This window comes from Capra hircus, chromosome 16, assembly GCF_001704415.2.
Source record: "Capra hircus breed San Clemente chromosome 16, ASM170441v1, whole genome shotgun sequence".
Lineage (NCBI taxonomy): Eukaryota > Metazoa > Chordata > Mammalia > Artiodactyla > Bovidae > Capra > Capra hircus.
The window spans coordinates 35,977,237-36,092,399 of NC_030823.1; the positions used below are offsets into that span (position 1 = coordinate 35,977,237).

Below are 115,163 nucleotides of genomic sequence, written 5' to 3' on the forward strand. Positions count from 1 at the left end.
GACTACAGAAAAGGAAAGATGATTTTTTTTCTGAACAATGTATGACAACAGTATTCCTTAGACTCCAGAGAAAATTGGTTAAGATGAAACTCTTTTGAAATTACAAAACTTGTTCTTTTTGCATATGCAGTTAGAGAAACCTGGCTTGATAAAACATTTTTTTTCAGACACTAAGGAAATGAATATGCCTAGGAGAAAATTTGAAGTTAGATTTTATCATGTCCTTGAAATACAAACACAGACCACTTTGCCTGGGACTCTAACCTTGGGTTAAATAGTAAAAGTTTTAGCCAAGGGAAACAAAAGGGAAGCCTTTTAACATTGAGAGTATAAATTCAACTATTCTGACTATTATTAATAAACTGATAAAGTTTAATCACAATGTCTAATTTATGAAATGTAAAAAGGTGAAACAATGAGATCTCTGTTTGTCTGAATGTCTATATGTCTGAATATGTGTTTTTGTCTTTGGATAATACTGCTGAGGTTAATTTGTAAAGGAGATCCATTTAATTGGCTTAAAAAATAAGTGCTTACAAATCTAAATGTATCTACTTTTGTTTTGCAAGACCAAGAAGGAAACTAAAAATGTTTGGATTTATAGACACACAACCTGTACCACATTTAGGAAAAATTTTGATATGAAAAATGTATGTTTTTAGAGGTTATGGAATATGTTCTTGAATTTTCCAATCAGAAAATGCTGGTATAACATTTCAATCACTTGTTTCTTGGTTTTGTTAAGGTTTTCCAGGGTTAAAACTTGTGATGTGTATAAATGATGAGGGAAGCATTTCAGTGTGTAAAGCAAGTAGGATATGTGTGTTTTCAGTGAAGAGAGGGTATAAAGAATGGAAATGTTTTTTTGTTGAGGAAAAATGATAATAATTTTGTCCTACAGTTGTTTGTTTCTGGATGGGAAAATACAGGACAAATTTGTTTGGATACATAAAATGGTAAAAGATTTGTGAAAAAGAAACTTTGAGAAAAGAATTTTGTACATTGTCAGGATTAAGATTATGGAAAAACTGTCCAGTAAAGTTGTCACAGAGGATAACTGCTCACGATGCAGCACTGATGGCTTTAAGTTTACTGCTTAAAGCACACGTCCAGTGTTTGTGTGACAATTGGGTATAAATGTTAAAATGCATGGCTTATAAAGTGTTTCCCTATGAATATACTTCAGAGCCTCTCCATGATACCTGATTAGTTTTCCCCTAATGTGGACAACTAGGCAGATACATAAACATAAAGGAGGTCTAGAACCGAGGGACATGGATAGACCCAGAGCAGACCACTGAGCCACCCTGGCAATGCTGGGAAAATATACTGATTATCAACAATTTCTATGGAAAGATTTACAATTGAAAAGGGTAAATGATGAAAGAAATTTTCACATGTTGAGGTATGGGGAAATCATTCTGGCTTATACATGATTTACTTTGAACTTTGGGCTAACCAAAACAGCATATTTGCGGCCTATTAAATGTATATCGTGTAACTTCCATTATGGCTCAGATGGTTAAATGTCTGTTTACAATGTGGGAGACCCGGGTTTGATCCCTGGGTCAGGAAGATCCCCTGGAGAAGGAAATGGCAATCCACTCCAGTACTATTGCCTGGAAAATCCCATGGACAGAGGAGCCTGGTAGACTACAGTCCATGGGGTTGCGAAGAGTCGGACATGACTGAGCAACTTCACTTTCACTTTCAAACGTATATTGTACATTTGCTTTAACCATTAAGAAAAATAGATTCAGAGAACAATACAAAGATGCGTTTTGATTATTATCCTCATTGTAATATGTCTAGTAATTTTCAAATGTTTGTCCAGGTACTATGACAAAGTAATATTCCGTTTCTTGCTCTGTGCCTCCACAAGATTGAGGAGTATCAAAGAAAAGGGGGGACTGAACCAGAGCAGGACCCTCCCCCTTCCAGAACCTCCCCCCAGGTCCTCTGCCTGCCTTTTGTCTGTGGAAAACTTCAGTCAAAAGATAACTTTAATCAGAGAAATGAGCACATTTACAGACAAAGGAAAACAGCCAAAGGAGACTGAATAATAATAATGTACTCATTAAGCATCTCAAGGACCTTTAGTTCCTTCTCAAGGGCTATAGATAATATTCTGAACCATATCCTGTGAGCTGTCTGATAGATACCGAAAGGCCCACTAGCAGAAGAAGTTGATTACGTGATGACCAGGCTGTAGCCATGAGGTAAGCTGCCCACTTATGAGAACTGACCTCAAAGAAATGGAAAAAACCCAACCCTGGAACTGAAGATTAATTGTACCTAAAATAACCAGGGGTTTCCCCAGTGGCTCAGTGGGTAAAGAATCTGCCTGCCATGCAGGAGATCCAGGAGACATGGGGTTTGATCCCTGGGTTGGGAAGATCCCCTGGAAAAGGACATGGTAACCTGCTCCAGTATTCTTGCCTGGAAAACCCCATGGACAGAGGAGCCTGGCCGACTACAGTCCATAGGGTCACAAAGAGTTGGATACAACTAAGCACGCAGGAACAATATAGCAAAATAACCAAGATGGTGCTTGTCAGATCACCAATGACCAATCTGAAGATGACTGTCAGAGCTGACTGTACTGTTTCTGCATGTAGCCCCCTCCCTCAGCCTATAAAGCTCTCACCTCCTCCTTGTCAGGGCGGGTGGGGGTGGGAAGGGGGTCAGCCTTTGGACAGATGTCCGCCCTCCCCTCCCAGTTGCCGGCATCTGAAATGAAGCAAACTTTCCTTTCCACCAACCTGGCCTGTTTATTGACTTTTGGACAGTGAGCAGCTGTACCCCACACCTTTCGGTAACATTACTATAATACTCCTGAGAGGCCAAAACATCATGTGCATATTTATGTGTGATCAAACAGTGGGCCCATCTAAGATGTCTTTTTTTTTTAATTGAAGTATAATTGATACACAACATTATCTTAGTTTCAGATGCACAACATAACGACTCAATATTTGTATATATTATCACAATCAGCCTAGTTACCATCTGTAACATACAAGGTTACAAATTTTTTCTTCTGAAGATAACTTATAAGACTTAATTTTTAGCAACTTTCAAATTTGAAATGCAATATTATTGACTATAGTCATCATTGCTGTATGTTACATTCCCATGATTTATTTATAACTGGAAGTTTGTACCTCTTGATCCCCTTCACCCACTTCTCCCACCCCTTCAACCCCCTTCCCCTCTGACAAACTGTTCTCTGTATCTATGAGTTTTGTTTGTCTCCTTTTTCAGATTAACAATGAACTATCAGAATCAGAAATTAAGAAAACAATCCCATTCACAATTCCATCCAAAAGAATGAAATATCCAGGAATAAATTTAACCAAAATGCCTCATTAGACCAATTATGGTAGAGCTATTCACATTCAGGGTCTGACATTTAGCTTTTTCCTTCATTTTTAAGGAATCAGGTAAAATGTTTATATGGTGATAATAGAAGTTAGGAAACTAAAATTACCAAGACATAAAGATATCTAGTGATTTTGACTCTAAGGTTATATCTCTTTCTGCTGAATTACAACATTATGGGATATAGGACAAAAGAGTTTCTGAAGTATTTGGGGGGAAGTATACAGAATAAGATATTTTTCTTACTCTGAGAAAATGAAAAATGTTTAAAATAAATTTAACATTAAAACATTTAATGTTTAAAATAAAAGCCTGAACCAAGCCCCTGTTAAAGGTACTAAGATGTCAGCACATTAGAAACGTGTGCCACTCTTCCGAGAAAATGTTTCTCTGAGCTATTTTCCTTAGTAGAGAGACTCTTTTTGGTTCTTATTGTAAAAATCTTGGAGAAGCTTGAAAACAGCAAAGCAGACTGGAGGCAGAGTTCAATTCCTGAAAAGCTAAGGGAAGAAAAGCGTATCACTGAAAATGTAGCTCCTTCTGAAGATTCCTTAGACACAGAGGTGGGGAAGCAATGATTTAAAACAAAAACAAAACTGGCATAGGGATAGGCTAATGAGAATGTGGTGTGCCAGTGACTAACTGGTCTGTTTTGAGCTTCTAGGGTTTTATTCTACCTTCTTTTTTTTTTTTTGCTATGCCGGGTCTTCATTGCGGTACACAGGTTTTAGAGTTGAAGATGCAAGGGCATTCTAGTGTTGCAACATCACTGTCTTATTTGCCCCAGGGCATGTGGGATATCCATTTGCGGAAAAGGGATCCAACCATGTCCCCTGCATTGGAAGGCAGATTCTTGACCACTGGGCCATTAGGGAAGTCCTCTATTCTACTTTTTTATACAAAATCTTTCCTAAAAATTGCTCCCCAGCCCAAACACTTTTTTCAGGCTATTAAAAACAAGTTCAGAGTCAAGTTTATAGCAAGAAATGATTAGCTTAGAATAGCAAAGACCTACAAGAGCTTTGAGTTCTAGAAAATTTTAGACACCCCTAAAGAATGCTGTCAAGTCTTGGCCTTGTCTACTTCAGATTTCCATTAACTGAATGAGGATGATACATTTTTCTATTTATCTCTTTGACTAATTTTCTCACAGTGGGTGGGTTTGTTCTTGGCAGGTCCTGGGGCATTGATTTCTTTGTAGCCTCAAATGTGAAATATGATCAGGCTGGTTGAATGACTGCTGTTCATCATATTGGGACCAGGAGTTGAATCTTGCTGGTGGGGACCTGCTGAATTTTAGAGCAGAGTAAGAAAATTGCTAGAGCTACACTCACGCTATATGGCTAACTGGATATGCTGTGTTAGGAGGCTTTCAGAATTGTGCAGCTGCTATGCATCTGAGCCCTCCAGGGAACCTCTAAGACTCCTGGATGGGGTGATATGGACAGGTTTCAGTCGCTGTCTGCCTTCATTGCTCATGTTGACAACCTCTGGTGCAGTGTCCAGTGTGCAGGGGGAGATCACATGGGAATTCTTGCCTCGGCAGCTCATCACCTGTTCAGACATTTCCTGTGAGTTCACGTGCTGCACAGTTAGATCCCTAAGACCTTAATGCCATCAAACTGTGCTGGTTGCCCCTGACAGAAGGCTGTAAATCACCTTGATAAAAGAAAAGAAAAGAAAAGCACTGTCTCTGACAGTTCCTCACTTCCTGTATTTAGTGGATGTTACCTGATTCTCTTGGTGTTCATCAGTTTATTGCCCATTTTCCAATCCTTTATGAGTCAGAAAGTTGTGGGAGTTTGTAAGGCTAAAGCGCAGGGCCACTAAGAAGTGTTAAGGGGCACATGGAGCTGAAAACAGCCCTATTCCACTTGCCAGTTCTGTTCTCAACCTGAGGCTGAATCTGCCTGGAGGGCATGCAAAGTCGCTTCAGTTTTGTCCAACTCCTTGTGACCCTATGGACTGTAGCCTGCCAGGCTCCTCAGTCATGGGATTTTCCAGCCAAGAATACTGGAGTGAGTCGCCATGCCTTCCTCTAGGGGGTCTTTCCGACCCAGGGGTCAAACCTGTGCCTGTTATGTCTCCTGCGTTGGCACCCAGGTTCTTTAACACTCGCACTATCTGGGAAGCCTGCCTGGAGGGTAGAGTGTCTTTTTGTTTACACTAAGGCACCACAGCCTAGCAGCAGCATGGCCCACAGCACTTTGGGTTCCAAGACACCCAGTACATCCGATTCTACTGCAAAGGCTTATGCTACACACTGCCAAAGGCAAGGCTTCACATTGACTTTTTCCATCCCATCAATATATACCATGGAAAAAGAGGCAGCATCCCCTTCACTGCATTTTTAAAGATCATAATAACCCTCCTGGCCACTTACCTTGTTCTATAAGGGATAAGAGTTGTCCTTTTTGGATGCTTTGACATTGTGGAGCATGAAGGATGAAGAAGAATGCATCTTGGAAATCTGTTGCTAAAAACTCAGTCACATAATGGCTATGTTCTGCCTTCAAACTTATTTTTTTCAGATTGCCTGTGCCCTTAGCTCCCTTTCCATTGCTCCACAGAGGCTCCCTGCCAGTAGCTCTGAAACTGAGGAGGGTGGGGTGGGGGTGTCTCCATGCAGACCCGGAACTGACACACTGCCTTTTAAAATGTTTAGGTTACTAAGCTGTTTGTTATTATTGTAACTTTAAATGTTTCTTTCAAATCAAGTATTACTCCTTCTCCTGAAAAAGCACTTTGACAACTTCCTGTATAGAGGATGAAGTTACTTTTAAAGGTTATCTGAGTTCACTTTTAATCCCTTAAGAAAACAGCAAAGGGAATTGTGGCTTCCCCCAAACATCCTGAATGACTAGAAGCTACATCCCAGAGCTGTAAAAATGGAGTCTTTTCTGGAACAGAGAATTTTCTCTGCTGGGCTGCACTCAAGTTATGATGGTAATTTTGATTGCACTTAACCAAAGAAAAAAATTTAATATCAGCAAATTCAGTGCAACCATAACACAGGATGAGAAGTTCAGGAAATTCTGGCTAGGGTGTAAGCAAAGAATCAAGGTTATGTTGTCACACAGGTTTCTTGTTATTTCTTTTTATTCAAATAGCTATTCATTAAACTCCTATGTAACTTATATGCAGAGTACATCATGAGAAATGCTGGGCTGGAAGAAGCACAAGCTGGAATTAAGATTGCCAGGAGAAATATCAGTAACCTCAGATATGCAGATGGCACCACTGTTATGGCAGAAAGTGAAGAGGAACTAAAAAGTCTCTTGATGAAAGTGAAAGAGGAGAGTGAAAAAGTTGGCTTAAAGCTCAACATTCAGAAAATGAAGATCATGGCATCTGGTCCCATCACTTCATGGCAAATAGATGGGGAAACAGAGGAAACAGTGTCAGACTTTATTTTGGGGGGCTCCAAAATCACTGCAGATGGTGATTGCAGCCATGAAATTAAAAGACGCTTCCTCCTTGGAAGGAATGTTATGACCAACCTAGATAGCATATTGAAAAGCAGAGACATTACTTTGACAACGAAGGTCCATCTAGTCAAGGCTATGGTTTTTCCAGTAGTCATGGATGGATGTGAGAGTTGGACTGTGAAGAAAGCTGAGCACCAAAGAGTTGATATTTTTGAACTGTCTTGTTGGAGAAGACTCTTGAGAGTCTCTTGGACTGCAAGGAGATCCAACCAGTCTATTCTAAAGGAGATCAGTCCTGGGTGTTCTTTGGAAGGAATGATGCTGAAGCTGAAACCTCAGTACTTTGGCCACCTCATATGAAGAGTTGACCCATTGGAAAAGACTCTGATGCTGGGAGGGATTGGGGGCAGGAGGAGAAGAGGACGACAGAGGATGAGGTGGCTGGATGGCATCACCGACTCGATGGACGTGAGTTTGAGTGCACTCTGGGAGTTGGTGATGGACAGGGAGGCCTGGCATGTTGCAATTCATGGGGTCGCATAGTTGGACACGACTGAGCGACTGAATTGAACTGAAGCTGTAATAAAACCTGAATAAAACACTATGGATGGTACTAAGAAGTACCTGCTAGCTGAGCAGCTGACCCCATCTGACCCACCTCCCCTGAGGACAGAACAGCACACATGTCATTGGCGACTGCGTTTGACAAAGGCAGTGTGTCATCTCCGGGTCTGCAGGGAGACAGCCTCCTCCTCAACCCTCCCCAATTTCTGAGCTACTGGCAGGGAGCCTCTGTGGGGCAGTAGAAAGGGAGCTAAGGGCACAGGCAATCTGACAAATGGGAAATTTACTTTGTCAACAAAGGTCCTTCTAGTCAAGGCTATGGTTTTTTCAGTGGTCATGTATGGATGTGAGAGTTGGACTATAAAGAAAGCTGAGAGCCAAAGAATTGATGCTTTTGAACTGTGGTGTTGGAGAAGACTCTTGAGAGTCCCTTGGACTGCAAGGACATCCAACCAATCCATCTTAAAGGAGATCAGTCCTGGGTGTTCATTGGTAGGACTGATGTTGAAGCTGAAACTCCAATACTTTGGCCACCTGATGCAAAGAGCTGACTCATTTGAAAAGACCCTGATGCTGGGAAAGATTGAGGGCAGCTAGAGAAGGGGATGACAGAGGATGAGATGGTTGGATGGCCTCATTGACTCAATGGACATGGGTTTGGGTGGATTCTGGGAGTTGGTGATGGACAGGGAGGCCTGGCGTGCTGCAGTTCATGGGGTCGCAAAGAGTCGGACATGACTGAGCCACTGAACTGAACTGAAGGCAGAACACAACTTGCATGTGACTGAGTTTTTAGAAACAGGTTTCCAAGATCCATTCTTCTTCATTCTTAATGCTGTGTAATGCCAAAGCATTCAAAACAAAAGACAACTTAGAAACTGAAGGTAAAGTAGGGGGCAGGGCTGTGGAGGGAGAGAATGAGGGTTGGCCTTGGGCAGTGAAAGTTCTTAAATCTACTCATTTCTCCAGGTTCTGAACTGGCATTTGTAAACTGTAAAGTCTCAAACCCAATTTTTAACAAAAGTGAATAAGGCTTCCTACTTGACTGAGAAAACAGGGTGACTAAATACTATGAGAATTCATGACCATAATAATTTCCATTTATCCATAGTAATCATGTTGATTTGTGTGCATGTGGTTAAGTGCAGCATTTATTGTAAGGCACCAATACAAGAATGGGTGGTTCATGCTCTAAAACTCCAAACTCCCTGAAAGTTTCCCAATATTCACTATGATTTTTAAAAAGATTTCTCTTAGAGAGATACTACTACAAACCCTGCTCTCTAGTTGGGGAAACTGAATTTTAACCCAAGTACTGAACTCCAAAGCTCATTGTCTTGACATATTAATAGATGCTTCTTTCAATGATTCAGCTATTTACATGACAAAGTGTACTATGCTATGCATCCTTCTCTTGGATTTACATCCATCATTTTATCTCTAGTCTCTTTTGCTGCTAGCTATCTTAGGTAGATGTGCTCCTGATCAGCGGTCACCTCCAGAATTATCTTTAATGCCCAGGATTATCTAGTTCCCAGGACTGGGCTTCTGTTTTGACTCCTGCTGTTTTCACTAGGTCCGCCTCCCTTGGGGCTGAAATTGTTCCCTGAGCCCCTGTTCAGGGCCGTGTCTCTTCTACTTCTGGAGAAGCCTCCTGGATGACACCTCTTTGGGTGTCTAATTCATCACAGAGAACTGAGAGATATCTGTTTGTCTCAAAATCATTGATGCTGACCATTGTCCTGGAACTCTATCTAATGCTTTGTACCTCCTCAAATAGCCAAACCTGCTGTCAGGGCTATCCTGCCTTATCTAGTAGGTGGGTCCGGAATTGTAGCTGTGACACTGACAGTAACCATATCTTAAGTACAAACATCTTACTACTACATATTTTCTCAGCAGCTATACCTGTGCATTCGGAGAAGGCAATGGCACCCCACTCCAGTACTCTTGCCTGGAAAATCCCATGGAAGGAGGAGCCTGGAAAGCTGCAGTCCATGGGGTCGCTGAGGGTCGGACATGACTGAGTGACTTCAGTTTTTTTCACTTTCATGCATGGGAGAAGGAAATGGCAACCCACTGCAGTGTTCTTGCCTGGAGAAGCCCAGGGGCGGCAGAGCCTGGTGGGCTGCTGTCTATGGGGTCGCACAGAGTTGGACACGACTGAAGTGACTTAGCAGCAGCAGCACCACCTGTGCATTTACCCGAAGGAACACAAATTATGTTTATAAATGACTTTCTTCATATTGTAGGTTTATACATGTATATATGCACAAATATATATACATATGATAAATGTATTAAGGGTTTATGTTTCAGTTCAGTTGAGTTGCTCAGTTGTCTCTCTTTGCGACCCCATGGACTGCAGCACACCAGGCTACCCTGTCCATCACCAACTCCTGGAGCTTCCTCAGATTCATGTCCATTGAGTCGGTGATGCCATCCAACCATCTCATCCTCTGTCGTCCCCTCTCCTCCTGCCTTCAGTCTTTCCCAGCATCAGGGTGTTTACCAATGAGTCCGTTCTTTGCATCAGGTGGCTGAAGTATGGGAGCTTCAGCTTCAGCATCAGTCCTTCCAATGAATATTCAGGACTGATCTCCTTTAGGATGGACTGGTTATATCTCCTTGCAGTCCAAGGGACCCTCAAGAGTCTTCTCCAACACCACAGTTCAAAAGCATCAATTCTTTGGCGCTCAGCTTTCTTTATGGTCCAACTCTCACACCCATACATGACTACTGGAAAAATTATGACTACAAAAAAAAAATTCTTCTAATGATGTATGTAAATAAATTGGGGCTTCCCAGGTGGCACTAGTGGTAAAGAATCTACCTGCCAAAGCAGAAGACATTAAGAGATGCAGATTCTATCCCTGGGTTGGGAAGATCTTCTGGAGAGTAAAATAAAAACACAGCCCATGTGTGTTCTCGCAAATCACATGGACAGAGGACCATAGCAGGCTACAGTCCAGGGGTTGCAAAGAGTTGGACGTGACTGAAGTGACTAAACATGCATGTAATTAAGTTTAACTGTGGCTTTCATTTCAGAATAATAAAAGGGTCCTAAAATATTTGGCATTGTAAGGCACCGTTAAGAGCACTGGGGTGGTGAAGAGTAAATCTTCACCACCTTTTAAAAAAGACTTTAGTTCAGATTCAGGTTCTGAATATGAGGACTGTGATAAGGATCAAATTACCTTCTTGAGTGTCAACTTATATATAAAATGGAGACAGTAATTGTAACTCAGGGCTGTTATGAATATTAAATGTCAGTGTATGTAAATCCCTTCTATCCTGCATATAGTAAATGCTGAAAACTGTTAGCTATTATGATCATTATTAAAATACGGATGATATATACCTTGTAAGATTATAAATGTTCAGCAAGAAGTAGACAAGCTGCCTAATTTATCACATTTCATTGAATCCGGGTTGTACCATTATTTTAGTTACCTCCAAGGAAGACAAAAAATGCTGCCAGTTGCACAATAGATAGTAAGGTTGAAAAATGAAATGTTAGTCGCTCAGTCATGTATGACCCTCTGTTACCCCAAGGAGTGTAGCCTGCCAGGCTCCTCTACCCATCGAATTCTCCAGGTAAGAACACTGAAGTGGATTGCCATTCCCTTTTCTGGGGGATCTTCCCAACCCAGAGATCGAACCTGGATCTCTACCATTGCAGTTATAAACAGTAAGGTAGATTCCAATTTCAGGTACATTAAGTGTAAAAAATTTTGCATTAAAATAAAAAATACTTTATCTCTTCTTCTCTTCCCTATTACTTAAAGAATGAAGAATGTTTACTCCTTAGAGTCTGAAATTTTGTTTCCTATTCTTTTTCCTACCAAGACCCTAGGATCTCCTACTTACTTGGCTACAAAAGGGCTACAAGCACTGTAAGCTTTCTGTATCACTTTTATACTATCACGATTCCCCTTTATTTCTTCCATCTCAGTGTGAATTCAACTGCTCAGCATTCTGATTCTTGTTATATAAATCAGTATTTTAAAAGCCCCAAACCTCTTCTTACTTAACACCTCCAATCTAATATTTAGGTTCAGAACAATTTATTAATGAATATGTACACCTTTGGGCTTCCCAGATGGCTCTAGTTGTAAAGAACTCACCTGCCAACACAGGAAAGGTAAGAGATGGGGGTTCGATCCCTGGGTCAGGAGGATCCCCTGAAGGAGGGCATGGCAACCCACTCTGGGATTCTTGCCTGGAGAACCTCATGGACAGAGGAGTCTTGCAGGCTACAGTTTATGGGTTCACAAAGAGTTGGACATGACTGAAGCAACTTAGCATGCATGCATGCCTTTAAAGTGAACAGCACGGTGATTGACCAGGCACTCCATGGGAACAGAAACAGACAAAGACAGGGAAGAAATTCAAACTTGAAGTAAGAAATGGCAAATTTATATGCCAAAGGTGGTAGAAAGGTTAAATAGAATGAAAGTGGAGAATAGAAAACTTTCTCACAAAATGACTCTAGAAATCTTCAAATGCTCAGAAACATTAATTCAAATGTGAAGTAAGAAATGGCAAATTTATATGCCAAAGGTGGTAGAGAGGTTAAAGAGAATGAAAGTGGAGAATAGAAAACTTTCTCACAAAATGACTTCCTAGGAAATCTCTTCAAATCTCTTCAGAAACACTCTGTCTCACCTAGCAAGTAAAGTGTTGTTAATATAGTTGGTCTCTTATTTGGCTAAACAAAATTAAACAAACATAATAATTTCAGAAATAAAATAACAGAAATCAGAAATAATTCAAATTAAGGTTTTGGTTATTCTGTTTATTTCACTTAGGACACTCAGTGGACATTAACTGGGGTACTTAAAAGTCATTTCAATTAGGCACCTCTTTAGTCCTTCATCAATTATTTCAAGTGTTCTAGCCTCAAATACATTCCTTTCTTCTACAAACTTCTGAAAGAGATGAGTACCTCCACCCACACCAAAATAATGTACTTTGCTGGCCAAAAGCACCCGTCCATTTTTATCTAACAATCTAAGGAATGTTTGGTGCAAAGGACCATAATAATCTGGATTGTAAATAGTTTCTGAGGTAAGAATGAGATCATATTTTTTAAAGAGTTTTTCACTGCTCTGTACAAGCTTACAAAACTCAGACCACTCCCCTGAAAAGAAGCGGCATTTACATAGCTCTTGTGCTACTGTTGATCTCCTCAGTCTTTTCACATCTGGTTTATTTACATCATTTTCTTCATCTTCCAAAGTGGAGTTGGCCACTACATTAGGTAAGGTTACTTCATCAATCACCACACTGTTATAATCTTGAAAATGAATTTCTTTGGCACCTCCCTTGAGTGCCATTATACCCAGCAACCCTGATCCACAACCAAGATCCAACACTTTTTTCCCAGCAAATTTCACTTTGGCCTTTGTCAGATATGCCAGGAGGTCAAAGGTACACTCCCAGATTTTCAAGCCTCCTTCATAAACACCTGAAATCAGGTCAGAGTGAGAAGAAAAGCTTTTTGAAATGATGTTTTCTCCAGGGAAGTTCTCTTTCAACAAGGTGGTTTTCATTATTGATATGTTAACGTGTTGGAGACCTGGTAATGTTTCTGTGACTTTATTTTCTAACACTTTCTTTAAATCTTTAGGCTTAGCATGCTCTTTGGCAACTCTCAAGCAGGGCTTTTCCTCGTGTGGTTCCAAGTTACTGGAACTGTTAGCTGCACCGAATGAGCTGTCTGGGTCTTGAGAGGGAGCCTCCTTTCTCTCTGACTTATGTTCCCACAAATGGTCCTGCAAGTCAGATTGTTCTGTGGAACATTTTTTGTCTCTGTGTGTATTACCTTTTTGTCTTTCTGAGACTGAAGACTCTTGTGAGGAATGTAGGGCCAAAGCTCCATCTCCAAGAGATGTTAATTCATCTTCCAGATGGTCTTCTATAGTGAAATTAAATTGAAAAGTCATTCTCTCATAAAATGCACACAACCGTTAAACTCTAAGGAAGCTTCTTCAACTTCTGGAGAGAACTGATGACACACATGTAAACCTGCCTCAATTAATTATTCTGTTAGTTCTGCTGAAGGTCTATTTCTCTTTAGCTGCTTATACAGTTACAAATATTCAGAGCTATTTCCAAATGACTTTTAAGAGGTCTTTGCTCTTCTTTCAGTGCAGCTCTAGAGAAAAAAAAAAAAAAAATTGTTATTAAGAAGCAAAGTGACACATTTCATTTAAATTGTTCTTTACAGCATCGGACCTTGCTTCTATCACTAGTCACATTCACAACTGGGTATTGTTTTTGCTTTGGCTCCATCCCTTTATTCTTTCTGTAGTTATTTCTCCACTGATCTCCAGTAGCATATTGGGCACCTACCGACCTGGGGAGTTCCTCTTTCAGTGTCCTATCATTTTGCCTTTTCATACTGTACATGGGGTTTTCAAGGCAAGAATACTGAAGTGGTTTGCCATTCCCTGCTCCGGTAGACCACAGTCTGTCAGACCTCTCCACCACGACCTGTCCGTCTTGGGTGGCCTCACATGGCATGGTTTAGTTTCATTGAGTTAGACAAGGCTGTGGTCCATGTGATTAGATTGACTAGTTTTCAAAAGGTCGGTTTTCATTCCAATCCCAAAGAAAGGCAATGCCAAAGAATGTTCAAACTACCACAATTGCACTCATCTCACACACTAGTAAAGTAATGCTCAAAATTCTCCAAGCCAGGCTTCAGCAATATGTGAACCATGAACTTTAAAGATGTTCAAGCTGGTTTTAGAAAAGGCAGAGGAACCAGAGATCAAATTGCCAACATGCAGTGGATCATCACAAAAGCAAGAGAGTTCCAGAAAAACATCTATTTCTGCTTTATTGACTATGCCAACACCTTTGACTGTGTGAATCACAATGAATTGTGGAAAATTCTGAGAGATGGGAATACCAGAGCACCTGACCTGCCTCTTGAGAAACTTGTATGCAGGTCAGGAAGCAACAGTTAGAACTGGACATGGAACAACAGACTGATTCCAAATAGGAAGAGAAGTACGTCAAGGCTGTATATTGTCACCCTGCTTATTTAACTTCTATGCAAATCATGAGAAACACTGGGCTGGAAGAAGCACAAGCTGGAATCAAGATTGCCAGGAGAAATATCAATAATCTCAGATATGCAGATGACACCACCCTTATGGCAGAAAGTGAAGAGGAACTAAAAAGCCTCTTGATGAAAGTGAAAGAGGAGAGTGAAAAAGTTGGCTTAAAGCTCAACATTCAGAAAACAAAGATCATGGCATCTGGTCCCATCACTTCATGGCAAATAGATAGGGAAACAGCGGAAAACAGTGTCAGACTTTATTTTTGGGGGGCTCCAAAATCACTGCAGATGGTGATTGCAGCCATGAAATTAAAAGATGCTTACTCGTTGGAAGGAAATTATGATCAACCTAGATAGCATATTGAAAAGCAGAGACATTACTTTGCCAACAAAGGTCCGTCTAGTCAAGGCTATGGTTTTTCCAGTGGTCATGTATGGATGTGAGAGTTGGACTGTGAAGAAAGCTGAGTGCCGAAGAATTGATGCTTTTGAACTGTATTGTCAGAGAAGACTCTTGAGAGTCCCTTGGACTGCAAGGAGATCCAACCAGTCCATTCTAAAGGAGATCAGCCCTGGGTGTTCTTTGGAAGGAAAGATGCTAAAGCTGAAACTCCAGTACTCCAGCCACCTTACGTGAAGAGTTGACTCATTGGAAAAGACTCTGATGCTGGGAGGGATTGGGGGCAGGAGGAGAAGGGGACGACAGAGGATGAGGTGGCTGGATGGCATCACCGACTCGATGGACTTGAGTTTGAGTGAACTTCGGGAATTGGTGATGGACAGAGAGGCCTGGCGTGCTGCAATTCATGGGGTTGCAAAGAGTCGGACACAACTGAGCGACCGAACTAAACTGAACTGATACATTCCATCCTCCCCCACCAACAGCTTTTCTATGAAAGCTGTGGAGAGAGAGGGAGACAGATTTGGAAACACACACAGCCTTCAGGGTTCAAAAGCTGAAGATAATAAACTCTAAAAACAAATAAAAGAAGAGCAGCAGCAGCAACAATTAAAAACAATACAGTCTAAAATTCTCGGGCAGAAAATGATTCAGCTTAGCGATTATCACGGCCCTGCCCAAACATATAATATTTAAACTCTTAAACTGCCAGAATCTCTTCAGTCTGAGAGGGTAACAGGCAGGAAGGCCAGGGGTCTCCAAACAGAGGAAGTAGTTTGCAAGTGTCAGACATTTTTCTCTCTCTTAAGCGGCAGGAGGAAACAAACTAGCGATAGTTTTTCCTTCTCTATACAAATTTAAAAGGTTTCTCTTAAAATTCTGTGTTGCCATGACACCTGGTTTCACCTGAAGTTACCTACTCTCCAACCTAGAGATAACCAATGCTTTTTTCTTATGGAAGTATTTATCTTAAGCTATGCTAATGTACTACGCATTTATCCCAAACTCTGTCTTCAAGTCAGTTCTGCCTTTTGGCTCAGAACCTACTTGATAAACCAGTATGTTATACTCAGATATTGTTCCTCTAATCTATGTAAATGAATCTATTTGTATGATGATCTGCCCTTCTTCAAGATTCAAGTTAATCATTTTATGGCCCAAGATAAACCATTTGGTGCCAAGCTTATCCCAAAATGCATCTTATGGGTGAGGGGCCTGGTGCCATTCTGAGTTTTGAGACATTCCTTTCCCCTGGTGGCTCAGAGGTTAAAGCGTCTGCCTGCAAGGTGGGAGACCTGGGTTCAATCCCTGGGTCAGGAAGATCCCCTGGAGAAGGAAATAGCAACCCACTCCAGTATTCTTGCCTGGAGAATCCCATGGATGGAGGAGCCTGGTAGGTTACAGTCCACGGGGTCGCAAAGAGTCAGACACGACTGAGCGACTTCACTTTCAGTGACTATATAACATCCAGCTGAAGACTAGCTGGGGGTGGGGGGGTGTACTCTTTCTGCCCCCTTCTGATGCCTATGTCAGAAGCTTTCTCTATCTCCTTTATGCTTTAATAAAACCTTATTACACAAAAGCTCTGAGCAATCAAGCCTCGTCTCTGGCCCCTGGATTGAACTCTTCTCCTCCGGGGGCCAAGAATCCGGCATTGTGATTCAACAACAACCTTTCACTTCTGTTACCGTTTCAAGTAACAGGACTTCAGGACTGTATTTTGCTGAATGAGCATCCCTTTAAAAACATGCACAGGTATGCTGATGTGTGTAAATTCATCCAAATGACCTAACTACAAACATTTAGCAGCCCTAAGTGTACTGGGAGTGAGGTAACTCTGGAGTAATTAGTAAAGATTAGCTTGACACAAAATAAGGGTACTGAACCGTGTGGAGAGGCCCGTAGAAAATGGAAGCAACTTAATCAAGAGGGTCTTCTCTGTATCTACTGTGTTAGACACTTAATATATACCATGAGTTCAATCTGCACACCAACTCTGACAGGTGGGTCTCTAGCCCCATTACATAAGATGTACAGAGTAGGGTCAACACATTAAGTGGGTAGGAAGGCGTCTGTTTCTATCCCACTTCACCTCGGGACTTGCAGTCATTCCTGGCCGCGTGCCCAGGTCAAACCCAACCCCAAATGTGCAACCAAAAAGCCCCATGGGATGGAAGGTTGTAAATCTGGGGACTCTCGGCCCTCACCTTCCCCACAGCGTCTCAAAGCAACGTTGACAGCGATCCAAACGTGGAGATGCTCGTCGCCCGGCGGACTCCCGATTCACCTGGCGAACTCCGACCAGATTCGCCAGACCGGAAACGTGCACCAGTGAATCGAGTCCTCCGCCGGCCAGACAAGCCCGGCTTTCTTCCCAGTCGTGTGGGGCCCGGGCTCACCAAGGAAAGCGGCGCCCTTCCTCTCTATGGTCTTTGTTCGCAAGGTCTGCCGGGACGTTGAGAGTTTCCGGTCTTGGCTCTGGCGGGAGTGTTTTGAAGCTTTGGTGCTGGACGAAAGCATGTCTCAGGAACGCGCCGTCCCGGCGAGCGCGGTTCCACTGGAAGAAATAAGTAGCTGGCCGGAGGAACTATGCCGCCGGGAATTGCCGTCTGTCCTGCCTCGGCTCCTTATATCCTTTATTGTCATTTCCACCTGGAGAGGGCTGTGGGGCCGGTCTCCAACCTTCTGGCTCATCTAACGCGTTGCGGGCCTTGTTGGGTCCATGCGACTTCAACTTTCTCCTCTCTTTGTTGACAGTGAGATGAGTAAGCGAGGAAATGAAGGGCGAGCGAGAGCCGTGGGTGCTGAGGCCAAAGTTACGCTTGGCTTTGGCATTGGGAGGGCTCTCGGGTGTTCTTACAGTGGTTTTCGGCAGTGGATATGCCGTTTTCTTCCACTCCTCTGGGCCTTCAAGTTGCTCTGTACGTGCAGTTAAGTGTGATGACTTTTGCCTGGTGGAGAGCGGGGGAGACAGGAATTTAGCCTTGAGCTGTAAGGTGAGCCGACTCTGGATGAAGGAGTGGAGACCGAGATACTCCGAGCGCTCATCTCTAAAGTGGGTGGTAGAATCGAATTAAAGGACGTAGTTCTGCCATGGTGCCCGGTGTGTAAAAGATGTTAAGCAAATTCAGATGTTATTCTCGTCCGGTTTTCAAACCTCTTGTTTTATTGCTGGTGAGGAGTTGCTTCGTTTACTAATTGGGTTTCATGTGCTGCGTTTGAGGTACTTAATGACTCCTTTGTTCAGGTGCAGACCGTTTAGTAGTTGAATCCCTTTTTGGTTGTAAATGTATGTGGAGGCCTAGCCCTTCATGTTAAAGGGTAACTTTTTTTTTTTGTTTTTAAACAGCTTGGAGCACAGAAAACTTAAACATAAAACTGCACTCAAAAACAAGACCTTCACTTGAGAAATTCTGAGCACTGCACAAATAATTTTTTACAGATAAAGCCAAATGTAGATATTACTGTCACAAAGAAATTATTCACCTGGACACTGGCAAAATCCCACTTCAGTGCCAAAACCCTTTCTTAATTGTTGTGCAGATATGAAATTTCTGTCCTAAAAGATTTTTGATTTCTGCAGCAAATAGCCATCCTTCTCCTCAAAAACTTCATAGCAGGCAGGGTGTTAGGCTTAGGGGGAACAAAGAACATGGTTCCTCTTTCCCCCCTCAAGCTTATAGGGGATTTCAGTAATTGAAAGTAAAAATTTTTATTCCTGCCCCCCCCCCCCAAAAGTCAACATTCCCTCCTGGTTTTCATCTCAAAATTCAAAAGAACCAGATCCTGTTCTTTTGATGAAATTTTAAGTTTCATCTCAAAATTCGAAAGAACCGAAACCCCTAGGCTTCTTAAACGGTTTCACAAGCCAAAACCTTTAATCAAGTTCTTTCATTTCTGCCCTCAGACTGTATTTTGAATCCATCATCCCCGTTTCCTGTCACTGCTCCAAACCCCCATAACCTCTCATCTGGGCTGTAGTTAATAGTTCTCTTGCTTCTACTCATGTCCTTTTACAATCTCTCCGAAAACAGTTCATATTGAAAAGCATGTCATTTCCTTTTTAAGGCACCCCTTACCACAAGGGCTTCTTAACAAATTAGGAATAAAATCTAAACTTTTACTTTCAAGTCTCCTCATATTCTAAGCCTTGTCCGTCCTCTCCTACTTAGCTCACTACATTCTAACCAGAGATACATGGAGCTCACCTACCTTAGGATCTTCATGTTTGTTGATGTTCCATGTAGCTCTTCTCCCAGCCTTTGGTAGGTCTTATTATTCAGGTTTCAGCTCAGATGTCACCTGCTCAGGTAAGCCCTTTTCAGAGTCTTCAGTTTTAGGTGGTTTCCCCAAACCCAGTCAGTAATACTTATCGCATTGCTCTGTTCAGTTTTCTAAAGAGCAGTCAGATCGTTAATAGAAATTATGTTGTTGACTTCGTTTCCTTTTTGCTTTTCCTCGCTATACTGTGAAGTTCATAAAGGCAGGAATTTTGTTTTCACTGCATTGTCTCCAGCACTTAGAATAGTTCCTGGCACATAGTAAGCATTCAGTGAAGGGCTAAAAAATTTTGTCATGTTTTAAAATGGCCTGACGTCTCATTATATAATTTCGTTTTTCAGCTTTTGGTTTTACTATAGCACTTTTCAACAAATGAAAGAAATTTTCTATAAATCCACAGTTCTGTCACCCAAACATTATTTTTATCTCTTGCATTTTACATGTTGTTTTTCAGTCTTTGCCTGCATGTCTGCATAATCATAACGAAGTTTAAATTTTGGAAGAGGTAAAATTTTTTTTTTTTTTTTTACCTTTTCTAAAATTTATACCCATGAGGCAGATTCTGCCCTGAACTAAATTAGTTCTACTGAACTAAAATGAGTTAATGACCATGCCTCATTTTGATTGCTGCTGTAAGATATGTAGTTGCAAAGTAAGATTTCAGAAGAAGAATGACTTCTTATATTACTGCGATGGGGTTGTGTTTTTTTAATTTTTCTGATTGACACATGCTTTAATAATTCTTATATTATTTTTACAGTAAAAACTTTCTAACAATTATTCTTAATGGTTTGAACGTGTGTAGTTAATAATGTGATTACTGTTGACTTTTACAGTACACATAGGATAGTTTATTATCACGTATTTGTAAGCTATGTGCAGAAGAGTTTCAGTCTGATAAGGTGATAAGATCGATATGCTAATAACATGAAAAGAAAGTAGAAAATGATCGGTGACAGATGTAGATACAGTACTATAGAAGTGCTAAGGAGAAATAAATTTGTTGCAGAAACCATGGATTATTATGGATTGTTTTCTCATCTGTCAGAAATATGTCATAATTACATATAGTTCGAAGAGATGTTTATCCTTGAGTGTTTTGAAAATACTTAAAGTATTTTCATCCTATTGTTTGTTAGCCTAATTAGCATTACTTTTTTAAAAGCAAAATTAAGCCAGTAATTTGAGTCTAATTTTAGTCTCTTACTATCATTGCTTAAACTTCAGGAAAGGTCTTTGAAAATCTATTCTCAGTAGTGAATATGTTACTCAGTTCAGTTCAGTTCAGTCACTCAGTCATGTCCAACTCTGTGACCCCATGGACTGCAGTACGCCAGGCCTCCCTATCCATCAACAACAACTGGAGTTTACTCAAACTTATGTCCATTGAGTCAGTGATGCTATCTAACCATCTCATTCTCTGTTGTCCCCTTCTCCTCCCGCCTTGAATCTTTCCCAGTATCAGGGTCTTTTCAAATGAGTTAGCCCTTCACATCAGGTGGCCAAACTTTGGAGTTTCAGCTTCAACATCTGTCCTTCCAATGAACATTCATTGGACTGATTTCCTTTAGGATGGACTGGTTGTATCTCCTTGCAGTCCAAGGGACTCTCAAGAGTCTTCTCCAACACCACAGTTCAAAAGCATCAATTCTTTGGCATTCAGCTTTCTTTATAGTCCAACTTTCACATCCATACATAACTGCTGGAAAAACCATAGCCTTGACTAGACAGACCTTGTTGGAAAATAATGTCTCTGCTTTTTAATGTGCTATCTAGGTTGGTCATAACTTTACCTTCCAAGGAGTAAGCGTCTTTTAAATTCATGGCTACAATCACCATCTGCAGTGATTTTGGAGCCCCCCCAAAATAAAGTCTGTCACCGTTTACACTGTTTCTCCATCTGTTTGCCGTGAAGTGATGGGACCAGATGCCATGATCTTAGTTTTCTTAATGTTGAGTTAAGCCAGCTTTTTCATTCTCCTCTTTCACTTTCATCAAGAGGCTCTTTATTTCTTCACTTTCTGCCATAAGGGTGGTGTCATCAGCATATCTGAGGTTATTGATATTTCTCCCGGCAATCTTGATTCCAGCTTGTGCTTCTTCCAGCCCAGCATTTCTCATGATGTACTCTGCATAGAAGTTAAATAGGCAGGGTGACAATCTACAGCCTTGACTTACTCCTTTTCCCATTTGGAACCAGTCTGTTGTTCCATGTCCAGTTCTAACTGTTGCTTCCTCACCTGCATACAGATTTCTCAAGAGGCAGGTCAGGTGGTCTGGTATTCCCATCTCTTTGAGAATTTTCCACAGTTTATTGTGATCCACACAGTCAAAGGCTTTGGCATAGTCAATAAAGCAGAAATAGTAGGTTTTCTGGAACTCTCTTGCATTTTCAATGATCCAGCGGATGTTGGCAATTTGATCTCTGGTTCCTTTTTTTTGTTTGTTTTTGTTTTTGTTTTTGTTTTAGTTTTTTATTTTTTAAATTTTAAAATCTTTAATTCTTACATGCGTTCCCAAACATGAACCCACCTCCCACCTCCCTCCCCATAACATCTCTCTGGGTCATCCCCATGCACCAGCTCCAAGCATGCTGTATCCTGCATCAGACATAGACTGGCGATTCAATTCTTACATGATAGTATACATGTTAGAATGTCATTCTCCCAAATCATCCCACCCTCTCCCTCTCCCTCTGAGTCCAAAAGTCCATTATACACATCTGTGTCTCTTTCCCTGTCTTGCATACAGGGTCGTCATTGCCATCTTCCTAAATTCCATATATATGTGTTAGTATACTGTATTGGTGTTTTTCTTTCTGGCTTACTTCACTCTGTATAATCGGCTCCAGTTTCATCCATCTCATCAGAACTGATTCAAATGAATTCTTTTTAATGGCTGAGTAATACTCCATTGTGTATATGTACCACAGCTTTCTTATCCATTCATCTGCTGATGGACATCTAGGTTGTTTCCATGTCCTAGCTATTATAAACAGTGCTGCGATGAACATTGGGGTACCTGTGTCTCTTTCAATTCTGGTTTCCTCGGTGTGTATGCCCAGCAGTGGGATTGCTGGGTCATAAGGTAGTTCTATTTGCAATTTTTTAAGGAATCTCCACACTGTTCTCCATAGTGGCTGTCCTAGTTTGCATTCCCACCAACAGTGTAGGAGGGTTCCCTTTTCTCCACACCCTCTCCAGCATTTATTGCTTGCAGATTTTTGGATCGCAGCCATTCTGACTGGTGTGAAGTGGTACCTCATTGTGGTTTTGATTTGCATAACCAGCTTGAACATCTGGAAGTTCACGGTTCACATACTGTTGAAGCCTGGCTTAGAGAATTTTGAGCATTACTTTATTGGCATGTGAGATGAGTGCAATTGTGCAGTAGTTTGAGCATTCTTTGACTTTGCCTTTCTTTGGGATTGGAATAAAAACTAACCTTTTCTAGTCCTGTGGCCACTGCTTAGTTTTCCAAATGTGCTGGCATATTGAGTGCAGCACTTTCACAGCATCTTCTTTCAGGATTTGAAATAGCTCAACTGGAATGCTATCACCTCCACTAGCTTTGTTCGTAGTGATGCTTCCTAAGGCCCACTTGACTTCACATTCTGGCTCTAGGTGAGTGATCACACCATCGTGATCATCTGGGTCGTGAAGATCTTTTTTGTACAGTTCTGTGTATTCTTGCCACCTCTTCTTAATATCTTCTGCTTGGAAGGTCCATTACCATTTCTGTCCTTTATTGAGCCCATCTTTGCATGAGATGTTCCCTTGGTATCTTTAATTTTCTTGAGATCTCTAGTCTTTCCCATTCTATTGTTTTCCTATATTTCTTTGCACTGATCACTGGGGAAGGTTATCTTACTGCTCCTTGCTATTTAGAATGCTGCATTCAAATGGGTATATCTTTCCTTTTCTCCTTTGCTTTTTGCTTCTCTTCTCTTCTCTTCATAGCTATTTGTAAGGCCTCCTCAGACAGCCATTTTGCTTTTTTGCATTTCTTTTACTTGGTGATGGTCTTGATCTCTGTCTCCTGTACAGTATCGAGAACCTCAGTCCATAGTTCATCAGGCACTCTGTCTATCAAATCTAGTCCCTTAAATCTATTTCTCACTTCCACTGTATAATCGTTAGGGATTTGATTTAGGTCACCTGAATGGTCTAGTGGTTTTCCATACTTTCTTCAATTTCAGTCTGAATTTGGCAATAAGGAGTTCATGATCTGAGCCACAGTCAGCTCCCGGTCTTGTTTTTGCTAACTGTAGAGAGCTTCTCCATCTTTGGTTGCAAAGAATATATTCAGTCTGATTTTGGTGTTGACCATCTGGTGATGTCCATGTGTGGAGGCTTCTCTTGTTTTATTGAAGAGGGTGTTTGCTATGACCAGTGCATTCTCTCGGCAGAACTCTATTAGCCTTTGCCCTGCTTCATTCTGTACTCCAAGGCCAAATTTGCCTATTACTCCAGGTGTTTCTTGACTTCCTACTTTTGCATTCCAGTCCCCTGTAATGAAAAGGACATCTTTTTTGAGTGTTAATTCTGGAAGGTCTTGTAGAGGTCTTCATAGAACCGTTCAACTTCAGCTTCTTCAGCGTTACTGGTCGAGGCGTAGAGTTGGATTACCGTGATATTTAACGTCTTAATACTATAATACTAGTATCTCCCTTAATTTTTTTACTCTATGTATCAGCATTCTGACAGTTGGATCGAGCATATTCGTAAGTAAAATTGTCTTAATTGTATGATAGCTTTGATGTCATTAAAACTTGAGTCCCACATCTCAATACAGTTTCATATTCCTTTTACATTTATTCTTCCTATTGTAGGGTTACAACTTTTGTAATCTTCAGTTAGTTAAAATGACCAATTACCTCAAATTATAGTACTTAAAAAGTTTTAAATTTCAGTCTGCATAGATACCAAAAGTGTTCTATTTGATAACGTGTGATAAGCACAATGTACATTTTAAATATTAGTTGTTAAGCTGGTTAGACCTATAAAAAACATAATTTGCAGCCTACTGAATAACCCTCAACCTGTTTGTTCGTGTAGTGTCAGTTAGAAAATAACTTTCTAAGTTACAAAAAGCTGATTGTTTGGGCATGACTAATCTGTTATTTGGAAAAGTTGACTTTATCTTCATCTGTCTTTATTATTCTTACTTGATGTAATTTACTTATTTACTTAGAAGAAGTAGAGAATTAAGACTATCCTTTCTAGTTTACCAATGTATTTTGAGTTCTTTTCTATTTACATTTCACTTGATTGTGGAATATTTGCTTACCATCTTGAACCTATGTGCTGTGTATGGGCATATGGAGTCTAATTTTTTTTAAGTCACAGTTATTTTTTTATCCTGAGGTTAAGAGTTATGCACATTCAGTATAGAAAATTTGTTAACATGCAGAAAAACAGAATAATAAAACAATTATGAATCTGAAATATTTCAGATTTTGGCATAAGATATCCTCATCTTGATTCTGTATATTCCTGCTAGCTTATTTGTGTATTATTTTTTGTATATACATGTTTATATATGTATATATATATTAAAATTAGAATTATACCATTTGAAACTCTTTTCATTTTAGCTTAAAGTATTGTGGACATTTTATCATGGTTTTACATAATCTCTAACAAATGTTTTAATGATCATAGATTCTATTCAGTAGATGGACCTCATCCATTAACTGATCCTCAATTACTGGACATATACTTTTTTTTTTTCTAATTTTGGTATTATTTCAGGTTATTTAATTGTTAATAGTTTCTCTACATAGACTATGGCATTTTGAAACTGTTCAAAGCTTTTGGTTGGTAGTACTTACATATGCTTGCATTGGAAACGGATAGTAATCTTGTTGGCTGATGTGACTTAATATTGTTACAAAATATATTACTATTTTCTTTTATAGAAATTCTGAAAATTATTGTGGAAATGTTTTTACCTCATATGAACCACCTGACATTGGAACAGACTTTCTTTTCACAAGTGCTGCCAAAGGTATAGTACTATTATTATCTTAATATACATGTTTTAAGGCTAGTAAAATCTAGCCTCAGTTTTAGGCCATTTATTCTTAATTTCTTAATGTATCACATGCTTGAAATACAAATAAAACAGTTAAAAATGATTTCATGTGAGAGTATAATGGTGTTAGTGTGACTGTTATGTGAATAAACAACTTATGTTTTCAGAGAGTATGGATTTTTTACTAATTGCATTTTTATTATTTGTAGTTAATTTTAAATACTCTTATAATTTTTAAAGCTATTCATTGAAAATTAGGATGGATGATGAAGTTAGTTAAGTCTCTTTTTATATCTTCTCTGTACAGTTTATTAATAATTGTTAAATTTCATTGTCTGGAAAAATGAAGCCAGAATTTATCAAAGCAGCCTTAGAGTAAAAATGTCTAGAATATTGGTAAAATCAAGTAAATTAAGAGGAAGCATCAAATTCACCACTGCATAGCTACCTTTTATATATATGTGGTATACCTTTTCTCTGAAAAGCAGTGTCATTACTTTTTTTTATTTATTATGAGAACTAAAGGTACTTTGCTGACAAAATGAGACTTTTTCTGTAATAACTTCTCTCTTATTAGAATGGACTTTGTGTAGTTTTGAAGCAAATAGTTATCAAAACTCCTTTTACTCATTCACTCAGTTCTCTAAAAAGATTCTTAAAATTTGTTCTTGATACCAAAAAAAGTCTAACTAATCTGTGGGTGAAAAGGAGATATTGAGTGTTAACAGGCCTAAGGGAAACAGTACCCTCTTTAATTACAGTGTGTTGTCAACTATGATTGTTCTTATAGTGCAGTGTTTAGGCCACTTAACTTGTTTAGATCTTAATTTGGCTAACTTTTCAGACAAAAACACTTTGTTCTGAGGTCATGTACTGTGTCTCTAATCTAGGAATGGTGTTTTGAGTTGGTCAAAAATGGAAACTGGATAGAAAACAAGTAAATAGGTAATTCAACACAGATTCATTACCACGACCAGAAAATATCCGATTAATGTTCACTGGTTAAGATAATCATCTTTTATTTATATAAGTGTAAGAGTAGCACTTTTGTTACAACACCAGAACTTTGAGTGATCTCTTTATGGATGTTATTACAGAAATAGAAGACATCAATTTTTGTTGAAGACTGTATTTTTCAAAGAGATTATATTGTGGAAACACTATACAAAAAATACTATACACACACACATTATTAACTTTATTAGGTACAGTTGTTATACTGGACAATATCCTGTGGCTATTAATAATGCAAAATCAAGTCAATTTTTTTTTGAACGGTGTGTCTTTCCTTTTCTAGTGACTTCTATTACTGCTGCTTATGACCTGCTTTGTTTTCACAGACTGTGAGATTATTTGATGACATGATGTATGAGTTAACCAGTCAAGCCAGAGAACTGTCAAGCCAAAATTTAGAAATCCAGAGCACTCTAAGAAATATTTTACAAGTATGTCAAATATATTAGGAAGGGGGGTGGGGCAGAACTTCAAGAGTGTGAGAATTTTTATACTAATATTAGCTGTATACTCTTTATATAATAGCCCAATGCTAGAACTAAATTTATAGAATTAAAGATATGAAGATATTACAGAAGGGATAAATGAATTTTTATACAATTTTGTGCTTAATAAACATCTTAATAAACTTATATAAGTTTAGACAAGTAATAAACTAGTATAAGACAAATATAATCAAGATATCATGCCCTATCTATAATTCCAAGGCATATGTGTAGAATACCTGCCGTATACTTTGATGTGTGGGTTAGTATGCCAACTTCCTTTTTTAACCAAATGTCTAGCCAGTTTTAATATTTGTAATTCTGATAGACTAAAGTTATGTATAAGGAGGAACAGAGGGTCCATTTTGTTCATTACTATATCCGTAGTATACAGTTCAGATGCACAGAAAATATGTTCTGAGTGAAACTTCTTTCCTTACTTCCAGACAATGGTACAGCTATTAGGAGCTCTTACTGGATGTGTTCAGCATGTCTGTGCCACTCAGGAATCTGTCATTCTAGAAAATATTCATAGTCTTCCCTCCTCTATCCTACATGTAATCAAAAGTACATTTGTACATTGTAAGGTGAGTAATGGGTCTAAGTACACTTTAAATGGCTTAGAATCCATGAGCAAAGGGCCTGAGTTGGTAGTGTTTATGTTTGTTCATAAGCTTATATTTATCCTGTATTATTGCATTGGATTTTTCCACAGAGCAAACAGCATGTATGTAAATGTTTCAAAATAAGTAATTATAGAGAAATCTTACAAAGGGGGCTCTTGCAGTTTCCTTGTTGTTGTCTTATTCTATTTCCGCTTGGTAAGGAAAGAAGTGATATGGATTCATGTTGAGTCACAGGGATCCTGAAATAGTTCTGTTGTGGCACTGGTGACTCAGGTGAATTCCTTAACAATTAGGTGCCTATAAATGGACCTTGACCTTTATTTAGTCCTGTGGCAGCTTTAAAGCAGAAAAGCTGGCTTAAGATTTGTGGGTCACAGGCAATTTTGATAATGCTGTTTGTTGGGTGAATGTATCTCTCTAGTTACCTAATCCTTCTCTTTGGTGATAGGGTACTAAAATGTCATGCCATGGACCTAATGTTATTAATCTCCTTTTTTGTTCTATATTTGTAAGATCTTAGAAGTCAGAGATTGTGTTTTATACATGCTTGCATCTCTCAAAGTACACATACGATGAAATTTCATTAAGCATTTCTTTAATGAATATGTCATTCAGTAAAAACATTAAATTTATAAGCTCTGATAGAATGAGTTAAAATAAATTTGGCTCCTGAGAATTCTCTGATTTGATTTTTTCCTCTCGTTATTTTTTTGTGATCAGAATAGTGAATCTGTCTATTCTGGGCGTCTACACCTAGTTGCAGACCTTCTGCAGGCTCTTTTTAAGGAAGCCTATTCTCTTCAGAAGCAGCTCATGGAACTGCTGGATATGGTGTGCATGAACCCTTTAATAGATGAGCATGATGATATTTTGAATATGGTAGTAGGTGAGTGAGGAAAACTTACTACTTAGTATGTGATGTATATTGACTATAAACCATGCATCAACTAAATTATTGAACCCAATCATTGTTTCTAATTAATGATTCATGATATTAAATGTATAAAAAATTTAAATCCTACCCAATAAACTTTTAATCTTTTCAATTTTTAGGTTTTGTAGAGTTGATATTTGATGCATTAACAGATTTATATATTTAGGCTAGTGATTTTCCCTACTTTTCTTCAATTAAGTCTGAATTTGGCAATAAGGAGTTCATGATCTGAGCCACAGTCAGCTCCTGGTCTTGTTTTTGCTGACTGTATAGAGGTTTTCCATCTTTGGTTGCAAAGAATATAATCAATCTGATTTTGATATTGACCATCTGGTGATGTCCACTGCTTTATTGACTACACCAAGGCCTTTGACTATGTGGATCACAACAAACTGGAAAATTCTTCAAGAGATGGGAATACCAGACAGCCTTACCTGCCTCCTGAGAAATCTGTGTGCAGGTCAAGAAGCAACAGTTAGAAATGGACATGGAATAACAGACTCGTTCCAAATAGGAAAAGAGTGCATCAAGGCTGTATGTTGTTACCCTACTTATTTAACTTGTATGCAGAGCACATCATATGAAATGCTGGGCTGGATGAAGCACAAGCTGGAATCAAGATTGCTGGGAGAAATATCAATAACCTCAGACATGCAGATGACACCACCCTTATGGCAGAAAGTGAAGAAGAACTAAAGAGCCTCTTTATGAAACTTGGCTTAAAGCTCAACATTCAGAAAACAAAGATCATGGCATCTGGTCCCATCACTTCATGGCAAATAGATGGGGAAACAGTGGAAACAGTGAGAGACTTTATTTTCTTGGGCTCCAAAATCACTGCAGAAGGTGATTGCAGCCATGAAATTAAAAGACGCTTACTCCTTGGAAAGAAAGCTATGATGAACCTAGACAGCGTATTAAAAAGCAGAGACATTACTTTCCCAACAAAGGTCCGTCTAGTGAAAGCTATAGTTTTTCCAGTAGTCATGTATGGATGTGTGAGTTGGACTATAAAGAAAGCTGAGCACTGAAGAATTTATGCTTTTGAACTGTGGTGTTGGAGAAGACTTTTGAGAGTCTTGGACTTCAAGGAGATCCAAGCAGTCCATCCTAAAGGAAATCAGTCCTGAATATTTATTGGAAGGACTGATGCTGAAGCTGAAACTCCACCTGATGCAAAGAGCTGACTCATTTGAAAAGACCCTGATGCTGGGAAAGATTGGAGGCGGGAGGAGAAGACAGAGGATGAGATGGCTGGATGGCATCACCAACTCAATGGACATGAGTTTGAGTAAGCTCCAGGAGTTGGTGATGGACTGTGCTGCAGTCCATGGGGTCGCAAAGAGTCAGACAGCTGAGCAGCTGAGCTGAACTGATATATTTAGTCAATGTTCAAAGTAGGTTGTTTCTCCACAATGATTAGCAAAGAAAGCTGTGCAACCTTGTACCTTCTAAAGCAGTAGCTTTCAGAATTTTTAAGCCATAAGTTCATAGTAAGAAAGTTTTCATTCCTTCCTGAAACACACATAAATACACATGTATGTGTATGTTTGTGCATGTGTATATATATACTACATTTATTTATTGTACATGAAATAATGTACTCTATTATAGTCTATTTCATATTTAGAAAGTGCTGATTGTTCCTTCATTAATTTCATCACTTGCCAAATGCATCATGTCCCAGAGTTTAAGAAACAATACTCCATAAGGGCAAATGTTGCATTCATAACTTCAGCATAAGGAGAGTAAGTTGGTTTTGTACAGTATTATAAGGTACCTTTTGCTCTGAAAAACCACTCCAAAATCCATTGTATTGAAGCAACTACTAGGGAGTTCCTTGGGGGTCCAGTGGTTAGGACTTGGGGCTCTCATTGTCGGGGCCTGTGTTCAGTCCCTGGTGAGGGACTGAAAATCCTGCAAGCTGAGTGGCACAGCCCCCCAAAAAAATGAATAAAATATAGCAATTACTGTTTCATTTATTCATAGTTCTGAGTTAGTATTTTTAGGCTGGGCTGAGGTGGGACAAGATTTCTCTGCTTCACAGGGTGTAACTGGCTCACCTGGGTGTTTGTGGCCATTGACCTTACTCATGAGTGGTTGTGAGCAGAGGGAGGAATAATGTGCTGAGTCAGCCATGTGTACCCCATCATCCAGCAGGTTAGCCTGGGATCAGCTACCTGCTGATAGCCTCAGGTGTTGTCAGAGCAGCAAGAGAGGGTAGGCCCCCGTAGTCAGGCACTTTAAAGTCTTTGCTTGCCTTAAACGTTTATTTTTGTCCTTTTGACCAAAGTAAGTTATGTGGCCATGTCTGGGGTCTGTGGAAGGGAACTGCCTAAGCTCATGGACATAGAAAGGGGGTTTATTGTGCTTACTTTTACAAATTATCTACTACAGGCAGAGTAGAAACCTTAATAAGTACTGTACAAATTTGTTTTGATTCTTCTTTGTTAGGTTTTCTTTCCTTAGCAATATATCATTTTTTATTAGAATATCTGCAGAATATTTCAGTTATAATAGGGCACAAATTTTATTCCACTGAACATTTTTCATTTTATTTAGGTCATAGAGTAGCTATAAGCATCAAACTTAATTTTCCATATTTTATAAAAACTCTAAATCAAAAGTGTGATACTTTCACTAATTATTTTGATGTAACTTTTTAAAACTATATTACTTATTTTAACAAATGTTAAGATCATTCATTAGATATTTTTAAACTCACTCCATATAATATTTCAATGTCCTAAGAGTTCTTTTCTCTTTCCTTGTAGTTATTCATTCATTGTTGGATATTTGCTCTGTTATTTCCAGTATGGACCATGCATTTCATGCCAATACTTGGAAATTTATAATTAAGTAAGTTTTTGTTTTGTTTTTACTTTTTGTAATATGTTTTCCATATCCAAAGTCTTAATTATTTATAAGTTTTCTTAGATTGCATTTAAAACATTTTGTATGGGTTTGTGTAATATTTACTGACACTACTCTCTGATAATCCAGATATTGTACATGTAACTCCCAAACTAAATGTTACTTCTTTATCCTGCCATCTCTAAAATTAAAAAAAAGTTCTACTCAGTTAGCTAGTACATCTGAAATAATAGGGCATGGGTCATAACCACTTGCCTACTGCTGCTGCTAAGTCACTTCAGTCATGTCAGACTCTGTGCAACCCCAGAGACTGCAGCCCACCAGGCTGGGATTCTCCAGGCAAGAACACTGGAGTGGTTGCCATTTCCTTCTCCAGTGCATGAAAGTGAAAAGTGAAACTGAAGTCGCTCAGTCGTGTCTGACCCTCAGCAGCCCCATGGACTTAAGCCTACCAGGCTCCTCCGTCCGTGGGATTTTCCAGGCAAGAGTACTGGAGTGGGGTGCCATTGCCTTCTCCATGCCTACTGCTACTAGTGTTTAACTATCAACTATCCTTTTTCCAGGCTTAGGAAAGTTAATAATTATCATTAGAGCTGAATACAATCCCCTCATTATATGCTTTTGAGTTGAGTTTAATTCCATTTATAATTTTAACTAGAACATTGTGTGAGGTTGCTAGGGAGAATGTCCATAGCATTCATCAGATTCTTGAGGGTGGAGGGACTATATTTGAGATGTAAAAATGGTTAAGAACCTCTGCTTTATACATATGCATAAAACATTAAAGATCAGTGTAATACTTTCAGGTCTTGGGTGCTTTTTTGTTTTTTAATTTTACTTTACAATACTGTATTGGTTTTGCCATACATTGAAAAATATGGAACGCTTCACGAATTTGCGTGTCATCCTTGCGCAGGGGCCATGCTAATCTTCTCTGTATCGTTCCAATTTTAGTATATGTGCTGCTGAAGCGAGCACTTGGATGCTTTTCTTGCACCAGGTCATTACATTGCCAATAAGTAACAAATAGTGCAGTGGTTAAAAGTGTCAACTCACAGCCATGCTGCATATACTTGAATCCTTTCTGAAATCATTTATCCTTTGGAAGTCCTAGGCAAGTTAGTTAACTTCTCTGAGCCTTAGTTTGCTCATCTGAAAATGAAAGTTATAACAAAAGTACCTTCTTTATGGGGGTATACTGTGTGGATCACAATAAACTGTGGAAAATTCTCAAAGAGATGGGAATACCAGACCACCTAACCTGCCTCTTGAGAAATCTATATGCAGGTCAGGAAGCAACAGTTAGAACTGGACATGGAACAACAGACTGGTTCCAAATAGAAAAAGGAGTACGTCAAGGCTGTATATTGACGTGATGGACTCGATGGACGTGAGTCTGAGTGAACTCTGGGAGTTGGTGATGGACAGGGAGGCCTGGCGTGCTGTGATTCATGGGGTCGCAAAGAGTCGGGCACAACTGAGCGACTGAACTGAACTGAGTGAGAATTAATTGAGTTTATCAGTGTGAAGTGCTTAGAACTCTGCAAGGCTAGTGAAGTACTCAGTGAGTTAGTCAAACTACCATCACCATCAGGGCTTCCCAGGTGGTATAGTAGTAAAGAATCTGCCTGCCAATGCGGGAGATGCAGGTTTGATCACTGGTCCAGGAAGATCCCCTGGAGAAGGAAATGGCAACCCACCTAAGTATTCTTGCCTGGAGAATCCCATGGATAGAGGAAGCTGGTGGGCTACAGTCCATAGAGTCGCGAAGAGTCAGACACGATTGAGCAACTGAGCACACACGCCATCACCATCAAATATCGTCTACTCTTGCCCACTTCTGATTGATTTTCTGTTCTGCATTCAGACTGATTTACTTCTAAAAAGTTCAATCAAATCATGTCACTCTACTGTTTAAAGTCCATCCAAGTTAGAGTAGATATCTCCGTTGTAGCACCCTGAACTTCTCCACCTTAGCATTTGTCACAGCTGCAATCAATCAATTATTCTTACATTATTTAATCTTCTCTCTTGTGTTGGACCAGAAATTCCATACAGACAGGACAGGGATTGTGTCTTTTCATTCGCTCCTCTATCTCCAGGCCCTCACAGACTCCAGTGTATAGTAAGAGTTCAATTAATATTTTATAAGGAGAAATAAAAAATTAGCAACTTAAGCTAATATGACAACTTCAGAGGTAAAGTCAGCACGTCTTAATTATGCCATGTCTATTGTAAATGATGCATTTTGATTTTTTATGTGTTCTATCAAATCATATTTTTATGGTCTTAAAGTTATTTAATGTGTTACTTGTGGTGATTATATTTTCTTTTTTTTCATTTAGGCAGAGCCTTAAGCACCAGTCGGTTATAAAGAGTCAGCTGAAACACAAAGATATAATTACCAGCTTGTGTGAAGACATTCTTTTCTCCTTCCATTCTTGTTTACGGTTAGCTGAGCAGATGATACAGTCAGATGCGCAGGTAAAAATGTGGGCTGACAGCACTGTGAACAGTAGCTCCTTTTCCTCTGACAGTTATTACTAAATCTATGGATCAGTTTACCAAAATGGGTTTTAATTTGTTTTGTTTTTGTTTTCAACCTGTGAGATTATTTGTAGCCCAATATTACTTTTCACCCAGACCTTACATTAGACTCCTGTAACTCCTCTACTTTCTTTCTCTCTACAGTCAGTCTGTCCCTGCCTTTTAAATACTCGCTGGTTGGTCAAGGCATTCTCCTCAGAATCCTTTCAGTCTTTTCTACTCTTACGCAGAAGTCTAATTCCTTAGTGCTATTTTTATTTAAGGTTGTCTTGAAATAGCCGCAGTGAACCTTTTCTTCACCAATCCATTGCAGCTTGTAGAGAAGCAGTATACACGTGTGTGTATGTGTGTGTATCTGTCAGTCTTCTAAACTTGGTTTATACTTATATATATTTATATTGATTTCAAAAAATAGTGTTGAATTCGCATCAGTTTTATAAAACAGATTGTATTCTAAAAATTTGTAATATGCTTATTGGGAATTACAGTTTATTTTTCTATAACTGTTATACATAGTTTGTTCTCAGACTAGCTCTTTAAAGTTTAACTCATAATAGTCCTAAATTAAAGGACTAAGCGTACTTATGACTTAACAGTTATAACTAATAATTTCAATGTGTTGTTATTTTTAAGTTGCTAAGTCATATCCAACGCTTTGTGATACCATGGACTGTAGCGTGCCGGGCTCCCCTGTCCTTCACTGTCTCCTGGAGTTTGCTCAACTTCATGTCCACTGACTCGGTGATGCCATCCAACCATCTCATCCTCTGTCGTCCTCTTTTCCTCCTGCCCTCAATCTTTCCCAGTATCAGGGTCTTGTCCAGTGAAGTGACTGTTTGCATCATGTGGCCAAAGTATTGGAGCTTCAGCATCAGTCCTTCCGATGAATATTCAGGGTTGATTTCCTTTAGGGTGGACTAGTTTGGTCTCCTTGTTGTCCAATGGATTCTCAAGTGTCTTCTCCAACACCACAGTTCAAAAGCATCACTTCTTTAGTCCTCATGCTTCTTTATGGTCCAACTCTCACATCCATACATAACTACAGGAGAAACCATAGCTTTGACCATATGGACCTTTGTCAGCAAAGTGATGTCTTTGTTTTTTGATATACTGTCTAGGTTTGTCATAGCTTTCCTTCCAGAGAGCAAGCATCTTTTAGTTTCATGGCTGCAGTCACCGTCCACAGTGATTTAGGAGCATAATAAAATAAAATCTATCACTGTTTCCCTATCTATTTGCCATGAAGTGATGGAACTAGCCAGGCTTCAGCAATACGTGAACTGTGAACTTCCTGATGTTCAAGCTGGTTTTAGAAAAGGCAGAGGACCCAGAGATCAAATTGCCAGCATGCAGTGGATCATTGCAAAAGCAAGAGAGTTCCAGAAAAACATCTATTTCTGCTTTATTGACTGTGCCAAAGCCTTTGACTATGTAGAGCACAATAAACTGTGGAAAATTCTGAAAGAGATGGGAATACCAGAGCACCTGACCTGCCTCTTGAGAAACCTATATGCAGGTCAGGAAGCAACAGTTTAGAACTGGATATGGAACAACAGACTGGTTCCAAATAAGAAAAGGAGTACGTCAAGGCTGTATACTGTCGCCCTACTTATTTAACTTATATGCAGAGTATATGAGAAATGCTGGGCTGGAAGAAGCACAAGCTGGAATCAAGATTGCCAGGAGAAATATCAATAACCTCAGATATTCAGATGACACCACCCTTACGGCAGAAAGTGAAGAGGAACTAAAGAGCCTTCTGATGAAGGTGAAAGGAGAGTGAAAACGTTGGCTTAAAGCTCAACGTTGAGAAAACGATCACGGCATCCGGTCCCAGCACTTCATGGGAAATAGATGGGGAAACAGTGGAAACAGTGTCAGACTTTATATCTGGGGGCTCCAAAATCACTGCAGATGGTGATTGCAGCCATGAAATTAAGACACTTACTCCTTGGAAGAAAAGTTATGACCAACCTAGACAGCATATTGAAAAGCAGAGACATTACTTTGTCAACAAAGGTCTGTCCAGTCAAGGCTATGGTTTTTCCAATAGTCATGTATGGATGTGAGAGTTGGACTGTAAAGAAAGCTGAGCACCAAAGAATTGATGCTTTTGAACTGTGGTGTTGGAGAAGACTCTTGAGATTCCCTGGACTGCAAGGAGATCCATCCAGTCCATCCTAAAGGAGATCAGTCCTGGGTATTCATTGGAAGGACTGATGTTGAAACTGAAACTCTAATACTTTGGCCACCTGATGCGAAGAGCTGACTTTGAAAAGACCCTGATGATGGGAAAGATTGAGGGCAGGAGGAGAAGGGGACGACAGAGGATGAGATGGTTGGATGGCATCACCGACTCAGTGAACATGAGTTTGGGTCAACTCTGGGAGTTGGTGATGGACAGGGAGGCCTGGTGTGCTGCAGTTCATGGGGTCGCAAAGAGTTGGACACAACTGAGCAATTGAACTGATGGGACTAGATGCCATTATCTTAGTTTTTTGAATGTTGAGTTTTAAGCCTGCTTTTTCACTTTCCTTTTTCACTTTCATCACGAGGCTCTTTACCTCTTTGCCTTCTGCCATTAGAGTTCTATGAGGTTGATATCTCTCCTGGCAATCTTGACTCCAACTTGTGATTCATCCAGTTTGGAATTTCACATGGTGTACTCTGCATAGAAGTTAAATTTTCATTGGTAAATGAGTTAAATATTTTTCCATAGGATAATAGTAACATCTCTTCCTGTCGTAGACCTGTGAATGGATACAGGAAATTCCTTTGTCCATTGTTCTTTGCCCAGCAACTGTGGGGGTGGGCATGTGAGGATTTATTCAGTTCCTAAAATTGGTCACAGCTTCTAGGGCCGGGATGATCTGAAAAGAGAGACCTAGAGGAGGATGGGAAGTTTGAAAATGGCTTCTGAAATTGGTGAGGAGTGAGGAGTAGCTTTAGGAAGAAGCAAACCCTTTCCTTCTTGCTTCTCTTCTTTTTATCTATCCTCCCCTTCCATCCCTTTTTTCCTTTTCTGTCCTCACTTCCTTCATTTATCCTTTCTGATTCCCTTCACCTTGCTGAAAGGAGAAGGTATTTCCTTAACCTGTGTCAGTGGCAGAAAGGATGCTCCCTTTTCCTCCTTTATCTTGTACATTTATATCCCCCACCGCAGCCTCCTCTTTCCCCAGTTTCTATGTTGCTTATCTTGACACCACAGATCCCCCAGTTAGTACTTATTCAGAGAGTAAGATTAGACAGATTCCTTGGAGAGGAGTGAAATGGGGAAAACTGAAGCCACCATACAGTCTATAGTGGAAGAGGAAAGAGAAGTCCTGAGGGTACCTGATCAGGATGGCTGTTTGTACATAAAGTATATAAGTTCAGTGCATATAAACTCCTTGTATATGAAAATCAGAGAATTGTAAACTTTCCTAACTGTCCAAGTAGATTTTCATGTTTTTCCTTACTTGTTTTTCTTTATTTATTTAGGATTCATAAGAGTAACTAGCACTACTTACTGCTGTCCATTGCCTGAAATGGAGCTTTGAAAAAAATCTCTATAGTTTCTCCATTCTTAAGTCTAAATTTTAAATAGCAGTGCCCTCTGCTGTTTACTATTGATATTTATTGAGGAATCAAACTGTTTCATTAAACTCTTCCAAGCAGTTTTTTCACCTTGTTTTTAAAAATATCAGAAAGAAACCACTGGATTTCATACGTAATATGCTGTTTATGGAAACATATAGATGTATGAGTCCCTGAATTATGTAGTTGAGGCTGCTATATAACAAATGATCACAACTGACTGCAAATCAGGTGGCAGATTTATTCACTCGCAGTTCTAGAGGATAGATCTCTGAAACATATCAGCAGGACCTTGTTCACTTGCAGACTCTGAAAGAGTCCGCTGCATCCTCTCTTTTTCTGGTGTCACTGGCATTCCTGGATTTGCATCTGTACAGCTTCAGTCTCTGCTGCCGTCATCATAAGGTACTCTCTCCTTGTCTCTTCACATTATCTTTATAGTAAGGACACCAGTCATGTTAGATTGAATGCACATCCTACTCCAGTATGACGTCATCTTAACTGATTACATCTGCAACGTCCCTACTTCCAAATAAAGTCACATCCTGGGGTTTTGGGCATTAGGACTTCAGCCTGTCTTTTTAGGAGACACAGTTCAACCCATGACAGCTCCTATAAGGGATGTTTTCTCTCCTAAGTCTTGAACATGGTGTCAAAATGAACTATTATATATAGACTTTGTAACAAGCTTTTCATCACCAGTAATTTAGACAGGGAAAATTTATTTGTAAGGCTCTTAGATATAAATTTGTACTATAATTCCTACTTTTTCTAATGTAATGCTTATAGAAAGTTATATTCAGAAAAACTCATTTTAAATCTGTTGCCTATAGTTGGATTTATTGCTCACTACATTTAGACTTTATCAGTATTTTTCTTTTATCAGTACTTTAAAGAAAGGAAGAATGGCTCAATATTTTGAAACATTAAACACATAGCACACATTTAAAAATAATAATATACAAATTGTTTTTCAGCTTGATTTTTTACTGAATCTATCTTGAGGCTTTCTGTATCCCTGAGGGTATATCTACCCAATTCCTTTTAATAGCTCTATGCCACTACCGTGTATGAATTTACCTTGGATTTACTAACCATTCTCCATTAACTGGAGAATTTCAATTTTCACAACATAAGAAAGGTTACATTGCATATCTGTGCTGGTATTTCAGTAGAATATATTTCCAGAAGTGGAACTGCTACTGGGTTAAGGAGTTTTAATACTCAAGCTTTTAATAATAATAATAGTAATGCAAAGAGGGTGTTATTTTATGCTCCCATAAATGTTAAAGTGCTTATTATTACACTTCCATATCAACACTCTTTGCTAATCAGATAGTCACCTTTTCTCCAGCTTCAAAAGATATGTAATTAGGTTGTAATTTGGAGGTTTTCAATATTTATTGGAAATTTTGTAGTTTATTTTCTACAAACTGCCTTCTCATGTCTTTTATCTGTTTTCTTTTATATCTCATTCTTTTATGGGTTTGTAAGATCTTTCTCTTGCAGTCCATGGAGTCACAAAAAGTCAGACATGACTTGGTGACTGAACAACAACAGAGACCTTTTTCTTTTGACCATTTACTGATCCCCATATAGCAAGAGACAATTAAGATATTAAAGTTAGTTTCACTGTCAGGTCAATCAAATATCACCTCTTTTGCTGTTTTAGATAATTTCCAGTAATACAGACTAATTTTTTGAAATATCTTTATCATCATTGGGTGTGTTTTGTATTGCTTCTAACAGTAATTCAGAGAACAATTATTTTCTCATGGAAAATGTTTCCACTCTGTGTTTATTAAGAGATATTTTTAGAAAATCCTGTCTCATTTACAGTTTTAGCTAATTTCACATTCTTTTCATATTTATTATGCTTTCTTACTTTCTTTTTTTGAAACAGGATAATGCAGACTACAGATTATTTCAGAAAACACTCAAATTGTGTCGTTTCTTTGCCAACTCCCTTTTGCACTATACTAAGGTAAAGCTTATTTTTTTAATAATGCATTAATGTGAAATCTACAATACATTGTAAGTTATCCTGTTTTTTAATTCCTGCCAGAAACAATCTCTTGAAGTTATTTTATCAAGAGTATATTTTGTAGGGTTTTTGGTTTAATATTGTTTGTTAAATATTGAGCATCTGTTATATTGTTTAGGTTGCTACCATCATATTGTTACTAGTTTTATTCAGTTTTCTGAAAAATTTATTTTGTAAGTATAAATTATTTCTAGAAGCACAGATCGTTTTTTTAAAAGATAATTCAGTTTATCTTTACTGTTGATAAATTATTTCTAAGTAGGTTGTTAAAGTTTAAATGTTCAAGCTTATAATAATTTTAAGACCTGTGTATTTGGGAGTCATCAGGGTAGCATAGTGATAGTTGAAGATATATGAACAGAATAGGTAAGTTGTCAAGGAAGATTATTTAGAGAGAAGAGCAGGGGATACTTAGCAGCCAGTGAAAGAAATAGCATTAATAATAAATGTTAGTAATTAAAAAACTATTGTTCATGTTGAATTTGTTTTTGCCCTTGTCTTCCTCCTTTTTTGACAAAAAGAGAAGGATCTTCAATGACTGTTTATTAGTCAGAATTCCATGACAGGTACACTGACTTCTGACACACTTGCCATCCTGGTTAGTGTGGTGAGTTTGTCCTCTGGGCCACAACCACTTACCGTAATTGGCTGCTGTGACACTGGGTTCCCTGCAGTTTGCAGGGTATGTATTTCAGTGGCAGAGGTACATGATGGGGAGGTCCTAGCTCCAGTGGTACTTTTGGGTAATTACCCATCTGATATTTACTGATATGTAGGAGGTAAAATGTGCCTAATTATACTGAAGAGACTAAAAGTTGATCAGTTCTATGAAGACCCAGAAGACTTCCTAGAACTAATACGAAAAAAAGATGTCCTCTTCATTGTAAGGGATTGGAATGCTAAAGTATGAAGTTAAGAGATACTTGGGGTAACAGGCATGTTTGGCCTTGGAGTGCAAATGAAGCAGGGCAAAGGCTAACAGAATTCTGCGAAGAGAATGCACTGGTCATAGCAAACACTCTTTTTCAATAACACAAGAGGCAACTTTACACACGGACATCATCAAATGACCAATACCAAAATCCGATTGATAACGTTCTTTGTAGCCAAAGATGGAGAAGCTGTATACAGTCAGCAAAAACAAGACTTGGAGCTGCCTGTGGCTCAGATAACCAGCTCCTCATAACAAAATTCAGGCTTAAACTAAAGAAAGTGGGGGAAATCACTAGGCCAGTCAGGTATGACTTAAATCCCCTATGAATATACAGTGGAGGTGACAAATAGATTCAGGGGATCAGATCTGGTAAACAGAGTGCCTGAAGAACTATGGACAGAGATCCATAATATTATATAGGAAATAGCAAACAAAACCATCCCAAAGAAAAAGCAATGTAAGAAGGCAATATGTTTGTCTAAGGATGCTTTACAAATAGCTGAGGAAAGAAGAGAAGCAAAAAGCAAAGGTGAAAGGGAAAGGCACACCCAACTAACTGTAGAATTCTGGACAATAGCAAGGGGAGACCTGAAGGCCTTCAGGTCAATGGACAAGGCAAAGAAGTAGAGGAAAACAGCAGAAAGGGTAAGACTAGAGATCTCGTCAAGAAAACTGGAAATATCAAAGGAACATGTTGTCCAAAGATGGGCACAATAAAGGACAGAAACAGTAAAGACCTATTAGAAGCAGAAGAGATCAACAAGAGATTGAAATAATACACAGTAGAGCTGTACAAAAAAGATGTTAATCACCTGGATAACCATGATGGTGTAGTCTCTTACTCAGAGCCAGACATTCTGGAGTGTGAAGTCAAGTGTGCCTTAGGAAGCACTGCTGCCATGAAAGCTAGTGGAAAGATGGAATTCCAGCAGAGCTATTTAAAATCCTTAAAGATGATGCTATTAAAGTGCTGCACTCAGTATGTCAGCAGATTTGAAAAACCCAGCAGTGGCCACAGGACTGGAAAAGGTCAGTTCTCATCCCAGTTCCCAAGAAGGGCAGAAGTAAAGAATGTTCAAACCATTGGACAATTGCACTCATCTCCCATAGTAAGGTTATGCCCAAAATCTTCCAAGCTAGGCTTCAATATTATGTGAACCGAGAACTTCCAGATATTCAAGCTGGGTTTAGAAAAGGCAGAGGAACCAGAGATCAAATTGCTAACATTTGCTGGATCATAGAGAAAGCAAGGGAATTCCAGAGAAACATCTACCTCTGTTTCATTGACTACATTAACTGTGGATCATAACAAACTGGAAAACTCTTAAAGAAATGGGAATACCAGACCATTTTACCTGTCTCCTGAGAAACCTGTATGTGGGTCAAAAAAGCAACAGTTAGAACCTTGTGTGGAACAACTGACTGGTTCAGTATTGAGAAAGGAGTATGACAGTTCTGTTTATTGTCACCCTGTCTGTTTAACTTATGTGCAGAGCAGATCATGTGAAATGCTGAGTGAGATGAATTACAAGCTGGGATCAAGCTTGCCGGTAGAGATAGCAACAACCTCAGCTTTGCAGATGGTATCATTTTAATGGCAGAAAGCGAAGAGGAACTAGAGCCTCTTGATGCTGGTGAAGGAGAGTGAAAAAGCCAGCTTAAAACTGAATAGTAAAAAAAGTAATATGTCATCTGGCCCCATCACTTCATGGCAAATAGAAGGGGAAAAGGTGGAAGCGGTGACATATTTCCTCTTCTTGGGCTCTAAAATCACTGTGGATGGTGACTGCAGGCGTGAAATTAGAAGATGGTTTCTTGGCAGAAAAGCTATGACAAACGTGTGTGTGTTAAAAGCAAAGATAATATTTTGCTGACAAAGGTCCATATAGTCAAACTTACGGTCTTTCCAAAGAGAGCCAAACCAAAAATGACACCCAGTTACTTTGCCAACAAAGGTCCCTCTAGTCAAGGCTATGGTTTTTCCAGTAGTCTTGTATGGATGTGAGAGTTGGACTATAAAGAAAGCTGAGTGCCAAAGAATGGATGCTTTTGAACTGTGGTGTTGGAGAAGACTCTTGAGAGTCCCTTGGACTTCAAGGAGATCCAACCAGTCCATCCTAAAGGAAATCAGTCCTGAGTGTTCATTGGAAGAACTGATGCTAAAGCTGAAACTCCAGTTCTTTGGCCACCTGATGTGAAGAGCTGACTCATTTGAAAACACCCTGATGCTGGGAAAGATTGAAGGTGAGAGAAGGGGATGACAGAGGATGAGATTGGTTGGATGGCATCACTGACTCAATGAACATGAGTTTGGGTAAACTCTGGGAGTTGGTGATGGACAGGGAGGCCTGGCGTGCTGCAGTCCATGGGGTCGCAAAGAGTTGGACGTGACTGAGCGACTGAATTGAACTGAACTGATGGTCTTTCCAGTAGTCATGTACAGATGTGAGAGCTGGACAATAAAGAAGGCAGAATGCCGAAGAATTGATGCTTTCGAATTGTGGTACTGGAGAAGATCCCTGGAAAGCAAGGAGACCAAACTTGCCAGTTTTAAAGAAAATCAACCCTGAATATTCATTGGAAGTACCGATGGTAAAGCTGGGCTCCAATACTTTGGCCACCTGATGAGAACAGCTGATTCATTGGAAAAGACATTGATGCTGGGAAGGATTAAAGGCAGGAGGAGAAGAGGGCAACAGAGGATGAGATTGGTGGCATCACCAATTCAATGGACATGATCTTTGGTAAAATCTTTGGTAAACTTTGGGAAGTGGTGTGGGACAGGGAAGCCTGGTGTGCTGCAGTTGATGGGGTCACGAAGAGTTGGACATGACTTGGGAACTGTTCAATAACAACATACCCTTTTAAAATTAGTTCTTTTCTTACAGGGGAATTTTTAAAATAATTATCAGTTTATTTTCTATACCCTATGATAACAATTTATTTCTTTGACATTCTAAGGTATAGCATAGCCATAGTGGATAAAGCTATCACAACTGTACTTGAATCCCAACCTTACTGTTTTTTTGCCATGTCACTCAGCTTATTTGATACGTTAGCCTCAGCCTTTCTAGTCTATAAAATTGGGACAATAATATGTCGTTATAGTTTTTGAAAAGTGAAAGTTGCTCAGTTGTGTCTGACTCTTTGTGACCCTATGGGCTGTAACCCACCAGGCTCCTCTATCCATGGAATTTCCCAGGCAAGAGTACTGGAGTGGGTTGCCATTTTCCTCTCCAGGGCATCTTCCTGACCCAGGGATTGAACCCAGGTCTCTTACATTGCAGGCAGATTCTTTATTGTCTGTGCCACCAGAGTACCTCCAAAGTGTTAGTCGCTCAGTCATGTCCAACAGTTTGTGCCCCAGGGACTATAGCCCACCAGGCTCCTCTGTCCATGGAATTCTCCAGGCAAAAATACTGGAGTGGGTAGCCATTCCCTTTTCTAGGGGATCTTCCTGACCTAGGAATTGAATTTGGGTCTCTTTTATTGCAGACAGATTCTTTACTGTCTTAGAGAACTAAAGTAATGTTTGTAAAGTCATTTCATGTCTACTGAGCACTTGGACATGTTCATTAAATGATAGTTACTAATTGTGGTTGTGTTGATAGTTAACAGTAAAGAATTTTAGGTGCTTATCCTCATTCTCCTTTTTATTTTCATGTAAGAAAATTTGTTTTCCCTATGTGGCGCATGTAGGATTTTATTTTATTTTGCATGCCTTTGATGAAAAAATATATATATTAGCAAAACCTATTATGTACAAGGAAGTGAAGAGAGTTGCTTTATTTTCAGGAATTTCTTCCTCTGCTCTCTGATTCTTGCTGTACGTTGCACCAGCTTTATCTTCAGATACACAGGTAAGAATGTTATATGATCATTAACATGTAATAGAGCCATTTGAGCCATGCAGCCCTTTAGTGTATGTCATTTAGAAATCAAGTATCACATGTCAATGTATGGCAAAAACCACTACAATGTTGTAAAGTAATTAGCCTTCAATTAAAATTAAAAGCAAGTATCAGTAATTTTTCTTAATGTTTCAGTGTATTTTTATATGGTTGCTTAAAAGTAATTAATGGAGAGGGAAGCTTTTCAAGAATAGATTTCATATGAGTTATATTTATGTTTATATTCTAACTAGTATTTTATACCCAAGTGATGAATAATTGGTCTGATGATAAATAACCAGAGGCAAAAAAAGAGGTTATGTTTACATGTATATATTTTGTATCAGCATACTGTTTTTATCTTAATTTTTATTTTACTTCTATGAGATTTAAGTCAAGTAGTACTTGACTCCATCTTAGAAAAAAATGATGAGTTACAGAAAGTGTATCATAGTTTAGATAAGGGCTGAATGACATCTAAAATTGATGGTAACCTCAGAAGAACCCTCGATTTGACACTAAAGGACTCTCAGCTCATTCATCAGCAATCCTCTTAAATTTCCTTAATCCATTTAGTCTCCTAGACAGCTTTTCATAATCTCTTCTTCAAACATCTTAAATGTCCAGTGCCACCTTCCCATGTCTGGTTGTCAGTGTCCTCCCTCTGTGTCACTTAGAAAGATGGAAGCAATATAAAGAGAACTTCCACATTCTTCTTCTGACATATCTATTCTGCCTGTGTCTCGGCCCACATATTTCCTTGTTCCCAAGAGTGAACTGACTGTGCGCCTATCTGAGGCCAGCCACTATTTCTGCATTGGATTTCACCCTCTCACATGCTCAGGGACCTCACTATCACAGTTGCTCCTTTTCCTTCTTGGATCATCAGTCCTCCCTGCCTTCTGGATCATTCTCACGAGTATACAGCATGCTGTTCTTCCCATCTTAAGAATAGCATAAAGCAGTCTCAGCTCTGCATCCTCCTGCGAATAAGCACCTTCCCCTTATTCTACATTTGTTACGATGAGACTCCTAAAAACAGTTGTCTATACCACTGTCTTTTTTGAAGCTATTCCAGTCACTTTCCATTCTAACTCTTCACCAGAACAGCTCTTGTCCAGGTCATCAGTGACCTCCACGTTGCTACGTCTAACGGACAGTTTTAGGCCTCATCTTATGTAATCTGTCAGCAGTGCGTAACACTGTCGTTCAGACTCTGCTCTGTCGGCTCCCATGCCACCCCCCTTCTCAGCAGGTTCCTCCTCGTCTCTCCAGCTACTTCAAGTTGGATGTGCCCCAGCACTCAGTCTTCAGGCTCTTCTCTCTTCTCTGTAGTCATTTAGTCTCAAGACTTAAAATGTATATCTCTTCCCTTTCATGTCTAACCATCAGTCAGGACTAATTCCAATCCCTGTCTTCTGACCCTCCTCACCACCCCCCACCAAGCTTCCTCATTTCAGTTTAAGTAGTAACTTGGATTTGCAAATTGACCAGGCCAAAAAACCTTGCTGTCATCTTTGATGTTTCTCTGCTCTCTTATGCCTCATCTAGTCCATTAGCAAATTCTGTCCGTATAACCTTCAGAATAAATATGTATATATGCAGTATATAGATAAAGTGAAACAAACTAGGGTTTTCTGTATCATAGTTAGTGTTTCCATTTAGTTTATATTTTCCAATTTCTCTGTCTCCATTTTTCTTTTTTGATGTTCTTATTCAAGCCTTTATCAAGTGTAGTAAAAAAACTTTTGTAATACATATATATAAATAGTGTGTATAATATATTTTAGAAAACTTATGAAGTTTTGCCTAGCTAAAAAATTTATAACATTTTGATTCCACTTGTTTGATTTAGTATGAATAGAATGCTAGATTTCTAATTTTAAAAAATGGATATGCAACAAGTAACACAGGTTTACTGTATAGCACAGGGAACTATAGTCAATATCTTGTAATAACCTATAATGGAAAATAGCCTGAAAAATAATATATGTGTATATATATGTGTATAACTGAAACACCTTGCTGTGTACCTGAAACATTATAAGTTGACTGTACTTCAATAAAATACATGAAAGTGAAGTTGCTCAGTCATGTCTGACTCTTTGCGACCCCATGGACTGTAGCCTACCAGGCTCCTCCATCCATAGGATTTTCCAGGTAAGAGTACTGGAGTGGGTTGCCATTTCCTTCTCCAAATATCAAGTGTTTATCTTAAGGACTTCCTTTTAAATGCTGTCATCCCTAGGATATTCTCATTTTCTGTCAAATTTGCCATAGTTAAAATTAACACTGCAAAATATACTGAATATGTATCTCATTTCACATAAGTTTTGATGAAGTTTAGTTTAAACTGCAGTTCCTGAGACATTTTCTCTGAAAGTCTTTGAATCTTCCTACAGTGTTAGTATAGTTTGTTCTTGTAAAGCTCTTGCTTCCAGGCATTAATTCATTGTCAGTTTAGCCTTCTACCTATTTGAAAACAACTTTCAATAGAAGTAATTAATCCAGAATTTATCAGAAGTATCTTTCTTATATATATTTTTACTAATTATTTGGTTCATATTTTTATAACTTTTTTTGAGAGTATCATTGTCAACAATGTATTAAAATGCATTAAAATAATACTAACATTTTCTTTAAGATTATAACATTTTAGTTGTAGAATTATAGCCATGTAGTTCAGAGGTTCTTCATACAATTTTGGTATCAATTCAGTACTTTTGAGTTTTGTTTTATAAACACATGCTACTTAATTTTTAAATATATTTTCACTTCTAGGAGAACATCATTTTGCAGTACTTAGCCTCTGGCCAAAATTAGAAGGTAGCTATTAAGTGAATGAGTTTTTTCCCTTTCTTTCCAGTAAGTTTCCTCCAAGCCTGTATGCTGCTGGGATTTCTAAAGTACAGCAGGAGGAAATAGCTGGTACTTTCCTGGTTACACTGAGTCCACTCATCAGTCAGCTTCTCACATTCCAGCCTTTTGTGGATGTGGTTTTGGACAGTAAATTAGGTAAGCTTCAAAACACATTTAATTACAATGTGTTAGACACATGGTAATTTTCCCTTACATAGTCATCCTTTTTTTCAGTTTTAAAAATTTTCTTTAAAGTTTCTTCTACTTGCTTTTCTTGGAGTATGTTTCTAACTTAAAAAAATTATAATTTTTTAATATAGCAATCAGAGTTATATAAAAATAGTATGTTTTTACCAATTTGCTATAACTTAATGTGTTTTTACCACATGAAGAGCTGCCATGTGAACTACAGTTTCCCCAGTGTCTACTGCTGGTTGTCATTATGGATGAGCTGTCCTCTCGGTCTGAGGATGTGCAGGCCCTGTGGTGCACAGAGAGCCAAGTCTCAGAAGCTACGGCCAGGTAACAGACACGATGTTGTTTATCTCTGATCACATTACAATGGTTTAGAATGCACTGTTGTTTGCAATGACCTTAAAATTAAATTCTTTGTTATATCACATATTCTAATTAATAGTTACTATGTAGACCTCATACATATTGCTACTTAATAAAAATATAAAATACACAAATCTATGACAGGTGCTGAAAATATTTTAATTTTGTTCACTCTTTTTAAGGATATTACCTAATAGTGTTACAAACATTGAGTAGAGATGTAGTTGATAACATTTAAAGATGAGCTCTGATAAACAGAATGCTTAGACACTATAAGGTATCCTCTGGGAAATCTCCCTTGTATTCATTCTTCTTGCCAGTATCAGGCTCTAGTTCCTACACCTTGGCTGTTGCTGTGTTCTAGTTTTTTATCCTTTCCTTTAGTGGCATCCTATGTACCACTGTCAGGTTAGTCTTCCTAAACCCCAGCTTTTTGAGCTTGCAATTCTCCTGCTCAGTAACTGAAGCATAATGTCCATGTCCTCAGCTTTGCATTTAAAACCTGCTATTGTCATCATTAACTTTTGCTCCTTATCCTCTCTTTTTCTACACATATACCTTGCTTCTGTCAGACTGGTGATTCCTGTCTGCCTTTTACTCAGGCTTTGTCATCTTTACCTATTATATTTTGCTTATTTTTAATTTATTTTTAAATCCTCTATGAAGAATTCTTAAACCATTTCAATCTTAAAATGACCCCTCTCTGTCTGTATAATAGGGCCTATTTTTTATTTAATATATGATACCTAGTTTAGCTATTTAAGTTTCAGGTTCTTGATGAATTTTGTCTCAGACTTTGTATAGCTCTGTATTTTGTTAATCACTTGGTAAATGATAAAAGATGTATAGGAAAATTCTCCTTTAAGGAATTTCTCTAAATGTATTTTATTTTTATGGATATATGGATACATATTCACATATATTGGAAACTGTTACTGATATATACATCTTGAGACATTTGGCTTTGGTAAAATAACCCTCTGTAGTGTTGTTACACCCACTAATTATTAAATGTTAATAACATTGGGTTCGATGTTCTCAATTTCCCTGCAGGGTGTCTCTACTCAAAGCCATTTTCTCCAGTTTTGAGCAGTGTTCTGGTGAACTCTCTCTCCCTGTTCATTTACAGGGAGTAAAGAGTAAAGGGCAGGCCGAGGTTGCCATCACCTTGTATCAGCACGTTTGCATTCATCTGTGTACATTTATTGCTTCCCTTCATCCCTCACTGTTCCCTGAACTGGTAAGTTTGTCACTTGCAGGGCTAAGCTGAGATTACTTTTGCTTTCTTTTCACTGAAACTGTGAATCAGATATAGAAGAAAGTGTGGGGATAATAAATGTGTGTATTTATTTACACTGGGGCATCGTTGCTTTAGAAGCCTGGCAGGCTGTAGTCCGTAGGGTCATATAGAATCGGACATGACTGCACATAGTTGTTTACAGGCTTCCCGGGTGGTGCAGCGGTAAAGAATCTGCCTGCCACTGCAGGAGATGCAAGAGATGCAGGTTCAGTCTCTGGGTCAGGATGATCCCCTGGAGACAGAAATGGCAACCCGCTCCAATATTCTTGCCTGGAAAATTCTGTGGACAGAGGAGCCTGGTGGGCTGCTGTCCATGGGATCGCAAAGAGCTGAACATGACTGAGCACTAATAGTTGCTTTACAACATTTGGTTAGTTTCTGCTATACAGTGAAGTGAATCAGCTATATGTATGCATATATCCCCTCCCTCTATTAACTCTGCCGCCACCCCATCCTACCCTTCTAGGTCACCACAGAGCACTGAACTGAGTTCCCATCACTATACAACAGGTTCCCACTAGTAGTTTTACATGGCAGTGCATATACACTAATCCCAGTCTCCCAATTCATCCACCCACCTCCACCCCGACTGCCCTCCTTGAGTATAGTTCTGTACATCTGCATCTCTGTTCCTTCCCTGCAAATAGATTCATCTTACTATTTTTCTAGATTCCACATTGATGTGATGATATATTTTTTTTTCTGACTTACTTCACTCTATATGGCAGACTCGAGGCCCACCCATGTCTCCACAGATGACTCATATTATCTTATCTATATGTATCTATATCCTTGTCATCTTTGTCCATTCATCTGTTGATGGACATTTAGGTTACTTCCATGTCCTTGCTGTTGTAAATAGTGCTATAATAAATGTTGGGGTGCATATGTCTTCAAAAAATAGATAGAAAACCTAAAGAGACAATTCTCCAAAGAAGACATACACATGGGCAACAAACATGCTCAGCATCACTAATTATTAGAGAAATGCAGATCAAAACTACAGTGAGGTATCACCTCACACCAGTCAGAATGGCAATAATCAAAAAAATCTATAAACAATAAATGCTGCAGAGAGTGTGGAGGAAAGGGAACTCTCTTGCACTGTTGATGGAGATGTAAATTGATACAGCCACTATAGAGGTTCCTTAAAAACTAAAAATAGAACTACCATATGACTCAGAAATGTGTATTTATTTTTAACTGTCATTCTCTCAGCTTGCACATTTTATGCTTTAATTCAGTTGGGTCTTAGGAAATGGTAATTTTAAGAGTCCTGTAGTATTCAGATGTAATATTTAGCTAAAATACTTCAGAAAACATTTGGGGTGGAAAGGTATGGAAAGACAGTGTGAGAAGAAGAAAAATGGGTCTGATTTCACTTATTTTAGTTTCTTAAAAAGAAACAGAGAATAGCAGAATGTAGTACCAAGTCTCCTACAGATCCTAGGCTTAATGTGTGTGTTTTCTTTTTAAAACTGGAATTGTTTGTTTTGGTTTTTAAAAAATTTTTGGCTGCACCGTGCAGCACACAGGACCTTAATTCCCCAACCAGAGATCGAGCCTGTAACCCCTGCAGTGGAAGCACGGACTTTAACCACTGGGCCGCCAGGGAAGTCCCTTTTTACTGAAATTAGGTTAGAAAAGATTCTGATAAAATTCTAGGGGAAAAGTTCTTAAAATTTATTTAAAAATGAGTATCATTTATGATATTATAAATGGGTAATATTCAACACATATTAAATAGTCTTTGAATAGGTTAAGACAGAAACAGAAGTATAGGCATGTGTATTATATATATATTGTTGAGAGACTTCAGCCTACATAGAGGATTTTTGTGGAGCCCAGTGACTGAGTTACCACATTGACAATCACTTTGCATCTCTATAGCCCAGTCCAGTGCTGAACATAATAAATGTTGAGGGGATGGCAACATATATTCTTTCAGACACTAGAAAGTAGAGCTTTCCTATTGAGGATCTGTTGGGTTTTTTTGGATTGTGATAGTATTTTGTTGTTTTGAGAAATGTTATGTTAATGATAATTTATTATAATCATTTGTTTTTTATTAGGACACTGCTCTGTTGAATGCTGTTCTTAGTGCTAATATGATCACCTCTTTGCTGGCTATGGACGCATGGTGCTTCCTTGCTCGGTACAACATACTTTTTAAAATTTGGGGGTTGATTTACTGTAGTGATTGATAGTAAATGAGTTTATAGTTGTAAGTTTATAGAAAATTAAATCTTGATAATCCTTTAACAGCCCCCCAAAATGGTTTGATTTCACATCACAGCACTGAATTAGGGACTGAGTTCCCTCTTCCTTTCTTTGGCTCAAATCAACAGAACCTATAGCTTAGGTCGTTTTGTACGTTGTGATATTCCTTTGCCGTGTAAATAACTGCAGTTTAGAATATTTAGTGCTTTATGGTAGTTCATCTTGCTTTTCTGAATAATTGTATAAATAATTGTATGAAGATTGGCTTCTCTTTCTATCACAGATATGGGACTGCTGAACTCTGTGCTCATCATGTGACCATAATGGCCCATCTGGTAAGTAGAATTATAAAGCCTAAAACATTCAACTTCTCATGTATTTCCTTTGGGGATCTGATAATCTTAAAGAATGTGAATATCAAAAGGAGAAATAGCATGTTAGCTGCATGATTTTGACAGTAAATTAGTTTTTTTGCTCTGCATTAGTGCTGATGCTGAGCTTCCATGGTAGCTCAGACGGTAGAGAATCTGCCTGCAATGCAGGAGACCCAGTTTCAGTCCCTGGGTTGGGAAGATCTTCTGGAGAAGAGAATGGCGACCCACTCCAGTATTCTTGCTTGGAGAATTCATGGACAGAGGAGCCTGGCAGGCTTCGGTCCATGGGGTTGTAAAGAGTTGGAGACGACCAAGGGACTTAACACTTTCACTTTCAGTGTTGATGCTATTGAGAAAGATATATTAGAAAGATTGTAACACTGGGGAAATTGTCTCATATTTTCAAAATTTTTTGGAGTTTCATTGATCTGGGGAAGAAAAATTAGGTTGTTTTAGGATAAATTTAATATTGAATACAAAGTAGAGAATAGGAGTTAGCCTTAATGTGGATGACCCAGAGTTCTTACTCTCACTTCCTTCCTCCCTCTCCCGGGCCCCTCTCTCCTGCCCCAGGCCCCTCTCTAATATGACTTGGACATCCTGACTCTTGATTTCGATGTGTCTTTTTCTGAGAGGGACTAAATGTGATAGTAATTGATGCCTTTTGGGTAAAGAAGTAATGTGAATAGATACAAAGAGAAAGTTAATGATGACTTATGTTAATCTTTTCAGTGTTGATCTTTTGCTTTTAAATCTCAAGATGTTTATGTTCCATATAAGATGGGTATGACTTGTTTTATTTTTAGTCTCTGGGTTTTGATAAGATTTTATGTGGGCCATGTGTCTTTTGTTTTTTGTTTCATATATTTCTTGGTTTACCCTATAAGGATACTGTAGACTAAATTCACTGAGATGCATGATAACCAGGCAGCTGACATCTGTGTCTCCGTGGCTAATGGTCTGGAGTGCTTACCCAATTTTTTTCTAAATCCTCATCACATCTTACACAAAACAGTGACTTTTATGTTATTTATCTCATAACTACTTTAAATAAAAGCTCTCCTAGCACATTATGATGGGAATTTTAAATTCTTTTAATGACGCTTCCATCTTACAGTTTATATTCACCTCTGCACTTTTGTGCTTAGACTTAAAAAAATTTCACAAGTTATCTTTCAGTAGGGGGATTAACATATCAAGTTATAATCAAAATGGTAATTAGAAATAGAAATTCCAAAGTATTGTTTTTAAATATATCAAAATTGTTTCCATATTACAAAAGTAGGTTCACGGAAGAGAAAAAATTAGAGCAAAGTGCCAAATCAAAAATTAAAATTCCATGTTATTTCCCAGAAAGAGCTGTTGTTAATATTTTGGCATATAAAAGCTTGTAAAAGCTATGATTTTAAGTCTTGATCTCTGCTTTCTCTCCTGTCTTTTCTCAGATAAAATCCTGCCCTGGAGAATGTTATCAGCTCACCAACCTATCAATACTATTGAGGCGTCTCTTCTTCTTCATGGCCCCACCCCAACAGGCAAGGATATCATCTTTGTCACTGTCTTTGAGCAGCTGCTGAGAATTGGATTCAGATACTTTTGAAGGCTTTTTCACCCCCATTTATTCTACATGTAAATGTTAACATCTCAATGTAAATTTTTAATATATTGATTGCTTTGCTTATTGCTTTTAGGTGGATTTAGATTTTGATGTTAAAGAAAAGCCAGAGCTACACTTTAACATTAAGTTAAAGTGATAAAAATAGATCTTATTCAGAGCTGTCACAATAGGAGAGAAGAGATTTCAGTATAGAACTGGGCTCAGTTCTGAATACAGCATAGACTAGTGTGAATCTAGGGTCAAGAAGCAGGGTAGGAGTCTTGTGGATAAAAATTCCTAAAAGGAAACATCAGAGGTAAAGGGGTCATTCTGGCTTGACCAGATTCTTGCTGAACACAGACCAGGATGATCAGATACTAAGGGTGAGGGATTCTTTCTAAATTTAGTTATGATTCTTGCTAAAACTGGATAATGCAAGACCCAGAAAAGATGGATACAAGCCCAGGGTCAAAGTCTTCTCAAGAAGAGAGCTAAGAAGAGCTTGACTCAAGATTGGTCAGAGAGAGAGTCCTTGTCAGTATCTTTACTGCAAGTTACAGATAATCATTCTAACTCTGTCTTCTGAGAGAACAAGATGTTGGAGGAGTAGGTGGAGGTTGAGTACATCTAACTCTGTCTTCTTTCTTCTTTCTTTCTCATACATTTAAGATACTTGGAATGAAATGGTTCTGTATCCCCTGTCCCTTTAATTTATTTTGAAGAGCTAGAATATTGCTTATGCTTTAAATGAAAATGATATCTTTATCTTTTTCAAAGTAAACAAGTTGAACTTTCTGGGGAAAATTGTAAGTATGATGAGCCCTAGTTGTTTGCCATTGTGAGGAAGACAAGCTCTGTGTGACAGAGGAGATTCTCCAGTTACAGGAACCTGGGTAGCCTGGTGTAGTCCCTTGGATTAGTCACTTTGGAGCTCTTATGAGCTTTTTATAAAATACAGGTTCCAGGACCTAAGCCTGTGAATAGAATGGGTATGGAGTGGTGGCTGTTGGGTGAGGCTCAGTAACTTGTTTTTGTTATTATTAAATTCCTACATGATTCTGACATGGATACAAGCTGGGGAAACACTAGGTTAGTGAAGTGGGTTAAAGGCCTTGGTGTGAATCCTGGCTTAATATGACCTTGGGCAAGTCATTGTTTCTGAAACTGTTTCCCTGCCTACAAAGTGACAGAAATGTGTAACTGTTTTGAAAAATTTCGTAAGGATTTAGAGATAATATATATGACATACTTAGCATAGTGCCGAGTTTAGAGGGCACTCAATAAAGGCTGAGTTATTTCTGACCAGACTGTTTACCCCAAGTCCATGCCTGCTTTCCTGCCAAGAGAGGATGGCAGGGCAGTGAGGAGCCACACTGACCTTCTGGCCCTCTTCCTTAGGTGTCTCCAAGGCAGAAAAGCATAGCAGGCCCACCTCATCGCCCTCCAGAAAACATATTAGGGTTGCTGTTCATGCCTCTAAAACTCCTGAAGAGTTGTCTGCTCCTAATGCAGTTTTACTACCTTCCACTCCCCTGTCTTTAAAGGTCATACTCTTGGTTCCTGGGATATGGTTCTTCCTAGAAGCCCTGTTTCACTGGCAGGCCCTTCCTGAAGAAGTGGGATTTGGAAGAGATCCTCCATTTTCTCACTTTATAGGAATAAAATTCTTTTCCCAGAGTTGAGAAATTTTAACTTTTAGGATAATACAACTCAGAATGAATTAGCCCCAAGTGAGTTCTAGAAGGTTTGTTATAACAAACTCTAGTGTATGTTTAGAGATCTCTTACATACTTCTCAGTTTATTTTGAAATTCCCAAATAATTGCAACTATCAGATATGAAGTTATAGATAAATGAGGGGTTACTTGTAATATTTTCCTTCATTTACTTCATTTATCAAATACTGATTTTTCCTGCTGTGTTGAAATTACTGTATAACACTTAACATTAAGGGAGAAACCTGAATTTGAATTCCTGTTCTGAGAGTCCTTGGGAGAGTTAGTTAATCCTAAAATTGAAATTTTATCACTTAGATGGCAGTTGTGAGACTCAAGGAGATAGTGTATATATGCATCAGGTGAGCATTTAACAAGTGTTAGTTGTTCTGTCATGTCATGTCATGTCATCTTTTTCCTTTTCTCTTAAGACATGATCCAGCATCTTAAAGGAAGCAGCAGGGAAACCTGTATTTTTTCAGACTATACTATGGACCAGGTTTTGTATTAGGCACTTTAATTCTCTTAATCCTTACCTCAGCCTTGTGGGATAGATGATATGTTATCATGTCCATTTTACAGATGAAGATTCAGTAACTCAGGATAATTAAAGACCTTCTCCAAGCTCACACATAATAAATGACTGAGCTAGGATTCAGATAAGATCTGTTTTGCTCCCAAGTCTGTCCTCTTTCCATGGCTCCTGTATTGTTTTTAGCTGGTTTTCATGCAGCTGCTTCAGGGGCCTCCTCTGGGATGTTGCCTCTGCCTCCTTACTCTCTTTTACCCTAGGAAATATGCTTTTTTATTTCCTGAGGTTACCTGGGGGGAAAGGATATTAGTATGGTCTGGTTGAAGCACATTGGCAGCTGTGCTACCATTTTCATGTAAAGGAAAGATTATATATTTGCATTTTAAGCCCACTGGTATATTTTTCTCAGTGTTAAGGAGGGAAGTCATGAGCTCTGCACATTAGATCCCCTTATATTTCACTCCTTGTGAACTGTCAGCACAAGCAGTTTTAAATCTTGAAAACTGTGTTGAGGCCAAGGTTTTCAAACCCAGAATAGTAAATAAATAAATCAGTCTTATATGTAACAGATCTTGGCAACACCTACCTATGTTGTCCAGGGTGTTATTATTTATAGTTCTGTTTTGGAAAGGGAACTCATTCACTCGCTGGACTTTATTATAAAGAAAGGTCTTGTTTGAATTGATGTTAGTTGGCACAATTCTCTTGGCTTTCCTGATGCAGTTTGGTTTCATGAATAAAGCTGCCTGTTGTAATTGATGCATAGCTCATGAAGGGATCCATTTTTCTGGCTTTATCAGCTGTCCCAGAAAATAGCCATGAAATTTCTCCCTTGTTTTGACAGCTAAGTATTTTCTCCAAACAAATAAAATTCAAATATAAATATGATATATAATGTAGAAGAGTTTCTCTGTCAGATTGAATATAGTAATGTGTTTTTTCGTTTCTCATTTTTGATGTAAGAAAATTTTTTTTCTTTCATTAAGTAGACTTTGGATATTTGTAAATTGAATTAGTCTTCTTAAAAATTACATCAATATTCCTAGAGTATACCTTAATTAGTAATTACGTACACTATTGCTTTTGCAGTTTTTCTACCAGAAACTGATTTAAACAGTTTAGCTCTTTCTTAAAATAACTTTTGTTTGCCATTTTTATCTAGCCTATTAACATGGCATTTTAGAACAGTACTGTTAACCTGGCAAACCCTTTGAATTATTTCAGTGGTAGAATTGTTTTGCCAACCATACTGTTATGAACACTTGCGAATGAGTTTCATATGTTGTCTAAAGTAGAGCAGAGCTGGCTAGCCCATTGGAAAACTGAACCTGTGACCTTTGCTTCTCTCTGATAGCTAAGTAGTAAGCCACAAAGGTTGGCTAAATCAATCTTGTTGGTGTATTTTGTAATATTACTGTACAAGTTGTTGAGTACACCGATTCTTAGGAAAAAAATAGACTTATTGGGTAGAAGCATTTAAAATAGCTGATGTGACTAGTAATTTAACATTTCTTAATGCATTTATTAGGGCTTCCCTGGTGGCTCAGAGGTTAAAACGTTTGCCTGGAATGCAGGAGACCTGGGTTCGATCCCTGGGTCGGGAAGATCCCCTGGAGAAGGAAATGGCAACCCACTCCAGTACTCTTGCCTGGAGAATCCCATGGACTGAGGAGCCTGGTGGGCTACAGTCCACAGGGTCGCAAAGAGTCGGACACGACTGAACGACTTCACTCACTCACTCACTAATGCATTTATATAGTGTTCCACTTAACCTGTGTTTTTCAATTTGGAAACACATGCAAAAACAAAAAATAACTAAAATGCTTGTTCATTTAGGCTACATTGATCTGGTACCTTGTGATACTGTTACGCAGTTAAGAACTATTATTTTTTGTCATACCACCCACACAACATGTGGGATCTTGGTTCTCCTACCAGGGATCCAACCTGCTCCCCTTGCACTGGAAGTGCCGAATCCGAGACTTAACCATTGGACCACCGGGGGAAATCCCAAGAACTTTAAAAAAAATATTAAATATCGAAGCTAATACTTCACTTTGGTGTATCAGTTCACTAGACTGTCTTATGTTACTTTTGTTTTTTTAACAATTAATTTCAGGTGGAATTTATCCAGAAATTTCCCCCAAAAGAAACAGAAAATCTGCTTCTGTGGCAGTATATTTCCTTTCAGGCATTACCTGCTGAGCTTAGGAAACAAACTGCACTTGAGGTCAGCAGAGCAGCTATTGCATGGTGTATGAAGTGGCTAGGCAGTAACCGCACGCTGGAAGAACTTGAGTCTCTGGTAAGTGCATTATGATGGCCTTGATTCATTCTGTAGCTGTTTATGAAGCTGCTTTAGTTACTGGGGATGTGTTGTTAAAAAGACACAGTTTGTGCCCTCAGAATCTAGCAAGAGTTTCATATTTTTACACTGTAAGAGTCTGTGAGAAATGTGCTGTTATTTTGATTGATGTAAATATGAGAGGGGAGGGTGGAACACATTGCGAAATACTTATTTGTAGTATATTTGCTGACATTTCTAGATTTGGTAGAGAAGATTCTTCTTTTTGTACAACCCTCATTTTATGCAAATCTCTTCTGAGTCTTTATATACCTTTCTATTTAGAATGTTCCCTCTTAAAATAATGTAATAAAAAAGAAGATCTTTAAGTCAAAATACAATTTTAAAAACTGGATATAGTACATGTTGTTTGGTGTTTATTTGCACATTCTTTGATTCATTCATTCATTCAGCATATTTTGAATGCTTATATGTGCCAAGCTCTGTTTTAGGCATTGGAGATAAAAAATATATCAAAGAACAAAACCAACAAAAATTCCTGCTCTCATGGACTTACATTCTTTAGCTGTAGACAAAGAAGTAACATATATATATATATATATATATATATATATGTAAAACTTAGATACATACTATATATCAGTTTGTGATAAGAGACAAATCAAGCAAGGTTGGGCACAGAGCATTCGAAGGGGTGAGGGCTTATTTGCAATTTTAAATTGAGTTCAGGGTTTTCTTGAGACTTACATTTCTAAACTGAGTGTAAATGTTCTGATACTCTATTACATTTGACTGTAATCATCAAGATAATTTAAAGCATTTACATATATTGAAAGGAAATATTTCTATGTGCCTTTAAGAAACCTATTAAATACCTAGTTAGGAGATGGTGAGATTGTTCAGGTTTTGTATTCATACACAAATTTCTAAAGTAAAGATAAAAACTTATGTATTAGATAAAATAAAAGCACCTATTTTCTAAAATTCAACAGATCCTTACTGTACGACCAAAACTAGATCAGCAAGTTATTTAATGTTTATTGTAAAAGGAAATAAGTAAATCATAAGTTAAAAGCTGTGTGGTGATTACATAAAATTAAGTGTGGTTGTTGAAGTATAATGGATGAAGGGCAAAATTACTGATTATTACCACATGCCAACCAACCCCATTCCTGGCCAGTCAGAGAGACAGACATTTGATATATCATTAAGAGTGAATCCAGGAAAAATTATCTTTTGTTTCAAATTCTAAATAGTGTACTTAGGTACTATATTTGTTTATTGAATGCAGTGTTGCTAAAATTTTTAAAGATTAATTATACAACAACAGCAACAATAATTTAGTAAACTTTAAAAGGTTGCTAAGTACATAATGTGAAAAAAATTTAGTTGATAAATAGTATGAATTAGCTTGACCATATTGGTCATTTGTATCAAATCTATTTATTAAAATATGATACCATTTCCATTTTGTTAAATTTTCAACCTAAAAGGAAAAAAAAAAAATTTTAGGAAAATGAAGCAAATGTTTCTGTGTATAAGGAAAAGTTGTTTTAACAAAATATATTGGTTGGCCAAAAATTTGAGTGTTTCTATAACATCTTACATCTTATTTGGCCAACATAATACATGTATTAAGACATCGCTGAAAAGATGGCTTTGGGTCTTAGAGATACACTTCTAGTATTTTTATTAAGAGTTAGAGGTAACTCAAAACCTGTAGGTAATTGGGTTCCAGCTCCTTTAGACTGATGTCTACACTCAGGTCCTTTCCCTGTCTCTTGCCTTTAGAACACAGTGCTCTCTGCTCTGCTTGCTGTATGTAATTCTTCTGGTGAAGCTCTGGATATGGGGCAGCAAATGGCAATTAAGGAAGTTGGAAGTCAGCTTTCAATTCTTTTAAATGTTAAACTGGTAAGGAAAGCAACTGTAATAATTTTGCTGAAGAACAAATAAAATATTGAAAAAGAGAATGAAATTTCCATACAGAGTAAAATGTATGTAATTACTTTAGGTTCTTGGTAGCACTTGTGATTAGAACTTAAAAACGCCTACTTTTACTCTTTCAGCCAGTTCTATTTTAAGTGTGATAGAATTAATAAAACTAGAAACTAGTGAAGTGACAGTGACAGTCTAGCTACTATTTTCAAGACCAGTTGGACCCTCTTTCTTTTTAAATTTCTTCTCCTACTGTTTTTTCGTCTTTGTTTGCTATGGCCTGTTTCTGTGATTCTGGAGTTCTTTTATAAAATCTTTGGAGCAGTGCGAGAGTGGTCTGGCTTAATAGTAGAAGGGGCAAGTAAATGGATGTGGCTAACTTGTATTCCTCTTCTCCAGAAAAGCCAAAATCAAGCTAGAAGTAGAATGATATATGTCCCACAGATCATTGTAATTTAAAAATCATATTTAGTTAAATATCTAACTATTGATAAGTTGAAATACTGGCCTCTGGGTGTCCCAGTCAGTGGAAGTTGAAAGCACCATTCACATTTGTGAAATAACAGAAATGGTTTTGCAGATGATATTTTATCATTAAAGTTTATGTATATGGTTAGATTTCACTGTTGCAGCATTTTAGCTTCAACAAGTTATTTCCCCTGATCCTCATTAAATCATTGAATAAATATTCACTGAGGATCTTTCCTGGTGATAAAGCTTATAGAAGCAAGAGTTCTGGAGAGGAGAATTTTAAGACGACTAAGGAATAAGCAAGCTTTTTCTGAGACAGATAAAAATAATGAGATGCCCATCTGAATTAAATCTGGGTTTAGAACATGGCTATACTTTTTCCTAACTGTGTGTCTAGAGGAAATTATTTAACCTCTCTACCCCTTTTTCTTAGTAGTAAAGTGAGGGTAATAACACCTGCTTCATAGAGTTATAAGGAATAAGTGAAGTAATATAAAGTGCTTAGCATATTTCCTGGAATATAATAAATGTGAATGTGGCTATTCTTATGTAATGGAAAATTTTCACCAAAATTATTTTGTGCTTCTTATTTAAGGTAATAGGTCAACCTTATGTTCAGCAGACACTCAGCCTTTTACTTCCACTGCTGGGATTTTTCATTCAAGCTTTAGATCCTCAGCTGATAAGTCAGGTAAGAATAGTGGGCAAGCTATCTACTCTTATCTCTTTGACACTGAATAGTCAGACCTGTTTTGCTGTTGCTGGTAACTGCTTAGGAAACCCTGAGGTTAGGAGTCCGTTCACCTGGGAACCCTGCCTTCATAGCATTTTCAAAGGTATGCCAGAAGCTGTTGTTGAAGTTGTGTTAGTCACTCAGTCCTGTCCAGTTCTTTGGGACCCCATGGACTGTAGGCCTCAGGTATGCCTCGCTTTGGGTGGTTCTAAGTGATGGAAAGAGGGAAAAGGGGAGAAGGCCTTCATCTTACCTGAAGTGATTTAAGGATTTGTAATGAGTTCATAATAGACAGACCTGATCCCCTAATTCAGTTGGTTTAAGCTTACTGTCACTTAAGAAAAAAACTATTCCGAGGTAAAGCTAGTCTTTCCTATTTAGGAAGTTACAGCATATTGCAGAGAGTGAGACTAGCAACACCTTGTATTTAGTAGCTCTGGTTTTGGTTGTGTACATGAAGAACTTAGCATTGATGGATGGCAAAACCAATCCAATATTGTAAAGTAACTAGCCTCCAATTGAAATAAATAAATTTCAATTAAAAAAAACAAAAAATGTTTACTAATTAGGTATATTTTTAGTTAGTATATATGTATTTACAGAGAATATAGTAAAATAATTGACTCAAATATGTTGATTCTGAAGATTCTAATCTTTTTTGAAAAATACTGATAGTTCTGATGTAATTATACCTACCTTTTAAAAAAAATCCTAAATAACTAACATTTTAAAATTTCAACATAAGTAAATTATTCATTGAGACATTGCTGCCATAGAGACTATCTCAGTGTCCTTTACACCAGGCAAACTATGGCCTCCTGACTAGGTTCTGTTCTTCTGTTTTCAGCATAGCTAAGGAAAATTTTTTACATTTTTAAAGGTTTATTAAAAAAAATATATATATATATGCATGCAACAAAGAACAAGCCCAGAATATTTACCATCTGGCCCTTTACAGAAAGTTTGCCAATCCATGTTTAAAGAATGAACTTCTCCCTCTAGAAATTAAAATAAAAACTAATTTTTAAAGATTTAAAGGAAGAATGCTGGTGTATTGTTTTTCAGAAACACATGAATTTTTAATTTTTTATTTCAGTGGTTGGTAAGACTAATATTGTGGTAGTAACTGAATGAGTGATTTTATTGTTTTATTCAAATTCCACCTGTGAAGTATAGGCTTTGTAGAATCTTTGACTGTCCTGGGTTTGGTTTTGTTTCCCGTCCTGCATACCCATCAAAATCTTAGTTGTGTCTCTACAAAGCACTTGTTTTATAACTGCTTATAACTATTCTTTGGTCTTTGCACCTTCAGGTCATAACTTTGCAGACCTCACTGCTTAAATTAGAGCCTCCTGACCATGTTCGATTGGCATTTCTGGATTTTCTCTCTTCTCTAGGAAAACTTTTTATACCTCAAACTATCCAGGTAATACTCTCTTAATCCTGTTGTTCCCATGTTAACAAAATCTCTAATAATTACTGAGGGATTTTCAGGCTTTAATTTCTGGAATTCTGTGGATTGCTGACAAATGAAAATTGGAGAAAAACTCTTTTGTGAAGAGAGGGTGACTGTCTTAGTAGAATTCGAGTCATTTACTTTTAGAAAAATATATGTTGACATACAAATAATTTATAGAACTGGCTACAATAAGATTTATGATAGTTGGGTTCTAGCATACAAAGTTCCTAAGGAAGGAAAATATGTCTTCTAGGGAACAATGTATAGTGAGAGGGAACAATGTATTGGGTGATTTATCAGTTATTCTCTTGGTTTCTATATCCACTAAAGGGAGCCTATTTGTTTTTTTAGAAGATATTTTTGAAAATTTTGCGAAGTATATATAGTTGACAAATAACTATTTATTTATAAAACTGTAAAGGCCTGGTGATACACTTCTACTGAATCTTAAGACACACTTCACAGCAAAAAGAAGTCTTCCTCCTAAATTGAGTTTTTCCTTCCTTATTACTGTGGTTAAGACAATTCTAGACACTTGACATTTTCCCCCTACTTCTAGATCATACTATGAAGATTTCAGTGCTGAGAACTTTTTATGTAAGTGGGGCAAAAATATGATGAATGTTTTCTCAGTACATGTTAAATAATTAAAACCTTGAAACCAAAACTTGAACTGGTTAGTTTGTAAAGGGCTCTCTTGTTCAAAGGGAGACAATCCCATACTCTTGGTTTTCATCATGTAAAGTTGTGTTTCTTGAGGTAAGTGTAGAATTGATAGCTTCTTTTCAACTCTCTGGATAGAAGTATTCAAAGATACTTGCATTTGAGCTATCTTTTTAGCATAAAGTGAATATAAATATATTCTGAAATTCTCCTTCATCAGTGCCATAGCCATGACCCTGATGGGCCCAGAACCTACGGAACAAATGTTTAATAAAAGCAGAAATTACCTTACGTATTCCCAGAGTGAAGTTAAGATCTAAAGAAATTTGGGGGAATTCATCAGCATGAGAGGCATTTAACCCATGTGATATTGATTCATTTATTCATTCAAGAAAAAGTTAAGTTCTTGCTATATGTCAGGTGCTATTTTAATCCCTATTTTAATACTGGGGATTCAGTATTCAGTAAATCAAACTAATAAATACCCTCAGCCTGTTGAGAAGCAACAGACTACTAAAGTGGGGATATAGGAAAAGGACTAAATTGGTGGTGAGTGCTATGGAGAGAAATAAAGCAAGAGAAGGGGAAGAAAGAATGTATACGTGGGAGTAGAGTCTGAAATCAGACTTGGTCACTGGAGTCCTCACCGTAGTGATGTGGGTAACACCTGACGCTGAGGGAGCAAACCAGGCAGGTACCTGAGGAGGCATCTCCAGAACAGGGGAAATGGGAAGCGAACACCCCCCAGCTGGAAGCACATTTGATAGGAGAGCTAACACAAAGGCAGTGGGGCTTAGAGCAAAGGAGGGACACAGTTTAACACATTTTATTGTGTTCCCTGGGACAGAATTATGGAAAACTGATAACGAATGTACTCTGCTGAGGTTCTCCTCTAATAAGGTTTGGTTTTCTTTGTAGGACAGAATTCTGCCCAGCCTGTCTTCTGTTTTTGCTTCACTGCTAGCTGACAGGAACTGGCTACTAGAACAGCATTCCTTGGAGGCATTTACTCAGTTTGCTGAGGTAATTAATTAGAAGGCCAGTCTGTCACAATGATGTCTAAAACGTTTTCTGATACTGCAAAATATTCCAAAAACATGTATAGAGCTGCTTTTTGTATCTTAGCCATAAAATTTCTGGAGGAGATATTACTAGCTTTCTGTTTTATAGGATCTAAAAATGAAGGCCAGAGAAGGGAAGTGATTTTCCTAAGGTCCTCAGCAGTAATGATCAGAACAAGCATTCAGACTAGGTGTCCTAATTCAGATGCTATTTGGGGTTGAATGATAATATATTTAATCTCCACCTTTCATAGGAGCTAAGTTGATGAACACAGACCTGTTAGCTCAGCTCTGTAGAGAGGGCGACCCTGCCCTGGGCTGCTTTTACTCTTAGCCGCTGTTGTACAGTCCTGCCCTTCATCATAATGGGACCCAAAAATGTTTGGATGATTGGGCAGAAATCGTTACAGCTCACAACTTTATATTTGTGCACCCTCAAATAACTGTGAGCTTATTATCTTTTGAGCGATTTTCTTTTAAAGTTGCATTTTTAATTAAAGTAGCTCTTAAAACTTGTGTACTTCTTTTTGCAGGTTATTAAAATGTACTGAAATAAGCTTTATCAATCTTTTAATAGGGAACAACTCACGAAGAGATAGTTCCACAATGTCTCAGTTCTGAAGAAACAAAGGAAAAAGTTGTATCCTTTTTGGAGAAGGTATTTTATTTGTATAGCATCCAAGTAGCAGAACATATTTTGTTATGTTACTTTTTAAAAAATTATTGCCAGGTTGAATATCCTGTTAGCTTATTTAACAGTTGGGACCTCACTGCAGGTCAGAAGTGAAACACTTGGGTCACTCTGGCTATAGTCTGGGATACTGCAGCTTTGATCATCCAGGCCCAGAGAAAAAGAATGCAGATCCCTAACCAGTAACTCACCATCATTAGACTCACACGTGGAACTGTAGGCCCAAGAGGGTCATATTCACCACCATAATCCAATCAGGGCTTTTCCAAATAGTGGCTCCCATATTTTGTGTAAGCTTTGAAACTTACTTGGGGACAATGGTAGGATGTAAGTTAAAGCTTAACTGAAACACTAATAGAACAGTTAAACCACAAATTTAGAATACTAGGATAAAGTGAATTATGCTTAAGTACTTAATTTTAAGAATATCTCATTGAAGTGGACTATGTCTCTTTTTTGTATATATGCATATATTACAAATAAGCTGGATGTAAGTAAGTATGTGTACATGGTTCTTTTAAAAATTTCTCACCCTATTCAGTAAAGGCTAGCAGATCTTTTTTTTTTTTTTTTCCTGTAGGGAAGACGTACACTCTAAAATATTTTTACCCAAATCACACTGAGGATAATTTTTACAGATGAGTCCAACTTACTTCCAGAATTTGCCTAGTTCACAAGCTGAGCCTTGTAGTTAAACATTCGGCATTTAATACACACAGGTCTTTTCACTGAGTATCACACCATTTTGATAACAAGTTGAGAGTGCTAATGTTGGTATTTACTTGGTTCTTCATATCTCTGGCAGACAGGGTTTGTAGATGAAACTACAGCTGCAAGAGTGGAACGTATCAAACAGGAAAAAGGTACTTTCTGGGAGCCTTTTGCTGAAGTTATTCAAGAAGAAACAAAGATGTCATCTTTACAGGTATGGACTGCTCTTCACTGTGGATCAAGCTTTAATAAAAAATTTGCTTTATTACTTACAAAAGTAAAACAGGAACTAGTGTGGTTCTTTGCCTCATACAGAATAGACATGTGAAATTGTTTTATGGTAGCTGCTCTCTTAAAAATCACATTTCTTCTTTCTGGAAGGCTAACAACACAGAACAGAGGTTGGACTCCAAAAAAAGTTTTAAACATCATACTGAATATACTTTTAATATAACTTTAAATTATTTGCAGTAACCTTTGGAAAGGTTATGTCTTTGTACCAGTGATGCTATAAATGCAGTAGTTTTTGAACCACCGAAGAAAACTGATTCACATACCTTCTTAAATGTTTAGTTTGCTCCTTGGCCGCATTCATCACAGTCCAGAAATTACATCTATCAAAAGGCAGAAATCTGACATTTCTAAGGATATTCAAAATTGTTTGAGCACTAATAGTATATTTAGAATGGCAATCCATAATGGTAAATATGTTACAACTCTTAAAAACCTGATAATTGGTTTTCAAGACATATCACTTCATGGGAAACAGATGGGGAAACAGTGGAAACAGTGTCAGACTTTATTTTTGAGGGTTCCAAAATGATTGTAGATGGTGACTGCAGCCATGAAATTAAAAGACGCTTACTCCTTGGAAGGAAAGTTATGACTAACCTAGATAGCATATTGAAAATCAGAGACATTACTTTGCCAGCAAAGGTCTGTCTAGTCCAGGCTGTGGTTTTTCCAGTGGTCATGTATGGATGTGAGAGTTGGACTGTGAAGAAAGCTGAGTGCCCAAGAATTGATGGTTTTGAACTGTGGTGTTGGAGAAGACTCTTGAGAGTCCCTTGGACTGTAAGGAGATCCAGCCAGTCCATTCTAAAGGAGATCAGTCCTGGGTGTTCTTTGGAAGGACTGATGCTAAAGCCGAAACTCCAGTACTTTGGCCACCTCATGCGAAGAGTTGACTCATTGGAAAAGACTCTGATGCTGGGAGGGGTTGGGGGCAGGAGGAGAAGGGGACAACAGAAGTTGAGATGGCTGGATGGCATCACTGACTCGATGGACGTGAGTTTTAGTGAACTCTGGGAGTTGGTGATAGACAGGGAGGCCTGGCATGATGCGATTCATGGGGTCGCAAAGAGTCAGACACGACTGAGCAGCTGAACTGAACTGAAGACATGTTAACTTTTATGCCTTAAATCTACAAAGTTAAATATATCAGTAGTGTAAATAAGCCCTGAAGAATTTATGTATTACGACCATCTTTAGGAAGACAATGATTTTAAAAACTGTATGGCTCTAACCCTTTGTCCTCCTTCTGGTGCAGTGAAAGCATCATTATAAACTTAGCATTAAAAAGAAAAGGGCATTAAAAAAAATTCATACTTGGGGCTTTTTTGTAAGGACAGATTATATGGCTAAAGAACACTCACCTGGAGTCACTGGACAAGGCAGCACCTCTTCGTTTCCTTGGACCCTGAGCATCAGTTGTGGTAGCACCCTGAATCCCTGTCGCAAATCAACACTGCCTTCATGTCTCTCTCCAGATGAAGGTGGGGGTAGGGGTCTCCTGCCCCTGTGAGCCAAAGATTAGAATAAAATTTCCGTATAAAACTTTACAATTTTAGAATTTGTCCTTGTAAGCTTTAGTCCAAAAGGAAAGTTCTATTTGGAATGGGGATCATGGCATTACATGTTTTTCTCATTTGTCAGCCTTGTGTGAAAAGAGCCCGTCACGAGCTCCCCTCAGAAGATGAGTACAGGTCAACATTGCAAGCAGCAATAGCAGCCTTGGAGGCGATCGAGTTACTACTCCAGAAGTCTCCTCCTCCAGACTGGCTCCTGATGGAAATGGAGACACTTCAGCAAAGGATTGATAAGCTAAAACGTCAGGTACTCTAAGGTGAAGAGTTAGTGGACTAGACCATTTTGTCAACTAGGTAAATGAGTTGAATATGATTTTTTTGTTACCCTATAGTACATTTCGTAAATGAAAATATTGACACATCTGTACATGGTCTAACACATAAAACTTTTCTGAAGTTGAATCTAGTGAAAATAAGTCTTTATTTATGGACATTTAAAGAGCAGGATTGTGAGGGATATTTCTCATTAAGGACTTTGGTACAAGGTAACAAGTGGAACAGTCGGTAACTGCCCAGGTCTCCACAGGGCCACTCACTCAGATAGTACCTCTGTAAACAAATAAATAAGCTGCCTAAGGAAACCTTAGCAATTTAAAATCATTTATATACTTTATAGCTAAAAGTTTTTTAGTAAGTTGTATTCCATAATAGAGTTTACTCTTCTGACAAAGAAATGGCACAGAATTAAGCTAATCAGCTTGAATTTTTGTATTTATTTTCTTTACTTCCAGAATTGCTCTGGAAGAAAGCAGTAAGTTCCACCTTTCCACAGCCACTTGCTCTTCACAGAAACTGGCCTCCGTCAGACGCACAGGCTCTTCCTCTGAGAAGGGCTGTGAACCTCTGCACTGCCCAGGGCTCTCCGCCAGCAAGCCAGGTCTCTCACTTCCATTGGCAGACTGGATAAAGAGCTCCTGACATGAGAAAAACAGGATGCTGGGGCTTTCTCATCTGCAGTGCCTGCTCCTGAGGTATTAGTTTGATGTTTTTTCTTTGTTTTAAAGAAATCCTTTTTCCTGAAAAGTGACTTGCAGCTACTGTCACCAGCTGTTATCGTCCCAGTTCAGATCACCATCTTCCCCCCAGCCTGCAGACTCTCCCTGCAACGAAAGAGCAAACAGGGGCAACCTGCTGAAACAAGTCACATTCAGATTTGAAAGAATGGGAATTTAAAACGAGCCCAACACTTCTTTCGATGCCAGAATACATTTCTTCATACATAATTTACTATAACAGAAACGTGAAAAGTAGGGTCACTTTGGTTCCGCTATTACAAAATCACAGCATTAAAAAAAAACTTTCACAAGGACTATTTAACACTTAGCCCAAGCACTTCTATTAATACATTTTCCTGGGGAAGAAAAAAAGATGCCATTGACAGGAATTGATTTTGTTCATTTTCTGATCACGTTAATAAACCAGTTGTGGACATCAGTCTTCTCTCACTGGGAAAGAGTGTATTTTTTTTTCTTTATAAATGGGACAATATAACTGCTGCCTGTGAGAGGGAAATAATGTAAACTAATAAGACAATTTAATGATCCTCACCTCAGTAATTTCTGCTGCAGCAAATTTTGAGGAAAAGTGCATCACTGATGAGACATTATCCTTGTTGGGAACCACTGTTTCTGTCCTCAGTTCAGGCAAAATAAGAATAGCAGCTGAAGGCTTAATTTCTGGGATCATATCAGCAAACCAGTCCAACTCTGGGTCTTTCACTGGCTTCTTTTTTACCTGAATGGTAAACTCCTCTCCTAAACCCAGTTCTGATGGAACTTTAAGGCGCCTTTCTTGTGACAACACTTTTGGTGGCTTGGTTTGGCCTGGGTCATCCCTGCTTTGTGCAAGACTGGTCTTTTGGGGTAGGCTCAATTTCGAAGGCAAAGCAGGAGTGGCCTTTTGCTCCCCTGAGGTAACAGGTCTTGTGGCCATCATTCCACCTTCCAGGTTTACTTCAGTATCTAAGCTGCCGGGCTCAAAGTCATCCCAAGGCTCCTCCTCTGCATTCAGGTTAGTGAGCGGGGACTGGGCCACTGCGTGGGGATCTGCAGGACAAACCTCTATGTTGACAGTTTTGTTCTCGGGCTCCTCAGGCTCACTCCAGTCAGGCCACTCCTCAGACTTTTTAGAACTTGATGGGAAATTTTCATTGTCTCCTGAGGTAATTTTCACTTCAGAGATGCCATTGATGGGAAATTTGATAGGCTGAGAAAATTGATCATCTATGGGGGGATATATATGTACAAGAGTTATTATAAAATGTTGGTTAAGAAATGTTGGTTAAGACATGCAATATATTTAGGAGAAAGTTAACACTGAAGAAATGTATAGACCCAATTCCTTGGAAATAACCCATGTGCACTGAACTGTGATATAGCCCAGCAGAACATAAACCAACAAAGACACAAGTTAAACAAATGTGATTTGATGGGCACATACCAAGCAACAATTAACTGGAGCACCTAATCCTTCACTAAATACTCAAACATACTATATAACAAATACAAAAATGTTCTAGCCAGGCACTGATGCCCTCAAGATGTTAATTATGTATACACCTTGAGGAAGTGTTGTAAGCTCAAGTAGGCTGCCTCACTTTAACATATCCTCATTTTAAATATATTTTCATTAGCATAGTCAAGTCATGAAGTCCTTTTTAGTATGGTCTGACTGTGTGCTTAATCCCACAAACTTACTTAACCACAGAACTCCTCTGAACTCCTCTTTCATGGTATACCTGATAACATCTTCCAGAATTATCATACTTTGATATAATTTGGGGAAAGTCCCCAAAGTGAAGTATCTGGTGCAAAAAAGAATGCAAGCAATGTCTCCACCAGTTACAAAGAAAAGTATTTACCCTGCAGTCCAGGGAAAAAAGATGCACCCAAGCTGACTACATAACTGTAAAAAGAGAATTAAATCTCAATAGTCCCAAAGTGCCCTTTAGTTTCAGAATTTTAGTTACTCAGCAAAACATTCACCAAGCAGTGGAACAGCTGTATAAATTTAATAAATCTACCTGTCTGTAGAAAAGTACTGTAGTAATCTCGCGGTATGTGCTTCTTGCTGTTGATGGGCATGTTGCCAGAAAAACATTTAGGGAATATGCCAGGGGAGGGGTTCTTCATGATTGGCAAGCTCTGACTGCGCTGGCTGCAGGTGACATGCACAGGAGAATCTGAAGATAAATAAAAAGTCCAAAAAATGAAAGAGTAGTAAATTGCTTCTTTTCCTATCACATGTTAGGTGAGCAACAGTTAAGAGGTGGGGTATATTTAACACAGATAAAAAATAACCTGCTGGGAGAGGACATCTCCACATATTTGGAGAATCATACCTACTACGGAAGTGTCCACATGGTGGTAAACAAAGGATTCAAGCATTAGGTAAGCATTTGGAATATAGAAAACCTTTAGGATACCTAGTTATAAAAGTTAACAGCCTTTAAAAACATCTCAGTGGTGACTTAAAACTGTACTTGATTCTACTTTCCTTTTAAGAATAAAGAGTACAAGCACACGGATATGAATGTACTTAATGCCACAAAGCTGTACACTTTAAAATGTTGAAGACAGTACATTTTATGTTATGGACATTTAACTCCCAACTGGAAAAAGAAAAATGTTTTAAGAAAATGTAGTCTTTAGCACCTTTTAGAAAGTTCATACTTTTAAGAATGAGTACTGGTCAAAAGGATCCTAGCAAAATTTTTGACTACTTCGTCTGCCTTAGGAAAATGAGGGGGTGGCCTGGGCTGAGTCATCACAGGCCACACCTCCCCTCCTCACCCCAGTCTGATCTTTGCAAGCCCACCACCCTCCTGCATATTTCTACCACCATCCTCCCTGCGGAAACCCTAATTTTTCTTACAAATTGTCCCCTTCTCTACATTGTCTTCCCTAACTTATTTCCCTCATGTACATTTTTCATAAACCTTAGTATCAGCCTTCATTCTTAAGTCTGATCATGCAGGTAAACTATAAGAACAGAAGGAAAAAAATCTAAGAGTACCTCCTTTACACACGCCCCTCTCCCAGCAGCCCCTCTGCCCTATAGGACGAGGGCCTCTCTTTACCATAAATCTGGAATACAAGCTGCCACCAGGGTCTCAGCCATCCTGGATGAAGAGTCTAACATGGCAAGTCAGCGGGATTCAAGTTTTCAGGAAAATCTATTTTAATAAAAACTTATCCACTGTTGATGCTTTGGTGCCCTTTTCTGTTTCCTATTCAGATTACAGAGTGATCCAAATGGAGAGTATGTAAAATATCTAGAACCAGAAAACCCCATCCAGTAAATAAAGCTGTTGGGAGTGGGGACTTTTGTTAATTCAACATGTAAAGCTGTCCCTAGAGACTGACACCTAAACCTTACCGCAAAACTATGCATATCCTCTCCTCTGGCCAGAAATTCCTCTAGTATGAAATATAAACCTTTCATCGGCTCTTTGTGTGCTCTGTTTGGTAACAATAGACCTCACTCAGTTTGGTGTGATGTTTCATGGCTGAGGAGGTGGCGACAGTTTCTACATCACCCTCTTGAAGCTCCTCAGTCGCACTAACGCTGACTCCGTAGCACCAAGGAAGCACTGACTCCTCAAAATTTGAGGAAGTCAGTGTTACTTTAAAAATTCTCTTGGCAGCAAAATTAGAGAAAAGTCTGGCAGTTCTTTTTTGCTAATAACTGTTTCCATGCTGTCTACTCACTATCATTGAGAACTGAATCAGAGATTCAGAGCTTCGTAACATGGCCATCATCCTTCAGGGTTATACAAAGGAGCAAAAAAGCAATGGCGCTGTCAATATAAAATTATTCTTTTATAGCCTATAAAGACCAGAAATTACTCCTGCTTCCCAGGTAATATTTCAATGGGAACATCAGAATTAAGGATTTTTTTCTCTTGATTTAAGTATGTAAAAATCAATAGCTTGTCACCTAACAGGCCATCAAAATCAAAAGAACTTAAAACACTATGGTGTCACTAAGAGCTGCTGCAGCTTTTTTGGAAACTGACACTATTAAGATGTAAATATTCTGTATATTCTTTGACTCAGTAAGAAATTTAGAAAGGAGTGCAACAGCCATCAACAGGGAGGGAGGTCACTGAATGAATTATAGTCAATGAAATATTAGGCAGCTATCAATAAAACATTATTAGGTAGTTATGTATTGACCTGGAGACAGGTCCCTGATAAGCTGTTACATGAAAAAAATCAAGTTGTGGAGCTGCATAGTATTTTTTTTAAAAAATCCTGTGTGTGTGTTAAAATACATTTGTGTCTTTGTGGGCTTACAAAAAGGATGAAAGAATTTCCATTAAACCAATTTTATTGGTTACCTTAGATGCCCCAGAAGGAGGTGAAAAAGGGAAATGAACTTTTTCCTTTTAATTCTCTGTATCATTTGAATATAATCTATCTGTGTTACTTGTATAATGTTTAAAATCTAATAAGACAATAACACTGGACCTTTTAATCACTCTTACCTTCTGGGGAAAGGTCCACAGTTTTAGTAAAGCTTGGGGCAGTGCGTTTGAAGATCTTGGTTCTCTCTCCTCCCACAACCACCTCTGGTCCAAGTAGCGAGACCAACACTGCTAGGCTGTGAAGAGTAATGGCCACGATGGAGTCGCTGGTATCACGCAGGCCCAGTAAAACCTAGGAGTAAATTGGGTAGTAAATGTACACAACCATATTGCCTGTCTCTTCTCCCTTTCCCCCAACCCCAACGAGTAGTTGGGCTGCAATCAGACTGTGTTTGTTCAAGTGAACTTCATTTCTTAGATGTGTTCTAGGTCAGTGGCTCTCTATTTGTGGTCAAGGACCATGTTTTCCCTTCCCAATCCAGCACACCCTGATACTTTTTTGAAGACAATAAAAATGAAGTCAAATAAATGCATGAGAAATATATTAGAAATAAGACTACTCTGTTAAGTTGCTATAAAAGTTTTTAGATTATGATGCCTGTCAGCTCTTGCTTCCAAGCCACCGCCACAGAGTCCTCCCAAGGGCTCAACCCTTTTAAGTCTACAGCACCAAGTATTCCCAGGTGGTCTTCCATTCAGGTACTAACTAGGCCCGACCCTGCTTAGCATCTGAGCTCAGATGAGATGGATGCATTCAGAGTGGTAAGGCTGTAGGCAGTTCCCCAAATTGTTGGTGAATCTGAATACTCCATCCAAAAGACAGTTGCTGAATGGGTTAAAAAAAAAAAGAAACTCATCTGTATGACACCACAAGAGGCTTCTCATATAACGACGTACATAGATCAAAAGTGAAGGAACAGAAAAAGATGTTCCATGCAAATGAAAACCAAAAGAAATCTAGGGAAGCTATACTTAGACAAGACAAACTTTAAAACAAAGAGTAATAAAAGGCGGCATGACATAATGATACATAAATCCAACATTTATAACATTTATACATACTTTATGGCTTCCCTGGTGGCTCAGAGGTTAAAGCGTCTGCCTGGAATGCTGGAGACCTGAGTTTGATCCCTGGGTCGGGAAGATCCCCAGGAGAAGGAAATGGCAACCCACTCCAGTATTCTTGCCTGGAGAATCCCATGGAGGGAGGAGCCTGGTAGGCTACAGTCCATGGGGTCACAAAGAGTCAGACATGACTGAACGACTTCACATGCACCAAACATAGGAGCAGCTAAATTAAAGCAAACACTGGTAGTCACTCAGTCGTGTCTGACTGTAGCCCGCCAAGCTCCTCTGTCGATGGGATTCTCCAGTCAAGAATACTGGAGTGGGTTGCCATTTCCTTCTCCAGAGGATCTTCCCGACCCAGGGATCAAACTCAGGTCTCCAGCATTCCAGGCAGATTCCTTACTGTCTGAGCTACATGGAAGTCCCTAAAACAAATATTAACAGGCCCTAAAGAGAGAAATAGAGCAATACATTAATAGCAGGGGACTTTAATATCCCATTTACATCAATGGATAGATCATCCAGACAGAAAGTAGTAAGAAAATGTTGGCCTTATGACACATTAGATGGATTTAGATATACAAAGAACATTTCACCCCAAAGGAACAGAACACACATTCTACTCTAGGGCACACGGAACAGTCTCCAAGATGGTTCATAGGTCATGTGACAAAACAAATTTGATAAATCTAAGACGACTGAAATCAATAAAGTATCTTTTCTGACCCTAAGAGTATGAAATTAGAAATCAATTATAAGAAGAAAACTGGAAAATTCAAAAATGGGGAGATTAAATAGTATGCTACTGAACAACCAATGAGTCAAAGGAGAAATCAAAAATATCTTGAGACAAGTGAAAATGGAAATAAAACATACCATCAATGCATGCATTGATGGGATGCAGCAAAAGCAGTTCTAAGAGGAATGTTCATACTAATAAATGAAAGAAATACCTGAAGAAATAAAAATTCCACGCAAGTAATTCTACATCTCAAGAAGCTAGAAAAAGAAACCTCAAAGTCAGTAGAAGGAAGAAAATAACAGAGCAGAAATAAATGCAGTAAAGAAAACAAATTCAATGAAACTAAGAGCTGGTTCCAGTGGTCATGTATGGATGTGAGAGTTGGACTGTGAAGAAAGCTGAGCACCGAAGAATTGATGCTTTTGAACTGTGGTGTTGGAGAAGACTCTTGAGAGTCCCTTGGACTGCAAGGAGACCCAACCAGTCCATCTTAAAGTACATCAGTCATGGGTGTTCATTGGAAGGACTGATGTTGAAGCTGAAACTCCAATACTTTGGCCACCTGATGCGAAAAGCTGACTCATTTGCAAACTCCTTGATACTGGGAAAGATTGAAGGCAGGAGGAGAAGGGGACAACAGAGGATGAGATGGTTGGATGCATCACCGACTCAATGGACATGGGTTTGGGTGGACTCTGGGAGTTGGTGATGGTCAGGGAGGCCTGGCGTGCTGCAGTTCATGGGGTCACAAAGAGTTGGACACAACTGAGCTACTGAACTGAAGAGCTGATTTATTCAAAAGATAAAATTGACAAATCTTTAGCAAGACTCACTGAAAGAGGACTCAAAATCGTAAGTAAAAGGAGACGTTACAACTGGTACCACACAAAGGGTCATAAGAGATTACTATGAACAACCATGGTGGAGTCCCTAAGTCGTGTCCAGTTCTTTTGAAACCCCATGAACTGTAACCCACCAGGCTCTACTGGCCATGGGATTTCCCAGGCAAGAATACTGAAGTGGGTTGCCATTTCCTTCTCCAGGGGATCTTCCAAATCTAGGGATAAAACCCACGTCTTGTACATTGTCAGGTGGATTACCTACCACTGAGCCGGCCACCTGGGAAGCCCCACTATGAACAATTAATGTACCAATAAATTTGACAAACTAGAAGAAATGGATAAAGTCCTAGAAACATACAACCTATTAAGACTGAGTCATAAAAAAGTAGAAAATCTGGACAGTCAAGTAAGGAGACTGAATCAGTAACCAAAAACCTACCAACAGAAGTCTAGGACAGACAGCTGCTCTGGTGAATTCTACCAAACATCTGAAGAATGAATACCAACTCCTAAAATTCTTCAAAAAAAACAGAAGAGAAGGGAAACCTCTTCTTTAAAACTCCTTTTAAAAGGTTGACATCACCCTGACACAAAACCAGAGAAGGACACCACAAAAAAATTACAGGCCAAAATCCCTTCAAGAAAATTAAAGAAACCAAGGGAACATTTCATGCAAAGATGGGCACAATAAAGGACTGAAAGTTATGGACCTAACAGAAGCTGAAGATATTAAGAAGAGGTGACAGGAATACACAGAAGATCCATACAAAATAGATCTTCGTGACCCAAATAACCACGATGGTGTGATCACTCACCTAGAGCCAGACATCCTGGAATGTGAAGTCAAGTAGGCCTTAGGAAGCATAACTATGAACAAAACTAGTGGAGGTGATGGAATTCCAGTTGAGCTATTTCAAATCCTAAAAGATGATGCTGTGAAAATGCTGCACACAATATGCCAGCAAATTTGGGAAACTCAGCAGTGGCCACAGGACTGGTCAGTTTTCATGCCAATCCCAAAGAAAGGCAATGCCAAAGAATGCTCAAACTACCACACAATTGCACTCATCTCACACACTAGCAAAGTAATGCTCAAAATTCTGCAAGCCAGGCTTTGACAGTACGTGAACCGTGAACTTCCAGATGTTCGAGCTGGATTTAGAAAAGGCAGAGGAACCAGAGATCAAATTGCCAACATCTGTTGGATGATAGAAAAAGCAAGAGTTCCAGAAAAACATCTATTTCTGCTTTATTGACCACACCAAAGCCTTTGACTATATGGATCACAACAAACTGTGGAAAATTCTTCAAGAATTGGAAATACCAAACCACCTGACCTGCCTCTTGAGAAATCTGTATACAGGTCAGGAAGCAACAATTAGAACTGCACATGGAACAACAGACCGGTTCCAAATCGGGAAAGGACTACAGTCAAGGTTGTGTATTGTCACCCTGCTTATTTAACTTATATACAGAGTACTTCATGCGAAATGCCGGGCTGGATGAAGCACAAGATGGAATCAAGATTGCTGGGAGAAATATCAATAACCTCAAATATGCAGATGACACCACCCTTATGGCAGAAGTGAAGAACTAAAGAAATTCTTGATGAAAATGAAAGAGGAGAGTGAAAAAGTTGGTTTAAAACTCAACATTCAGAAAACGAATTTCATGGCATCCAGTCCCATCACTTCATGGCAAACAGATGGGCAAACAATGGAAACAGTGACAGACTTTATTTTTTAGGGCTCCAGAATCACTGCAGATGGTGACTACAGCCATGAAATTAAAAGGTGCTTGCTCCTTGGAAGAAAAGCTATGACCAACCTAGACAGCATATTCAAAAGCAGAGACATTACTTTACCAACAAAGGTCTGTCTAGTCAAAGCTATGGTTTTTCCAGTGGTCATGTATGGATGTGAGTGTTGGACTATAAAGAAAGCTGAGCACCAAAGAATTGATGCTTTTGAACTGTGGTGTTGGAGAAGACTCTTGAGAGTCCCTTGGACTGCAAGGAGATCCAACCAGTCCATAAGAGAAATCAATCCTGAATATTCATTGGAAGGACTGATGCTAGGAAAGATTGAAGGTGGGAGAAGGGGAAGACAGAGGATGAGATAGCTGGATGGCATCACCAACTTGATGGACATGAGTTTGAGCAAGCTCTGGGAGTTGGTGATAGGAAGGGAAGCCTGGCGTGCCACAATCCATGGGGTCACAAAGAGTCGGACATGACTGAGCGACTGAACTGCACTGAATTCCTGATGAATGTAAGATGCCAAAATCCTCAACAAAATTAGAAAACAAATTCAACAATATATTAAAAGGATCATATACCATGATCAAGTGGAATTTTTTTCTAGTGATGCCAGGATGGTGGAACATCCACAAATCAATGTAATACACTACATTAACAAAACAAAGGGTAAAAATCATATGATCATCTCAATGAACACAGAAAAAGTACCTGACAAAATTCAACATCTATTTATGATAAAAACTCTCAACAAACTGGATACAGAAGAAACATACCTCAATATAATAAAGGCCATATACAACAAGCCTACACTCAACATTACATCGAAAAGCCGAAAGCCTTCCCTCTGAGATGAGGAACAAGCCAAGGATGCCCACTGTTGCCAACACAGTGTTGGAAACCCTAGCCATAGCAATTAAGCAAGGAGGGGGGAGGGAGGGCAAAAACATTTAAATCAGAAAATAAGAAGTACTGTAAAACTATACACAATACACAGAAATTTGTAGCATTTCTATACACTAATAATGGATTGTCAGAAAAAGAAAAAATAACCCCATTTGTAATTGCATCAAAGAATAAAATACACAGAAATAAATTTACCGAAAGAAGTGGAAGACCTCTACACTGAAAACTATAGGACACTGATGAAAGAAACAGAAGAAAACATAAATAAATGGAAAGATGTTCTGTGTCATGGATTGAAAGAATTAATATTGTTAATAAACTGCCCATAGTTCCCTAAGCAATCTACAGACCCAATGCAATCCCTATCAAAATTCCAATGACATTATTCACAGAACTAGAATCAGTTCAGTTCAGTCGCTCAGTCGTGTCCGACTTTGTGACCTCATGAATCACAGCACACCAGGCCTCCCTGTCCATCACCAACTCCCGGAGTTCACTCAGACTCACGTCCATCGAATCAGTGATGCCATCCAGCCATCTCATCCTTGGTCGTCCCCTTCCCCTCCTGCCCCCAATCCCTCCCAGCATCAAAGTCTTTTCCAATGAGTCAACTCTTCGCATGAGGTGGCCAAAGTACTGGAGTTTCAGCTTTAAAATCATTCCTTCCAAAGAAATCCCAGGGTTGATCTCCTTCAGAATGGACTGGTTGGATCTCCTTGCAGTCCAAGGGACTCTCAAGAGTCTTCTCCAACACCACAGTTCAAAAGCATCAGTTCTTCGGCACTCAGCCTTCTTCACAGTCCAACTTTCACATCCATACATGACTACTGGAAAAACCATAGCCTTGACTAGACGGACCTTAGTCGGCAAAGTAATGTCTCTGCTTTTGAATATGCTGTCTAGGTTGGTCATAGCTTTTTTTCCAAGGAACAAGCATCTTTTAATTTCATGGCTGCAGTCACCATCTGCAGTGATTTTGGAGCCCCCCAAAATAAAGTTTGACACTGTTTCCACTGTTTCCCCATCTATGTCCCATAAACAATCCTAAAATTTGTATGAAACCACAAAAGACTGAATAGCCAAAGCAACCTTCAGAAAGAAGAACAAAGCTGGAAGCCTCACACTCCTTGATTTCAAACCACATTACAAAGCTACAGTAAAATAGTATAGTATTGGCATAAAACAGACTAGGTCAATGGAACAAAATAGCCAGGAAATAAACCTATACATATATGGTCAATTAATTTATGACAGAAATAGCCAAGAATACACCATGCAGAAAAGACAGTCTATTCAATAAAGTGTTGAGAAAATTGGACAACTGTCTTATAACACATTAACTTAAAACAGATTAAGGATGTAAACATAAGACCTGAAATGATAGAACTTCTAGAAAAAAACACAGGCAGTAAGCTTTTTGACAACAGCCTTGGTGATGAATTTTTGGATCTGACACCAAAAGCAAACGTTACAAAATCCAAAACTAAGAAATGGGATTACATCAAACTAAATAGCTTCTGCAAGGCAAAGAAAACCATCAGAAAGTAAAACGGTAATCTACTGAATGGGGGAAACTATGTGCAAATTAATATATCTAATAAGGGGCTAACGTTCAAAATATACAGAAAGCTCATACAGCTCAAAGGGAAAGACAATTTGACTAAAAACTAAGTTGAAGATATGAAGAGATGTCTTCCCAAAGGTGACATGAAGATGGTCATGAGGTACACGAAAAGATGCTCAAGATCACGGAACATCAGGGAAATACAAATCAAAACCACAAGGTGATAGCACTGCATACCTGTTAGAAGGGCTATTATCAAGAAGACAAGAATCAAGGGATGGTGAGGATGTGGAGCAAAGGGAACCCTTGTGTGCTGCTGGTGGGAATTTTCATAATGGGTACAGCCACTATGGAAAACAGTATAGATGTTCATCAAGAAATTAACAATGGGATGACCATACCATCCAGGGACTCTACTTCCGGGTGTTTACTTGAGGAAAAACCTTACTAACTCAAAAAGGCATACGCACTCCCATATTCACTGCAGGATTATTTACAGCAAAGTATCTATTGATGAACGGATAAAGAAAATGCAGCATGCACACAGGAAGATTATTCAGGCAAACAAAAAGCATAAAATCTTGCCATTTGCAACAACATGGACGGACCTGGAGGGCATTATGCTCTGCTAAGGGAAATAAATCAGACACAGAAAGACAAACACTCACTTACATGTGTGTGTGTGGTGGGGGAGGTGGGGTAGAGGACAAGCAAAAAAAAAACAACACATACAGAGAACAGATTAGTGGCTGCCAGGCGGAAGTGAGGAGGTAGAGAGGAAATAAAATGGGTCAAGAGGCATATACTACATTATAAAATAAAAAGGTCATGCAGATATAATGTGCAGCATAGTGACTATAGGTTATAATACTGTATTGCATATTTCAAAGTCACGAAGAATATTTTTTGAAGTTTCATCATGAGAAAGTTCATAACTGTATGGTGACACATGGTAACTAAGCGTATTGCGATCATCTGCAATATATACACATGTCAAATCATTCTCCTGTGTACCTGAAACTACATGTCCATAATATACCTCAATTAAAAAAAAAGATTTTAAATGTTAATTTTCCATATCTGTACTCAGCTCAATGTAGCAGGACCATAACAAACAGTTCATGGACAGGCAATGTTCTGCAGAGCACACTTGAAACACTCATCTAGGTCACTAAGAGCTGTGTCCTTCACCTTGTGGCTTAACACACAAGAACAGGACTGTGAAAACTTTTTTGATATCCGATGCATATAACACCTGTCCCTAACTGAGCCAATTATGATCTCTTTTCCAGTAATAAAAACTGGAATTTAGAGAAACTGGTTACCTCTGGTTTGCTTAAAGGCAGGACAGTAAACTCGGAAACTATGGGGCAACTACGCTTCAGTTCAGTTCAGTTCAGTCATCAGTCGTGTCTGACTCTTTGCGACCCCATGAATCACAGCACGCCAGGCCTCCCTGTCCATCACCATCTCCTGGAGTTCACTCAGACTCATGTCCATCAAGTCCGTGATGCCATCCAGCCATCTCATCCTCGGACGTCCCCTTCTCCTCCTGCCCCCAATCCCTCCCAGCATCAGAGTCTTTTCCAATGAGTCAACTCTTGCATGAGGTGGCCAAACTACTGGAGTTTCAGCTTTAGCATCATTCCTTCCAAAGAAATCCCAGGGTTGATCTCCTTCAGAATGGACTGGTTGGGTCTCCTTGCAGTCCAAGGGACTCTCAAGAGTCTTCTCCAACACCACAGTTCAAAAGCATTAGTTCTTCGGAGCTCAGCTTTCTTCACAGTCCAACTCTCACATCCATACATGACCACAGGAAAAACCATAGCCTTGACTAGACGGACCTTAGTCAGCAAAGTAATCTCTGCTTTTGAATATGCTATCTAGGTTGGTCATAACTTTTCTTCCAAGGAGTAAGCGTCTTTTAATTTCATGGCTGCAGTCACCATCTGCAGTGATTTTGGAGCCCCCCAAAAATAAACTCTGACACTGTTTCCCCATCTATTTCCCATGAAGTGATGGGACCTGATGACATGATCTTCGTTTTCTGAATGTTGAGCTTTAAGCCAACTTTTTCGCTCTCCTCTTTTACTTTCATCAAGAGGCTTTTTAGCTCCTCTTCACTTTCTGCCATAAGGGTGGTGTCATCTGCATATCTGAGGTTATTGATATTTCTCCCAACAATCTTGATTCCAGCTTGTGTTTCTTCCAGTCCAGCGTTTCTCATGATGTACTCTGCATATAGGTTAAATAAGCAGGGTGACAATATACAGCCTTGACGTACTCCTTTTCCTATTTGGAACCAGTCTGTTGTTCCATGTCCAGTTCTAACTGTTCCTTCCTAACCTGCATACAGATTTCTCAAGAAGCAGGGTAGGTGGTCTGGTATTCCCATCTCTTTCAGAATTTTCCACAGTTTATTGTGATCCACACAATCAAGTCAATAAAGCAGAAATAGATGTCTGTCTGGAACTCTCTTGCTTTTCCCATGATCCAGCGGGTATTGGCAATTTGATCTCTGGTTCCTCTGCCTTTTCTAAAACCAGCTTGAACATCAGGGAGTTCACAGTTCACATATTGATGAAGCCTGGCTTGGAGAATTTTGAGCATTACTTTACTAGCATGTGAGATAAGTGCAATTGTGCGGTAATTTGAGCATTCTTTGGCATTGCCTTTCTTTGGGATTGGAATCAAAACTGCCCTTTTCCAGTCCTGTGGCCACTGCTGAGTTTTCCAAATTTGCTGGCATATTGAGTGCAGCACTTTCACAGCATCATCTTTCAGGATTTGAAATAGCTCAACTGGAATTCCATCACCTCCACTAGCTTTGTTCGTAGTGATGCTTTCTAAGGCCCACTTGACTTCACATTCCAAGATGTCTGGCTCTAGATTAGTGATCACATATCATGATTATCTGGGTCTTGAAGATCTTTTTTGTACAGTTCTTCTGTGTATTCTTGCCACCTCTACTATGGTCAACTACGCTTGGGCATGTGTATACCAAATAACAAAAGCTGGTCTTCAAAAGTCAAATGTGAATGGATGTAAAGAGAAAGGAAAGAAGACCATATGGCTGAGTCCCAGCTGCTCTTGATTTCCCTCTTAGGTAGACTGACATCCTTTGATTAAAGTCTCTCTTTTGGGCTTTAGCCCATTTAAGTGGGTTTCAGTTCCTTGCAACCAGAAGAACCTTGATTAAGACATTCACAAGGAGCTATCAGGAGAGGTTTTGCTCTGAATTGGCAAACATGTATAGAAGAAAGACAGAGGCAAAGCGTCTGCACCAGTCAGACACAAGGCCAGGATGATTGGACTGCCTGGTGGAGGGGGCATCACGGGTTCAGGAATCCTGGGTTCTGGTCCAATCTTTGCTGGGAATTCGCAATATGACTTAGCCAATTAATAGTTTCATTTTTCTGGTCCAGTTTCCTCATTTACCTAAGATAAAGGTTTCCAACAGGACTCAATAAAGAAGTATCAGTTCCAGTGCTAATAAACCAGGCACTGTCTCAAAACACAGCTGTACAAGTAAACTAAATCATGGTTAGAATTCTGTCAGCTAATTATGGTAATCATAAGAAACCACCCAAGCCAAAAACCCAACAGTCATCCTCAAAACTCTCCCATCTAGTGGAAAACGGAGTCCTCCCCCTTCTACCCTTAACCACTGCCACCATGTTCCCCCAGTCCTTGCCATCTCTTAGCAGGACTATTCTATACTGTCCTCACTGAACCTCCTTGCTATAGTCCATCTTCTACACTGCCACCCAAGTGAACATTAGAAATCAGCTAAGTTATTCCTCTGCAGGGGAAGTAACTCCACTGAGAGTTTTCATTGCTTTTCATGTACTGAATATCTACTTGTTAACAGGTTGTTGCAGAAGTAATCACTGGTTTGCACTGTTGAACTTTTCCATTTGATACTGGAATATATTCTTAAATGTGGTTATGTCACACATCATTTTGATGCATATTTACTGCTTTATGTTTTTTACTAATTATTATTACTTGTTGTTTATATGTATTTTAGACTATGTAAATGATGTGAGACCCAAAAGCAAATTTGAGCGATTTTCTTATTCAAGTTCAAAATGGGTCAAGAAGCAAGAGACAACTCGCAACATCAACAAACGCATTTGGCCCAGGAACTGCTAACGAATGTCCAGTGCAGTGGTGGTTCAAGAAGTTGTGCACAGGAGACGAGTCTTGACGATGAGGAGCATGGTGGCCAGCCACAGGAAGCTGACAACAATGAACTGCGAGCACCACTGACTGATCCTCTTCCAACTACACAAGAAGTTGCCCCAAAACTCAATGTCAATCATTCTACAGTCCTTCAGCATTGAAACAAATTGGAAAGGTGAAAGAGCTTGATAAGTGGGTGCCTCATGAGCTGACCGAAAATCAAAAAAATTGTCATTTTGAAGTGTCGTCTTCTCTTATCCTATCCAACAATGACTCATTTCTCAATTGGACTGTGATGTGCAACATAAAGTGGATTTTATATGACAACCAGCAAAGACCAGCTCAGTGGCTGGACTGAGCAGAAGCGCCAAAATACTTCCCAAAGTCAAACTTACACCAGAAAGGGGTCATGGTTACTGTTTGGTGGTCTGCTGCTAGTCTGACCCACTACAGCTTTCTGAATCCCAGCAAAATCATTATATCTGAGAAGTATGCTCAGCAAACTGATGAAATGCAATGAAAACTTCAACACCTGCAGCTGGCACTGGTCAATAGACTGGGCCCAATTCTCTAACAATGCTCAACCACACAGCACACAATCAACGCTTCAAAAGCTGAATGAATTGAGCCACAAAGTTTTGCCTTACCTGACCTCTCACCAACCGACTACCACTTCTTCAAGCACCTCGGCAACTTTTTTGCACAGAAAATGTTTCCCCAACCATCAGGACACAAAAATCGCTTTCCAAGCATTCGTTGAATCCTGAAGCACTGATTTTTTTGCTACAGGAATGAACAAACTTATTTCTTACTGGTAAAAATGTGTTGACTGTAATGGTTCCTGTTTTTTATTAATACAGATGTGTTTGAGGCTAGTTATAATGGTTTAAAATTCAGAGTCTGAAATCACTATTACTTTTTCAAAAACCTAATACTGATCTCAGCTCAGCACCTATGACGGGACCTCTGTTTCAGAGTCAGAGTGCTTGGTTCCCCTTCTACATTCTCAGACACTAAACAGCTACAGGCAGAGTGACGGCTACTGCTGCAGACGTAAACAAAGTGCCGCGCTAGAGCGGCGAGGCTGTAAAGCCAGCCCCAGTGAGCCACACCCCCAGTGCCCACGGCCTCGTATAAAGCCGCCCCACAGTGGACCTGGCCTGGCTTCTGTGACTCGCTTCAATCAAGAGAATGGCACTGAAGTGATGTGGTCAGTTCCCAATCTATGCCTTAGGAAGGCTGCTTGGGCTCTTGTGGTCACCTTGGGCAGCCATGTAAGAAGTCCACCAACCTTGCTAGGGAAATCATGTGGAGATGTCACATAGGGGAACAAGGGCCCGGAGATGTCCAGAGACTTTGTGGAGAGAGAGCCCCAGAGAAGCCTGGCTTTTCCGCCCTCCCCTCTGAGGTGCCAAGGAGCTGTGTGGATGTGGGCCCCAGATGACTGCTGCCTCCACTGACATCATGTGGAACAACAGAACCCACAAGCTGAGCTCAAGCAATCCAAAGAATTATGAGAATTAATAAAGTGTCGTGGGACTTCCCCAGTGGTCCAGTGATTAAGAATCCACTTTCCAAGGTGGGGGCACAGGTTTGATCTCTGGTTAGAAAACTAAGATCCCACATGCCGTGGGGCAACCAAGAGTGTGCACCACAGCTACAGAGCCCCGATGCTGCAACTGAGACCCAACGCAGCCAAATAAATCAAAAGGTAAATAAATAAAAGGACTGTTGCTTTAATATACTAAGTAGTTTTGGGGCGGTTTGCTACACAGATAACAAATACTCATTATCTCCCATCTTCTCACTTCTTGAAAGCAGGGAGTACGTTACACACCTCTATGGCCCCAGTACTTAGGCATAAGAACTGGCCTAAAACCAGGCCTTATCATCTTTAAATAAATTAATCTCTTAGCAAAACAGACAAAATCTTTCCAAATCTCATACTGAGTTGAACAGTGTCTCCCCAAAATTCATGCCCACCCAGAATGTGACCTTAAATGAGGTCATACTGGGTTAGAGTGGACCTTAAATCCAGTGACCAGTGTCCTTATAAAAAGGCCATGTGCCAACAAAAGCAGAAACTGAAGCAACACAGCGACAAGCCAAGAAACACCAAAGGGCTACCAGAAGCTGGCAGGAGGCACGGAAGGACTCTCCCCAGCGCCTTCAGAGGGGGCCTGGCGGACACCCTGACTGCGGATTTCTGGCCTCTAGAATCATAAGAGAATAGATTTCTATTGTTTAAGCCACACAGTTTGTGGTAATTTGTTCCATCAGTCACAGGAAACCAATACAAACCCAGAGGCCCAGGGTGGGCAAAGGCAACCAGAGCTGGACCGATGCTAGATCAATGGCTAAACCCACGGACAGGGACCATCTCCTCTCCTCTCAGCTACAGCCTAATTATTTTATAGTGAGTTAATTATGACACGTGCAGCTTCTCTTCACAAAGCATCCCACAAACGAATCTTGTTAGTTTTCCTCCAAAGAATTAGCAAGCAGAATTACAGGTTTCCGGTTATAAAGAAGCGAAGACTGACTATGCTGGTTTAACTGCTTCGCCTGTGTGACTGGCCTGGAAGTGCAGTTTTCGTGTCCACCCTTCAGGTTCCAGGAGGCTTCCACACTGAAAAGCTGTCTCAGGCCTTCTCAGCTCTTATCCAAATGCCCCCAAGCCCCCTTTTCCTTCCAGCCCACTCCCCGGGTGACTCGGGGAGCGCCCGCCGCTGACCCGAGCACCCCTACCTGGGGCAGGATGACCTTCTTCAGCTGCTCCTGCGTGAAGTGCTCCACGTAGGCCTCCAGGTGGGACAGCAGCACCATGCGCACGTGCTCCTCGTGCACCTCGAACAGCCGCAGCAGCTCAGGGATCACCCGCGCCTGGAACAGGGCTGGTGAGAGGAGGCGGGGGGCTTCTCCCTGCGTGTTGTCTTCCCCCAGATCAGACAGGGAAAAAAATCATCACTTCAGTGAAAGGAGCACGAAGCCTAGTGCATAAACTGAGCCCAGAACTTCACACACAATCCTAAGTACTCTTCGAAATTCTTGTGTCCCAAACTAAAGGCAAGCTCTTCACTGACCCCATATTACTCAAGGCTTAACTGTCTTAAGTACACTCCACCTTGTAGGAGCGTTTCTGATACACTCTTATCATACTTAACGTACTGCAAAGAAACCTTATGTTTTAATATAATTCTGAGTGGATAGCTCTCTGTATCAATATATTCATGTCTAATCAAGGAGAAATTTCATATACTAGATTCAACTGATATTATTGTTGCAATTGTTCCTGCAAAGCCAGGAAGTGTTAAATGCTACAACAGGAGCTGGTCCTCTCTTCTGAGCAGTTAAGGAAGGTCCTTCAACAGAAACAGGCATCAGAACCATTTGGGGACCTTTGAAAATATGTATTCACCTGTCTTCCTTCTGTTCCAGACCTAGGGGGCCAGGCACAGGCAAATTTAGAAAAAGCTCCCCAGGTCATTCAGATCACCACACAGTAAGCGTGCACTGTTTAAATGGGGACGAATAATTCCCAAACTCCGTAATTACCAAGAATACTTTGGAAAAAAATTCACCTTTTTTAGGGCCGAGGAGGTAAGGAAGAAAACTCTTAACAGCTACTGGCTCTGCAAACACCAGTTGGTTAAGCAGAAGAGGCACCAACCGTGAGGCTATTAATTCCTCTGACAGGCAGCTGACTCTGTCCAGCAGGAATCTGGGGGCAAAGAAGGAAAGCCTGGGACACTGCAGCAGCTTACCTGCAGTTGAGACACATGCAGCCTTAGCCCACACCATCGAAGTGATGCATCTGAAATGTGGCTAGGGAGACTAAACAGGTGGGTCCCCAGATACTTAAGAAAAACACAGAAGGTGTGAGACAACGCCAGCTAGTCAGTACATAGACAAACTCCAATCCAAGCTAGGAAATTTTTTTCAACAAATTGCCCCTCATTAATAATAGCAAGAGTGTCCTCTTTCCCCCCTAATAATCCAGTCTTTTTAGTCAATAAAAGGTACTCTCTCAAATTTAAAACACACGTGTGCTTAGTCGCTCAGTTGCGTCCGACTCTTTGTGACCCCCATGGACCGTAGCCCACCAGGCTCCTCAGTTCATGGAATTCTCCAGGCAAGAATACTGGAGTGGGTTGCCATTTCCTTCTCCAGGGGATCTTCCCGACCCAGGGATCGAACCTGGATCTCCAGCATTGCAGGCAGATTCTTTACAGTCTGAGCCACCAGGGAAGCCCATTTTAAAACACATAGTATATTACATTACTTAAAGTTTCTATGGTAAACAAAACACTGGCTTTTGTTAGAAGAAGCTAAGTACAAGCATTTTGTTAAGAAATACACAGACATCAGGTATTAACAGTAATAACATGCCACCATACAATCATCCTGAGCAAGTATCTTGCCTCCTACCTAATGAGGAAATGGACCACACCAAGCATTACCTCCTTCAAGCCCCTCAGCCACTATCCACAAACAGGTCCACGGCCAGAATAATTCCCACCTCTTTTCCAGGTACCAAGGATGTGAAGGATTCCTCTTATTTAAGGCCATCGCCACAGGGCCATCGCTCCAACATGCCCTTCTACCCCAGGGCCACAGGCCAACAGCCCCCCAGCACAAGTGGGGCTTCAGTTCCTCCCTCACTCCCACCAGCTCCATCGTGTGAGTCCAAAGACATGCTCCCATCTTTTCCAGCCTTAAAAACAGCCTTACTTGACTCCCTTAGCAATTCAGTAGCAATTCCATGTTTCTCTCCTCCAAGCTTTTCAGGAGGTTTTACCCAAAGTCCATGTTCTCACCTTCTGCTCACATTTCAATTCACAGCAGTTTAATTCTCTCTGCTGAAATGGGTTTTTCTAAGACAAAGTTACAAAAGCTCTCTTGATGGCAAAGTCATTACTATCTTTCTGAAATTCTCTACCGTTGGGAATACCAGCCCTCCTGTTTCTGAATCTCCCCTAACCACTGCTTCAGCCTCACTTGTCAGCTACTCCCTTCCCACCAGCCCCCTGACAAGTTGGATGCCCCAAGTCCTTTTCATGCTACCCACTTTCTCTGGGAAAATGTCAATGACTACAGGCTAATGAACCTTAATATTCACCTCCAGCTCATCCTCATCAGACTCCTCTCCTGAGATGCAGACCCATCTGCCCAAAGGCCCATGTCCATTTCTACCTGGAGGCCCACAGCCAACCAACACGGACACCAGATCCTATGTCTTCCCTGCAGTATTTTCCAGCTCGTTTAGTGATAATCACTAAGGCTTGCCAGTTTTTATGTTTTAATATTTCTTATCTGTGTCTTCACTCTACCATCGCTGCCCTTACATGAGGCCTCCCATCTATTGCTGGCCTGCCATGGTCTGCCAACCAACCCAAATCTTACATGAAGTAAAGCTGTGGCCCCTCCGTAGAAAACAGAGTAATCCACCCAAGGTGAGAGGCATCTGTCTCACAGCCTGTTTTCACTCCTTTGACAGTTTCAAGGCCTGAAGCCCGCTGCTTACCAATAGCGTCAGCACTCCTCTCAGCTAGATCCGAGGGTGCCTGCCCTAACCCCTCCAGCAGGACTCAAGCGGTCATCCCTCTACACACAAGACCTACTGCGTTTCACCTTTGTGCACTGGTTCACACTGCCTCTCTAGGATAGCTTTTCTCTAACCTCCTCCCTGCCCCGTCCTCTGTGTTCTCAGGACATCCCTCTCAAGCTCCACTACTGTCTACGGATTATCAGTCTGTATCTGTTTCCTTCTCAGAACTATACTTCCCAGGGTCTAGCAGAGAGCCTGACATAGAGGAAATGTCACTGAACTCTGTCTAAGAAACCCAATGACAGACTCGTCTTCTCTAGGACACCTGATGTGATTACATGGACTTAATCCAAGTTACTAAATTTTAAGGCCTGAATTTTCTGAACTTACTTGAAAAATTCAGTTTTTTCCTCTTCGCTCTTCAATGTTAAACTTTTCAAGAAATTTACAACTTCTAGAAAATCATTCCTAAATGCCAAAAAGAAAAAAAAAAAATGCAGAACAACAGATTAAAGAAGGCACATTAAATATCAAAGCCATAATCGCAGACCACACGATAATACTACTCAACAAAGACACATCTCCCTGACCACATGGAAGATTCTACTGTAACTAAGTAGTTTAGAAGACAAGTGCTACAGGACAAACCCATAGGGAATTTAATATTAATATCAAAGAGATCTGTGAAGAGGATACATGCTTAACCACACACATGTGTGCATATATAAACGCAAACAAATGCTGTGGTTTTAATAAAATCATCATAGTCATCCAAACATTTTGTTGTAATAGGATGTGGTTACATGAAATGTCCTCAGAGAAATGCTTTTACCGTTACAGAACAGTTGCTGATTCTCAACTCTCCTCTGGGGAAGTAATAACTATTAAAGAGGGTTGCAGAAAGAGGCATTTCTGGTACAAGTCACAGGGATCTTCCCATGTCGCCTGTTTTGTCTGGTCACTTTTCCAGCCAGGCAGGGAAGAGGGTGACAAGAGTGGGTGGTTTCCTGCAGGGCCTGCAGACAGTCCCAAAGCCAGCTCAGCTCCAAGCAAACGCGGCCGCTGGGAGGGAGGCTTTAGCAGCAGCCAGCAGCCCCCACCAGCAGGGCTGACCTCCTCTCCTGGGTCTCCACACCTCACCTTTGCACCTGTTTCCCTATGGCATGGCAGAAAGAGTGCAAATGCCTTGACCAGAGAGTAACATCAGATGGCTCAGCTGCCTCGGTAGGAGCTTCGGCCCTGCCTCCTCCCGCTGCCCCTGGCTGGGCTTTCCCCTCACGGGCAACAATCCCCCCATGGGCAACAATCCCCTCACATGTAACAGTTTATGAAAGAGGGGGCTGGTGTGTGGTTCTGCCTTCCCTCTCCTGTTTTTACTGAAGGATAATTCAATTCAGCTTTACAATGTTGTGTTGGCTTCTGCCAAACATCACCATGAATCAGCCAGAGGTATACCTACGTCCCCTTCCTCTCCCTTGTTTCATCCACAAGTCATACTAAAGAACTCCTACCACACACAGTGATGAGAGAATCTATTTACTGTAAAGGATTCTTCTCTGCAGAGAGTCTATCAGTCTGAAACATCCCCCCCAAAAACACATGGAGATACCTTGGTTAAAGGACTCATAATGGGAAAGGTTTGAATAGCTCTTTTGGAACATAAGTAACAAAGTCCATGTGACCACAAGGAAAATACCCCCTCTGCTGTGTTTAATGATATACCTCATCCTATCTTAGAACCCCCTCCAGGGATAATATCAACTCTCCCTTCACTCTGATTTCTCTCAGGCTTTCCGACTGCAAACCCATAAGGATTTTTAGTTTCACAACTGACATGAGTTTGATTTTGCTAATAAAAGTGATGAATGAGGAGTTAACCTGTGCAGAAGTTCTGCAGACACGGAAATTTAAAAAATGAAGGACACATAATTAAAACTAACCTTGAAGAGAGAGGTTCAAAAATCTCTCTGAATCCAGCGACAGTATTGACAGCTATACTGTGCCCTCCCTCTAAATTGACTTCTTTGCTGTTCCATCACGAATTACTAAACAAAGAAAACAATCTTCTGCCTGCCTGAAGAAAAATAAGCTCATTTCCATGCCCATCCCCCACCAACAAGTAAAATTCAACAATAACAAACTCGTATAAATAATACAATGTCAGCAAAACAGAGAGGCTGTGTTAACATTAAGTTCCTCAATTAACTTCTCCAACTCTACACCACTGGACACAGCCTAGCTTCTTCACGTTCACAGAAGTCCTAAGGAATCCAGCTATAATGTCTGGACCCAGGTGTCCACGGTGAAGGGGTTCTAGAACTTTCTATCTGTGAGAGGAACGTGAGAGGCAATGACCACATCTCCCTCTACTTCCCACGTGGACATGACTCACTCTCCCCTAACACTGAGGGGCAACAGCAGCAGCAGCAGGAGGGCCTGCACCGCCCGGTCCTCCGAACCCCACCGCGGGAGTGCGGCCCACAGGAGGGCCGGCGGGGGAAGGCAGCGCGCCGCACCGGGCGCCTCACCTGAATAAGTCATGGCACAGGAGGCTGCAGAGCACTGGCCGGCACTGCGGGCTGGGACTCAGCAGGGCTGAGTGCAAGGTCTGTTGAAAGCTGGAGAGAATATCCGCTGCAACTGAAACCCAGAGCGACAGTTAGTTCCCACTGCCTCCTCCCTCCTGTTAGGACCTCTACAGCTGGAGGCTGACATAAGCAAAAACCAACCTGGAAAAAGCCCAAACAAAGAGAGCCCTGGCTGGTGCTCAACAGCTCCCTGCCTGCCTGAAGTCAAACTCCTGGGCAGGTGGAGAAAACCATCTTGCCAACACATCTACCCCCCTGCTCCCCTTGGAGGCCCCCACCTTTCCTGACTGTCAGCTTAACTCAGCTCAGGCCTAGAGGAGGAAGCTGAGTAAATGGCAGGTTTGAGGGCCTTTTCGATCAAGTCTCCTAACCCTCAAAACACAGGAAGTTATTTGAAGGACTGTATTTCCTCTCAAGGATGGTACATAATTGCCACCATGCTAGAAACAGTGAAGAGCAGTGAGTTCATCACCCACAAAGGATGTCCTAGAGCTTAATTCTCAAATGTTTAGGCTGGGACAGGTCAGAGCTGATGGCTGAATGGTGCTTGTAACTTCAGAGGATGGAATGAACCAGGCAGAAGAAACTGCGTTGGAACTGCACAAAGCTGCAGCTAATGAGATACAGGCTGGTAAAGGGGCTTTATGTGTACAGACCCCAGTACATGTAAAGGATGGATATCTGAAGGCCTGGAGCAGGTGGAGGAGAGGAAGCGGGCTGTCAAGCACGCCACCAGAGAACTCAGAGGAGAACTGTGTGCTCAGTGGCCTGGCCTTTAAGGGCCAACCAAAGAAAACAGTAATGAGTAAATGAAATCATGGCCAAAAAAAAAAAAAAAAGAATCGAAAGGACTTTGAAAGAATCAAGATAAAGAAATGTTCATCTTAATTTAGAAATTAATTGTAAAAAAACTCTGAATCTTATCCTCAGATCATTACATACACATCAACAGTACCATTCATTTATTTAAAGGCTGGTTTGATAAGGAATAGTCTTTAGACCATAAATACAGTACCAATCAATAAGATCATAATATAAGATACCCAAAGCCATAGTTCCAAGTGCTTGCTACTTAAAACTCTTTTAACTGTTCAAAGTGAAGAAGCCCAAAGCTTCTGCCCTCACTGCTATTACGATCTGCCCTGCACAAAGTTTCTTGGTAAGCAACGGTTCCGTACTACAATCAAACGCCGCAGCATCCACCGTGGATGGCTGTCCCACTAATTCTGCGGATGCAGATAGCACAAGTCCAACTCACCCTGTTCACTTAAGACTGTGAGCAAACTTTCCACCAGTGTCCCAAAAGAATAGGCATCCCGGGCGTGTCCGTGGGACGCTGGCAGAGTCGTGAATTCTGGAGACTAAAAGCAGTAAAGACCATTACAACCAGAGGATCTGCTTCAGAAACCATTCCTAATCTTCTCTGAAGCACTTTCTCCCATTTTTGTGTTTAGTGTATCCAAAGTCAACTACGCAGTATCACACACAAATTTCTAAGCTCTTAAAATGATTAGTGAATAGAATTTATCAAAGATATTAATATTAAATAAGGAGGGGGGAAAGGCCATAATATATGTTTGTGGCTTTCAGAAATATTTCTGACTACAACTGGAGTAAAAAAAATTATCAGCAGCATTATATGCACATATATGTGTAAGTACATAACAAAAACAGAAGTTTCAAAAAACAGTTCTTAGTCTTGCTCCTCAAGATGTCCGGTGATACTTTCTATTCACTCCCTTATTTTTCTCCCTTAAAATGCCAGTCAGGACCCCTAAATTGATTCAAAACCTACAAATCATTGGTTTGAAAGACACTAGTATATACACATAGCACTGCTTTGAATAAACCTGAGTTATTTCAAGTCCTAGGTTTATACTTAAGTTTATTGTTGAGTTTGTGTTTCTTGCAAAGCACACTAAATACGTCTTTTGGGATCAAAGTCTATAGCGGTTAAGGACAAACTTAGAAAGAACAAGTGCTTTTGAATTTATTGTTAAATATTATCTTTCTTTACCAGCACAATATTAATAATCACTCTTCCTCACATCTTGGAATCCCAACTAACGGCAGATAGGCAGACGACCAGCTTGGGTGAAGCACAGGAAAGGGCTGGGCTCTTGTTTCCTCAACTCTCATGGCTTCCACAAAGGCTCACCATGGAATGGTATGGTGCCCCCACTCTGCTCACACCGAGGTGCCTCTTCTCTTTCAGTACCATCACAGGGGTCTACATGACCAAAATGTAAGTTGAGTTTCAAGAAAAAAGGCTCTCTGCTGTGATGACATGATCAGTCTCAAAGCCTTCAAGGCCAGAGGAATTAGGAAGTGTCTATGACTTAGCAAAGAGGTGGGCAGAGGAAAGGTTTGTTTGTTTGTTTGTTTGTTTTAAGTTTCATACTCAGTTACAGAAAGAAGTCTTCGTGACATCTGAAGTGTATCATCTTACCATCTCTTCAGGAGGAATAGATGCTGGGTCTCTTACTGACCGAATACTCCTCAGAAACTAAGAGAAATAAATTAAGGAAAGTAAATTCAAGCATATGTTTGGTGAACCAATCTCTTACATCAAGTTACAAAAGCAAAGAACAATCAACACCAATGAAACCTTCAAACCAATGCTACAGGCTAAATACATAAATTAAAAATCTTCATCACTGAAAAATGGAGATATAGTGCCTGGTATGGCACAAGACTTAGTGGAAAATAAATATCAGTTCCCTTTCCTTTTCCTTTCAGCTGGTTTAACAGATACCCTCTGGTGTTCAGACGCATCTCTATATCTGATTTATTTATAAGGCAATTAGAAATACTTCTTTCTCATCCTACATGAAAGTGAAAGTTGCTCAGTCATGTTCAACTGTTGTGACCCCATGGACCATATAGTCCACGGAATTCTCCAGGCCAGAATACTGGAATGGGTAGCTGTTCCCTTCTTCAGGGGATCTTCCCAACCCAGGAATCGAATTCAGGTCTTCCACATTGCAGGTAGATTCTTTACCAGCTGAGCCACCAGGGAAGACCCTCATCCTTTGGAGATATTAACAAATAAAAGACTTCTCTAGCATAGGACAAATCTATCATTAATCTGCTCTCTGAATCAAGTCAGTCATAAGTTGGTTGCCACATTTTTATGTGAGGACCTTATAAACTAGAGACAGAGCCAGCATCCACAGAACACCATTCATCTACTGATTCATCAAAGATCATTTCTCAAGAGTCTATATGTTCCAAATGCCATCTAGGGCACCAGGAATACATATTGAATGCAAGAAATCCCTGTCCCCGGCCAGGAGCTCACAACCTAAAATGTAAACTAAGCACTTTGACAAACTGTGCTGGTTGAGCACCTGGGAAGCCCAGGAGGAAGACTACTCTTGTTGGGCAGGGGACACCTCGGGGAGGGCTTCACAAAGAGGAGACTTAGCCTGATCTAGACTTCAGCGAGATGTCAGCCTCATCTTACATCCTGCAGAGTCCAGGGGAAGAAAGGCGACAGAACGGCACACAAGGGAAAATGGGGGTGAAGGAGGAGAACCCTGCTGGACTGCACGGAACAGGATGCAACTGGAGTGGAGCTCAATAACCAAGTGGCACCTGGAGCTGACGGCAGGCTGGGGAGGAGCTGGAGAAGGGCCTGGGACCCCATGGTCCAGAATCTGGGATACACCCCACAGAGGGAATTACGCTGTTATACTGAGTAGCTGGAAGCTGACTTCTGAGAAGAAAGGGATCCACGGGGACAGAAATAACAGAGGAACGTCTTCATGGTGGAAGGAGCATTTGCACTGAGCCAGAGCCCCTGAAGGTACACACGCAACAAGGCCCCTGTGAAACCTGCATACAAGGGAACAGGGGGAGTGAGGTGGAGCCAGAAGTCAGGGAGCCCCCTCGTCAGTAAGGAAATCATGATGTGTGTGTTTGTGTGTGTGTGTTTTAAAAGGCTAAGTCTAGTGGCAACATGCAAAATTATGGAAATAAGAAACAAAACAGAGAACAGTAAGACTGCTCAACTCCGGAGGGGAATTTGTAGACCTCTGTCAGACAAAATTATAAGACGGAGCACAGGCAGCAGTACTATGGCCCACGAGGAGTTACGATGCACAGTCCCTGACACCAGCTCTTAGGGCGTAATGTATGACTCTGGAAAACACGAACAAGTGCTCAATGAGCATGTCCAATGTGCCTAATATGTGCCAGGCCCTATTCCAGGTGCATGGATAAAGATACATATACAACACTATCACCCTCAAGAAGCTCAGCCACTGGTAAGAAGGTAGACACATGGAGGCAATTCAACATTAAACACTCAGTGGTAAAACTAAGTGCAGGTTACTACAGGAGCACAGAGGGTAGGTATTTAATGGAAAATTGATCAAGCCTCTTCCAATCTCAAGATACCTTCGCTCTAAAATGAGAAAAGAATAGATGATGCCTAGCCCCTCTGGACAGTAAAAGCCGACAACCCCGTGAATGTGAGTATTGACAAAAAAGCCAAGTCTCCAAACCTCAGCTCACACTATTGCTGGAGCAAAGCCCCTACGGGAGAACCACACACCAAAATGCTATCAGACTCCGAGCGACACAGAGGGCCTGGCACCTGGCTTACCTCTGGCGTGGCCTGAGCAACTTTACAGACTGTTTCCATTCCTCCCAGCTTCCAGTGCCCATCCTCGCTCACAAACACAGACGATACGCAGACATTGTTGTGTGTGAGGTGTCCCTGGGAAAAAAAAGAACAGGAAGAAGATTGCCATTCCCATTTTCTGAGTAGAAGTTTTATAAAACTAAGAACTCATCACCCAAAAAAAAAAAAAAGGCAAGTCTTTCTACTTGTGGCATAATAAACAGAACTACCACTTTAAGAAATGACAAATTCAATGATCCAGCTTAAGCATTATGAGGTTAGGGAAAAATGAAAAACACAGTGGAAAGGCTTATCTCCCCCTGCCCAGTGTGGCAGGTTAGTAAAGACATGAAAGCCACCGCACAGACGCTGTACATCCCCATCTCCATCGGAGTTGGGAGATACAGGTGTCCTTATAGGTAAATTTACAAGTCTCTTCAGCCTACATCGTGTGCTTCAAACGCCTTTAAAGGAAAAATTTATCTTTGCTCCCATAAGGTTACTGTATTAATTTTCTCTTCTAAATTCTTTCTCACCTACATTCTATCACGAACCCAGATCCACTTCACCTGAAATCTTGTCAGTAGACATTAAAAAAATTCTGCCTGAAGAAGAGGAAAATGGAATGATAAGGACCACCAGAAATATCCCACAGACCACAGAAGCGCCAAATTTAAAACTATGTAAAAAAATAGTACAGTCAAATAAATGAGGGAAGAAGAAAACAAAAACGGGGATGAAGTATGTTGTTTTCTCAAACCAGAAATTATTTCAGTAGATAAGTGCACTTTAAAAACTCTACCTATCAGATCCAATAGGTACACATTTTTTATATAAAACACTCCAACGTATGTATACATATTTTTAAAGGAAAGCTTAGAATAGTATCAGGGTGTGTTTCCTCTTGAGAAAAATAAAGGCGAATAAACACTTAGATATTTGCTTAAGACACACAAAGAGCATCTGTGGCCTAACACACTGATCGCTGAGGCTGTCTATGGCAAGAAGCAGGGCCCCGGCTTCAAGGACAGGGACTGGTTTCCTTGTCCCTGTTGAATAGTATGTTTCTCATACTATTCAAACTTTTTACTGCATTCAAACATTTTTCCAACAGAGAAAATATTCCACCACAGTGCAGCATTAATAATTCTACTTATGTGTATCTTAGAAATACTTTTAAGAGACAATAAATTCAAAGTGATATTTGGAGAGTCTATCTCCCATTAATAGAAAAAATTTTTTAAAAACACATTAAGATGAGTCAAATGCAAGGGCTTCTAACCTGTAACTGGTGTTTCTTAATCTTGGGAGGCTGCCATAGGCCTTTATACTTCAGAATGTAAATTCCATTAAGAAACTAGTAGTTCAATAATACTGTTAAGAAACAGACCACAAGTAAACAATACCACTTTATCCCCATAATAGTAAATACTGCCATGGTATTAAGGGGCTGCCTATCTTTGGCACCACCTACTTGAATGAGAAAGGGTGTGTAAAACTCTGCCTCTTTCTAAGAAATGATCATTTCTTTCATTAAAAAAAAAAATTCCTGAAAACAAATAGAAACATGGTCCACACCAGCACTAATGTTATTAAACTTTTATCTCATCCTAATAACAAATAGCAGCTGTAGATATTTTTAGGTAAAGACTTATCCAAAACTAGAGACAGACTATATAGTAAACTGAAATAAAGTTCTATAAATAACTACCCAGGAACAAAGAACTTGTTGCCTGCTCCACAAACCACTTGTCTGTCTATAGCATCTCATGTGCTCTTTTCCCTCAGGAAGCTTTCTGATGAGAATAGTAACTTATGATTTCTATAGATACCAAAATTCACAAGCACTACCCCATACATCAGCCTCCATCTCCCACTCCTGGTCTAAATGAAAGGCTGTGAGGCAGGCTGTCCAGGTTACTTACTCGGTCATGAAGGAAGATAAGAGCCAGCAATATGTCATAGATCCCAGCACAGACCTCTGCAGAAGACAATGTTTCCAAAACCACTTCCAGAGGCTGCACTCGCTCAGTGACGAGATGAATGCCATCTGTTTCCACAGTGCAAGATAAAAACCTCAGCAAGCACGGGTGACGGAGAGTCTTCAGGTGCTTTAAAAATGCAAACAGAAAAGTCGGTAAAGTTAATGACTCCACGCTTTACCGTCTGAGCCACCAGGGAAGCCCAAGATTAATTATAGTCTCAAATATATTGTAATCAATTCAGAAAATGTATACTTAAATTCAAGGTCTTCTCCAGTTTCTTACCTCCCCCACCCAACCCCCAAGTTTCAAAGAAGGCAAAGAAAAATCCATGACTTGTTCTGACAGTGTTTACTTTACCAGCATTTATATTACTCTATAGAGACTTTCATTTCCATGAGTGTAAGCCCCCAAGAGCCCAGATTTCCAATGATCATTGCTATAAACTCTGAACAAAGCACCGAAAACACCACCTGAGAACTCTGAAAAGTAAACAAGAGCATGCAGACTATGGACGGCAGTCACCCAGGGGGTGAGTTTCCTGGTTCGGGGGATGTCCCTTCTCACAGCTGTGCGCTGAGGGGAGGCCCCAGGTGCAGAGCAGTGCAGCAAAGGTGGCTGAAACTCAAATGGAAACTCTGCCATCTTTGTGGCCAGGAGAACCAAAGCAGGTTTGAGTATGAGGAAGCTGTCCCAGAGGAGAGAGAGCCAAGGGAGGGAGAAGAAGAGGCCCCAGTTATCTGTATACCCACACAGGTCTCAGACCAACCCGGGAACCAAACACGCACAGGACAGACCCAAATCAGCACAGCGAAGTTTTGAAAATGAACTACGGTTTGAACTACCATGCACAGGAAGGGTGAGAGGAGAGTAGTTTAAAAAAAAAAGGCGGGGGGAAGCTTGAACCCAAGGGAATTGACCATCTGCAAACGAAAAACATCAACATTCTTCAGAGAATTATAACAGAACCAAGAGTCTATGCAACAGGGCATTCAAAATGTCCAGGATGCGATCCAGAATCACTCAGAAGACAAAGAATCATGAAATGTGAAAAAGCAGCCAACAAATACCAACCCCAAGACTGAGCAGACACCAGATACTAGAAATTATCAGAAGGAATCTGAAGCAGCTATCACCACCATTCCCGCCTGGAGAGAGAAAGAAAAGCGTTATAAAATGAGTAGAAAAATAGAAGCTCTCGGAAGAGAAATGAATGTTACATAAAAGAACTAAATGGAAATTTTATAAATTAAAAATACTACAAATAAAAAAATACAATGGATGAACTTAATAACAGAATGATAATGACAGAGACAAGACTCAGTGAACTTAAAGTTGTTAACCAATTTAAAGAACAAAGAAGAAAAAGTAAAAGAAAAGGTCAGAGCTTCAGAAACCTGGGTAACAAAAACAAAAAGTTTAATGCACATAACTGGAGCTCTAAAAAAAAAAGAGAAAATTGGGACATAAAAAAATATAATGGTTGAAAACTCCCCAAATTTGGCCAAATACTTAAGTTTACAGATTTAAGAATGTCAGTGAACACTAAATAAGATAAATCAGAGAAAACTACACCTAAACACATTATGATCAAACTGCTGAAAATCAAAGATCAATTTAAAAATCTCAGAAGTAGCTAGAGAAAAACAACACAGATGGAGAGATAAGAAACTAAATGATACTAATTTCTCATAAGAAAACAAAATCCGAAAGATAAAGGGAAACTATATTTAAAGCAATGTAACAAAAAAAATCATCAAACCTGAATTCTGTACCTAGCAAAAGTACCCTTCAGGAAAGAAGGCAAATTAAAAGCATTTTTGATCAAGAAAACGGAAAAGTTGTTGCTAGATGATCTGCTCTACAAAAATGCTAAAGAAAGTTCAAGCTGAAAAGGAAACATCAAAGGGAAACCTGGATCTTAGGATTGCAAGAAGAGCATCCGAAATACTAAATATCAGGTTAAAGCTGAAGGTTACATTTTTTCCCTCTTATTTAAGATATATATGACTATGCAGAGTAAGCACTGTAACACTTGCCTGGTAAGGTTTCCCGTGTGTGCGATGTAGATGCATGCTGTGTGCCTACAGTTAATATACGTGTAACAAAAGGACAGCAGGGTTGGAGGCTGCAGACATCTATGTGATTCCAAGGCTTCCACATTTTATGTGACTGTGGTATAATGCTAACCACAATGAGTGGTCAGTACTAACTAACCACAGTTAATAACCAGAACTAATTAAAAGTTAGTCATGTATACTGAAGTCCTCAGTGTAACTATTTTTAAAAAATAAAGGAATATATAGCCCCCATTCAAGATACATTAAAACAGAATACTAAAAATATTAAAATAATTCACAAGAAGGGGGAACAGAAGAACAAAAATCAGAAGGGGATGAAAAGAAAACAAATGATAATTACATTAAATGTTAAAAAACTAAACACTCCAATTAAGAGTGGATAAAAAAGGAAGATCCAACTATATGCTGCCTATAGAAGACATACTTTAGACAAAAGACAGAGATAGGTAAATGAACAGAAAATAAATGAATTTGATGGAAAAGGATATCAGTAAGCAAAAGAAGGCTGACATGGATATATTCCTATCAGACAAAATATACTTCAAGACAAAGAGTATGGCCAGAGATAAAATGGGACAATTACTTAAAGAATAAAAGGGATAATTCATTAAAAAGACATAACTAATTATAAATGTATAAGAGCAGAAACTCAATACACATGAAGTAAAAACTGGGAAAATGAAAGGGAAAAACAGACAATTTCAAAATCATAGTATCAGAGTTGGAGATTTTAAAGCTTCTGTCTCAACAATCGACAGAAAAAAAAAATCAATAGAACTAGCAGAAAATAAACTAAATAAATAAAAACTTAGAAAACCTGAATAATATCAACTACCTGAATCAAACTGAGATTTAGAAAACACTTTATCCAATTGCAGAATACAAATTCTTTATTTGATGATCAGTTTTCTAGTTAATGAAAAGAGAAAAGCTTTAAAGATAGCGTGCTGCGGTTCATGGGGTCTCAGAGTCGGACACGACTGAGCGACTAAACTGAATATGATTAAGGGGATTAAATGTTTGATAAGTAAAAAGGCAAAAAATAAGGAAGCAAGATCAACAAAATTAAACAGTTTATCGTGGATCAGGGTACTAATCCATTCAAAACTGTTTTATGATCCAGCGCATTATTCAACCATCTTTAAAACTTTTCTCTTTTCATTAACTAATTAGGTGTCCCAAGTGGCTTCTTATTTGTTTAAATGAAGGAAGAAAGAATGGAATAAATCTTGCATGATTCTGAATAAGGCACTTAACTTAGCAAAAACCTTGTCACTCCTCTTTGGCATATGTAGTTATGCATAAAATTATGCATAAATTCACAGGAAAGGTTAGCAGTTAAGAATGAAATAGAAATACTTCTTGATTTAAACGTCTGCTGTTCCAAAGAACAGACGGAATGACAAGATGTACTTGCTAAGTGTAACTAGGGTATTTTCTCAATGAACATCAATTAAAGAGAAAATGGTTTTGCTCTGGTGGAGAAAAGTGACTGCTGTCGAATGAGTGATTTGAAACCATCTGTTGCAAAGTTACCAAGTATCGATCACGTCTCATTCACTCCACCAGGTAAGAGAATTCTGAGTAAGGACTTTTATATTATTAAATTTGAGTAGTAGTAGATATTTTGCTGATCTATGCCCACACACAGATGTTAAGCGTGTGGTATTCCTACTATTCAGCAATCAGTTATGACTCAGCCATTCAGAGAATTAATTCAAGCCTCAGGGGCTTGACTTTTCCTTATCATTCTACCTCGAACTTGCTACTTCACTTTGAAAACAACACAAAGTAGTTCTCAACTGTAGCTTAAATTCACTTGTTAAGTTTTTAGACAGGGAGAAAGCTTTACTTCACTCTGCTAAATACAGCAAAATAACAAGATGCCTGAACCAGTGAGCAAGAATCTTCAGGGAGACAGATTCTTCCTCCCACCCCTAAAATGCAAATTGGAGAAAAAGGCAGAAGAGCGTTCTCTTTAAATGTTCACTGCCTGGAGGCAGGATCATAAACCAAGAATAAAATGTAGGAAGGCAAAGGGATAAAGAATTCTCTGCTGGAAAGCATGCTTTTGGGTTCAGGAGATACTGAATAGGCAGGGGGAAATAATAGATCTGGAGCTCAGACAAGAGGTTTTGACAGCTATTTAGAGACAAAAGGGTGAGAATGTGAAGTCTGAGAACAGTGGTGGGAACTGGCCAAGGGCCAGTGCCCCCTGCTGACCCTAACACCCTGAGGGAGCGGTAACACTTCCCAAGTTCTTCTGAGCGGGTGGTGCTTGGGAGCCTTGTAAGAGAACCAGACTTTGATCAGGAGGGGAAGGAAACCATTTTTTTTCAAAACTGAAAAAATACAGGGAAGTTGATTTACCAGAATGGGGGTTGTAAATAGCATAAAAAAGGCTGAGAGGGAGTGGAACAAAAAGAAAATGTCAGTATAAGGAAGAGCAATAAAGCATTTCCCCAACAGAATTCAAACTCCTTTAAGCACAGCAATCAGCCCTTCTATTTCTTTCTCATGCCCACACAATGTAGGTTCTCAAGTATGTTGACCAACAGCAGCGTGAACCTACCCTGGAATTAGAGCATGTCTCCTAAGGCACTACACAGAGCACCTACACAGCATCTAAATACCTATTCTGATGTGGCTGCTTGATAGAAAGACACTCAGGAACCATTCTTCGAGCCTGCACTCACCATGAGGCCCTAACTAAGCACTTACATCATATTACAGCAAACCATAGAGTAACCAAGTTACTTAGTTAGGACTGAGGATTTACCACCCCTTGCAGACTACTGGTTAGAAATGAATCATAATCCCAGTGAGAAAATTATACTGCTCTATCAACAGCTAATGAATTCAGGATAAAATGAGAAGCTATGATGGACTTGAAGTATTTCTGATACTGTTTTGTGGCCAAAGGTTATACCTGCATTTCATCTTGCTTCAGAGGTTAAACAGTGTGCTGAGACTGCTGTTTTTTATTTACAACATGGTTAGAAGAGTATAATCATTACCTAACAATGTTTGGCCAAGGAAACACTGTATATCTGCTTGAAATGGTAATAATCCTACCACTGACAGCTATGAGAAATGTCAGTGGTAGGATTAGGAACCTGATCTCTAGAGAAAGGAAGCAAGCTAACGATGGTACTTCAATATTTTAGGTATCTAGGAAGCCAAGTTTCTAAAACCCATTGCAATGCCATTCGTTTCTCAAGTACTGTGACCTTCATCTAAACTCCTTATCATTTTTTTGCCATTTCAAATTTCTCAGATTCATGGTTCAGGTATTCAAAGCCACCTGATAGCCCGAGGAACCTAAGGGACAAGTATGAGCTACTTGAGAAGAGTCATGGCTCAGGAGCGCATGTGTAGATACCAAGGGCAGAAAAAAATCTTCCTTCTCAAGTTTTGCAATTCCTGCAGTGTGGAAGTCGTCAAACACTGCATGAGCTTTGCTTCTTTCCTTTAAAACTTTTATGACTTGGGTTGTTCAACTTCCATGCTACATACACCATAAAGATTAACATAATTTAAAAAATCTTATGGTCTTACAAATGATTATAAATTTCTAGTACTTCACTAGTAATAGTCAATTGTTATTTTTAAAAAAAATGTGCAATCTTATTAGATGAAAATAACAGGAAGTATGTCAGATATTAACTGCACCTAAGCAAAAGACAGGGAGGCAAGGCATTGTATCTTTTGTAAAATCACAATAAAAAATTATTATCAATTCCCAGATGGGCTGGAGAAGAGACAAATGTGTGGTCTTACCAAAAAGCACAATTACTTAGTGATACAACAGCCAGCCACACTTTTTATCAGAGCACATTAATGGAAAATGCATTCTGAGTAAAACATTTTCCTTAGGAACCATCTTACAACTGTTCATCTCAAGGCTGATCAGAGACATCAAATAATGAACTGGTTTGACAGACAAAATGCCTAAATTATATTCCTAACACTATGTATTATAATATAGCCCTTTATAATCATGATCAAGGTATAAACCATTTAAACAGATCTATGAAATACAGGAGTGGGTTGCCACTGCAGGGGAGAAGGCAATGGCACCCCACTCTAGTACTCTTGCCTGGAAAATCCCATGGGCAGAGGAGCCTGGTAGGCGCCAGTCCATGGGGTCGTGAAGAGTCGGACATGACTGAGTGACTTCACTTTGACTTTTCACTTTCATGCATTGGAGCAGGAAATGGCAACCCATTCCAGTGTTCTTGCCTGGAGAATCCTAGGGATGGGGGAGCCTGGTGGGCTGCCATCTATGGGGTCGCACAGAGTCAGACACGACTGAAGCAACTTAGCAGCAGCAGCATGAAATACAGGGCTTCCCTGGTGGCTCAGACAATAAAGAATCTCCCTGCAGTTCTGGACACCCAGGTTTGATCCCTGAGTCAGGAAGATCCCCTGGAGAAATGGCAACCCACTCCAGTATTCTTGCCAGAAGAATTCCATGGACAGAGGAACCTGATGGGCTACAGTCCATCGGGTCACAAAGAGTCAAACACTGAGCAACTAACACTTATGAAATATACATCAATGTTTCATTCTTATTGTTAGTACAAAGAGACTCAAGGTAATACAGATCATAACGTCTAACAAAATAATGAAATCAACCTGAAAGGGCTTTCCTTTTTAGAACCTTCCTGAAGATAATCTCAATGCCTGAACACCCAAGGAAATGGCTAACTAGCCAAAGAAATATCAGCTAATACTTTCCTTTTCTCTAATCTGAAAAGATACTTAGGGCTATTTTCTTGAATTATATTCCAAGATAGTCATTTTTTCTAATGACAGCCCAGGATCCCCTGACATCAGGTCAGCCAGCTCGCTAGCTCACTGGCTCCCTTCATAGGAGCAGCAGTTAGGAGGCCTGAAGTGGGAGGAACTTCTTCATAATAATAAAACTGAAGCTGCTAGAGGTTAATGCTCTAGCGTCCCTCAGCAAGAAGTAGGGCCCAGGTCAGTCTTTCTGGGGCATCCCATCCCACATTCCAGTTTCACATTCTTTCCGGGAGCACCACAATGCCTCAGGAAAGGAAAAAACTGCAGTTACAGTTCCTAAAATATATAATTTCCAGGTCCATCCCATCATCAACACATCAATTAAAATGTTGTCCGTACTTACAGCATTTTTGCTAAGCTAGAATTAAGTCCCTTTATCTTCTGTGAGCCATGTAAAATCCCCTTCCAAACTCTCTCACTAAAAAAATACAATATGATGAGAAGAGCTATTACGCTGAGTTGCATAAAGCTTTTGGCTTATCTATGGTATTTGACCTCGTGATGCAAGCTGGTGACGTTCCCATGAAGTAAGGACAACTGTATTTTCAAAGGCCATGAATGAAAATATTACTATGACCTACCTCCTTGGAACTTTATTAATTTCATGATTTTTTAAATAGAAAACAAGAAGACAGTAGAAAGTACTAGCTATTAGGTTGTCACCTATGAAGGTACCTTGGCAGCTTTATTAACCTTATCTTCGTTTTCTCTCTTATACACAAAAACTGACGCGAGTTTGCCATCTTGCAATACAGCGGGGAAAACAGCAAGTCCGGAGGGTAAGGTGAACGGCGGCTCCTTCAGGGCATAGCTCTTCAAAGCGCTGTTCTCTGAGCCCATCCCTTATTTGGTGAGACAGGGGTGCTGCAGCTCCTTCTCAAAGCCAAGCAGACCTGAAAGCAAACAGAGAACATTTCAAAACGCTGAGTATCTGAGCTGTGAGCCAGAGACAGCCAAGTAACCAGACCCAGGCACTCCGCAGCAGAAACTCCTACCACTGCCTACAATCCTCATCAACTAGGCCATTTGACAACAATAACAGTCAAAGTTCAGCAAGTTACCTGCTAGGCTTGACGAAAAAACAAGTAATAGCTCTAGAAAAAAACGCACTTTACTAAACAGACACATGCAGTTACTGTCGTTCCCAACCCCCAGTGCACACACACAACTTCCACAGAGGAAGAGCGATCCAATACAGAATAAGGGCTCTCTGGCTCCCTAACCCACTTAGATCCAGTCTCACAGAATACAGTGCTGCAAAACTTGATCATTCAAAGATAAACTTCTGGATGTCTAAAACAACTCACAATTATGTGGAGAACACTGCAAACTGGAAAATGTTTCTAAAAATGTTGAAAAACATGTTAACAAATGGAAAGCTTGTATAAGTCAAGAAAACATAAAACACCAGCAGAATAATGGGAAGAGAAACAGATAACTCACTGAACACAAATGACAACAAATAAAAGAAAAAATACAATCCATGACTGCTCTCCAAAGTATGCTAAAAAGGGGGGAAAAGCAAAACTGTATAATCCCAGACATTAAAAAGACGTGAGATTCTAGGAAATGCAAACTTTTCTTTAAGGACAGAAAACAGGTAAGTGGTTGCCTGGGGTGAGATGAGTTAGAGGAACCATGGGAGAGGACAGGAATACGACCGGGTATAAGGAAACTTTGGGGGGAATGGATATATTCAGTATACCTTGATTATGATTATAGCGATGAGTGCTCTACTGCTATAGCTACACACACACACACACACACACACACACACACACACACACACTTGAAAGATGTGTCAGGTATTAACAGGTTTGTTGTGGATGTCAGATCATGGATGATTTACATACATGAATGTGAATGTATGTGAATTCACATTCCATGTTTGTCACAAACACAGACACACATTTGCCTGCACCTCCCAACTGTTCCACAGTAAGAGCATATCTTTCCAGGATACAAATGTTGTAACCACTCATATGGTCGCAACGGGCAATCCACAGAGGCTCGGCAGCATTGGTGGAGTGGCGAGGGCTTACCGCGCACAGGCACCTACTGTGACTGGGCTCACACTACGAAGGGGGCCACCATCAGAAGGTTCCAGCCGCAACTGCCACTTCAGAACTGCCAGGTCACACGACCTACCCATGAAGAGCCCAAAGCCTGAATATTTATGTGGGAATTTCCATGTGTTTTCAACATTGGCTCCAACATTTTTAAACCTGTATAGGCCAAACAACACGTGCCTGAAAAGTTTACAGCAGTCAGTTTTGAGTTCTGGCTTTACCATAACTTAAAAAAGACAAGATAAAAAGAGTTCTTACTAACTCTGGCAGCGTGGGAAGCAAGTTGTGAGTCTAAGTAACAGCCAAAAATTCTAGGTGGATCTTTATAAAATTTACTTTAAAATCTTCATCCTTTGGGTAAATATAAACCCAAGAATCATTATACATAGACCCTCTACTTGGGATTTTTTTTCCCCACTTTGGTAAAGTTCCATTCAACACTTACTAGGTTATCAGAGTATGTAATACTGCTTAAAACCAAAGAATTTCAAAGGGCTACAGACCTATATATAAACCTGAATAAGGACTATAACATATATAAGGGCTAAACTTATCTAAAATTGATGTTTTTTTAAAACCCAAGAATGTTTCTGAGGATAAGAACCAAGCTGGCTTTGTAACAAATCCACTGAGCTCCTACCTACCAATGAAACTCCAATACGTTGGCCACCTCATGCAAAGAGTTGACTCATTGGAAAAGACTCTGATGCTGGGAGGGACTGGGGGCAGGAGGAGAAGGGGATGACAGAGGATGAGATGGCTGGATGGCATCACCGACTTGATGGACATGAGTTTGAGTGAACTCCGGGAGTTGGTGATGGACAGGGAGGCCTGGCGTGCTGTGATTCGTGGGGTTGCAGAGTTGGACACGACTGAGCAACTGAACTGAACTGAAGAACAATAGAGGCAAAAAAAAAAACACCCCAAACAAACAAACAAATATCCCAAATGACAACAAGAAATAGTATTAAAAAGTATCTCAACAAGAGCTGACCCTTTAAAATCACAGGAAATTAGGGGTACCCATACCCTCTTGGTCAAAAACCTGAGAATAACTTTACAGCTGACCCTCCGTATCTGCAGTCACACATCTGTGCATTCAACCAACAAAGGGGACCCAACCAACCACAGGTCATGAAGTACCGCTCTAGGAAGATGTTAAAACTGGGTTTTATTTGGGTCCATGACCTAAAGAAAAACCACCTGAAAATTTAAAGGAATGAACCCCTTCCTTGTGAGAACTCAAAAGGATGACATTTTCTTAGTTTGAAAGCACGATTAATGTTGACAGCAGTCTACTGATACCACTCTGCAGTGCTTACAGTAGCTGGATTACAGCCTACTTTCAATAAAAACTTCGTAAGTTAGTTAGTGTTGATCGCTCAGTGGTGTCTCTTTGCCAGCCCATGGACTTAGCCCACCAAGTTCCTTTGTCCACAGAATTCTCCAGGCAGAATACTGGAGTGGGTTGCCATTTCCTTCTCCAGGGGATCTTCCCAACGCAGGAATAGAACCCGGTCTCCTGCATTGCAGGAAGATTCAATATGGTCTGAGCTACCAGGTAGGCCCTATTGAGAAATAAATATCAGGAGGGAAATAAAAAGATGCGCTGTTGACTGCAATTTGTATATATCTTATAAGCAGTAATTCTTAATTTGTAGCTTCACAATTCTGTATCCTAAGAGGCACAAAAACTTGCTATAAAAAATGCTTTAAAAATGGCAATTCAGCTAAAAAGGAGTTACTGAAATGTAATACTGGTAAACAAGAACACCTGGACTTCCAAAATGCTCTTTTTTGTTTTGAAGAGTAAAGGGGAAAGCACCAAATCATTTAACTTTGAAATGATAAAGTCACAAAAAGGCAGAAAAAGATATTCTATTAGCATAGGTATTTTTCAGAATTTACCACCTGGTGGCTCCGCTGGTAAAGAACTCGCTTGCCAAAGCAGGAGACCAAGAGACACAGACTCCATCTCTGGGTCGGCAAGATCCCCTGGAGGAGATGTCAACCCATTTCCAAGCTCCAGTATTCTTCTCTGGAAAATTCCATGGTCAAAGGAGCCTGGTGGGCTAGTCGATGGGGTCGCAGACTTGGACACGTTTGATCTCCTGCGCGCGCACACAGACACTAAAATAAAATATTGGGTAGTTTCTGACTTGTATAGGTATCATCGTCTTCTCTTTAAAATGCTGTTCACCTATCTTCCTTCATCCTTTTACTTCCTTGGGCAGCACATCAGGTTTCTAGGCCACCTGCGGGATTAAAAGTCCTTGTCTATGTTACCGCGCAACTCATACACTAAACTAAGAAATGAGTGTTCTTTAGGGAACTCGCTCTCCTTCTCAAGTAATTGGGATGATCGTGATCTTAGCTCCCTCAGATTGGAAGTTCCAACGATAAGGTTTTACACTAAGAGTTCAAAGGACATCTGGTATTGATGGGTATTTTGTTATCAGGTGATAATATTACTTGAGGCCCTTCGCTTTGATCTGTTTCACGTATACATTCCCTATAACGAACTCAGTCCAGCAATATATAATGAAGCCTTTGCGTACCTCAAGAACTAAGTGTGATTTCAGGCACGGGATGTTTTGGGGTATGCGCACGGGTCCTTAAAAACAACAGTAACAGGGATTCCAAAATTCAGGACCCAACTGAGTATTTGTACGGTTTCCTACGTATGTTTCACCTTTATTCTAGACAAAATGCACTACCCAGAGACAGGAGCCAGCGGGGCCTCTGGGGCCCCGCACCGGTTTCCGATCGAGAATGAAGGCAGCATCCCAGGGCGGGCGCGAACCCAGGCTCCCGCGGCTCGGCCCCAAGCGCCCGGCACCTTCCCGCCCCGCCGCGCACATTCGCCCTTCCGGGGGCCAGCCCGGGAGCGGAGGCTGGAGGTCGGCGGGGATCTGACCGCGACTCCTCGGGGTCGCTTAGAGGCCGGGGCGGCGATTCCGCTTCGCTGGCCGCTCACCTTCCACACCTGCCCGCGAGGCCGGGCTCAGCGGCTGCCTTCCAGCGCCCCACCGGGCGGGGGTCGTCCGCGACGCCCAGATTGGCAGGGGCCCCGGCATTGAGCACAGAGAGGCTGCGCGGAGGCGGCAAGCAGCGATCAACCGGCAGCGGTGCCGCGCCGAGCTCGCCCCCGCGCGGGCCCCAAGCGCGGACCCGCGAGCGGGGCGCGCGCCCCCCGCCTCGCTCCCGGCCCGGGCCGGCCCCCTCTCCGGCGGCCCAGGCCCGCACTGACGCAGGACGCAGCCGGCGGCTCCCTGTTACCTGCGGATGGGCGGTGGGGGAGGCGGCCAAGGGTCTTAGCTCCGGTCCCCTCTTCGCCCCGTGTTGACACCAACCACCCTCGCCTCCCCCGTGACGCTCTGGCCACTACACCCACAATCTTCTGAGTCTGGTCTCTCCGGCACCATAGAGACGGGTCCGGAAGCCGGAAAGAATGCCGGCCTGCAGCCCTCCAACGCCACCACGAGGGCGAGAGTACCCGGAACCGAGATAGAGCGGCCGCGCAGGTGTTTCTCAGGCCGGTGCCATCTTGAGTGTGGGCGCCAGTGCGGGCCCACGGCTCACTCTCTGCCCCTAGTCTCCTAGCTGGTCTGTGAAGATGTCTCTTCTCTTGTACTCTGACTTAAACGTGAAAGTCAGCCTTGACTTTAATTTTCAGCTTTTTATCTGCACGTCTTAACTGGATTTCCGCCCGAATCAAAAATGGCCGCTGGTGGCCTCTAACAAATAGAAAAGGGGCGGGACGGAGAAGAGGCATACTCTGGAAATTGGTGAGGACTTTTAGGAGAGTGACGTGGCTAACCCCGCAGCTCTGATTGGCTGTGCTGCGTGGGCCGAAGTCCTAACAATCCCTGGCTTAAGCTGGGAGAGGTGGAAGTGATTCTAGTTGAAGCCCTTTCAGATAGAGAATCTGAAGTTGCGCTTGTATCAGCGGGGAGTGAAATTGGGATTATTAATAGTGTTTGTGGGTCCCTGGGTCAGGAAGATCCCTAGGAGAAGGAAACGGCAACCCACTCCAGTATTCTTGCCTGGAAAATCCGTGGCCAATGGGATCGGATGGAATCGGACACGACGGGGCATGCGTGCATACACACATTATTAATACTGATAGTTTCTACTTAATAGTATCTTGTGAAAATAAAGTGAGTAAACGTGATATTTTTGGAACTAGTTGACTCAAACCCAATATATTTTCTCTATTATCTTACACATGATCTTAGTCATCGCTTCTATGTAATACTTTTACAACCTCACAGTTGACATAGATCATTCAATCACCTAAAAGTTTTAAATTCTTTCTGGCTTATTACAGTTTGGATAAGGACCCTACAGTTACTTCACCAGATTAAGTGAGTGAAAGCAAATATCAAACCAAATTTTGTCCCTTGTTCAGAAATGAATATTTATTAGAAAGTAGGCACAGTTAGTACTTAATTGTCTTATTAGCTGGTTGAAAGTGTTGCTGTCCGTCGTAGGTCAGCACTGCCCTATAAAAATAGAATTTGAGCCACAAATGTATTTTTAAGTTTTCCAGAAACCACATCTGAAATAGTAAAAAGAGGGGCTTCCCTGGCAGTCCAGTGATTAAGGCTCTGACTTCCCACTTCAGGGGCATGGGTTACATAGCCAGAAGACTGTGATTTAAACATTCACCCAATATAAAAAATTATTAATGAGATACTTTACATTTTTTGTACTGTCTTCAAAATCTGATATCTATCTTTTACAGTTTAAACTCGCCATATATAAATGCTCAAAATTCACATGTAGGTAGTGTGATCACACTATTGGAGGGTGCAGTTGTAGTTAGGTTTAACCACCAGCTTGTACTGACAAGTTGAGAAACAGACCCACAGGGCTGCGGAGGCAGGATTCCACTGTCAGCATCGGGCAACCAAAAATCTTGCAGATGAGTGGGAAAGCAAGAACCAACAGGGATGAAGCCTCAGATGGCATCTGCAAAGGTTGAGGACTAGAATTTTTAAACCCTGATTTATCAGGAATGGAGAGCATTCTTTTGAGATTTCATCTCTAGTATTCATCATGAAAATTATTAAGCTGTTATTTTTTTCTGGTAAAAAGCCATTTCTGGCATTCACTATGATAATTCGCAAAATATCCAGTGTTATCAGAGATCAAGGTGACTAAATTATTTGTAACTCCATCTCTGGAATGTGGCCTTTCTGGTATGATGCTAGCTAACTATTTCTGGAGTGCGGATGCATAGTTATTAGAATGCTTGCCGCTTCTAGGGCATAGCTTAAACCAAATAACCACAAAGAATATTACACTGTCCAGAAGAAATTTAAAGCCAACCACAGACATTGTGCACCCATGTTGTAAGGAATATTGGCCTGCTTTGTAAACTGTACACACTACACAAATGTTAAAGAACTTACAAGCTTATGTTACAAACTATGTGTATCCCATAGATATTTAAGACACACCTTTCTGAGCCATGAACTGTGCTAACCAGTGAGAAAAGAAGATAACAGTCATTACAGAAAAGTGTGTTCTTAGAGGGGCCCAAATTAAACTTTTTAAGTGATTGAGGTGATGGTGCTAGGAATGTTACTTTTGCTTTTTGAAGTGCCCGCCCCACCACCAACAAATAAGTTTCAGACTGCTGTGTGTAAAGCTGGGTATGAGCCAAATGACTCTACGATTCTCTGGTTACTCTCTTGCTTTTCTGACAGTTGCTCTTTGTTCATTTAGTTAGCCAACATATACTTTATAAGTGCTCACTATATGCCAACCTCTGCTCTAGAGACTGGGGAAACATCCTGGCAAACAAAAGAAGGTAAATTTCCTGTTTCTACAGACCTCACATCCTGGAGGGGAGGTGTGGGGTGCGGTGGGGATAAGGGGAGAGAGAGACACTAAGCATATAATTGAATAATGGTAAATCCTCTGAAAAAAAATGAAACAAGGTAAATAATAATAGCAGCTAACATATGTTGAGTATTTACTGTTACTGTTTAGTGTTAATTCATCGAAGCTGTACATCAATCCTATTTTACCTATGAGGAAACTCCCATGAGGAACCTTATGTGCAGAGAGCTTAGGTAACTCGACCAAAGTCACACAGTGGTAACAGCATTGAGTAGTTTGCCTACAGATTTCATTTTCTTAACCACCATGCAATACTGCCCCCCTAATGTGATAGAGAGTAACAGGTGGTGGTGGGGGGCGGGGAGGGGTACGGATACAGGACATGCCCTCCAAAGAGGGCCTCTTTGTAAAGGTGATGTTTGATCTGAACACTGAATGACAATTATGTGAAGATTAGTGTGTAAACCATTCCTGGCACAGACACAGCAGTGGAAGAGTTCCCAAAGCAAGAGCTAAATTGAAGTGTTTAAGGAATAAGAAGAGGGCCTGGCGTGCTTCGATTCATGGGGTCGCAAAGAGTCGGACATGACGGAGCGACTGAACTGAACTGAACTGAGGATTCTATGCAAGAAAGAAACGATTTAGTCTACAGTTTTAAAAACACACTGGCAATTATGTGGAGAACCATCATAAGAAGAGAAAAGGGCAACAAAGAGACAGCGTAGGCAACTTTAACAATAGTCTGTGTGGGGAATAATAGTGACTTGGGCTAGAGCACAAGGAACAGAGATGGAGTTAAGTGGTCAGAAATATATTATGCAGTAGAGGGCTGTGGAATGAATGGTGTACCGCCACCCCCACCCACCGTCACATCTAGATGTCGAAATCCTAAACCCTAGTTCACAGATTGAAGTCCTAACCCAAATGGGGATTGGGCCTTTGGCCAATAGTTTGGGTTAGATGAGGTTATGGGGGTGCGATCCTCATAATGGGGTTAGTGCCTTTATAAGAAGAGACACCAGAGGGCTTACCCTCTCTCTCCGTCTCTGCCATGTTAGGACAGGGTGAGCGGCAATAGTCTGCAAGCCAGGAAGAGCGCTCTCACTAGAACTGCGACTGTGGATGTAAATGTCTGGTGGTGAAGCCCCTGCACCTATGGCATTTGTTTTGGTGGTGTAAGCCCACTAATACACAGAGTTAATGGTATCTGCTGGTAAGAGGAAGTGAAGTTAGGGATCAACGTTGCTGCCTGGGGTTTGGTTCTAGCAATTGGGTGCATGGTGAAACCATAACAAGTTCACAGAACCTGTTAGATATCCCAGTGGAACTGTGAAATCGGCTGATAAAGCTTTGAAGAGTCACTGGAAAGTTCCAGACAGGAGATAATAAAGTGGATGTCATGTTCTCATAGGTTGCAAATATCCTGATATATTGTATGATTCAGTTATACTTAATACATAAACAAAGAAAAAAGAAAGAATATAACAGCTGTAGCACGAGACAGTATCTGAACAAATGAATTTAGAGACTACTGCCTCTCTGTGTAAGATTCTTTCTCCATTATTCAGTGCTGTGCTGGTAAATAGTTAACAGCTTATAAAGTTTATTATATCAAAGATACACAGCACACAATTTACAAATGTAATAATAAAACACATAATATTCTCTATTGTAGATTCCACACGGCCAATCAATTCTCACAATATGCTTTCATTGATTTTTGCTGTACTCTTGTGTTCACGGTTAACCTACGGCTGCAGTTGGTGAATGAGTGTAGTTCTGATATGAATGGAGGTTACTATTTTCATTTATAGTAACAGTTAAAATGCAAACAAAACAACAAAGACATATGTTGGAACTTCACTCATTAATCAATGATATGAGTTATCTTCTGTGCTGAATCCAATATAGCTTTTAACAGTAAAATATTTTCTCAATTCTTATTGCTATCACAATGTAACATCTACAGTCAAGAGGGACTTTTAAATTTAATTTGTATTGTTATTAACATTCTTCATCACTTCATTAAGTCTAGACACTC

General features: G+C 39.9%; 3 protein-coding genes and 1 long non-coding RNA gene across 8 annotated transcripts; 1 reads left to right on the forward strand and 3 right to left on the reverse strand.

The window, feature by feature from the left end:
- Nucleotides 12,142–17,169, reverse strand: METTL18 (methyltransferase like 18). The gene is made up of 2 exons (XM_005690627.3): nucleotides 17,053–17,169; nucleotides 12,142–13,533 (listed from the first exon to the last, which is right to left on the reverse strand). Exon 2 carries the CDS (start codon nucleotides 13,319–13,321, stop codon nucleotides 12,200–12,202), a length of 1,122 nt encoding a protein of 373 aa, XP_005690684.1. The 5' UTR covers nucleotides 13,322–13,533; nucleotides 17,053–17,169; the 3' UTR covers nucleotides 12,142–12,199.
- On the forward strand, nucleotides 17,291–68,574 carry C16H1orf112 (chromosome 16 C1orf112 homolog). 2 transcript variants are annotated; one of them, XM_013970164.2, is made up of 25 exons: nucleotides 17,291–17,474; nucleotides 23,810–23,849; nucleotides 25,047–25,135; nucleotides 26,503–26,607; nucleotides 27,108–27,248; nucleotides 28,008–28,173; nucleotides 30,996–31,080; nucleotides 33,441–33,579; nucleotides 39,122–39,202; nucleotides 43,992–44,056; nucleotides 46,953–47,101; nucleotides 47,338–47,467; nucleotides 48,557–48,743; nucleotides 50,876–50,958; nucleotides 51,307–51,358; nucleotides 52,843–52,932; nucleotides 57,360–57,545; nucleotides 59,337–59,459; nucleotides 60,550–60,645; nucleotides 62,000–62,113; nucleotides 63,728–63,832; nucleotides 64,448–64,528; nucleotides 65,367–65,486; nucleotides 67,208–67,397; nucleotides 67,872–68,574. In XM_013970164.2, the coding sequence occupies exons 1-24, from the start codon at nucleotides 17,364–17,366 to the stop codon at nucleotides 67,394–67,396; spliced, it is 2,727 nt and encodes a 908-aa protein (XP_013825618.1). In that variant the 5' UTR covers nucleotides 17,291–17,363; the 3' UTR covers nucleotide 67,397; nucleotides 67,872–68,574. The 2 variants fall into 2 exon arrangements, with proteins under 2 accessions (XP_013825618.1, XP_005690686.1); XM_005690629.3 differs by having other exon boundaries at nucleotides 67,208–67,387.
- Nucleotides 65,465–67,199, reverse strand: LOC106502954. The gene is made up of 3 exons (XR_001296632.2): nucleotides 66,928–67,199; nucleotides 65,830–65,886; nucleotides 65,465–65,515 (listed from the first exon to the last, which is right to left on the reverse strand). It is a non-coding gene; the product is annotated as an uncharacterized LOC106502954 (long non-coding RNA).
- Nucleotides 67,543–110,800, reverse strand: SCYL3 (SCY1 like pseudokinase 3). 4 transcript variants are annotated; one of them, XM_018060288.1, is made up of 14 exons: nucleotides 110,552–110,800; nucleotides 105,879–106,096; nucleotides 98,260–98,445; nucleotides 96,317–96,430; nucleotides 94,157–94,213; nucleotides 92,966–93,068; nucleotides 91,648–91,759; nucleotides 89,510–89,587; nucleotides 87,153–87,292; nucleotides 86,320–86,504; nucleotides 72,629–72,800; nucleotides 70,163–70,321; nucleotides 68,689–69,362; nucleotides 67,543–68,240 (listed from the first exon to the last, which is right to left on the reverse strand). In XM_018060288.1, exons 2-14 carry the CDS (start codon nucleotides 106,041–106,043, stop codon nucleotides 68,181–68,183), a joined length of 2,205 nt encoding a protein of 734 aa, XP_017915777.1. In that variant the 5' UTR covers nucleotides 106,044–106,096; nucleotides 110,552–110,800; the 3' UTR covers nucleotides 67,543–68,180. The 4 variants fall into 4 exon arrangements, with proteins under 4 accessions (XP_017915777.1, XP_017915779.1, XP_017915778.1 ...); XM_018060290.1 differs by lacking the exon at nucleotides 110,552–110,800 and adding an exon at nucleotides 110,250–110,457; XM_018060289.1 differs by lacking the exon at nucleotides 110,552–110,800 and adding an exon at nucleotides 109,184–109,278.

What these genes read in the sequence shown, in the direction of transcription:
- C16H1orf112 (XM_005690629.3), top strand. Translation starts at nt 17,364, where the DNA reads ATGTCTCAGGAACGCGCCGTCCCGGCGAGCGCGGTTCCACTGGAAGAA. An exon ending in GGTTTTGGACAGTAAATTAG is followed by an intron (nt 47,102 to 47,337) that starts GTAAGCTTCAAA and finishes TACCACATGAAG; the next exon opens with AGCTGCCATGTGAACTACAG. An exon ending in GTCTCAGAAGCTACGGCCAG is followed by an intron (nt 47,468 to 48,556) that starts GTAACAGACACG and finishes ATTTCCCTGCAG; the next exon opens with GGTGTCTCTACTCAAAGCCA.
- METTL18 (XM_005690627.3), bottom strand. Translation starts at nt 13,321, where the DNA reads ATGACTTTTCAATTTAATTTCACTATAGAAGACCATCTGGAAGATGAA.
- SCYL3 (XM_018060288.1), bottom strand. Translation starts at nt 106,043, where the DNA reads ATGGGCTCAGAGAACAGCGCTTTGAAGAGCTATGCCCTGAAGGAGCCG. An exon ending in AGGTTAATAAAGCTGCCAAG is followed by an intron (nt 98,446 to 105,878) that starts GTACCTTCATAG and finishes GCATTTTTAAAG; the next exon opens with CACCTGAAGACTCTCCGTCA. An exon ending in GAAAAAACTGAATTTTTCAA is followed by an intron (nt 87,293 to 89,509) that starts GTAAGTTCAGAA and finishes CTTTGCCCCCAG; the next exon opens with ATTCCTGCTGGACAGAGTCA.